The 121,762-nt window shown below is 43.1% G+C and overlaps 1 protein-coding gene across 4 annotated transcripts; it reads left to right on the forward strand.

Annotated features, from left to right (window-relative positions):
* Positions 1-26,957: 26,957 nt before the first annotated feature.
* mtss1.1 (metastasis suppressor 1, gene 1) lies at positions 26,958-121,424 on the forward strand. Of its 4 annotated transcripts, NM_001079332.1 has the most exon segments (15): positions 27,611-27,935; positions 42,091-42,152; positions 50,941-51,014; positions 106,691-106,775; positions 107,343-107,434; positions 107,831-107,905; positions 110,670-110,827; positions 111,013-111,120; positions 111,233-111,330; positions 113,499-113,709; positions 114,588-114,707; positions 115,289-115,477; positions 116,628-116,786; positions 117,255-117,420; positions 117,856-118,929. In NM_001079332.1, coding segments are annotated over 15 exon segments (2,355 nt in total). In that variant the 5' UTR covers positions 27,611-27,863; the 3' UTR covers positions 118,542-118,929.
* Positions 121,425-121,762: the final 338 nt, after the last annotated feature.

Below are 121,762 nucleotides of genomic sequence, written 5' to 3' on the forward strand. Positions count from 1 at the left end.
TTTTTTTTTTTTTTTAAATCCCATTTCCTCGCCAAGGGACCTACACATATCACATGTCAAGTTCAAGATGGACGCCGGGAGCTAATGAAACGCTGTGATTGAGCAGAACTGAATTTATCGACAACGTTTGATAAAGGAGATTCAGTTGAACGAGCGCCATTGAAGTCTACGTGGGGAATGATTAAAAGAGCATGGGAACGGGGCACACAAGGATATAACTTACCAACTTTAGCAGCTCTAAGCCCCCGAGTGATAGGATCTGTCATTTCTTTCAAGCGAGATTTAGGGCACCTCTGAAATCTCTTTTAATCCCAATTAGAAACATTTTTCTCTGCTGATGAGCGATCTCGGCACACACACAATCATTGTGCTGCAATAAGTTCCACTCCTTTCAGTTGTGTCTGTGTGTGTGATCCTTTTCTGGTATGTCGCTTTAGATCTGTATTTAAAAATACAGAATAAATATATGTGTGTGTTCTTTTACACCAAACCTACTCAGCTAGCCGCCCTTAACATATACCTTCTGTTTGATAAAGGTGTTTTTATCCATCTCACCATGGGGCATAAAGAGCAAGATATATTTACATGTTCATTCATTATTGTGCTTAGTACAGGGGAATCCCTATGTGCCATAGTTTTATGGTATCTCTCTGTACAGGCTATGAGCAAACTTAGGGGGCTGTTCCTGCTGAATTGTGCTTAGTACAGGGGAATTCCTATGTGCCATAGTTTTATGGTATCTCTCTGTACAGGCTATGAGCAAACTTAGGGGGCTGTTCCTGCTCAATTGTGCTTAGTACAGAGGAATCCCTATGCTGCCATAGTTTTATGGTATCTCTCTGTACAGGCTATGAGCAAACTTAGGGGGCTGTTCCTGCTCAATTGTGCTTAGTACAGGGGAATCCCTATGCTGCCATAGTTTTATGGTATCTCTCTGTACAGGCTATGAGCAAACTTAGGGGGCTGTTCCTGCTCAATTGTGCTTAGTACAGGGGAATCCCTATGCTGCCATAGTTTTATGGTATCTCTCTGTACAGGCAATGAGCAAACTTAGGGGGCTGTTCCTGCTGAATTGTGCTTGGTACAGGGGAATCCCTATGTGCCATAGTTTTATGGGATCTCTCTGTACAGGCAATGAGCAAACTTAGGGGGCTGTTCCTGCTGAATTGTGCTTAGTACAGGGGAATCCCTATGTGCCATAGTTTTATGGTATCTCTCTGTACAGGCAATGAGCAAACTTAGGGGGCTGTTCCTGCTGAATTGTGCTTAGTACAGGGGAATCCCTATGTGCCATAGTTTTATGGGATCTCTCTGTACAGGCTATGAGCAAACTTAGGGGGCTGTTCCTGCTGAATTGTGCTTAGTACAGGGGAATCCCTATGCTGCCATAGTTTTATGGTATCTCTCTGTACAGGCTATGAGCAAACTTAGGGGGCTGTTCCTGCTGAATTGTGCTTAGTACAGGGGAATCCCTATGCTGCCATAGTTTTATGGTATCTCTCTGTACAGGCTATGAGCAAACTTAGGGGGCTGTTCCCGCTGAATTTTGCTTAGTACAAGGGCATTTTTTTGACGCGGGCGACAATTTTTTGTCACAAGGTGAATATTTAAACAGTAATTTTTGTCGCCCCTTTTGCGAAATAATCTGCCAATGGTGAAATGTGGAAATTCGCCACAAATCCATGGCTGGTGAATTATTACCACCTCTCAGTGGAATTAAATAAAAAAAAACCAAATATATTTTTTTGCTCTTAATATTCCATTAAGCAAATACAGAATAAAAATAAAATGAAGATATAAAGGTTAATTTGCAAAAAGTGCAAAGAAACAGATGCAAACCGCCATGTTTCCTTCTCTGCCCCATACTTTGCACCCAAGGAAAAGGGTATATAAACAGACAAGGCTGTATTTGTCATTCAGACAGTGCCAGTGGGCCGGGGGAGAGCACTGACTTATCTTTATATTAAATACACAGCAATACTAGCGAATGTCATGGAAATGTTACTGAAGTGAAATCCAAGCCAAATAGCGTGACGGAATTAGGAGCGAGGAACGTCTGGGCAAGTCATTCAGAGATACTGTTACAGCCAGTGCATGTACTAACAGTGATATATAAATATAAATATCCGATATTCCTTTCTTCTGAGCTGTCTGGGGGGGGGGGGGCAAGCAGGAGTGACTGCTGGCACTTGTGGTGGGAAATTTGCACCCACTCCCTTAGCTCCACCAATACATCCAGTGACTAAATCTCTTGCCCACCAGTCATTGAAAATCATAACAATGTGCCATTAAACTTTGAAATCCTGATTTTAGAGGTTTTAAGTGATTCATAGTATTTCCCACCTCCAATACACTTATGGTGGAGACAGGGCTGCCATCAGAACTTTGGGGCCCCCCACAAGTTATTTATATGGGGTCCCCCATGAATACAAGTGCGTAGTACCAAAATTTTGGACACGCCCTTTGTATGTACAATATAAACAGCTGATGTCCCCTATAATAACCAGTTCATAGTGATAATTAAAGGTCAGTTTATTAACAGTCAGTGGAGTTTGCCCTAAATTGAATCTAGTTGTACAAGTTACGTAAATTGTGTAAGCGTAGGGGCCCAATGATGTTGCTGTAGGGCCCAATAACCAGCCATTCCCCTGCTGGAAACTTCATGTAGGAGACACTAATATAATTCAGTAAATAGCTCCCAATATAAACTGCTGATGTTTCACAATAATAATCAGTTCATATACAGGTAGTTAAAATGCATAATAAATGCGCTTATAAGTCAGTCAGTTCATTGGGGGAAAGTATCATTTACCGTAAGTTTAATTCTTTGGTGGTCAGTGGAGTTTGCCCCTGTCTGCCCCTTCTTTGTATTGCCCTTTGCTTGATATGTAAGTTTCCTGATGCAATAAACGTACTCACGCTCAGGGGAGGACTTCGGGTGGGGGACCCTGCAGGGGGGGGGTTAGGGGACCGGTGGGCCCTGCACCCCCCAGTCTGACCCTGACTTTCGGTGACGTGCTGGGTTCCAAAGCTGATTTTCACAGGGGGAGGGGAGGCAGTACAACAGTAGCCCCTCTCCCCCAATGATGGCGGCCCTGGGTGGAGAAATTTGAAATGAACCTCTGAAGGACCCTCATGTCATCCTTTCAAAACACAGAAACACAAACCTTTGCACCTTCTCTGAACCTGGATCCCCCTGCCCATGGGCGGAAAGACAAGAGCAGCAGATCTAGTAACTGATGGAGGCGTTTGGACAACTGGGCACTTATGTGCAGAACAGGCCGTCTTGCTTATGTTCGGTTTGCCATATAAACGTTGCCTGTGTGGCTCAGTAACTTTGAATCAAGCCGCACCATACAGAGAAGGTATTCACTTGCTCTCTGAATACACAAAGTGTGCCTAATGGAACAATATGCTTCCAATTTCACTTGATATTGGGTTATGAAAACAGTTTCTGCACTAATGAAGTTTACTGCATTCCCCGAAATTATTTCACAATCCATATAACCACAATCGGCGCATCCCAGTTATTGTTTATGTCTTCTATGGTAGAAACGGCCTTTGTGCGGAGTGTTTGCCACTAAGATGTTTGTTCCCCATGGGCACTCCCTTCGTAAACATTAACACCTAAGTTAATTGACTTGGGTTGCATAAAAGAGACCAACTAAATGTTACCTACACCGCTTTGATGGCTTTCAGCTTATGTATTTGCAATGCTGCTTTTGATTTTCTCTTTGAAGCATGGATATCCATAGGGATAATAGGGCCTTTGTCATAGCAGATGGAGGATCCAAGCAGCAAAAACATGAGCTGTTGGATGGTACGACCTTGCTTCCAACTTCTGTTCATAGACAATTTCTAACGTGATGCTAAATGGAAGTCTTAAAAAAAAGCCATAAAACAGAATATATTCATGCACTATCACCCATTGCTCTGTGCATAGACATACCCCCGGGACAAGCCCAAGATTTGCACAGGGGGAAATTCCACAAAACTCTTTTTTTGCAGTTTAAATTACAATAGGAATGATAAAGAAACATAAAAAAAGCAAAAGTCCCAGCATACATTACAGGTATAGCAGGCAACCATATCTACATAGCAGAGACCATAAGTACTTAGATTATTTGAGAAAAAATATTATTTGTAGAAAATTTGCGATTATGTCTTAGAAGGTCACATTATCATTATGAGAGTGGATGTCCAACCAGGGGGACCAGATCTTCACAAATTTAGCCGGCTAATGTGGCCATACACTATAAGATCCGCTCATTTGGTGAGGTCGCCAGATGAGCAGATCTTTCCACCTATACGCCCACCTAAGGCAATGTAGTTCCCATCCAAGTCACTACAACTAATTTCTTAGCAGGAGAGACCTAGCGAGAGACCTCATTTTATTCAGCAGAAATAAATCCTCTTCCAAACTTAATAAATACATTTCTAGAGCGCAGAGATTGGCCACCATAGTCTGTTAATGGCATATTAGGTCTGGACACAGATGAGCTACTGATTTATCTTCAATATTGAACAAACCTTCCCTAGAAAGGGCTACAAATGACCAAAAGAGACCCAACAGTATTTATGATCTGGAAGTGGAATTTCAGACACTTGTAATACGCGCCTGTGCTATAATGTGGACCCTTGTATATGGACATTGTGCATTTATTTGATTTAATTCTTGCAGATTTGGCCTTCAAAAAACATATACCAGTGTTTGCATTGGATGCTGGGATGCACCATGAAACCTGAAGCTTGAGACCCAAGTTCCTTCATATCATTTCTTCTATATTTCTCTTTTCTAGATTCTCCAATGGTAAATAAGAAGTCTAGGATGACCCCACATTTTAAGGAACGTTCATCACAGGTTGGCAACCAGTAGAACTTTCATGCTTATGTTATAGATACTTCTGGGATGAACAGAGCTATGGTGCATCCTTGAGTCAATGGTAACCAGTCATAGTAACAGTACCTGTATCTCTAGGGTTACATACAGGCCCAGACTGGCAAACTGTGGATTCAGGCAAATGCCAGAAGAGCTGCTGTCTCTGGGTACCTGAAATTCCTGGGCCCATTGTGAGTCCCAGTCTAGACCTGGTTACATTCATTCAATATGCTAGTGATTATTACATTATTCTGCTAATATGAAGGAGTTTTGGGTAAGTGAATGCTAGGGTGCCTTAGTTTTCATATATTTGTGTCATCTTTTAAAGCCTCGTCCCATCTCTTTAGGGCACAGCATACTTTTTGAAGGAAATACTTACAGTGATAGGTATATTAGGGGATTCTGTGTTGTATGGGACTCTTTAACAATTTTTTTAAAATATGCTTGTACCATTCACCCTTTTATGCAGAGCTACATTCACTACAAATGTCAATGGAACTGACCTTCAGTTGGGGACCTTGTACCTTGCAGAGTTACTGAACCCTCTGTTATTATTAAAAGAACCTGTTCCTTAAGCCCATGGTGCAATGGGGACATTCAATACAGAGGAATTTAATGCATCAATGAACCTTGATGCTACAGCCTAAACAAATGTATCTTGAAGTGTTTATGTTTGCCCAGCATTGCTATTGTTAGATACATTCCTTCCATTAACATAAAGGCAGGTTAACTGATGAGATAAGGGCCTAAGATCCTTCTGGACAGGGACTGATGTGAATGATGAAATCTAAAATGCTGTATATTATATCTATGTAACTGAGAAAAAATATTCAAGTGCACTAAAGCTGGGCATACACGCACCAATAGTATCGTAGGAAACCTTTTGACAAGACGACATTGCAAAGGTTGCAGTTGATGGTTGTCTCGTCAATGGGACGGGTTAAAAGGTTTTGATCGGGAGCCGTTGAAGCAAAATCTACGTTCAGGGCTGTATCAGCAGAAGGAGGTAGAATTCCTATTGTTTCGACCTCCATATCTGACGATTGAGCCCTGAACGTCAGTGGGGGAAACACACAATCTTGAAGACCATAGAAGACCATAATTGCTACGTTTATGGCCACCATTAGACTCCTACCCTTCAGGTATGAAACACAATGGACTCTGATTCACCAGGCAGGACAAAATACTCCTTGGTGTATATTGTCGTAGAATTTTGACCTACTTATGCACGGCCATAATCGATCATTCCAAGCCTGGCACATAACAAATGTGCTGGGTCAGTAGTTTGAGTAGGTAACAGATCAGATCACAAGGGCTCTTTGCAGCCATGGCGTGAAATGACCACATGAGCAACCCAATGGGGCCTTTGTCCCATTCAATTTTTCCATCCTTTTCAAATGATATCTGGCCAAGTTTCAATCAGACATTCATGACTAAAACAACTGTTTTGGCCACAAATACGAGCCTATAGATTGATGTTGGGCTATTAGGTAGCCAGTATTGACTCAGGTATAGTCCTCATTAAAGTCTTTATTCTGGTAACATTCATTCTGTAACCTGCAAAGGATTTGCTCTATATAGACCCTAAAGGTAGCTACATAAAAACAATACTTTACAATTACTAATCATAGGATTAAGATGACAGGAATTATCTATATATAAAATAGCATACAAATTAAGGTTTGTTGTGATATATTAGGCTGTGTGGAAAATAAGGAATGATGAAAGTAGCAGCTACAAAAGCAAATATAGTACAGGTATGGGACCCATTATCCAGAATGCTTGGGACCTGGGGTTTTCCATATAAGGGGTCTTTCCGTAATTTGGATCTCCATACCTAAAGTCTACCAATAACCCATTTGAACATTAAATAGGATAGTTTCGCTCCAATAAGGATTAATTATATCTTAGCTGAGATAAAGTACAAGGTACAATATTATTATAACAGAAAAAAAGGAAATCATTTTTAAAAATGTGAATTATTAGATTAAAATCAAAATACTTTAATATTTTTAAATATATACAGTATTTAAGCTCAGGGCCGCCATCAGGGGGGCACAGGGGGTACGATCGTATCATCAAGCCCGGGCCCTGTCTTTAGCTGTATCCTCCTCTATGTGCCGCGGCTCTCTGCCGCATCTCCGCTTTTATAAGGTTGCGCCCGTGCGTACTGACGTCACACGCACGGGCCGCAACCTTATAAAAGCACAGAAGTAGCAGTGAGCCGCGGCACATAGAGGAGGACATCACCGGAGGTGGGGGCCGGGAAGGAGGGAAATGGAAGGTGCTTGGGGGCCTTGGGAGGTGAGCTGGAGGATACTTGGGGCCCTGGGAGGTGAGCTGAAGGATACTTGGGGGCCCTGGGAGGTGAGCTGAAGGATACTTGGGGGCCCTGGGAGGTGAGCTGAAGGATACTTGGGGGCCCTGGGAGGTGAGCTGAAGGATACTTGGGGGCCCTGGGAGGTGAGCTGAAGGATACTTGGGGCCCTGGGGGGTGAGCTGAAGGATACTTGGGGGCCCTGGGGGTGAGCTGAAGGATACTTGGGGGCCCTGGGGGGTGAGCTGAAGGATACTTGGGGGCCCTGGGGGGTGAGCTGAAGGATACTTGGGGGCCCTGGGGGGTGAGCTGAAGGATACTTGGGGGCCCTGGGGGGTGAGCTGAAGGATACTTGGGGGCCCTGGGGGGTGAGCTGAAGGATACTTGGGGGCCCTGGGGGGTGAGCTGAAGGATACTTGGGGGCCCTGGGGGGTGAGCTGAAGGATACTTGGGGGCCCTGGGGGGTGAGCTGAAGGATACTTGGGGGCCCTGGGAGGTGAGCTGAAGGATACTTGGGGGCCCTGGGGGGTGAGCTGAAGGATACTTGGGGGCCCTGGGGGGTGAGCTGAAGGATACTTGGGGGCCCTGGGGGGTGAGCTGAAGGATACTTGGGGGCCCTGGGGGGTGAGCTGAAGGATACTTGGGGGCCCTGGGGGGTGAGCTGAAGGATACTTGGGGGCCCTGGGGGGTGAGCTGAAGGATACTTGGGGGCCCTGGGGGTGAGCTGAAGGATACTTGGGGGCCCTGGGGGGTGAGCTGAAGGATACTTGGGGGCCCTGGGAGGTGAGCTGAAGGATACTTGGGGGCCCTGGGGGGTGAGCTGAAGGATACTTGGGGGCCCTGGGGGGTGAGCTGAAGGATACTTGGGGGCCCTGGGGGGTGAGCTGAAGGATACTTGGGGGCCCTGGGAGGTGAGCTGAAGGATACTTGGGGGCCCTGGGAGGTGAGCTGAAGGATACTTGGGGGCCCTGGGGGGTGAGCTGAAGGATACTTGGGGGCCCTGGGGGGTGAGCTGAAGGATACTTGGGGGCCCTGGGGGGTGAGCTGAAGGATGCTGTGGGGGAGCTGGAGGATGCTTGGAGGGGCCTGGAGGGAAGCAGGAGGATGCTTGGGTGGCCTTGGAAGAAACAGGAGGACGCTGGGGGGGAGCCGAAGGATGCGGAAGGAAGCAGCGGAGAGCAGGCCATAGTATGAGTAATTTGGGGGAGGACCACCAATGTTTTAGGGGGCCCTGGCCCTGGCACAGCCCATAGTAATAGCCTAAAATGAACACCACCTTCAGGGTGGTGGTAGATGGGCATTACCCTGCATCAGTTGGTGCATTTGATGGGCACAAAAACACAGAAGTGCAAGAATCATATTTAGGCATAAATACCTTTAATAATTGGTGATTGTGCAACAAAAATGTCAATTTTTCTGCCTTTTTTTGCATTATATCGACCATAGAGCATATTAAAACCCTTTAAAGTATAACAAGAGCTCCATGAGAGTCCTCTGTTCTAGTCCAAGGCAATGCAAAGGAATTGAATGCCTGAAAGGTTGTCAGGGAATGCTGGGTACCACAAAAGCAATAGGAGCCCGGCCGCTTCTTGCCCCACCGTAGCCCTTGTGTGTTGCCCAGAGCCGCCTGTGCAAGTTCCTATACCCAGCACTGGCACGTGAAACAGGTCAGATAAGGGATACATTCATTATTCATGGCTGAACTGGCAAAACTCCTGCTCTGTAAAACTGCAGATTGTGCAAATTCAGCTTTTAGAAAATCTCCTGTCAATGCAGATTAACTCTTATACTGCCAGCATAAAAAAATGCAGAATGCAGTTACATATCAGGTTGGGTGGATAAAAGAATGAGGAAAAAGAGATCATTTAAAAAAATTGACTTAACCCTTTAAGTGCCAGCCGAATTCGTCATTTCGGTTCCCCCCAGTGCCAGACGTTTTTTAAGCATTTTGTACTCATTCGCTTTAACAATGTTTTTTGGTAGGAAAACCTCCATGAAACTAGGGAAATTATATATCGTTTTTTTCGTCACTAATTGGGCTTCGACATACATACCAAATTTTATAACTTTTCTGGAGATATGATGTGTATTTTGGGTGAATTATGTAAAAAAAAAATAAAATTATGAAAAATTTCTGTATATTTTGAGTTTTTTTTCCATAGAAAAGTTAATTTTACACACTTTTTTTTGTTGTTTGTAAAAGCCCTGATACTCCCAAGTCCAACGATACCAAATATGTGGTGGTACCCCACAGTTCCTGTCCAGAAGTAACCCCCAAACTAAAGCAATACTTAGTACAATATCACACCAGAACAAAGCGGAAAAGCGCTTGTAACAGTTGATGCAGCATAACTTATATGTAAATCTAAAATATCCCCTCATGTTTGGTATCTTTAGAAACTACAGACCTTCAGGTTTCTAGGTGCAATGTAGTTTTCACTCAAAAGCCAAATACCTTTTGTCAGTGCATTGTGAAATTTGGAAGTTTTTTTGACATTTTTTTTTTTTTCTAAAACGTAAACTTGGACGCATGATCAAATGTGGATTTGACAAAAAAAAAATCTCATAAAAATTTTCTAACAAAGGCAAATTTGAAAGACAAATTTCTACTGAATAAAATGATGCCCCATATGTATGGGTGCACATAAAGACATGGGCACCAAACACTCCAAAGCAGGGGCAATGCACAAGGGCAATTACAGCTAAAAATGTGGGTGCTGTGCTCTTTGTGCACTACCTGCAGTTTTTCAGTGTTAACCCCCCCTACTTGTGAAATAACCCCCACAAACTATATATTTCTGAAAAGTGCACACCTTCAGCTATTCAGAGACACCACTCTTCTCTTTCTACATAGAAAATTGTGGCCGCAGTCCCTTGCAGAAGTCAGCGCTTTGGTCAGAAATCGAGGAAAAAACTGATAAAAAACCTAGATTTCTCCCCAAAATCTCCATGGCAACTACCAAAAACTTACTAAACATCAATCTGCAAGTTCCCCTGAATAAAACAATACCCCATATGTATGGGTACACATAAAGACGTGGCCACCAAATGCCCCAAAACAGGGGCAATGCATAAGGGCAATTTCAGTTGAAATTTTGGGGGCTGCGCTCTATGTGCACTTCCTGCAGTTTTTCAGTGTTAACCCCCCCTACCTGTAAAATAACCCCCACAAACTATATATTTCTGAAAAGTGTACACCTTCAGCTATTCAGAGACACCACTCTCCTCTTTCTACATGGAAAATTGTGGCCGCAGTCCCTTGCAGAAGTCAGCGCATTGGTCAGAAATCAAGGAAAAACCAGATACAAACCTAGATTTCTCCCCAAAATCTCCATGGCAACTACCAAAAACTTACTAAACATCAATCTGCAAGTTCCCCTGAATAAAACGATACCCCATATGTATGGGTACACATAAAGAGGTGGCCACCAAATGCCCCAAAACAGGGGCAATGCATAAGGGCAATTTCAGTTGAAATTTTGGGGGCTGTGCTCTATGTGCACTTCCTGCAGTTTTTCAGTGTTAACCCCCCCTACCTGTAAAATAACCCCCACAAACTATATATTTCTGAAAAGTGCACACCTTCAGCTATTCAGAGACACCACTCTCCTCTTTCTACATGGAAAATTGTGGCCGCAGTCCCTTGCAGAAGTCAGCGCATTGGTCAGAAATCAAGGAAAAAACAGACACAAACCTAGATTTCTCCCCAAAATCTCCATGGCAACTACCAAAAACTTACTAAACATCAATCTGCAAGTTCCCCTGAATAAAACGATACCCCATATGTATGGGTACACATAAAGACGTGGCCACCAAATGCCCCAAAACAGGGGCAATGCATAAGGGCAATTTCAGTTGAAATTTTGGGGGCTGCGCTCTATGTGCACTTCCTGCAGTTTTTCAGTGTTAACCCCCCCTACCTGTAAAATAACCCCCACAAACTATATATTTCTGAAAAGTGCACACCTTCAGCTATTCAGAGACACCACTCTCCTCTTTCTACATGGAAAATTGTGGCCGCAGTCCCTTGCAGAAGTCAGCGCATTGGTCAGAAATCAAGGAAAAAACAGACACAAACCTAGATTTCTCCCCAAAATCTCCATGGCAACTACCAAAAACTTACTAAACATCAATCTGCAAGTTCCCCTGAATAAAACGATACCCCATATGTATGGGTACACATAAAGACGTGGCCACCAAATGCCCCAAAACAGGGGCAATGCATAAGGGCAATTTCAGTTGAAATTTTGGGGGCTGCGCTCTATGTGCACTTCCTGCAGTTTTTCAGTGTTAACCCCCCCTACCTGTAAAATAACTCCCGCAAACTATATATTTCCAAAAAGTGCACACCTTCAGCTATTCAGAGACACCACTCTCCTCTTTCTACATGGAAAATTGTGGCCGCAGTCCCTTGCAGAAGTAAGCGCATCGGTCAGAAATCAAGGAAAAACCAGATACAAACCTAGATTTCTCCCCAAAATCTCCATGGCAACTACCAAAAACTTACTAAACATCAATCTGCAAGTTCCCCTGAATAAAACGATACCCCATATTAGTGCTGGGCGGTATACCGGTAAAAACCGATCACCGGTGTTTTTTTTGAAACCGATATGCATTTTCTACATACCCCCATACCGGTGTGCTTGAATACTTCCGGGTGCGCACGTGACGTCAGCGCGCACGTGACGTCAGCGCGCACACTCTACAAAAGCGCCATCGCATTCAGAGTCGGATACCAATGTGAGCGGTCGGGGGTGGGGGTGCCTGGCAAGTAATTATATTTTATGTGAAGGGGATGGGGGGGTGTTATTTATGTGAAGGGGATGGGGGGGTTGTGATGGGGTGGGGGGTTATATTTATGTGAAGGGGATGGGGGGCTGTTTGGGGTGGGGTGGGGGGGGTGTGCGGATGGGGGGTGTTTGGGGGGGTGGGGGGGGGTGTTGGGTTGGGGGCGGATGGGGGGTGGGGTGTTTGGGGGGGTTGGGGGGGTTGGGGGGGAGTGTGCGGATGGGGGGGTGTTTGGGGTGGGGTTGGGGGGTGTGTGCGGATGGGGGGGTGTTTGGGGTGGGGTGGGGTGGGGGGGTGTGTGCGGATGGGGGGGTGTTTGGGGTGGGGGGGGTGCGTGCGGATGGGGGGTGTTTGGGGTGGGGTGGGGACGTGCGTGCGGATGGGGGGGTGGGGGGGCTGCGTGCGGATGGGGGGTTGTTTGGGGTGGTGGGGGGGTGTTTGGGGTGGTGGGGGGGGTGCGGGTGGCGGGTGTTTGGGGTGGTCACCTAATCATGCATGGGGAAAAAAAAATACCGTCAAATACCGTGATACCGATATAATTTTGAAAAATACCGTGATATAAATTTTTGGTCATACCGCCCGGCACTACCCCATATGTATGGGTACACATAAAGACGTGGCCACCAAATGCCCCAAAACAGGGGCAATGCATAATAATGGGGCTGCAATTTATGTGCACATCTCAAAGCTTTTCAGACAAATTTGCCCCTTACCTGTGAAAAAAACCATATAAACTGTATATTGATTAAAAAAAGACAACTTCAGCTATTCAGAGACACCACTCTTCTCTTTCTACATGGAAAATTGTGGCCGCAGTCCCTTGCAGAAGTCAGTGCTTTGGTCAGAAATTAAGGAAAAACCAGATACAAACCTAGATTTTGGTCAGAAATCAAGGAAAAACCAGATAAAAAACCTAGATTTCTCCCCAAAATCTCCATGGCAACTACCAAAAACTTACTAAACCTCAATTTGCAAGTTCCCCTGAATAAAACGATACCCCATATGTATGGGTGCACATAAAGACGTGTCCACCAAATGCCCCCAAACAGGGGCAATGCATAAGGGGGGGGCTGTGCTCTATGTGCTCTACCTGCAGTTATTTAGTCTAAACACCCCCATACCTGTGAAATAACCCCCACAAACTATATATTTCCAAAAAGTGCACACCTTCAGCTATTCAGAGACACCACTCTTCTCTTTCTACATGGAAAATTGTGGCCACAGTCCCTTGCAGAAGTCAGCGCTTTGGTCAGAAATCAAGGAAAAACCAGATACAAACCTAGATTTCTCCCCAAAATCTCCATGGCAACTACCAAAAACTTACTAACCATTAATCTGCAAGTTCCCCTGAATAAAACGATACCCCATATGTATGGGTGCACATAAAGACGTGGCCACCAAATGCCCCAAAACTGGGGCAATGCATAAGGGCAATTTCAGTTGAAATTTTGGGGGCTGCGCTCTATGTGCACTACCTGCAGTTTTTCAGTGTTAACCCCCCCTACCTGTGAAATAACCCCCACAATCTATATATTTACGAAAAGTGCACACCTTCAGCTATTCAGAGACACCACTCTTCTCTTTCTACATGGAAAATTGTGGCCGCAGTCCCTTGCAGAAGTCAGTGCTTTGGTCAGAAATCAAGGAAAAACCAGATACAAACCTAGATTTTGGTCAGAAATCAAGGAAAAACCAGATAAAAAACCTAGATTTCTCCCCAAAATCTCCATGGCAACTACCAAAAACTTACTAAACCTCAATTTGCAAGTTCCCCTGAATAAAACGATACCCCATATGTATGGGTGCACATAAAGACGTGGCCACCAAATGCCCCCTAACAGGGGCAATGCATAACGGGGGGCTTTGCTCTACCTGCAGTTATTTAGTCTAAACACCCCCATACCTGTGAAATAACCCCCGCAAACTATATATTTCCAAAAAGTGCACACCTTCAGCTATTCAGAGACACCACTCTTCTCTTTCTACATGGAAAATTGTGGCCGCAGTCCCTTGCAGAAGTCAGCGCATTGGTCAGAAATCAAGGAAAAACCAGATAAAAAACCTAGATTTCTCCCCAAAATCTCCATGGCAACTACCAAAAACTTACTAAACCTCAATTTGCAAGTTCCCCTGAATAAAACGATACCCCATATGTATGGGTGCACATAAAGACGTGGCCACCAAATGCCCCAAAACTGGGGCAATGCATAAGGGCAATTTCAGTTGAAATTTTGGGGGCTGCGCTCTATGTGCACTACCTGCAGTTTTTCAGTGTTAACCCCCCTACCTGTGAAATAACCCCCACAATCTATATATTTACGAAAAGTGCACACCTTCAGCTATTCAGAGACACCACTCTTCTCTTTCTACATGGAAAATTGTGGCCGCAGTCCCTTGCAGAAGTCAGCGCTTTGGTCAGAAATCAAGGAAAAACCAGATACAAACCTAGATTTTGGTCAGAAATCAAGGAAAAACCAGATACAAACCTAGATTTCTCCCCAAAATCTCCATGGCAACTACCAAAAACTTGCTAAACCTCAATTTGCAAGTTCCCCTGAATAAAACGATACCCCATATGTATGGGTGCACATAAAAACGTGGCCACCAAATGCCCCCAAACAGGGGCAATGCATAAGGGGGGTCTGTGCTCTATGTGCTCTACCTGCAGTTATTTAGTCTAAACACCCCCCTACCTGTGAAATAACCCCCACAAACTATATATTTATGAAAAGTGCACAGCTTCAGCTATTCAAAGACACCACTCTTCTCTTTCTACATGGAAAATTGTGGCCGCAGTCCCTTGCAGAAGTCACGCTTTGGTCAGAAATCAAGGAAAAACCAGATACAAACCTAGATTTCTCCCCAAAATCTCCATGGCAACTACCAAAAACTTACTAACCATAAATCTGCAAGTTCCCCTGAATAAAACGATACCCCATATGTATGGGTGCACATAAGTACATGGCCGCCAAACCTGAAAATGCATAATATTGGGGCTGCACTCTATGCACCCCTTTTTTTTTTGCCTGCACCCGAATGAATGGAATACGCTCGGGTGCAGGCACATGTAGCCGATATACGCATGAAAACGCGTGAGAATGCAAAGTTTTCATGCGTATATCGGCTACATGTGCCTGCACCCGAGCGTATTCCATTCATTCGGGTGCAGGCACAAGTAGCAGGCGTAGGGCTGAATTTTCGGCAAGCGTTTTTCCACTTGCTGAAAAAATCAGCCCTACGCCATGTGTGGCATCAGCCTAACCCTTGGCAATAGAAACTACCAGAACAATCTTAGCACCTCTGGACCTTTCTAGAACAACTGAAATCAAATGAAGTTAAAATGGAATAAAACCACTAAAAGCAATCAAAGAACAATAATTGCAATGAAATCGGTGGTCAGAGCCCTGGATCCACCAATGTCACTGCAAAAGCAACCTTTTTGGGGCACTAAATACACAATAAAGAACAATGCAAAGATAAAACACCATAAAATCAGTAAATTCAAATAAAAACCAACAGAAGAACAATTATTGCAATGAAATCGGTGGCCAGAGCCCTGGATCCACCAATGTCACTGCAAATTCAGCACCCAATAGCAATACAAAAGTTATAGTGCAATAGAATAATTCAAAAACAGAAATCAATTATAAAATGCAAAAAAAACACTAAAATGCAACCAAATAAATCAGATAATTATAGAGCAAGATCAGAAATAAAGTTTTAGTAAAAAAAAAAGACTGCCAGAGAAAGCAAAGAAAGAAAGAAAAGAAAAGAAAGAAAGAAAAAAAAAAAAAAAGTGTAAGTGTAAGTGTGTGTGTAAGTGTCTGTGTGTGCTTGGGAAAGTTGTAAATAAGTGTGTATGTGTGTAAAAGTGTAATAATGACAAAGATAGAAGAAGAAATGGAAAAAAAAAAAAAAAAATTTTAGACAGTTGAGATAGAAATAAGCAAAATAAACAGTGGTTAGAGAGTTGTAGTTCAGCTTACACAATGCAGGCAGGCGATCAGGGCGACCAATCTGGCAGGAAGGCAGCAGGAAGGCAGCAGGGGGGCTCCAGCAGTCTCACGTGGCAGCAGAGTGAAGAGGCGACGGCGGGGGCGGCGACAATTAAAGGGACAGCAGTGGACACGTCATCAATGCGTGTCCACTGCTGTCATTGGCTGAGGACCCGGATCGGCGGCGCTGGGGGACCCGGATCGGTGAGTATGTCCTCTCTTGCTCGTTGCCTAGGGGGTTGTGCAGGCTTTACAAGCGCTGCGCTGCTTTAAAAGCGAGCGCAGCGCTTGTAAACCCATTAGTGCTGTAGGACGTAGATTCTACGTTCTATGGCACTTTGGTCCCTTGGTACCTAGGACGTAGAATCTACGTCCTATGGCACTAAAAAGGTTAAAGAATTACGTTCATGTTACTTAGTGGAGGGCTGCTGCGCTGCTTCTCATGTACACCAGCCCTGTATCCCTCAGCCCTTACAGCAAACCGTAGCTTATATGTTCTACTGATCATTTCTAGAAGATTAAAATAACACCAAATACATGAATAGAATTTATATCATTTCCTTTTGAAGAATGTAATTTTTCTTAGTTTCCTTTTACTTTTCCTGCCTGCTAAAAGTGCAGTTTGTGTTATGAGTACACTTTATCTGGAACATAACAGGAAATAACTTTTTATGTATAAAACAATACAAAAATATCCCTTCCTACTTCTGTTTCCTTACTCTTAGGATTATTACATGTCGGGAACAATTTGTCACTCCCAGCAGGAAATATTTTATAACAGAGGCACAACAGGCAATACTGCCTGATTTTTAAGTTGTATTTACATTTATATGTTTTCATTATAAATCTAATCTGGCATAGATTATCTGGATATTTCTGTTAATTCATATGATTGAAAGATGTCATACTGTTATTCATTGGTAGAACTTCCATTAGGGAAGTAGTGGAGACGGCCATACTCACCAGATAGTAGTGAGAGTTGGTGCCTATAGTAGCAGTGGGATAATAGCCTCTGGGAAGGGACTGGGGCTGTGGGATAGCAGGTATAGTAGGGAGAGATGGTGCCTATAGTAGCAGTGGGATAATAGCCTCTGGGAAGGGACTGGGGCTGTGGGATAGCAGGTATAGTAGGGAGAGATGGTGCCTATAGTAGCAGTGGGATAATAGCCTCTGGGAAGGGACTGGGGCTGTGGGATAGCAGGTATAGTAGGGAGAGATGGTGCCTATAGTAGCAGTGGGGGGATAATAGCCTCTGGGAAGGGACTGGGGCTGTGGGATAGCAGGTATAGTAGGGAGAGATGGTGCCTATAGTAGCAGTGGGATAATAGCCTCTGGGAAGGGACTGGGGCTGTGGGATAGCAGGTATAGTAGGGAGAGATGGTGCCTATAGTAGCAGTGGGATAATAGCCTCTGGGAAGGGACTGGGGCTGTGGGATAGCAGGTATAGTAGGGAGAGATGGTGCCTATAGTAGCAGTGGGGGGATAATAGCCTCTGGGAAGGGACTGGGGCTGTGGGATAGCAGGTATAGTAGGGAGAGATGGTGCCTATAGTAGCAGTGGGGGGATAATAGCCTCTGGGAAGGGACTGGGGCTGTGGGATAGCAGGTATAGTAGGGAGAGATGGTGCCTATAGTAGCAGTGGGATAATAGCCTCTGGGAAGGGACTGGGGCTGTGGGATAGCAGGTATAGTAGGGAGAGATGGTGCCTATAGTAGCAGTGGGATAATAGCCTCTGGGAAGGGACTGGGGCTGTGGGATAGCAGGTATAGTAGGGAGAGATGGTGCCTATAGTAGCAGTGGGGGGATAATAGCCTCTGGGAAGGGACTGGGGCTGTGGGATAGCAGGTATAGTAGGGAGAGATGGTGCCTATAGTAGCAGTGGGGGGATTAATAGCCTCTGGGAAGGGACTGGGGCTGTGGGATAGCAGGTATAGTAGGGAGAGATGGTGCCTATAGTAGCAGTGGGGGTATAATAGCCTCTGGGAAGGGACTGTGGCTGTGGGATAGCAGGTATAGTAGGGAGAGATGGTGCCTATAGTAGCAGTGGGATAATAGCCTCTGGGAAGGGACTGGGGCTGTGGGATAGCAGGTATAGTAGGGAGAGATGGTGCCTATAGTAGCAGTGGGGGGATAATAGCCTCTGGGAAGGGACTGGGGCTGTGGGATAGCAGGTATAGTAGGGAGAGATAGTGCCTATAGTAGCAGTGGGGGATAATAGCCTCTGGGAAGGGACTGGGGCTGTGGGATAGCAGGTATAGTAGGGAGAGATGGTGCCTATAGTAGCAGTGGGGGGATAATAGCCTCTGGGAAGGGACTGGGGCTGTGGGATAGCAGGTATAGTAGGGAGAGATGGTGCCTATAGTAGCAGTGGGATAATAGCCTCTGGGAAGGGACTGGGGCTGTGGGATAGCAGGTATAGTAGGGAGAGATGGTGCCTATAGTAGCAGTGGGGGGATAATAGCCTCTGGGAAGGGACTGGGGCTGTGGGATAGCAGGTATAGTAGGGAGAGATGGTGCCTATAGTAGCAGTGGGATAATGAGGTTGCCAAATTAGATATATTAAGTATGGAGACTGTTCATGGTAAATAATATTCATATGAATTCCGCTTACTATATTTATACCCAGAGTATATACCATAAGCTAACACTGCATGACTTTTAAACACCTATAACAACAACCAGCTATTTCAGGCATCAGCAGTACAGACAAATCCTTGTTCGGTTTCTATAAAAAGCAGATCAGTTTGATACCATCACAATACTGACATAACATCCAAGTTATTCTGGTATTAAAATGAACACAGTTTATATAGTGAAAGAAAGATTTCCAAGAAATTGTTTAAAACAAATTGCCTGTTAAAGTTACAAGTTGGGTTGAAAAAAAGTCAATGAAGTTCAAACCCTCATATATAAACATATTTATACAGACCTTTGTATACACTCACATATATGAACTATATATACCAAGTAACTACTGTAACTCTAGATCTTAGGACAATGAAAGTCAAAAACCAATTCAGCTGAAAGAAAAGGCCCTTATGAAAGCAATAACATTAGCGTGTCTCTCAAGGAAGCTTCATTGCTGTATAATCCAGAATGTCAACGAAAAATATTTTTCTAGTACCAATCTTTTAGGCAAAATAGAAGAGCGCTGGGAACCCTGGTTTTGCCGACGCCCTTTTGGGGCCCCGTACTTTCTTTTGTGGGGATGACAGGGATTCTAAATACAGGTATGGGATCCCTTATCCGGAAGCCCATTATCCAGAAAGCTCTGAATTACGGAAAGCCTGTCTCCCATAGACTCCATTTTAATCAAATAATTCAGAATTTTAAAACTGATTTCCTTTTTCTCTGTAATAATACAACAGTACCTGTACTTGATCCCAACTAAGATATAATTGCCCCTTATTGGGGGCAGAACAGCCCTATTGGGTTTATTTAATGGTTAAATGATTCCCTTTTCTCTGTAATAATAAAACAGTACCTGTACTTGATCCCAACTAAGATATAATTACCCCTTATTGGGGGCAGAACAGCCCTATTGGGTTTATTTAATGGTTAAATGATTTACTTTTCTCTGTAATAATAAAACAGTACCTGTACTTGATCCCAACTAAGATATAATTACCCCTTATTGGGGCAAAACAGTCCTATTGGGTTTATTTCATGGTTAAATGATTCCCTTTTCTCTGTAATAATAAAACAGTACCTGTACTTGATCCCAACTAAGATATAATTACCCCTTATTGGGGGCAGAACAGCCCTATTGGGTTTATTTAATGGTTAAATGATTCCCTTTTCTCTGTAATAATAAAACAGTACCTGTACTTGATCCCAACTAAGATATAATTACCCCTTATTGGGGGCAGAACAATCCTATTGGGTTTAATTAATGGTTTATTGATTTTTTAGCAGACTTAAGGTATGGAGACCCAAATTACAGAAAGACCCCTTATCCGGAATACCTTTGGTCCCGAGCATTTCTGGATACCAGGTCCTATACCTGTACTGCCACGGTTGATATAAAAACACAGTACAAAAGAGATCAGGCAGAGGCAACTTCAGAGTCAGGCAATGGTCAATGGCAGAGGAGATTCAGCGTCAAAAACCAGGCAGAGAGTCTAAAACCAGTAGCGCAAACGAAAGCAAGACTTTAGCTATGACCTAGAAACTTAGAACCAGCCTGGGTAATGAAAATACACAAAGTAGAGCTTTTAACTTTGAATTTGGCGCCAAAGTGATGTCAGCATGTCTACTGATGTCACAACGTGGCTTAAAGCCCTACAGCTTAAACAGGGCCGCCATCAGAAATCACAGGGCCCCCCACAACAAAATTTTGTGGGCCCCCCCTCCTCCTACACCCTGCCCCCCAGTGACCCCTCCCATCAGTACAAAGGACACACAGACATTGGTAGCCAGCGACCCCCTAAAACATTGGTAGCCAGAGCCCCCCTAAAACATCGGTAGCCAGCCCAGGGCCCCCTAAAACATTTCTGGTTCTCCCCCAGTGTCCTCCTTGCTGCATCCTGCTCCCCCTACATCCTCCAGCTCCTCCCCCAGCGTCCTCCCCAGTATCCTCCAGCTCCCCCCCCCAGCATCCGCCTTCTTCCTGCACCTGCTGTGTCCCATGGCTCACTGCTGCATCCACTGTTTTATAAGGTTGCACCCCCTGCTTACTGACGTCACACATACACACGGGGCGCAACCAGTCACGGTCGGGCCCCCTTTAAAGCGAAGGATCGTCTGGGCCCCGGGACAACGGTAGCCCCTGTTCCCCTCATATGGGGTATGGGGTTCATATGGGGTTCTTCTGCACAGAAGAACTTCACTGTATCCACCATTCAGTCACAATTTAAAGGATAAATGGGCTTATTTATCACTTTTTCGAGTTTGAATCTGAGAGTTTTTTCTCATTTGAATAAAATCGTGTTTAAAACAAAAACCTCAAATGTTCACTTATTTATTAATATGGAAAACTTGTTCAAATACTCAAAAAACTCAAATACCTGAAATTTGTTAGTTTACAAACTCTATAACAAAACCTCAAAAATCTTGAATTGAAAAAATGCTTGATTTTGTTTTGGGCAACTCCCATTAACTTCTCCGTTAATTTGCGAGTTTTCAGGTGCCAAAGTTTTACATTCGGGGTTTTTTTTGCATATGATAAATATTGGACATTCAAGCTTTTGAACCATAATCTGAATACTTGGAAGTTTAGCCTGGAAATTTTTTTATTTGAATGTTGATAAATCACCCCCTGATGGGCTTATTTATGAATTTATCAAGTTTGTGAGTGTTAGAGTTTTTTCCTACTTTGAATACCCCACATTTTACAAAAAACTCAAATGTTTGCTTATTTATTAAAAAATCCAAATATGAATAACTCGGTTGAATATAAAAATTAAAAAACTCAAAAATCTCATATCAAAAATATGGCTTGATTTTGCCACAGGCAACTCCTATTGACTTCTAAATAGACCACAAGCTTTTGGATGCTGAAGTCTTGCATTTAAGTTTTTGAATTTTTTTGTACTTATAAATATCAAACATTTGAGTTTATAAACCATAAATCGAATATTGGGAGTTTTAGTGCAAAACAATCTGAATCATGGAAAAAATTCAAATTCGAACATTGATAAATCTCCCTCCAATTGTACATCCTAAAATTTCACTTTGACCTTCATGCTGGGAGTGTCTAGCAGAGCAGAAAAGCATTCAACTTAGCACCCACATCTCCCTCTAGATGTCTTTTAGGCCTGGTCCCCTTGCCTTGGCCTTCCATTTCCTGATTACATTCCTTACAGTTGAAACTGACAGTTTAAACCTCTGAGATAGCTTTTTGTAGCCTTCCCCTAGATTATGATACTGAACAATCTTTGTTTTCAGATCTTTTGAGAGTTGCTTTGAGGATCCCACGCTGTCACTCTTCAGAGGAAAGTCAAACAGAAGCACAACTTGCAATTGGCCACCTTAAATACCTTGTCTCATGATTGGACACTCCTGCCTATAAAGTTCAAGGCTTAATGAGCTAATCCAACCAATTTAGTGTTGCCAGTAATCAGTATTGAGCAGTTACATACATTCATATTAGCAAAATTACAAGAGTACCCACATTTTTGCACAGCCAGTTTTTCACATTTGATTTAATATCATACAATTAAATTCTGCTTCACTAAATATCTTTGTTCAGAAAACACCCCAGCACTCAGATGTTCCTGGGAAATGATATGAATGACACACCATCTTTTTTGTTGAAAGGGGAGTAAATTACTATGCAGGCTGAGAGGGGTTCCCATTGGGTATGCTGGGAATTGTAGTTCAACAAGCCCATCTCACACTTCCTCAGACCTTAGTTTGTTAAAATCAATGATTTCCTACCTGTAACCCTTTAGTTACCATTGTCCCCTGGCAGACTTCAAGAGAGCCATGACTTGGACATGTAATATCAAGCATTACGCCATGCAAATAATATCCAGAATGCTTGGACACAGGGTTTTACGGATAAAGGATCGTTCCATAATTTGGGTCCCTATACTTTAACTAATAAATCATTTACACATTAAATTGCTCTTCAATAAGGATTAATTTTAGCTTAGCTGGGATCAAGTACAAGGCAAATGTATTTTTTACTGAGCAAAAGGAAATCATTTTTTTAAAATTTAATTATTTGCTTTAAATGGAGCCTATGGGAGATGGCTGTCCCGTACTTTGGGGCTTTCTGGATAACGGATTGCATACCTGTATGTACACTTCTGCTTCTGGCCTTTTCTGGACATTGGGGCCCTTCCCAGGCTGGGAGCCCTGGACAAATGCCCCTTCTATTGACACTGGCAGACCCAGAGCAGTAGAACACAGTGCTGATTGCAACCAATCAAGTAACTTTATCCCAACACAACAACCAATCACAAATCATTCCTATCACTCCTTCGCTTCAAATCTGTATTATTTCCCACAAGCTTAATGGAGCCATTGTTTCCCTAATGAGGCTTCTAATAAGAAAGCCTACTGGCCCCGAGGATCCACTTTCTCAGCCAGGTTTTCATGTAAAGAGAGGTTCTTCAGCCAAAACGAAAGCAATAAAAGTTGTTTTTGGTACTGTGTTCTCAATATTCCGCAAGGGGCTTGAATTGGGCGCTCTATTCCGCTGGCAAAACAATATTCTATTCATTCAGTAAAATACTCCCATTTTTCAGCACTAATTGTTTTCCTGGGAAGGCTACGGATGTGCTCTCAGTAATTGCAATAGGTTGAAATTAAAAGTTGGGTAATGTGCTCTGAATTGCCAGTGCCCCCAGTCCCCTGACAATACCAGGGCTGTTACCTTCTGGCCTGCGTTACCAGAGCAGCTCAGGGAAAAGAAAAAAAACCTAATGCATTTAGAATTTAGCATTGTTCCTCACAGGGACCTCCTGGACCTAAAAATAAAAGGTTAAATGGTTATATAATCATAAAGACAAAATTAAAAAAATAAATGTGGAAGCTTCATCATGCTTTATGGCCAAGATTCTAGCTATCTTTATAAAACAGTATTCTGTCCTATCGGATCTCCCCCATTGTAAGCAGCAGTCCTGCCCTGCTTTATGGCTGAGATTCTAGCTATCTGTATAACAGAGCATTCTGTCACAGTGGCACAGATCCTATCTGATCCCCCCATTGTAAGCAGCAGTCCTGCCCTGCTTTATGGCTGAGATTCTAGCTATCTGTATAACAGAGCATTCTGTCACAGTGGCACAGATCCTATCTGATCCCCCCATTGTAAGCAGCAGTCCTGCCCTGCTTTATGGCTGAGATTCTAGCTATCTGTATAACAGAGCATTCTGTCACAGATCCTATCTGATCCCCCCCCCCCCCCCCATTGTAAGCAGCAGTCCTGTCCTGCTTTATGGCTGAGATTCTAGCTATCTGTATAACAGAGCATTCTGTCACAGATCCTATCTGATCCCCCCCCCCCCCATTGTAAGCAGCAGTCCTGTCCTGCTTTATGGCTGAAATTCTAGCTATCTGTATAACAGAGTATTCTATCACAGTGGCACAGATCCTATCTGATCCCCCCCATTGTAAGCAGCAGTCCTGCCCTGCTTTATGGCTGAGATTCTAGCTATCTGTATAACAGAGCATTCTGTCACAGTGGCACAGATCCTATCTGATCCCCCCCATTGTAAGCAGCAGTCCTGCCCTGCTTTATGGCTGAGATTCTAGCTATCTGTATAACAGAGCATTCTGTCACAGTGGCACAGATCCTATCTGATCCCCCCCATTGTAAGCAGCAGTCCTGCCCTGCTTTATGGCTGAGATTCTAGCTATCTGTATAACAGAGCATTCTGTCACAGTGGCACAGATCCTATCTGATCCCCCCCATTGTAAGCAGCAGTCCTACCTTGCTTTATGACTGAGATTCTAGCTATCTGTATAACAGAGCATTCTGTCACAGTGACACAGATCCTATCTGATCCCCCCATTGTAAGCAGCAGTCCTGTCCTGCTTTATGGCTGAGATTCTAGCTATCTGTATAACAGAGCATTCTGTCACAGTGGCACAGACCCTATCTGATCTCCCCCATTGTAAGCAGCAGTCCTGCCCTGCTTTATGGCTGAGATTCTAGCTATCTGTATAACAGAGCATTCTGTCACAGTGGCACAGATCCTATCTGATCCCCCCCATTGTAAGCAGCAGTCCTGCCCTGCTTTATGGCTGAGATTCTAGCTATCTGTATAACAGAGCATTCTGTCACAGTGGCACAGATCCTATCTGGACCCCCCCCCCCCCCCCCCATTGTAAGCAGCAGTCCTGCCCTGCTTTATGGCTGAGATTCTAGCTATCTGTATAACAGAGCATTCTGTCACAGTGGCACAGATCCTATCTGATCCCCCCCATTGTAAGCAGCAGTCCTGCCCTGCTTTATGGCTGAGATTCTAGCTATCTGTATAACAGAGCATTCTGTCACAGTGGCACAGATCCTATCTGATCCCCCCCATTGTAAGCAGCAGTCCTGCCCTGCTTTATGGCTGAGATTCTAGCTATCTGTATAACAGAGCATTCTGTCACAGTGGCACAGATCCTATCTGATCCCCCCATTGTAAGCAGCAGTCCTGCCCTGCTTTATGGCTGAGATTCTAGCTATCTGTATAACAGAGCATTCTGTCACAGTGGCACAGATCCTATCTGATCCCCCCATTGTAAGCAGCAGTCCTGCCCTGCTTTATGGCTGAGATTCTAGCTATCTGTATAACAGAGCATTCTGTCACAGTGGCACAGACCCTATCTGATCCCCCCATTGTAAGCAGCAGTCCTGCCCTGCTTTATGGCTGAGATTCTAGCTATCTGTATAACAGAGCATTCTGTCACAGTGGCACAGATCCTATCTTTGGATCCAACTATTACTTAGTCTGACAGCACCCACACAGGATCAGACTGTGCCAAGAGGCAAATATTTTGGTATTATTAGAAAACAATATTTTTATTTCTCTTCCAAATTCCTATGTTAAGAATATGCATTACTGGCTAAATCTAAAGGAGATACCAGGAGAAGCTTCCAGGAATAAAATAAATAATAAACCCACACAACAGTTGTCACGATGAAAATAACTGGCAAACAAGCAATGAGCTTAACAGACTAGTAATACAAGTATAAAACTGTGTGAGGAGCATTACTCAGCTTCCGGTATGACGGTAACCGAGAATTTAAGGGACTAAAATGGTTGTTTATGAACACAAACCATCATTATATTACCCACAATGCCTTTTTCCCCTGAATTTCAGCATGATTGCAGCAGTGCATCTGGCAGAATTGTACCTGGTTAGTAAAAATGACTGCAACTATGGTTGTGTGTCCTTGTATATTAGGGACAAGTTAAAACAGTGTGTAATTTCCAAGCGCTCCAGTGTTTCTCTGCGTCAGTTGTCGCCCTTGTGCCCAATTCATTAACGCACATTATAAAGTCACAATAGCACATTTACAAACACAGCTGCAAGTCTGATGGTGCTGTAATAGGCGCAAATGTTCCTTGTAGTAACGGGACATCACAAGCTGTGGTTTCACTTTTGTCCTGCAGCTGGCCAATTTAAAATGTACGGTTATCTGGTAACCAGGGCCCCACATACTCTAGCAACTAGGCAGCAGTTCTAAAGACAGCCTGGAATATGGGTTGTACATAAAACAGCACTAGGAGCGGTGGTGCTTTTCAGGGCCCCCTTTCTTCTACGCTCCCCATTTAAGGAGACATATCATATATAAATGTATGAGTGAATTATACTCCTCTAAATATAGAAGGATTGTGCTTAAAAAAGTTGTTTCAGAATGATTTATTGAGAAATTCCCCATTCCCCCAAACCCCACTAGTCCCGCCCACCTGTTCCACTTCCTGCTGGCTGAATTCTCTGGATGTGCAGGGGAGCTGGCAGCACTCAGCACACTGCACTGTAGGATAGGAACCAATCAGCAGCTAGGCTGACCTGATAGGGAACTGAAGCCTGTCTTTGCTTGTGTGAGTGCAGGGCTGTGATTGGCTCTCCCTCTCCTACTGTGCTCCTGGCAGGGACCATTAGGACACGCCCAACCCTCATTTCAAACATGGACAGAGAAGTGATAGGATCTATAGGGAGCTCCAATAAAAGGGCCATTTTTACAGATAGGATTATTTTTTACCATAAAGTCAAACCAGCACCGTATATTATTCATATTCATATCCTACAGTTCATATCAGTAAAACTACTGCATAAATAGCCAGCGAATACTCTGTTAACCCCAAACTTGACAGTAACATCTCTACATAGCCAAAGACCACTAGGCTCTGCCGACTTCCCTCCTGAGCCTACCTCTTTTATATGCTCGGCTGCACCTCCCCTTTGTGGCGTCACTAACGTGCGTCTGCGTATGTGACGCCTCACTGGCACGCAAAAAGGGGAGGTGCGGTTCAGGGAGGGAGGGAATGGAAAGGGGAGGAGCGATTCAGGGAGGGAGGGAAAAGGGGAGGTGCGGTTGAGGGAGAAGGGCAGGCGTAGGGTACGGTGTGACCGAGGGCCGGGTACCTAAACAAGGCGGTCCCTAGGCAAGTGCTTGGGGCGCCTAGTGGGTAATGCTGCTCTGCCCACCTATACGGTACAAGTAGACGCCTCATGTTACAATAAACCTAACCTAAACCGGCATTTTTTTTTCTTTTTGTGCTACAGAAATAAAAGATAATAATTTGCAATTAAAAAAAAACCTTTGGGTCTCGGAAATAGAAATGTTCCGTGTTGGCGGGGCCCAGTCTGTCTGAGCCGCCATAAAGCAAATACATGAAGTCTAGCGCTTCTGCCTGTGTTATTGTGAGCGCTGCGGCAGAGTCGGACCGAATAAAGACGCATTCACTAACGGCACAGGCGCGACGTGCTGCAGTTCCCTGAAGCTCCACTAGGGGTCGCGGTGTAGCTGCTGCTGCTGCTTTACACTGAGTGTTATGCTACGGAAAGGGGCAGAGCTAGGGGCTTTACACAGTGACAGAGCGCAGGATTGCGGTGCGGGCAGCAGCTCAGTTCGTTCTCTCCGGGATCTGACACATTGGGCACTCGGTTTTCTTCTACAGTCTCCGGATCCTGACAATGACCTTCTATGTGCAACCATGGATTTTCCTTCCTTGCGGGCGGAGGAGTGTGAGGGCCAATTAAAGCTGCGATCCTTTGCCTGAATCAGGTGATCGGCTGCCTGGCTGGGGGTCTCTGCCTCTGCACAAGCTTCTCCTTGGGGGTCTCTAGTCGCCTGTCGCTCCGCTGTTGCAGCTACACAGGGGGATCCCCTGGCAGCGACTTGTTATTAAAGGAGGGGGGGGGATTCTCCCATTCGGATCCCATAGGTGCTGCCTTGTTCTGGGTTTGTGTGCCTATTGATTCTGGATTGATCTGAAACATGGAGGCTGTTATAGAGAAGGAATGCAGCGCTCTGGGGGGGCTCTTCCAGAACATCATCAGCGACATGAAGGTAAGAGGGGGCCATTTCTGTTATAAAGAGACAGGTGTTCAGGGACATTTAAATTGCTTTTATTAAAGGACCCAGCAAAGCAGTGTAACCTTCACCCCCCCATTGGAAAAAAAAACTGATCAGATCTGGGCTTTGATCTCTTTATTATTATTATTTATAAAGCGCCAACATATCCCGCAGCGCTGTACAATAAGTGGGTTACATACATTGGACATACAGAGTAACATATAAAGCAATCAGTAACCGATTCAAGAGGGGAAGAGAGCCCTGCCCAAAAGAGCTTACAATCTCTTTAGCTATAATTTAAATGAATTGCAAAAGAAAGAACATGATTGTGTGTGGCTAAAGATGGATTATTCTCCCCCCGCCTCCCCATTACTGCCAAAAATAATTAGCAATGAGATCCAGTGCTATGGCTGCAGAGTGGGCAAATCCCTTTTATCCATGATGGGATGCTGCCATCGGAATAATAAACTCCCCAGGGTATGGCTATAGGAATGCCTGGGCTCTGCTGCTGCAGTATGGTAGCGCATATAGTGACACATAATAATAATAATAATAATAGTCTGTCTTATTCTATGTGATACCCCCAGTCTGATGCATTGTGTCTGCGCTGCATACTGTATACACGGCTGGTCAGGGTGGGCTTGGTGTGGGGGGACTGCAGGGGCAGCTTGGAAGGTGTCAGTACATGATGATTGGCTGTTTCTGTCTCTATATAAAACTATAGTGCTTATCATATAAGGGTATCTGTTGTTAAGCTTGTATAGGGTCCCCCTTATTTGGACTTCAGCAATAACTGATTTAAAGGGCAAGTATATATATATATATATATTTTACAATGAAGCACCCACAAATAAAATACTTCTTGCCAGCAAATATTCTATTGTATATAAAAAAGGCTGTCATTTCCTAGGTCTGTAGGGAGCCACGAATGGCATTTGGTCACTGTGCAAGGCTAATGGCACATGTGCTGGTAAAGTAAATGGAAATCCCTGGTCACCGCTGATGACAAGTGGTTTTTAGGCCAGCAGTGCACATATGAGCGTTTTCAGACTGAAATTGTAGGATAAAGCCCTAAAAATAACAAATGGGAGGATGTTCTGAACATGAAATAGTTGGCAGCACCAATCGTACCAAAGTGACTCTCATTGTAGGGCCCCCAAGGGTATTGTCAGATACACAATACTGCGCAGATTTTATCCTCAACTGACCAACATTTTCTAACCTGTCTGATTGACTAAATGACTGATCTCCATGGTACGAAAATTATTGGGATGAGTCCCCACACAGACCGAAAATCGTACAAAACTAGATTTACGTGTGTGAATTAAAACTATTGTTGTAACCACTGCTTCATTTGTTATCTTCTGTGCAATTGTAACCCTATAGCTCTATTTCAGTTTCATTTTTTGTTTGTCACATTCTTATAGCAGGATTTTATCCAGGTTGTACAAAAAGAAACTCCAGTAACACTAAGGGAGAAGACACACTGAGCTACTAGTAGCAGCTACTTGTCATGGCTATAAAACTCCAGACAATACCTTGCCATAGACAATACTGAGAATTGCCTCTGCTAAAACACATGTAGAGACTGTTATCAGTAAATAATCAGCATTGTCTATTTTAGTAGCCGTGACAAGTAGTTGCTACTAGTATCTCCATGTGTCTTCACCCTAAGGGCTCTGGCACACGGGGAGATTAGTCGCCCGCGGCAAAACTCCCTGTTCGCGGGCGACTAATCTCCCCGAGTTGCCTACCCCTGCCATCCCACCGGCGAACATGTAAGTCGCCGGTGGGATGGCACACGCGGCGGGGCGATTTCAGGAAATCGCTGAAAAAGACTCGCAAGTCTGCCATCCCGCCGGCGACTTACATGTTCGCCAGTGGGATGGCAGGGGTAGGCAACTCGGGGAGATTAGTCGCCCGCGAACAGGGAGTTTTGTTGCGGGCGACTAATCTCCCCGTGTGCCAGAGCCCTAACTCTTGGAGTGAACTCACCATAAACATAAGCAAAGGTGGCCATACCCGGCCTGATAATGAATTTTTGGCCCAGATTCTTTGTGTAGCTGTAACAACTTTAACCAGTAGATTGCGCCTAGATTTTCCATTGCCTACACTCAATAGGGCAGTTTTTGTGTTGGTTTGGTATTTACACATACAGAAAAGGCCAAATGTGCAGTCCTCCAGCTGTTGAACTAGAGTCTCCTTGAGAGGAATGCAGTATGAGAATGGATAGAGGAACATTGCCCACACAGTGTTTGTGCTCCATTTAAATGATGTGTAACACTCAATGTACTTGTAAAAAATCCTGTTTTGCCCCTATCTGTCCCTCTGTACTGAATGAATTAACCTGAGGGGTGATTGTGTGTAGGAAGCTTCACTCAGCCCAGGGCTGACAGTAGTCTCTAGGTGTCAATCAAACATTGTTTTTAGAGCCTGTACATAAGGACATGCAGTAGAAAAGCAGCCTGCCCTGTCCTGTCTGTAACTGGTTTGTCTGACATCCCCCCCAAATTCTATTATCTTCCTCCGAGTGCCTGGAGCAGTGGGTAAATAAACAGTGACACACACACACACTTGTTTTCTTTGTATGTTTCTTTTTTTTAAAAGGGGTGTTGATATTTGTCATAGTGCAGCACAAAATAGTAGGTGTAATGATCAAATAATACAGCAATTAATGGTGTGTATAGAAAGGCAAGCTGCTTTCAGTGAAACTGCAGCAGTGGGATGGTGTGTATAGTAATGCAAGATAATGTTAGGTAAAATAGTAGTAACTGTGAAATAGTGTCTAATAAGGCAAGATGGTGGCAGGGGCTGAAATTGTAGTATTTAAATATGAAAGCTGATGTTTGGAGTAAAGGCTTTAAGTGCACAAAAAGTGAGTTACATGTGGAAATTCAAATCAATGCAGACTGGCAGGTATTATGGAGAGGAGATTTCTCACAGGTGATAAAGTCTTGGATAGGGTGTATTAAAAACCTTGCCTATAGTAGCAGTGGGGGGATAATAGCCTCTGGGAAGGGACTGGGGCTGTGGGATAGCAGGTATAGTAGGGAGAGATGGTGCCTATAGTAGCAGTGGGGGGATAATAGCCTCTGGGAAGGGACTGGGGCTGTGGGATAGCAGGTATAGTAGGGAGAGATGGTGCCTATAGTAGCAGTGGGGGGGATAATAGCCTCTGGGAAGGGACTGGGGCTGTGGGATAGCAGGTATAGTAGGGAGAGATGGTGCCTATAGTAGCAGTGGGGGGATAATAGCCTCTGGGAAGGGACTGGGGCTGTGGGATAGCAGGTATAGTAGGGAGAAATGGTGCCTATAGTAGCAGTGGGGGGTTAATAGCCTCTGGGAAGGGACTGGGGCTGTGGGATAGCAGGTATAGTAGGGAGAGATGGTGCCTATAGTAGCAGTGGGGGGATAATAGCCTCTGGGAAGGGACTGGGGCTGTGGGATAGCAGGTATAGTAGGGAGAGATGGTGCCTATAGTAGCAGTGGGGGGTTAATAGCCTCTGGGAAGGGACTGGGGCTGTGGGATAGCAGGTATAGTAGGGAGGGATGGTGCCTATAGTAGCAGTGGGGGGATAATAGCCTCTGGGAAGGGACTGGGGCTGTGGGATAGCAGGTATAGTAGAGAGAGATGGTGCCTAAAGTAGCAGTGGGGGATAATAGCCTCTGGGAAGGGACTGGGGCTGTGGGATAGCAGGTATAGTAGGGAGAGATGGTGCCTATAGTAGCAGTGGGATAATAGCCTCTGGGAAGGGACTGGGGCTGTGGGATAGCAGGTATAGTAGGGAGATATGGTGCCTATAGTAGCAGTGGGGGGATAATAGCCTCTGGGAAGGGACTGGGGCTGTGGGATAGCAGGTATAGTAGGGAGAGATGGTGCCTATAGTAGCAGTGGGGGGATAATAGCCTCTGGGAAGGGACTGGGGCTGTGGGATAGCAGGTATAGTAGGGAGAGATGGTGCCTATAGTAGCAGTGGGGGGATAATAGCCTCTGGGGGTTCGAGATGCTAAACTGCCTTTGCACGTCTGGGTCACGCTCACTTATTAAACACAGGTAGTGGTTCCAGCCAAGTGATTTTTCGTTATGCTCTGGTGGTTCTGCTGCTTGTAGGGACATAGTGAGGGAATGGTATATACAGTGGATAGGTTTTAACTTGCAGCTTTCCCTGTGCCATGCTGTTTGGAGTGAATTTAGGGGTATATTTATCATGCTGTGTAAAAAGTGGAGTGAAATATTATTGCTCATAGAAGCCAATCAGATGCTTTGGTTTTCTAACTGTTGAAATCTAATTGCTAATTGGTTGCCCTGGGCAACATCACCGGTAATGTTTTACTCCTGTTTTTACACAGCATGATAAATATACCCCTTAGTATTTACCAAAGATGAGGCTTTCAGTGGTAATTTTACGACTTGGCAAATTAATATGTTTTAGAAATGTTATGTTACATCCACTGATTGATACAAATTAGTGTTCCGTTTTGGTAAATCACATACAATTGCGGCACTCATGTTTTCCCTCTCCATTCGCGTTCGAATGTCCACTTCAGAAATGTGTCCTCAATAACACTGTTAGCATCAGATTGGCTCAGCGCAATGGACCAAACCAGCTAAATGTGTTTTCTTCTACATTTACAGTTCAATCCGTTGCAGGTTGAAATCCTACTTTGTTCAGACAAGGGCCATATATCTGTTTGTGGAAGTAGGGAGAGCTCTGTTCTCTGGGTGGCACATTTATTGGCTTCAGGCCTGCACCGATCTCCCCAAGCTCCCATATACATAACATACGTGATGTTTGCACGCAATGCATTTTTATGACTTGACTGGCTGCTTGGAATGTGAATGGGCTTGTAACTTGGCCTCTCATCAGCCCCTTCCCCCCCTTCACCTCTTGGAATCATGTGGGTGATGCTGTAACCTGCACGTGTGTATCTGATTTATAGAAATATTGTTCGACTTAATTACTTCAGGGCACTAACGATATATTATCTCGGGTATCTATAAATGCCACCTTATAATTCTAGGGCACAGCGCCCTGCAAACATTAGTCATCAGTGTAACTTAATGTGACTGTGCCATGTCAGTACATAGCTGGAAAGCTGCTTTTGAGTTCCAGTTAGGGCTTATGGGAATTGTAGTGCATTGCTGCTAGAGAGTCGTGAGATTAATGCCTGCCGTACATATGGTTATATAGTCTAGGTGCAGGACTGCAAGTCTTTGTTTTACCCAGCCTATAAAGATGTCGGAATGGTCAGGTATAGTTTATCACTCAGACTGGAAAAACATACTGGTATTTCTCAGGGGCAAGCAGAGGGTTTTACAGGGGCGTTGTACAGGTATGAGATCCGTTATCCGGAAACCCAATATCCAGAAAGCTCCGAATTACGGAAAGCCTGTCTCCCATAGACTCCATTTTAATCAAATTATTCAGATTTTTAAATTATTTCCTTTTTCTCTGTAAAAATAAAACAGGGCTTTGTATTTAATCCCAACTAAAATATAAATAATCCTTACTGGATGCAAAATAATCCTATTGGGTTTAATTCATGTTTTATTGATTTTTTAGTAGATCCAAATTACGGAAAGACCCCTTATCCAGAATACCCTTGGTCCACATCATTCTGGATAACGGGTCCTATACCTGTAAAAGAGTTGTATGATATGCTGTATTTTTGGTTTGAAATGGGCCTTCTAGGCACCTGTAATCTCTGCTGCCTGAAACCTGTTCTGAGCAGCCATTTTAGCCTTCTGAGGTACAAATTCACACCTCAAATTTGATGATTGCCTTTATCAACACCAAGCCATTTTGCCGTTACGTGTTTGTACTATGTTTGTACTGTAATCCTCCATCCAATTACCATCCTTTCCAGAGCAAATCATTTGTGCAAATCATCCATTAGTTCCTACAGCAGGATACTGGCATGGCAGCATCGCCATGGAAACACATTAGGCCCCCCCCCCCTCCTCCTTGAGAGTAGATGTCAAATAAAACAAGGCATGTTCTCTTCCGTGTGTTTATTAATCAGGGTAGGGGGTCAGTCTGAGAATTCCAGCTTTTCTTTATATTTTTTTTGAAGTGATAGAAATCGTTATATGGAGGGATGTCTAGGTGCTCCTGACCTGTCATTTATTTTCTCAGTACTTGCTTTTGGGTTGGACATAGAGGCATGAAAAAAAAACAGTAATACCTAAAACAATACATTGCAAGTTTTAGGCGGACTGAGGTCCCTTCTTTGCTATATATTCCCCCTACATAATAATTCTATAATGTGTTTATAAACCAGAGAGGGTATACACAGACCTTTCCCACTGGCCTGCACAGCACGCTGTGCCAACACAAATCTTCATGGCTGATACAGGGAGCATTATCTGCGGGTCATGTCAGGCCTTTCAGTGCGGCTGCTGTGTTTTCTATCAGATTAATTATAGTCGCATTAATTACGGATCTACAAAAGGAAGGCGTAGGGCTGGTTAATCCATTTTTTTAAAAACATTCACGTCTGGCGGCATGGAAATCTACCCAGTTTGCCAGTGAATTTGATTGAAGCATCTTTTCCTATTTATTGAGATTGCAGCACTGCACAATATGTTGCCACTTTCTAAATATGTATGTATAACTTTATTTATAAAGCGCCACAAGGGTACGCAGTGCTGTATAATCTTACAAAATACAAAATTACACACAGGGAGGACAATAAATAAATACAATACAGTAAATATATATAAATGCACAGGGAATAAGTGCAGTATGAGGCACAGTAGGAAGGAGGTCCCTGCCTGTAGAGCTTACAATCTAAGCTCTGATGATAATAATAACAACATTTGTGGTTATGACTTACACCAGTAAGGAGTGTCACATCAGAGACTTGGCTAGCCCAGTTTGCTATTGACGCTTCAGGCAGGATAATTACGACTTACTACTTTTGAGATGTTTCTAAAGCTTGCCTGGCACTTTGCCATCCAGAGATGCGCAGTTTGAAATATTGACAATAGGTACTTAGACCCCTCAATACATATCCTGCATGTATCTCAACTGATGAGTTGTACACATGTGCAAGGTACTTGTGTCAAGTGAATAGAACTCTAAAGGAGTTATTGTTGGCATTCTGGAAGTGGCTCTATCAACACTGAAAAGAACTTGTACTGAAAAGAACTTGTACTTTGTCTCGGTATTGGCAAATTGTGTGGTTTGGCAAATTGTGTGGAAGTTGTGGTACACAATATTAATTAGGTGCCTTCATCAACACTAAGGGGCACATTTATCAATGTACGAATTAGTACGATTACAAAAAATTTGTATTTCTTTTTTAACTTTTAGTTCTGTGTGTATTTTCTACGATTTCCACGACTTTTTCAACAATTTGTGCTACAAAATCATATTTTTTGCAACGAGTACAAAAGTTTTGTTATTCTTTCAAGCTTCATTATCATGACTTTCATTGGGCTGGTTGGAGCTGCAGAGTGCCATTGAGCCCTATGGGAGGCTTTCCTTGGGCCGGGTTGGAGCTGCAGAGTGCCATTGAGCCCTATGGGAGGCTTTCCTTGGGCTGGGTCTGAGCTGCAGAGTGCCATTGAGCCCTATGGGAGGCTTTCCTTGGGCCGGGTCGGAGCTGCAGAGTGCCATTGAGCCCTATGGGAGACTTTCCTTGGGCCGGGTTGGAGCTGCAGAGTGCCATTGAGCCCTATGGGAGGCTTTCCTTGGGCCGGGTTGGAGCTGCAGAGTGCCATTGAGCCCTATGGGAGGCTTTCCTTGGGCCGGGTTGGAGCTGCAGAGTGCCATTGAGCCCTATGGGAGACTTTCCTTGGGCCGGGTTGGAGCTGCAGAGTGCCATTGAGCCCTATGGGAGGCTTTCCTTGGGCCGGGTTGGAGCTGCAGAGTGCCATTGAGCCCTAAGGGAGGCTTTCCTTGGGCCGGGTTGGAGCTGCAGAGTGCCATTGAGCCCTATGGGAGGCTTTCCTTGGGCCGGGTTGGAGCTGCAGAGTGCCATTGAGCCCTATGGGAGACTTTCCTTGGGCCGGGTTGGAGCTGCAGAGTGCCAATGAGCCCTATGGGAGGCTTTCCTTGGGCCGGGTTGGAGCTGCAGAGTGCCATTGAGCCCTATGGGAGGCTTTCCTTGGGCCGGGTTGGAGCTGCAGAGTGCCATTGAGCCCTATGGGAGGCTTTCCTTGGGCCGGGTTGGAGCTGCAGAGTGCCATTGAGCCCTATGGGAGGCTTTCCTTGGGCCGGGTTGGAGCTGCAGAGTGCCATTGAGCCCTATGGGAGACATTCCTTGGGCCGGGTTGGAGCTGCAGAGTGCCATTGAGCCCTATGGGAGACTTTCCTTGGGCCGGGTTGGAGCTGCAGAGTGCCATTGAGCCCTATGGGAGGCTTTCCTTGGGCCGGGTTGGAGCTGCAGAGTGCCATTGAGCCCTATGGGAGACTTTCCTTGGGCCGGGTTGGAGCTGCAGAGTGCCATTGAGCCCTATGGGAGGCTTTCCTTGGGCCGGGTTGGAGCTGCAGAGTGCCATTGAGCCCTATGGGAGGCTTTCCTTGGGCCGGGTTGGAGCTGCAGAGTGCCATTGAGCCCTATGGGAGGCTTTCCTTGGGCCGGGTTGGAGCTGCAGAGTGCCATTGAGCCCTATGGGAGACTTTCCTTGGGCCGGGTTGGAGCTGCAGAGTGCCAATGAGCCCTATGGGAGGCTTTCCTTGGGCCGGGTTGGAGCTGCAGAGTGCCATTGAGCCCTATGGGAGGCTTTCCTTGGGCCGGGTTGGAGCTGCAGAGTGCCATTGAGCCCTATGGGAGGCTTTCCTTGGGCCGGGTTGGAGCTGCAGAGTGCCATTGAGCCCTATGGGAGGCTTTCCTTGGGCCAGGTTGGAGCTGCAGAGTGCCATTGAGCCCTGTGGGAGACTTTCCTTGGGCCGGGTTGGAGCTGCAGAGTGCCATTGAGCCCTATGGGAGGCTTTCCTTGGGCCAGGTTGGATCTGCAGAGTGCCATTGAGCCCTGTGGGAGGCTTCCAAAAACATGGACTGAAGGATCAAAGTCAGAAAGGTTTACCCGCCATTTACGATCGTTCGGATACAAAAATTTCGGAACGTTCAAATTGTACCACAATATTTTCGTACTACCCCTTACAAATTTTTACGCAATTAGTGCACATAAGAAATTTTCATATTTCATTCAAATTTTTCCCAAACGTACTTGTAAAAGTCCAAAATTCCGACTTTGATTAATCAGCCCCTTAAAACTCTTTAAAAAAATAACACTTGTGATTTGCATCTGTTGTGACACTTTGCACATTGCGCTTAGTTTAGACTTTTATAGCAACTTGGAAGTGTAGCTGGGAAAGGTATGGGTGTTTATCCTCAAGTGGGTGCAGTGGGTGCATGTCTGCTGATATAAACTTATGAGCATGCTTTGGCTGTTATTGTGCAAGCTTTGTTTCCATGATGCTTTAATTCAGCCAGATATCAAATTCTTCACAAAAGAACTACCTGAATTCAAACCCAAATTTACTATTTATATTAAGTTAAATTCACACGGGTTAGGTGGTCAACTGGACCCTTCAGGTTTCACAGAATCCAAAATCTCAAAATATTGCTGAGAATCTGCAGTATCCTGAACCAAATTCTGAATTTGTTGCATCTGTAGTTTTTTCCTCCCAAACTGTCTCTGTTAAACATCACATATTGTTTTCAAACATGGGCTTTATTTTATAATATCCTTTTAAGTTAGTAACTAAATGCAGAGTGTTAGTTGTGCTCCAATAATCGTAAGGACTGGCTGTCAGTATGATTTGGCTTGCTGCTATAGCTAATTCACTGAATGTACAAGGAAAATGACAAATTCAGAAGCAAATTCCTGATCCCCCATAATCTGCAATTGTCCTAAATGTAGTAGGTATTTATTATAGAATTAAATATTGCAGTTGGTTGAATACATGTTGGTACTCATGTCTGAAGGATAAAAGTCATACATTTGTTTAACCTAAAATAGTTTCCTGGAGCAGTAGTCATAGATTTGGTTTGCCACCTGGACAGCCTGTTTTCAGAGGGGCTGTCAGGGTCAAAATTCCCTGCAGGCTTTCCAAATAAGTAAATATGGACAAGACTCACCTTTATTGACATGGTGATTGGCCAGTGGCTGATTGCGGCATCATTGCCTAACATTACAAGTCCTGCCCCTGATGTCACTGCGCCCAACCCCACCCAGATTACCCGTAAACTTAAGGCGACCGGCCTAGCATAGATTAGTGTATGCATTCTGTTAATAAGTTGGGTTTGGGGTATAGGATAGTGACTGAGCAACTCAATCATATAAATTAAACATAACCTTGTAGTTGTATCACTTGCCATATCTGAGGTACTGACAAAGATCAGCACAGAACGTTGTTTATACTATGTTGAGACCATTTTAAACCAGAGGTTTCTCAGTCTGTGGAGTGTCCTTCATAGAGGGCCCAAAACGGTTGAAGTTTGATGGACCAGCCTGAAGGCCTGTTGGAGTGACATTTGGGATGAAATGCATATGATGTTCCAAGCTCAGCCTACAAATAAACTGCCATGGACCCTAATGTCCCTATAGTTATAAGAACTCCCCTGCAATGATAGTCAATGTTTTCCATAGTGGATCTAGTTTAGTTACAGTGCTGAGCAATATTGAACTCCAGCACTTCATTGTCCCATGACGGCAGTGTTTGCAGAGCTACATGGCAGCAGAGAGATATGCAAAGGTACAAAGGCTAGATGCAAAGTGAGTAAATGTTTAGGGACTGCCGGTCAGCGTGATGGCACGCCAACTCAGCCTAGTGAACATTGCATATTTATGTATTTTATTGGAATCTTTAAAAGGCAACTAAACTTAATACTCCACTTGTTATTAAAACTGTTTTACAGGCAAGGCTGGCTTACTGGTGGTGGGGCACAAAGCAACACGTACTTTGCAGGGCTTGTCATACTGTTACCATCTTGCTTTTGATAGTCAGTGGGAGATATCAAATTCTATAGTAGCCATCTTGCTCTATTATACTTGCTATCCTCCTACACCTGATGCTGTGTGTGGCCCTTTAGGGTTAAGACACATGGAGCTGCTTAGTAACAGCTACTAGTCACGGCTACTAAACGCCAGAAAATCCCCTGCCATAAACAATACTGAGAATGGTCTCTGCTAAAACACAAGTAGAGACAGTTATCAGTAAATGATCAGCTTTGTCTGTTTTTGTAGCAGTGACAAGTAGCTGCTACTAGTAGCTCTGTGTGTCTTCACCCATAGTGTGTAGGGCCCTGTATAGCTGAACCCTCTAAAAACACCTATGTTCACAGCTGTTTTCAATATCCAAGGCTGGTTTTAGGCCAGGGAAGAAAGGGCTGTTATCTTGGGCTGCCAGCCTAAGAGTAGGGGCATTTTAGCCAGATAATATCCTCTGTAAAAACAGTATTGCAAACTATTAAGATTTTTTGAAGGGGGCATAAAATCTGTAGCCCTTTAGCTGTTAATAAATTGAGCTCCAAGCATCTACCCAGTAGCAAAGATGACTTGGATCTAACTAGTTTGGAATGATTATTTTAAAGCATTTTTATCCAATAATGTCCAAGATTGATTTATTGACCAGTGCTTTCTCTAAAACCTTAACCTATGCATTGCTTTGCCAAAACTCCACAAAATTTTTTTCAAAATGATTTAGAAAATATTATATAATGTATATTTCAGTTGTGTTGGTTATTAGTGCACTCGTGTACTGCATCCGTGTTATTCTGTGCTTACAATTATAGATTTTATGACATATCCTGCCAAACAGACCTTTTTTCCTCCTAATGTTTATATTAGTCAGGAAGGAGCCCATGTTAGCCTGCCGCACACAATGGGTTGCCCGACTCTTTATAATAAGGCCCGCGTCATCCAGTTCCCTTCAGCCTCTGGCAAGCCTGTCACGCATAAATCTTGGACCCAGTATATATATTTTTTACAGACATATAAAACCTAGCAGCACATGACCTGCATGGGAGATTTAGAACTGTAAAGTGCATGTACTAAAATATGACATTAAAGGCACACTTTTCTCTTTTTATATTTTTTTTTTTTTAGTGGAACTATAAGATGAAGAGAGGGCATTTTAACCATATTCATTTAAGACTACCTACTTTACAGTAATTAGCATGATTTGGCAGATATAAATATTATCGTGCATAGCCTATGCCAGTGATCCCCAACCAGTGGCTCGTGCGCAACATGTTGCTCCCCAGTCCTTGGATGTTGCTCCCAGTGGCCTTAAAGCAGGGGCTTATTTTTGAATTCCTGGCTTTTGGGCAAGTTTTGGTTTTATAAAAAACAGATGTACTGCTAAACAGAGCCTCATGTAGGCTGCCAATCCACAGGGGGGCTGCCTAATCACCAATCAGAGCCCCTATTTGTAACCCCAGGAACATTTTTCCAAGCTTGTGTTACTCTCCAAATCTTTTTACATTTGAATGTGGCTCTTGGGTAAAAAAGGTTGGGGATCCCTGGCCTATGCTATGACCACTTTTGAATGTCACACCCATTTCAGCACAGGCCACGCTCACTGTTGAATCTACTTATGACAAGATAAAATTTTTATACATAATATCTCCTTTCTGTAATTTAAATTTATACACCCCAGCATTAAAGTGTTTAGTGACTCCCATCTACTTCCAACACATGACAGCATTTCATGACGCAGCGGCCCCAGCATTTCATGACGCAGCAGCCCCAGCATTACTTTTCATACCAGATCTCCCGCTGCCTGTGCTATTCTGTGAATCCTTTCTGTTATTTGACAGATTAATAATATCACTTGCTGAGCCATTATTCCTTTTTTTAGTAAAGATGTCATTCTGATAAACAAAGCTTTAGACACGGGAATAACAGCTACTCTGCTATAGTTCTCAGAATGATATCCAAAAGTAAAAATTAGAATTCATCCCCATATCACTCACCCAAATTGTTCACTGAGAATCTCTCCTACCCATTATTTTGGGCTCACCTATGGGTGGGAGGGAGCCCCATTTTATTTTTTAATCTGTCTGCAGTTTAATTGGCTCACTGTGACTGCTATGATAGCAGTCAGTCACTATGAACCTATTCAAGACATCAGCATCTACCTGAGTACAGACAGGGACTGAATGCTCTGTGTTCCTGGCTCCCCACAGTAATTTAATTTTAAGTATTGGTTTAATTATAAATAGTATGTATGTCCATCAAGTTCATCTTTTTTGTGTAAATAAAACCTGCCTAACTTATAGTTGACCAGACAGTGGCGTAACTACCAGGGGAACAGTAGGTGGGACCCCCATAGGGCCTGGGATCCAGTAGTTAAGCCACTGTGACCAGAGGAAGGTAAAACAAAACATCTGTAGCCTCTCCTATGTGCCCCAGAAGAGGAATAAAATTCCTTCCTGAAGAGTCAATGGATCATCTTTGTACTTAAGCTGGCCATACACACACTGGCATAATTGTACAAAATGTAGTTTTGATTTTTGGACCTTGTGTAGGTTTAGAATTATCGTCTCAATAATTTTTGTACCATGGTGAACGGTCGTTTAATTGATCGGACAGGTTGGAACATTTTGGTCGGATCCAGATAAAATCTGTGCATGTATTGTGTATCTGACGATATCCTTGCGGGACCTACAATGGGAGTCACTTTCGTACAGTTGGTGTGTGCCAAATATTTCATGTTCAGAACATCCTCCGATTTGTTATTTTTAGTGCTTAATCCTACACTTTCAGTCTAAATGGTAGTTTTAGATTCTTACATTTAAACATACGATCAAAATCCGAAGAAGACTAAAATCTGAACGTGTACGGCCACCTTCATTTTGGTAACTTTGTATTTTCTTGCTTTCTAAAAAGGCATCTAATATAAAACCTTTCTAATATATCTGGCAAAACAACCATTTTCTCTATGAAAGTGTACCCCTTTTTTTGCTGGCCCTTTTCACTGCAGACCCCCATTGCTTGCTATAGCTAAGTTTATTATGCACAAGTACCCCCAGGACCTTCTCTGTCAAGGATTTGCCTAATTTAGTAACTTGGTTAAACTACATTCATATGGTATATTAACCACCAGTACTAAAAAATGTTATTATCACATGTACTGTCCAGTATATGTATATGTGTGTGTGTACCTCAATTTTTTTTATTCCTTTATTACAGGGAAGTTATCCAGTCTGGGAAGACTTTATAAACAAAGCAGGAAAGCTTCAGTCTCAGCTCCGGTGAGTATTTGCTGTTAACATACATTCTTACCTTTGTATACAGCATCTGTCTGTCCCAGACAAGCTTCTTTCAACTGAAATGCTTGAACAAACAGGTTTCACTGTGTCTTAAGGAGCAAAAAGTACATGAATGACAGGTATTATGTATAGATCGCTCCATGGTAAATAAGGGAAATAAATTGCCAGCAGCAAGAATTCCAATTACATGTTGTTTGTGTTTTGCCCACACATCTCTGACTAAAGCCCAAGTGATCTATTAGTAGCAGGCAAAACCAATGTCATCTCCTCTGTGGGGCCTGTTGGCTGGGCTCAACTCACTTTTTAATAACTATCCTTTTTGTACAGTTACATTATTTTTTATTATTTAGTATTCTCTTTAAAAGTTCACGAGTTCCTTTTATCTTTATTCAAAAATGTCTCTAATGGTTTTGGTAAAAAGAACTGGACTCTTTTATGTTAAAAAATAAAACCAACAAGGCTTCTATTTAATGTTAAACTAGTTATGTCAGGTTGGCCTTTGTTTGACAGAAGGGAAATACAAGCACTTTCATTGTGTGGCTGTGCTTCCTAATGCAGCTAACAAGCACATTATCAAAGGACTGGAATGTTTCCAAACTGTAAACACAGTAGCATAAAGGGTGATCAGTAATATACCGGTATGTACAGTATATATAGTGTGAATAAACTGCAAGTTACAATGATTCTGTCTGTAGGATGCAGGCTACTATTGTACTGGGTTTTAACTTTATAACATATTAAATATGCTTTGTTAACTGGTCGTCTCACTGATAGAGAAGTACTTGTAAATAGGTATGAATTACTCTTTGAAGATAAAATAATTTCTTTGCTATCCAGCAATAAAACTCAGATTTGCATGTATATGTGTTTCCCCTAATGTGTTGACCAGAAAATAACATTTGGTTCATCTTAAAGAAGAAGTAAACTCTAAAATACTGTATATTTATGTGTTTGATTAAACATATTCTGTATAAAGGGATGCTATCATCCAAAAATGAAAAAAAAAAAGAAAATGACCCATGAACAGCAGTCCCTATCAGAACCACTAATTAATGCTTTACGATTCTGCAACCTAGGCGAGGGGAAAGCGATAGCTTTATATTATCTTTTACTAAATTCCTCTTAATATTAAATGCCCAAACAGTTATGTATTGATTTCAGTTAGCAGCGTTAGTTGCCTCTTAAGGTGGCAATCGGTGCATGTATAGTGGGAGATGAGACAGCCGATATCGGTAAAAGCCTTGGATATCGGTCGCCTTGTAGATCGGCAGGAATGAACATTTTTATCAGTCTCCTTTGACAATTCAGCTCTTAAAGAGATACTGACACCAAAAATATATAAATATACATATAATTATATAGCTTATTTACATGAGCTTTATAATTTTTCCTTAAATGTATTTACCCAATTTTTTTACATTACCTATCTGATCACCCAAGCTCCTATATGAGGGGGCTGCCATATTTGCACAGCAATAGTCCGTTAGCATTAGAAGCTATAACTGACAGGCTGAGAAGGGACAGTCAGGTTGTCAGAACAGTCAGGTTTAGGAACTTTATGTAAAAATTACTTACAAAAGTAAACTCGTCGGTGAAAAATGATCAACACAACCTATAGGTAACTTTTTATGTACATTAATATTTTGGAAAGTATTTTTTTCATGTTGCATTGCTGGTGGGAAAGCATTTTGGGGAGATTTGTCACCAGCAGTAGATGAGATTTAACCGCGGGCAACAAATCTCCCCTCGGCGATTTGGCGCAAATCGCCGAAAAAGACTCGCGAGTCTTTTTCGGCAATTTTACTGAAATCGCCCCGCCGCATCTGCCATCCCGCCGGCGACTTACATGTTCGCCGGTGGGATGGCAGGGGTAGGCAACTCGGGGAGATTAGTCGCCCGCGAACAGGGAGTTTTGCCGCGGGCGACTAATCTCCCCGTGTGCCAGAGCCCTTAGTCTGCAATTTGATTGGCTCGTTGTGACAGCAGTCAATCACTATGACAGCATCTTCTGTATCTCCTAATTACTGTGCCAGAGACTGAATGCAGTTATACTCCCTATCCACCCCAATATAATAAATAATACTGCTGCTTGAGTGGGGGTTTGCTCCGTCCTGGAATTGCATGGAAACTTTAATGCTGCAAAACAGCTGCTCTTTTGTTTTTTGCCATCACTTGTGTGGAAGGTTACTTTTTCACAAAGCACAAGTGCGGTTAATCAGTAACCATATTATTTGAACTGATCGACTCTCAGCCCCGAGCTGAATTGTGCTTAGGAGCTTGGCGTGTGTACACTGGCGACTGGCGAGCAGTGCCCGAGAGTCTCTTCTCTCTAATGGGCTGCTATTGTTGGCTACTTGCTTATCTGGGAATGCCATTTATTCTGAGAGCACCTGTGTCTGCATGATACCATGGATTTTAAGGGGGTAGTGCACTAAAACAAGCTGTTTTGTTTGAATCAGTCATAAGTGTTTTATTATGTGCCTGTTTGACTTGCTAGTAGTCTGGTACGGAGGAGCAAAACCATTAATTACTGAGAATTAAAAGGAAGAAAATATTAGAGTGGGGGTAGAAAAGACAGACATAAATGGGGAGAAGGTAAAGGGGTAATAATAAAACAGTACCTGTACTTGATCCCAACTAAGATATAATTGCCCCTTATTGGGGCAGAACAGTCCTATTGGGTTTATTTAATGGTTAAATGATTCCCTTTTCTCTGTAATAATAAAACAGTACCTGTACTTGATCCCAACTAAGATATAATTACCCCTTATTGGGGGCAGAACAGCCCTATTGGGTTTATTTCATGGTTAAATGATTCCCTTTTCTCTGTAATAATAAAACAGTACCTGTACTTGATCCCAACTAAGATATAATTACCCCTTATTGGGGCAGAACAGCCCTATTGGGTTTATTTCATGGTTAAATGATTCCCTTTTCTCTGTAATAATAAAATAGTACCTTGTTTTTGATCCCAACTAAGATATAATTACCCCTTATTGGGGGCAGAACAGCCCTATTGGGTTTATTTAATGGTTAAATGATTCCCTTTTCTCTGTAATAATAAAACAGTACCTGTACTTGATCCCAACTAAGATATAATTACCCCTTATTGGGGGCAAAACAGTCCTATTGGGTTTATTTAATGGTTAAATGATTCCCTTTTCTCTGTAATAATAAAACAGTACCTGTACTTGATCCCAACTAAGATATAATTACCCCTTATTGGGGGCAAAACAGTCCTATTGGGTTTATTTAATGGTTAAATGATTCCCTTTTCTCTGTAATAATAAAACAGTACCTGTACTTGATCCCAACTAAGATATAATTACCCCTTATTGGGGGCAGAACAGCCCTATTGGGTTTATTTAATGGTTAAATGATTCCCTTTTCTCTGTAATAATAAAACAGTACCTGTACTTGATCCCAACTAAGATATAATTACCCCTTATTGGAGGCAAAACAATCCTATTGGGTTTAATTAATGTTTTATTGATTTTTTAGTAGACTTAAGGTATGGAGATTATGGAAATACCCCTTATCCGAATACCCTCGGTCCCGAGCATTCTGGATAATGGGTCCTATACCTATACAAGGTTTTATTATAACAGAGAATCTAGGTTGCCAAGCAATACTGGGGGGTTTTGCATGTGCATTGGGCATTGGCTCGAATTTACCCTGCTCCCTTGCCTAAAGGTGGGCAGAGTGTTTGTTTTATGTTCAGCAGTGACTGCATATATATAATTAATGGGGGTCCCACCTTTGTGTACATTAGTATGGCTATGGAGTCATTACCCTGCATACAAAACTATAAAATAAGGGGTACCTGCAATGGCTACCCTAATCCCACTGCAAGGTGGGACACCAACTTGTGATCCCCACAGAACAAAGAAGAACCTGGAAACCTGTAGGTTTAAACTTATTTCCTTATAAACTAGTGGAGTGCTGGTGTGCCTACCTATATTTATGTAGGTCTAGAGTAAATATGGAGGATCCTTGCTTAAAAATATTGACCACCTTCTCTAAAAAGGGGGGCAGCATTGCCTTAGATAAATGCATAAAGTTAAGCAAATTTAGCAATGGTCTTAGAATACTTTTGTTTACTCCCTACAAAAAGTAAAGCAAGGTTAACTTCCCCTTTACCTTACCTTTTATTAAAGGGGAACAAACATTATTTTGTTGTTTATTTTTTTTAGCCTGTCTTTCTTTGTTCAAAATGATTGACTCAAACAATGTCCTTTGAGTATATACCGTAAGCGAAATGTGACCTGTTGGCACTGTCCTTGCTGTTGAGCTTCACAAAGCCCCGGCCTTTGGCAACCTTCTCAGCGTGCCGCCGAAAGTGTTAAAAATATATTGCTTCTTCCCGAATCTGGGACACGGAGGGGGTAGAGCAGAGATGGAGGACTGACGTCTGTGATGCGCAGCCCTCTCTGCACGGCAATTCGTCGGCCCCTCGTTCTACAGCGAAGGAGAGCTCTTCTACAAAAGAGAGGCAAATCTGTTGCCATGGGAACATAAGTGCTGGGTTGCACAAGCCCATTTGGGTTAAGGAAGAGAGCAGATAAAAAAAAAAATTGGCTTAGACATTAACTAGAAATTCCCTCTGCTGCTGAATGCACAATATACTTAAATATCAGGGCAGATATAATAACCAAGCTTTAAACCTGTGCGATTTTTATCAATGAAATCTCAGTGGCTGTGTATTCCATTGAAAACAGTAGAGGGGTTGCTGGGATTTGTAGCCGGACAATTTAGAGAGCTGCATACAAGCCAAGCCTGATCTAGAAGGTCTTGGGAAGCTCTGGAACATTTCATTGATAAATCTGTTAATGCTGTGGGCTCTTGGGAAAAATAATATCCGATACCTCATTTTAGGGTGAAGACACACAGAGCTACTAGTAGCAGCTACTTGTCATGGCTACTAAGGGCTCTGGCACACGGGGAGATTAGTCGCCCGCGAAAAATCTCCTTTGTCACGGGCGACTAATCTCCCCGAACTACCATCCCACCGGCGAAAATGTAAGTCACCGGTGGGATGGCACGTGCTGCGTAGGCGATTTTGGCAAATCGCCGAAGTTGCCTCGTGAGGCATTTTTGCCGAAATCGCCTGCGCAGCATGTGCCATCCCACTGGCGATTTACATTTTCGCCGGTGGGATGGCAATCCGGGGAGATTAGTCGCCCGTGAACAGGGAGATTTGTTGCGGGCGATTAATCTCCCCGTGTGCCAGAGCCATAAAAAATACAATGCTGATTATTTACTGATAATTGTCTCTATGTGTGTTTTAGCAGAGGCTTTTCTCAGTATTGTCTATGGCAGGGGATTTTCTGGAGTTTAGTAGCCTTGAAAAAGTAGCAGCTACTAGTAGCTACGTGTTTTTTCACCCTTAGAAGGCAGTGGGTATAGGGTAGATTATAATGCTCTTGCAATTACATCAGGGGCAATATTACATGAGCCCTCTGATCTTTCATGTAGCCACAATGTTTTTGGACTGTATTTGCCATTTCAATAAACACGTATATGAGAGAGACCCCTTGGAAAACATAAGATGAGACCCCTAGGCTGGGATTCTGCATCGATGTAAAATCAGGAATGATCAAAATGCAACCCTTTAGCTTCAGTTGTTTAACTGCAACACAGATTGAGGATATTTTTTTCCCCTAATCCTGTTGTTGAGACCCTCTGCCATTCATCGGTCGGCCAATCATACCACTGCATGGTTGCTAAGGTAAAGCTAGCAACCATCCATTTGCCATTGCACACCATTTTATATTTAATGCAAATGTTTATTTAAAGGCAAACTGTCCTTTTAAGGGGAAGTCTCCATATAAATTGTGCTCCTAGGGCAAATAGTGCGGTTCCAGACAGTTTGCTTTAATAGCCCATGGATGGGAGACTAATTGCCCGGAAACACTCCCCTGTTGATTTCACTGTCAGTTGTTTGATCCATGGGCGCACTTGCTGGCCAGGCGCACACAAACCCGGACTGTTTTGTTTGCAAGTACAGTTACTGGGACCAGACCCACGGGAATAGGTTGACTCTCTATCTGGCATCTCCCCAGGATTAAAGATGATTGTATGTCCAGTGCTTAAAGTGATACTAAACATAAAAAAAAATGTGAAAATATTAATGTACATTAAACGTTTCCTATGGTCATGTTGAATTTTTTTCTCTAATAGGGCTCCTTTTGTAAGTAATAGTTACTTGGAGTTCTTAAATCTGACTGTTTTGCCAACCTGACTGTCTCTTTTCACCATGTCAGTTATAGGTTTTAATGCTAACGACTACTACTGGGTAAATATGGCTGGCCCCCTCATCAGATAGGAATCAGATCGATAATATTAAAGAATCAGGATTATAAAGATCATTCAAGACCATGTTATGATTTATTTTAAAGACAGTTTTATTTCAGTTGTCAGTATCTCTTTAAGGTAGCTGGTCCCCAGGAAAGTCCAGGGTATGGGTGTATGGGCATTTAGCAGTGCAAATATGATTTCTTTTCACGTAATGATGTTCTGATTGTTTGAGCAGTTAGCCCAAATGTACAGAACTATACAAAGGTGGCCATACATATGACATGTCTTGATCAGTTGGAGTATAATATGGGTTTGAAGCTTGAAAAAAGGCCAGGTCAGGCCTGAAATGTCGCTATATCCAAAACCCATGTGTATCTAATAAACGTTTTTTTTTTAATGGAGATATTAAGGTGCTGTATGCTGTTTCTTCATACTATAATATGGGTTTGTACATATATGGCCACCTTAGGAGTAAACATGTTTTTCCTTCAGGATTTCCTCAAAGACTAAAGGTGCCCATACACCTTCAGATGCGCTCGCTTGGCAATGTCAACAAGCGAGCGGACCTATGGGTGGGCGATATCGGGAGAATCCAGGCTAATTCGATTGTTTGGCCCTGGGTATAGGGAATAGGCAAAGTCCGTCCAGGGACTGCATCTACGAGCCAATGTGGTCCCCGATCCGACTAGATTTCTTAACCTGCCCGATAGATATCTGGCCGATTTCAGGCCAGATATCGGCCGGGCAGGCCTGTCGGTAGTGCCCATACACGGGCCGAGTAGCTGACGAATCGGTCTAATGGGCCGATATCGGCAGCTAGAATCGGCACGTGTATGGGGACCTTAAGGCACTGGCATTGCTTGTGAGTAATATAGATCTGAGTGTTTTGTTAAACTGCTTTTTTGTTATAATAAAGAACTTATGGCCCTTGTACTCTAAAAGTGAAGTGAAGTATAACATAGTCTATTATACTATACTTCAGTGGAGCCTGACATGTTCTGCTCCTAGGCAGTCACTGGAGAAATCACAAGCCCCGTTAGCAATAGCGTGATGTTCTTTTACAAGAGACGACCTGTGCTTTTTTTTCATTGGCACAATCAATTTCCATTAGATGCTATTTGAGTTCAGGCTTAGCAAAGTAAGGCAGCTGGGCTTTGGGCAGGCTTGTCCCTTTTTTATATAACTGCTTAAGATGCAGTGTCAGGCCTCATTTTGCTATTGCACCTTGCACCCACCTTAATGGATTGGAGCTGATTCCTGTCCCGTCTATTAGAGGTAGTTCGGATGTGCAGCTCCAACACTGAATTGCTTGGTTATTTGGCTAACTGGCTCATAGAAATGATACTTCTGACGTTAGTTATGATTCACCTTACCTGCGCTAACACCATCTCTGCTGAACTACTTGTGCACCGAGCTGTAATATTAATAATTGCTTGCTGCTGGGGAAACCAATAATATAACAGGAGAACTGGGCTTTTGGCTTTGCGCTATAATATGCTGCATCAAAGTTCTGTATCTAGGACATACAGCATGGGAATTGTCTATTTAGGATGTGATGCATTTTAGTTCTGCTGCATTTAGTTTCTCGCTAGGTTATCGCTATACAAACGGAGTTCTGGGTATTATAATTGATTTCTTGGGATATGCCCAATTACCTTTTAGAAGCAGGATGCAGATGATTCAGATTTCTAAAGACACAGTGAGCTTTTTTGAGATACTTGTTGCAAAAGGGTTCAACATTTTTTAAGACATTTAATGAAACTGAATAATTTCTCCTTAGGAAATGGAGCTTTCTGGGATATGCCGAGAAATCATTTGGGATAGCCAGCACTCCTTCTGTAGGATTTAATATTTATACCTATACAGGTATGGGATCCCTTATCCGGAAACCCGTTATCCAGAAAGCTCCGAATTACGGAATGCCTGTCTCCCATAGACTCCATTTTAATCAAATAATTTAGAATTTTAAAACTGATTTCCTTTTTATCTGTAGTAGTAAGTAAAACAGTACCTTGTAATTGATCCCAACTAAGATATAAATAGTCCTTATTGAATAAAAAACAATCCTATTGGGTTTAATTAATGTTTTATTGATTTTTTAGTAGACTTAAGGTATGGAGATCCAAATTACGGAAAGACCTCTTATCCGGAATACCTTTGGTCTTGAGCATTCTGGATAACGTGTCCTGTACCTGTATTGTGGTGCATCTTGGTTCTCTGTCTAGTTAACATTCTACTGTATGTTCCTTGCAGAGAATGTGTTGCAACAAGCTGGAATCTAAGTTGCATCTTGGTTCAGAATATGTTATTTATCTTGAATCTGCTGCACCTAGGATGATGATGATGATGATGATGATGAATGTTACTTTAGATTACACATATAGGCCCTGTGTTAAGGATGTGCTGCTACAAGGTTCTCCATCTTAAAACTCTAGGATAAGGGGGATCTAACATATTTGCTGTTCTCTTACAGGACCACAGTGGTTGCGGCTGCAGCATTTTTGGATGCATTTCAGAAGGTAGCCGACATGGCCACCAACACTCGTGGTAAGCCAATGAAGCCTTTTTGCAGTCTTAATTTACAGTATGTCCTCTGATGATTTCATGCATTCTGTTAGAAGTGACGAGCTACATAGATGCTATTTATTGATCTCCATGTATCCAAGTAATGTTTAATAAATGCCTATTTTATGGGGATAAATTGTTTATAGCTCATCCTGAGATTTTTAATTTGTGACTCTTCAGCTCTTGCTGGGCAACTATCTGTTGTGATTGAGGGAATTTTAGTTTAGCAGCAGTTGAGGGAACCACAAGTCATAGTGTGTACCTTTTTGCATCCATTTCTGTAGGCTAGTCTGAAAGCAGCCGTACATAGACAGACATTGGTCGCAGATTCTTCTGCTAGTCAGAATGTGGGCAGTATGTTGCCCTAGGCATGGCCAAAAATGAATTGGAAAGCCAGTACCTACGTATGGCTCCAAAGCAATTGCCTCCCCTGCTGAGTTCATTCAGATATTGAGTGGATCAACCGAAAAATCTCTTGAAAACTCTCCAGCCAATATACTCTTTCTATTTATTAATTGATTAATGCTTTCTAATACAGTTTTACTAACTGTGGCTGAGAGAATATAATAGAGCAGGAGGATAGCAATAGCAAATGAGAGAGAGAGATTTGATGAAATATGACCAAGGTTTAAGTAAAACAAATTATATTCCCTTTATTCATTGAATGTGCAATAAAACAATCAGATTGGGGTCAGCCAGGCTTGTAGAGTAAGAAAAGCCCTCTGTGGCCTTTCTATTAATTTACATTTATACATCACTGTATATTACCACTTTCTAGAGTGCTATAAATTAATGAATGTTCTGTGCTCTGTAATTATATTTAAATGAAAATATACATTTAGACTGAATATGACAAAAGGCTGGCAGAAATATGCCTGAACACCCCCCCCCCCCACCCTCTGCCAACTCCCATAGACTATATTGAAACCTCAGTGTAGGCACAGGTCATTTTTTGACCTTAAATGCTTTCTTGGGTTGAAATCAACCATCACCAGCAGTCCAATAGTACCTCACAGGGTGATTCACAGTTATAGCAAAATTGTATAATCTTACTCTTGGTAAAAGGGGGTCCAGGTGCTCATGCCTCAGACCTTCCGCTTAGGGAGCCACACATGGAAAGAAAAAACGGTTGGCACTCTGGTGATCCACAAAAAGTCAAAAAGCAGCTTGTAGTAGGTAAAAAGCTTTAGAGTTTATTTAACCTATACATAAAACAAAAAAGCCTTACATGTTTCGTACCTTAGGGGTACTTAATCATAGGCCTATGATTAAGTAGCCCTAAGGTACGAAACCCCTAAGGTACAAAACTATGACTTGTATAACTATAAAGCTTTTTACCTACTACGTGTGTCCTCCATCACCAGCAGTGATAAGTCTTTTGAAAGTTGCATGGGCAGCTTCAGGCATTTCTTCTCCAGTGAAGCCTGGTGTGACATTGACCTTATGCCCAAGGAAGGTTATTATAGAAGGTTGTTCAATTATAACAAGTATTTAAGAGTAAGCCACCTGATGCACATGTGAAAACTGCCCTAGAGCCCAAATAAACAATATGATAGGCGTGCATAAAACAATCATCAAAAATAAACCATATAAACCAATAAACCAAAAGGACAGAGGTACATCAATACTCCATGGTTGCTTAGCTTCTCCCTCCATGAAGGTACCTGTGTCTTTTTGGTATGGTTGGGTTTTTTTGTATAAATCTGTGATTGTTTTGTGCACCAAAAAAACATTTCATGTGGGATAGTGCTTACAATTTGTATTATTATGTGCAAGATTGTTACCTACTGCTCTTGTACATGAATAGGGCCCTTTCCCTTGTAATAAGAAAAATACCTGTAATAACTAAATGAGCTGATTGCAGGGAATGGAAAGTTGCAGTAAAGGGCATCAGGTTGAAATAACACAGTCTGTGTCTGTTTCAGGATGGTAAACTATTTACAAGACAGATTAGATTGTTACATAATGTAACCCTTTCAGTGGCTGTGGTTAACAACCTAAGGTTCTCCAAATGTGGTTTTACTGAAGCTCCCAGCAAGCCCTGATGGAAGCTACTTTAAAGTGTGGACAGCTGAGATCTTGGTTTTTCTTCTCCTCCTTTATGTGTGCAATACATTGGCAGCTCCAGTGTCCATCCTCTGTTGCAGTGCCATCTCTCGTTAGGTTGTTTAATCCTTCTTGTCTTATCCGTTCGTCATCTCCTCTCTCCATGGCCTAATTTAACATGAAGCTACTAAGCAAAGTCTGACCAAGGCATTGCTCTTTGTGCTTTATATTTCCTGGCTCAATGAATGAGTAAATGCTGTAGACTTTCATAATACTTACCGAACAATTTGACACAGTTGCTGCTGCACTTTTAATGCAGAGTACCCTAGGAGAAGAAGAAGAGGAGGTTGGTTATATCAGTGGAACCCAAAATTAAGTGTCAAGGCACAAGGGGTTTTCAAATTTTAATTCTAGGGTTTCTGTGACTCCCCATAGCATGTAGATGCAGGCCTTGGGTCTAGTTGTTTGCTGAATTACATTAAACACAAAGTAAAATTCCCCCATGGTTGTGCAATTCAACTGGATCAGGTTTCCATGTTGCATAGTCGTTGCTGTAGGTGCATTTTAGTGGTATCCTTCACCAGTTCCATTTGCCGCCTCCTGTAACGTTATACTGTAAGGGAAGCGAAACCATGCTAGGTTTTCATTCCAGCCATGCCTTCCAACATGCACATCCAGGAAACCAATATTTTCCTTACACAGGAATAGCAAGTCTTCTAAGATTAATAGCAGGGTGTGCCACATCGTGCTGGGCTTCAGCAGTTACCCAGAGGCAGCCGGCTGTTTTCAGGGCCTACAATCTGGTTACTTTAGAGATGGAATGGAGAATATGCTTAAGCCAACAAAGCAAGTAGGGCATCCCAAACAGGCCCGGACTGGCAATCTGTGGATTCTGGCAAATGCCAGAGGGGCTGCTGTAAGATGCCATAGACACTTACTATTTATTGGGCTGGTGGGGGCCCATTTGGACCCCTGTGTACTTGAAATGCCAGAGCCTATTTTTATTACCAACCCAGGCCTAATCCAGTGGTAATGATTCAGTATGGGCACATTTCTGCTCTTACATATACATCAAGGGCAGAGATCCCCATACCTGTGAGCCACATTAAAATGGAAAAAGTGTTGGGGAGCAACACAAGCATGGAAAAAGTTCCTGGGGTGCAAATAAGAGCTATAATTGGCAGCCAATTTGTGGACTGGTAGCCTATAGAAGGCTCTGCTTGGCTTTACACTGGCTTTTTATGCAATCAAAACTTGCCTGCAAGCCAGAAATTCAAAAATGAGCACCTATTTTGGGTCACTGGGAGCAACATCCAAAGGGTTGGTGAGCAACATGATCAACCCATGATCACTGATCTAGGGTAATCTTGGGCTTACAGTGAGATTGTACTCTGTGTTTAAATCCAATGCTTGTAATAGACACCATATGTATCACGGTCCCCACCCCAGGCGTCATTATTCATACATTTTATTGTCTCCACCTATATGTACGTTTCAGTCTGTCTCACTGTTCCCACCTTCGATTGTGATTCTCTCCCAGTGTATCAAGGTCTCACGTTATCTGTAATGCCTTTGTTGACCCTAGACTGGTTGAATGGAAAGGGTAAACTGTTCCACGTTATTTAACAACCAGAACAAGACAGAAAAGATAGATATCTGTTCACAATCATAAATCAATCTAACATGACATTAAAACACTTTCTGTTTGCAAGGGTCAATGTCCCTCACAGCCAGATAGAGGTATAAATGGTCTGCCAGAGGTGCATATAGAAAGGTAAATAATGAAAACACACAAAAGAATATAAGGGCGGCTATTTAGATTGCTGCTTTCTTTAACATTCTGGCCCTTATTTACCACATTGGTCAAGACTCAAAGTTCAAAAAGCAGGTGTGAAACACCATAATGTTTTGCACCTTGCCCCATTTGATGTGAGCTAACGTGCAACTCTTTGCACTAGTGGAATGAAGCACAAATACTAGCAGTGTTAGACATGGGCATCCCTTAGCTTGTCCCCCATTCAGAATATAATTCAGGACTTGGGTGCCCTGTACTTACTGCATGTACATGGCATGCTTGAAATACAGGGTCCCTTTGCTCTGTATCGTTAATTTGAAGACGTGTGGATATCTAGGATTATCTGAATTCTAAAATGTTTAACATATCAAACTACAGTTTCAGACCTCGTTGGCAATTAGGCAGGCTTATTCCGCAAGCGAGGGAGTAGTGGGCTGTTGTTACTGATTGAATTCCTTGTGTATATGAACTTAGTGTAATTTAGGGAATAATGAGTGGGATGGACAGCTGGAATTCCTTCAGTGTGTGTGTAAGAATGCAGTGCCAAATGGCGAGCAGTGGGCAAGTGAAGGCTTTAGAATTCTTGAGGTCTGTATATACTTACTGCAGTTTAGGGGCTGATGGGCAGCTGGGAACCCTTGATAGCCGAGAACATAGTGCAGTTAAGTGATAATGCAGTTAAGGGACTGACGGACAGCTCGAATGTGTTGTAGCTAAGGGACCGATGACTGATATAAACCAAAAACTATTTTTATGTGAGCTTACAAATGTATTATTATTGTTACTTTTTATTACTTATCTGCCGAACAAAGAGCTAACGTTGCAGCAGGGGCAGCCCCTGTGGGCCCTTTACACCCCAGTCCGACCCTGATTACTGCCCAAAGCACACTTAGCATGTGCAGAGCCATTGACCCTCAAAAATGGTTTAACAAAGTCCAAGATGGGATGCTTCTGTGCAAACCTTTGAAAGCCTGGATCAATGCTGTTATAAAGATACTGAGCCTCTAGACTGGTGGCTTCTCTCAGCATCAGACTGGGGTGTCATGGCCCCCTTTCCAAAGTCCAACTAAAACCCCCCGCTGTTCCCCGCCGAGGTTGCATTTCATACCTCCTTCCTCTACTTTTGGCTGTGGTCGGACGAGAGGGGGTTGTGGGACAGTGTCTGCAGTGTCATAAGGGGGGAGCCTGTGTTAGTGGGGCTCTATAAGCCCACCATTTTTTTCCCTGTGTCCCGCTGGCCCAGTCTGACCCTGGTTTGCCTTAAATATCACCAAAAAATATACATGTCGTATATATGTCCGATACATAGCACCAAGTTGTTGCTGGTAAGAGTTCTTTTCTCTTCAGGTTCATGATTGTACCTGTGCTACAGTAATTAACACTGCCATTTAGGAACTTTTTCTAAGGTTTGTTCTGCCCTTGTTAATGACTCTAATTGGCTTGTTCTATTTTCAGCTGCTCATTTGACGCCACGGACATTTAAATTAAAAGCCATTAGATGTGCTTCAGGAGTGTATGCACGCCCTGCATTTCCTGCATTCTGAAGGTCATTTTGGAGTTGGTGTCAAACCTAAATTAGTGCCGCTTTGTTGCAACTCGCCAGGGGTAGTTTTCCAGTGAGCAGGATAAAGTAATTACTATGGCAACCCCCAAAAAAGGTTGCAATCCATAGAAATGGCTGCAAGGCAATAGCATGCGAGGGAGCCAGCTCCGGCTTCCCCATGATGGTAAGGTTTTATGACAGGCCTGACGTTTAGTTGTACGGAGCCATCGGTGGGATTAGTAAAGCAAAAGGGAGCACAGTTGCGTGTGTATCTAGGGAGGGAATATAGGTCAGCGTGACTGTGACCTGAAATTGCTGAGTGCAAGTCCAGCCGGCGGGCAGTTAAACAGATTAGGTTGCATTCAGGTCCACAAAGCAATGGCGAGCTAATTCATTATTAGGATCATTATTATGATCCCTGATGCACTGATAAACCCTGTTTTCTGTCATCCTGGGAACCTGTTTTCATGTCAAAGTACCCCTTGTGCTTTGCACGTTGTGTTCCAGTTGGTCTCTAACAAATGTGGGTAATGTAATAAAAGGTGCAACCTTTGTCTTGGAACCTATAGCAACCAATCAGATAATTACTTTCAAACAGGTGACCATTAAATTATTCTGTTGCTATAGTTGACTTGACCATAGGAATGGTTGCCACCTGGCTGCTTTTTCACTGGCCTAGATAATAAAAAAAACTCATCAAACAGCCCTCCCTGCCCACAGCATTAGCGTGCTACTATTTCTCTACCTGCTGTCTCTAATGTATATACAGAAGGGCCGGTGGGGCACAAGTATTAAAGTAATTAAGGCGCATCAGTAGAGGGTTGGATATATACATTATAATCTTTCTAGTGTCTGCAGTCAGATGCCAGAAAATTCCACGTGGCAGGATGCTCAGTCAAGTAAATTGCATAGAAAATGTATTTTCAGACCGGCACACCCTAATTAAAATTACAGTGTCTTTATTGTGAGCACATTGCACAAAAATCTGACGTTTCGGTCCTCATTAGGACCTTTCTCAAGGATATATATATATATATATATATATATATATATATAGGGGTCAGGCTTTGCTATCAGTAGGACATGGAGCAAAACAGACCGTTTGGGTTGACATTATTTATATAAAGTTAGAGACATTAATTTATAAACACTGGGCATATTTGCACCTGGGCAGAAACCAATGGCAGCCAATGAAATGTTTGCTTCCATTGTTTCACCTGCAGCTGACTGAAAAAATCTGATCACTGATTGGCTGCTCTGGGTTATGGGCCAGGTGCAGATTTGCCCACTGTATAGAAATGAGCCCCACTCTCTCTTCTGATCCTTCAGCTACTGATCTTTTGGCTGCAGGATCGGACTGGGGTATGTGAGGCCCATCAGGGCTGCTACCCCAAGGGCCTCCACACCCCCTCAGGGGCCCCCAACCACCCGATCTCCTTTAGCTTCTGCTCTTTGGCGCCATTGGTCACCTTTATTTAGGTTTCTTAAAAACAAATCCACAGGCCCTGTTATTACCCTAGTTCCTGCTGTTTACCTATACCATACGTAGTCCTTGAAAGAGAACCGTGAAAGTTGTGTGAAGTCTGCAGTGGTTTTGGGTCTGCTTTGCAAATGTATTTATGAAACGGGGGGGAAACAGCATATCTTTTCACTGAATACCCTCTGCAAAGCTGTATGATGGATGCCGCTCTGATAAGCTCATCAGGCACTTTCACTGATGGAGAGGCCACAGCTGTCGCATTGTACTGGGAGATAACTTGTCTCTATGCTAAATGGGTTGGAGTTGACTTCGCTGAAAGCTTCAATCAAATGTGTCCACTTCAGCAGTCTGCAATCTTATTGTTGCGCTGTATGACAATAGGTGCCATACCGGCCCCTGAGGAGTCATCTGTTTTTCCGCATCCTCCATGCAGTCCCTCAAAATATTAGCAACACCCTGTCATCCTAAATCTCTTTACCAGACTGGCGTATGAGTCTGTGGTGCTGTACTGATCCAGGGATGTCAAATTCATATACCACAGCTGCTGGAGGGCTTATACCCCTAACTTGTAGCTCTTTTTTTTATAACAACATTGTATTATTTAGTACATTCAATGGGCAAGTCAAGCTGCAGGTGAATTCTGAAGCTCCAGGCCTAGGGTTCACACGTTAGCGTAATATGGGAAACCTAGTCTGCAAACACAGCTGCATCGATCCCTTTCTACCCCCCGTCAGATGTTTGGGTTATCCACAAGGCTGTGCTAATTGCTTGTCCTGCCTTTACAAACATACCTGCTTTTTTTGGCTATATAGATATATATTATAAAGCCACAGTAGTAATAATGTTAAGGTTACCACATTTTACACCACATTTTACTCCATAATTTGTTCCATTTACTTTAGTGGGTCCCTTTAGGGCTAGAATGGTGCAAAATAAAGACAAATGTTTTGGCATTAGTTTGGTACAGAAAATAATTACTATTTTTAGAATTTCTAAATAAGGCAGTTAGCAGTTCATAAACAACTATTGCCATAGATTATATCACAGGTAAAGGACAACAAATAAACACACCATTTATCATAGCTGTTATTTTTTGGGTATTAAATATATTAAAAAAAAACCCTAAATATAAGTGTTTGGTAGTGGTGATCAGAATATTGTGGGCACACAGGCCCCTTCCAATTGACAGGTTGCCCTGAATTCCTGTTTTGGGGGTAATAATCATGAGATGGGTGTCCCCCCCCCACTGTCAGCAGAAGCAACTCACCGACATTTGATCAGGACTGCAAGCTGAGACAGTCGCAATAGCCCAAATTGTGTATAGACTTTACTCAAATGATCTAAGAGAGATCTAAGTGAGCCCCTTAATGCCCCAAAACATTTAAGATACAAAGAGCTGGAGTTGCACTTGTAAGGCTGTTCCCGGAAGATTATACCTTCCTTTCAAAGGTCTCAGCGTCCTGTCTCCAAAGTGCTGCTCTTTGTTGTTGCCTTTCCCATGACCATCAGCGTAAACATGAAACATTAATACAGAGGTTTTAGGTTGCAGGAAAATGAAACCCGGATGGGTCAGGTCAGCTTACCTGTGATTCACAGACATAAAAGGTGGGTTGTAAGATTGGGAGTAGGTGATAGGGGATAGAGTCTGCTCTGCAGCTGTCCTGCTGATTTGTTTCATCCATTTGTCCATTCTGGCCATAATATTTCTGGTTACGAACTCGTAATTAGCACTGGCCAGTTGCTCATATAATAATATAACAAAATGACTGCTTCTCAAAAAGCCCATATTATTCATTACATATTATTTTGCAATGTTTTTTGCAGTGATGTAAATAGTAGACCACTGTGGTCAGAATATTTTGTTATAAAGGTAGCAGGAATTTCAGCCATAAAGCACAACTGAACTGCTGCTTTATAAGAGAAAGGTAGGAGGCCACTTAATGCCATTTCTAGAAAAAGGGTCCATATAGGATCTCATCCATCAAGAGGCTTTCCTTGAACAATAGTATAAGTCATTTTATTAACTTCAGCTTAAACATTCATTATCATGAAATTCAAGCTTGCTGATGGAAGGGACCAGTACTTCCTTGGGGACCACTGTCAGTTTGGCTATCGATCCTCTTATCTCTGACATAAAGAAGTACTAAAGGGTAGTGAGATTGCAGGGGTGTCCGTCTGTGCTTCCTTAGACAAAAGATAGGGAACAGGTCAGGAGAACCTATAGATTCCTCCATCAATCACCCCTCCTTTATCACCACCTAATGTTGGGTGGCTAGTCATGGTGGCCACCAGCCCACTGTGCAATTTTGCATTTTTAAGATCAGTATGATAGAGTGGGTCCAGTCTTATTGGTTTCTTTGTTACAGTTGGGGAAAGGGGTCAGTATAGGGGACTCCTGTATACGTTTTGCATTTGGTTTCCCTTTAGTGACCATTGATTAACATTTGGGGCCATTACATTATAGTGTGATTGAAACAGATGTCTTGATGACAAACATATGAAATAACGACTAGAAAGTTATTCTTACAAGTCCATCAGAATCCTTTTTTTTTTTTTTTGTAACCAGGCCAACAGAAATCCTTATTCAAGGCTAATTTAAGCCGTCACCCCCTTTGCAAGAACAGTGCAGATGTTGAGAACTGTACACACATTTTGTTCCCAAGGAAAATGTCTGAGTTGTTAGCTCATTGCATTCCCAGAGATCCAACAAAGTGACCAAGTAGCACAATAACCCCACTTCTCTGAAAGGGAGGCCCACGGTCTCAATGGGGAAATTCAATGGCTTCCGCCGCAAGTTTGCATTTCATTGACATCGGTAAACTTTGGCTGACTGAAGAATGGGTCAGTTGGTCTGTTGCGCCAGAGGATGTTGGTTTTGCTGGATGGATTGCTCTGAAGTGACGCTATTCTCTGCTGTGCTTTCTTTAGACATACATTACATTTTTTTTGCACCCTCCGAGTTGTAATGTTTAAATAAGTATATTTAAACATTACAACTCGGAGGGTGCAAAAAAGGGGAACTTCACCCATGATATGTGCTTTGCATAAAAAGGAAATTGGAATTCTAAGCCAATTTTATTTGTAAACAGAATTGTTACTGAAAGCTGGATGTTTATACTCATCACTTCTAGCTGTGACTCCTGAAACAATGTGGCAGAAGCCGCCTGATAACAGACCTGGAAGAGAACCGAGTGTTGTCATACTGTATTTACTCTGCCAGAACACAATTCTTATAGTTAGCAACAGTGCCACCAATTTTACGCCCAGAGGGTCGGCCCAATTTTACACCCAGAGGGTCGGCCCAATTTTACGCCCAGAGGGTCGCCCAATTTTACGCCTAGAGGGTCGGCCCAATTTTACGCCCAGAGGGTCGGCCCAATTTTACGCCCAGAGGGTCGGCCCAATTTTACGCCCAGAGGGTCGCCCAATTTTACGCCCAGAGGGTCGCCCAATTTTACACCCAGAGGGTCGGCCCAATTTTACGCCCAGAGGGTCGCCCAATTTTACACCCAGAGGGTCGGCCCAATTTTACGCCCAGAGGGTCAGCCCAATTTTACACCCAGAGGGTCGGCCCAATTTTACGCCCAGAGGGTCAGCCCAATTTTACACCCAGAGGGTCGGCCCAATTTTACGCCCAGAGGGTCGACTCGGTTTTAGGTTGGGAGGGCCTGGATACCATTTCATTAGTTTTATGGGGCCCAAGATTTCTGATGGGGAGTCTAGGGAACAATATAGGGCAGTTTTGGGTATTTTGATGGCACAGATTGTGGGACAAGTAAGATTTTTTGTTTTGTTGTTCATCCATAGGGCTCTGGCATGTAGGGTGTTTGTCAGCAGCGAAAAACACACTCGTCTGCCTGTCATTGCTCCTGATAGTTATGAATGAGAAACATCATACTTAACACAGCCGGAGAGGTGACAGACTTGGTACAAGGTCCGTCTGCTCCATGTGAGTTGCTCCATGTGCATTTAATACGGCTCCTGCGTACCATTAGCCATATAGAAAATCCCACCTTCTCCGCTCCCTTGTTGTGGATTCCTGTCTGTGGATGACTAACTGTGTGTAAGATGATTGTGTCTATTAAAGGCAAATGATACCCAATGCCAGTCTAATAGATTCTGAGTCACTGGAGCAGCAGCCCCCCGCTTTTGTGGTTTGTCTGACAGGAGAAGAACAGATTGCACAGGAATTCATATGCAGCTGCCACATAGACTAGACTGGCACTCGCTTCTCTCTCTCCCCCTTCCATACTGATACCCACTGCTCCTGTTGCTATGGCAACAGCTTGGGGGCAGCCGTGCTCTCATTTGCACATGTGCGGCGGAGCTGATAGCGCTGGCGGGGTTCCATCTGGGGAAAAGGAAGGTGATTCCTGTCTAACTGATTTAATCACATAAAATCTTTCATTTACTGCTATCGTAGTACATTCATACTGTTCCTGCAGAAAAGGAAGCTGCTACTCTACTGTCTCTTGCATTGCAGGATGTGATCAGATATAATGAGCTTTAATTAGCAAAATAAAAATTATACTACATTCATAGTATGGTTTTAGTTTCATTTACTGTTTTTTGGGTGTTTTTTTCTTTTTTTAATTTACTAATTTTGGTGTAGGCTAGGAATTGTAACTTCTATCGGGTTGCTAGGGCTTGATTACCATAGCATAATTTGTAGAGTGCTTGGCAACAATAACATTAAAGCACTGCAGTCTGGTTTTTGGTTGCTGGGGTCAGTGACCCTGACAGCAAATAGCAGCATTTTTAGTTGCATGTATGGGGTAAAATGGGAATACAGGTATGGGATCCTTTATCCAGAAAGCTCCGAAGTACGGAAAGGCCATTTCCCATAGACTCCATCATAAGCAAATAATTCTAATTTTTAAAAATGATTTCCCTTTTCTTTGTAATAATAAAACAGTACCTGTACTTGATCCCACCTAAGATATAATTACCCCTTATTGGGGCAGAACAGCCCTATTGGGTTTATTTAATGGTTAAATGATTCCCTTTTCTCTGTAATAATAAAACAGTACCTGTACTTGATCCCACCTAAGATATAATTACCCCTTATTGGGGGCAGAACAGCCCTATTGGGTTTATTTAATGGTTAAATTATTCCCTTTTCTCTGTAATAATAAAACAGTACCTGTACTTGATCCCAACTAAGATATAATTACCCCTTATTGGGGGCAGAACAGTCCTATTGGGTTTATTTAATGGTTAAATGATTCCCTTTTCTCTGTAATAATAAAACAGTACCTGTACTTGATCCCACCTAAGATATAATTACCCCTTATTGGGGGCAGAACAGCCTTATTGGGTTTATTTAATGGTTAAATGATTCCCTTTTCTCTGTAATAATAAAACAGTACCTGTACTTGATCCCACCTAAGATATAATTACCCCTTATTGGGTTTATTTAATGGTTAAATGATTCCCTTTTCTCTGTAATAATAAAACAGTACCTGTACTTGATCCCAACTAAGATATAATTACCCCTTATTGGGGGCAGAACAGCCCTATTGGGTTTATTTAATGGTTAAATGATTCCCTTTTCTCTGTAATAATAAAACAGTACCTGTACTTGATCCCAACTAAGATATAATTACCCCTTATTGGGGCAGAACAGCCTTATTGGGTTTATTTAATGGTTAAATGATTCCCTTTTCTCTGTAATAATAAAACAGTACCTGTACTTGATCCCAACTAAGATATAATTACCCCTTATTGGGGCAGAACAATCCTATTGGGTTTATTCAATATTTAAATGATTTTTAGCAGACTTAAGTTACGGAGATCTAAATTACGGAAAGAGCCGTTATCCAGAAATCCCCAGGTCCCGAGCATTCTGGATAACAGGTCCCATACCTGTACTAACAATTGAATAACCATATGAAAATGAGAAGCATATGTAATATAGTAAACACTTATTTAAAAGTGAATGTTCTCTTTAAGTGGCACACTCTCAAAAATTAATTAAAAAAAGATTAGTTTTTAAAATGGATCCATTACATTTTTTGGGAGGATTTTCTGCATCATTAATTGTGCCAGAAGGGTGTGTATTGCCTTGTGGGGCAATATTATGTGTCTGAGACCCACCACAAGCCTGGCAGTATTGGTTCAGCTGCCTCCCATAAAACACCCTGCCTTTCAGTGCACTTATCAGCAGCTTGGGCTTTTTCCAGTGCAAATATTTCTGGTGCTTTAAGAGTTTTTGCAAGGCATTCAGTATAAAGGTGAGCAGGGCAGCGTCTACTCTCTCCTGTGCACGTTTGTTTATCCCAGCTCTGTTTAATATGTTCCTCTGCTCATAAAATAGGCTCTTTGTGGCCACGTGGCTTTTAAGGGCTCCACAGGCATAGCAGAGGTTTAATGGAAAATCCATTGAGGGATTTGTAACGTATGAACAGGATTCACGGTCTGTTTGTGTGATTCCAGAATGAACTGCTGATCTCTGCAAAATGTTACAGGGGCTCCGAGAACTGGGGGCTCTTGGCAATGTGAGAATTAAAACCTTGCAGGAGGAAAGGCTTATCAAAATCCTTTTGGCCCTATATTTGGCAAAGGTTGATCATTTAACCAGGGGATAATAAGTTCATTGCAGTACAGGTATGGGATCCGTTTTCCGGAAACCCGTTTCCAAATTACGGAATGGCCGTCTCCCATAGACTCCCATAGACATTATAAGCAATTAATTCTAATTTTTGAAAGTGATCTGCTTTTTTCCGTAAAAGCAGATCACTTTCAAAAATTAGAATTAATTACCTGTACTTGATCCCAGCTAAGATATAATTACCCCTTATTGGGGCAGAACAGCCTTATTGGGTTTATTTAATGGTTAAATGATTCCCTTTTCTCTGTAATAATAAAACAGTACCTGTACTTGATCCCAACTAAGATATAATTACCCCTTATTGGGGCAGAACAGCCCTATTGGGTTTATTTAATGGTTAAATGATTCCCTTTTCTCTGTAATAATAAAACAGTACCGGCACTTGATCCCAACTAAGATATAATTACCCCTTATTGGGGGCAGAACAGCCCTATTGGGTTTATTTAATGGTTAAATGATTCCCTTTTCTCTGTAATAATAAAACAGTACCTGTACTTGATCCCAACTAAGATATAATTAATCCTTATTGGAGGCAAAACAATCCTATTGGTTTATTCATTGATTTAGATTTTTTAGCAGACTTAAGGTATAGAGATCCAAATTACGGACAGATCCCTTAGCTGGAAAACCCCAGGTCTCGAGCATTCCGGATAATAGGTCCCATACCTGTATCTACATTCACATGTATGTACTAAATATATGGACAGCCCAGAAGTGAGCAAACTGATCTGCTGAACCAGTAGCCATAAAGAGTAGGCTTTATTTTATCAAATTAGCAAATTCCCTGCACATCATTAGCATTCACATAAACATGATTATTAAACTGTAGCGACTGATTAATTGGAGTTAATTGGAAGATAAATAGTGAGGGTTTATCTGTGGGGTGAATGATCCCTCTTACCCTGCCTTCCCTAGTGCCATATACATATACAGCGTATAGTCTACTTCTGCTCAAGGAAAGCAATTCATTCCAGTCTGACAGCTGAACACATTAGAAGGTGCAGATATTTTGGTACATGCAGAGCCCGACTGTCTCTCGCCGTCTGGAACAGGCATTGTGTCTGCTTCTGTCCATAAATCAAAGTTATTTTATTTTTGCATTAATTCAAGGTTTGTCATGGTCAGAGATGAGCACAGCACCCAGCAGAAGATCATGGGGTCCTAAGCCCCTTTGATAGTTCCAGGGAACTTGTGTAGGGATCATTTTCCTTGTCGAATGACAGTTGTTTACACCAGAGCCGAACGCAGAACCCTATAAGGATGGTCAGGCACTTTCCTCTGTGCATACATTGGGCGATGTGTTTATGTTGCGTTGGCAGGTAGATTCCTTGTGATGCCCAGAAAAGGGAAATGTGTATAGAGAGTTAATTGTGCTGTTTATACTGGGCACCTCCACGGGCAGAATACACAATGTGAGGTTTAACGTATAGTGTGCTGCTAACGTAAACACGTGAGATCTTTACTCATCTTAGTCTGTAAATGGGACATTTACATCAGCATATGGGGAAATTACAGGTGGAAAAATGTGTATAAACCAGTATATGGAAAATGGGCAGGCACGAGTGAAACTCACACCAGGCCAGTCAAAGATAAATAATGTAAGAAGCTTTACGCGTTTCATGCTAAAGGGATGGGTTTAGAAACTGATGAATGGACCGTACTCAGTGTTACATGCAGAAGGCATCTCTATAAATCTAATTTGGCATCTGCTCAGCCTGTTGGTGCCAGTGTGTTTCCCTCACATTGCTTTTGCTCCTAGGTGGCACGTACATGATACTATTCTTCAGCTAACTGATAAATACCAGCTGCATAGGCAGTGATTATAATGGAGGAGCCTTGTTGGCCATCTGGAAAGGACACAGGACTTTAGTGGGGAGGAAGGATAATTTAATGCATTTAAACCCAGGCACCTATATAGATATTTGTATGTTCTCCCTGTGCTTGCGTGGGATTCTCTCCATTACGCCAGTTTCCTCCCTCACTCCAGCAACTGACAGGCAGGTTAATTGGCTCATGATAAAACTGACCATGGTGTGTGTGGGTGAATGCGATAAAGACTTTAGATTGTAAGCTCCACTGGAGCAAGGACTGTTGTGTGAATGAAGTATAATATCTGTAAAGTGCTGCTGAATATGTTGATATAACTATTAATCCTATCCTGTGCGGCTGCTACGCAGTTTTATTTAACACATTCCGCAGACTGCAGTGAATTATGTGAGGCTATGCAGGATAAATCTAAATTAGCTGCTAATTTGGCATTTAGCCTGTAGCTTTAATATGAGCCTAGGTTTAAATATGTTATCTAACTGAGAGCCAGAAAAGTTACAAATGCTTGAAGGCAGGGATGGCTGAACCTGAGGCCCTCCAGATGTTGTTAAATTAATGGCTGTAGTTCAATAGCCTCTGTTGCAATTTCTCTTGGACAGAAAGGGCAAGCGACTCCCACTTTAGATGCAGCCCATCTGAGAATAAACAAGAAGTGTATGGGGTCTCATATAGTAGCACAGGGAGATAAGGCTTTCTTTTCAAATCTTATACAGGTATGGGATCTGTTATGCAGAATGCTTAGGACCTGGGGTCTTCCAGATAAGGGATCTTTCCGTAGTTTGGATCTTCACGCTTTAAGTTTACGAAAAAATCATTTAAACATGAAATAGTTACATAGTTACATAGTTACATAGTTACATAGTTACATAGTTACATAGGGTTGAAAAAAGACCAGTGTCCATCAAGTTCAACCCATCCAAGTAAACCCAGCACACCTAACCCACACCTACCAATCTATACACTCACATACATAAACTATAAATACAACCACTAGTACTAACTGTAGATATTAGTATCACAATAGCCTTGGATATTCTGATTGATCAAGAATCCAGGCCCCTCTTAAAGGCATTAACAGAATCTGCCATTACCCCATCACTAGGAAGGGCATTCCCCAACCTCACTGCCCTCACCGTGAGGAACCCCCTACGCTGCTTCAAATGGAAGCTCCGTTCCTCTAATCTAAAGGGGTGACCTCTGGTGCGCTGATTGTTTTTATGGGAAAAAAGAACATCCCCCAACTGCCTATAATCCCCTCTAATGTACTTGTACAGAGTAATCATGTCCCCTCGCAAGCGCCTCTTTTCCAGAGAAAACAACCTCAACCTCGACAGCCTCACCTCATAGTTTAACCCTTCCATCCCCTTAACCAGTTTAGTTGCAGTCTCTGCACTCTCTCCAGCTCATTAATATCCTTCTTAAGGACTGGAGCCCAAAACTGCCCCCCATACTCACGGTGAGGCCTTACCAGGGACCTATAAAGGGGCAAAATTATGTTCTCATCCCTTGAGTCAATGCCCTTTTTTATACAAGACAGCACTTTATTTGCTTTAGTAGCCACAGAATGACACTGCCTGGAATTGGACAACTTGTGATCTACAAAAACCCCTAGATCCTTCTCCATTAAGGATACCCCCAACACACTACCATTCAGTAGATAGTTTGCGTTTATATTATTTCTACCAAAGTGCATAACTTTGCACTTAATAAACCGAATAGGATTGTTTTCCATCCAATAAGGTTTGATTATATCTTAGTTAGGATCAAATAGAAGGTACCGTTTTAATACTACAGAGAAAAAGGAAATCATTTCTAACAATCTCAATTATTTCTTTAAAATGGGAGATGGCCTTTCTGTAATTCGGAACTTTCTGGATAACGGGTTTCCGGATAAGGGATCCTATACCTCTAGTATAATCTCTTCATGACAACGGCAGAAGACAAACTAACGTAAATGTTTCGGATATCCCATCATATCATGCTGCATATTTCTCTTTTTATCTCCTGTGCAGCAGCCTTTCAGCCAATTCCCTGTTAATGTGGAGTTTAATTACTGTTGCCCACAATAGAGTAAATAATGTCACAATCTGAGCGATGTCACAGTTATATGTAAATGTAATGGCATTATCTGTGTCTTTCTATTCTCTTCTCTGCTGGTTCTGACTGTGGAAACAATTTAGCAGAAACCAGCTGATTAACAGACCTGTGAAAATCATGCAAGGCATGGTGGGAGTCTTGGCTAAGGCAGAGCTGAGGGAGCAAAGCTATTGCTACACACCCTGGATTTTCAGTTATTTCATGTGATGCAAAACACCTGTTCCTTAGAATCCACCCCACCCCTACAGGAAATATCTTCCATATTGGATCCAGACTCAGCATCTTGAATCATACAGATTCTTTTACTTTCTGCAGCAAACCTGTGAGATGATTGGTTGGTTCCTCGGGTGGGAAATACGGGATTATGCTCACTTTGAAGACATCTGTTTTGTTGATGAGTGAACTGGATACAATTATTTTATTGCAATAATAATAGAATATTTCCAAGGTTTTACTATCGGCAGATGTGAAGGGATCCCGCAAATAAACAGGGTGATTTGACAAAAGTCCTATTCCAGAAGTAAAAGATGTGTAGGGTGTATCTACAGTATATTAAGCCATTTATGAATGGTTAATGGGCAATTTGGATTTTTTAGCGCAAAGTGGCAGAAAAGAAGTCACAAATTTTTCGTTATTTACTGTGCAACAAAGCAGCTAAAAATCCAACAATTCGAGTAGCAGATGTCCCTTTCCTTCCCTGGAGGATCCTTCTTTGCTTCAAAACTTTAGATTTTTTTGGATTTTTGATGCTGTTTCTTATGAGACAGTTCGAAAAAGTAGAGATTTTGATGCGACAATTCGAAAAAGTTGCAGTTCCCAATTTTCCTGCAACTTTTTCCCACACTTACTTTTCCAATTCAGACTTTTTGAGTAAATGTCAGAGATTTGTGCAAATGAGTTTATTCGAATTTTTAAAAAGAAAAAAATTAGAAATGTTGGAGTTGTAGTAAAGCTTCCCCTAAGTGTTCAGTAGGGGAGTAAGGTGTGAGTAGGGGTAGATTTGGCAGGAACTACGCAGTTGTCAATCTTTGCTTCAGATGAATTTTGATATTGGTTCATGTTCCATATGAGAATTGGGCTATAATGGTGCTTAATATGCCATGCCAGCCATATATGACTAATTGTATTAGTTATTATGACATTACATTTGGGTTTTAATGTTCTCTTTCCAATATCTGTAGGTTGCAGACAATGACAACTGATTCTGTGCAGTTGGTCATTAAATCAAATGTCTCCCCCTATTTTGATAGTAACCATAGCTATGTATTATTCTGCTTTGCCAGCACCGGGGAGGAAGGACATGTCTAAAAGTGTGAGTGCCATCCTAACTGAATGACACTAGGCAGATCTCTATTAGATTGCTGAAGCTGAGTGTCCTTCAAACTGATATGAGCGTCTCTCAGATGTGCCCTTGTTATGGCAGTACTATTCCCATTATTGAACTGAGGCTGTTTAACTGAGAGTTAGCAGGTTTGCGGTTATGGTTTGGCTTAAGCAGGCATGGTCTAATTATCCCTAAAGAGACCCTAGCCTTATTAAAATAAAGCTGAAGTTTAGAGGTACATAAGAGTCACTGTGCTATAGTGTTATAAAAATATAAAATAAAAGCTAATTTACCCCCATTGTTACCTGGATAACCCGCTCACAGTGTACACCACCAGTTGGGTCCATAAAGGCTGTAGACAACACACATGCCTATGTGTCAAGAATAGATGGGTTCAGGTACTTTCTGAGATAAAAAGCCAAAGAGCCCCCCTGTTATGTGAGAGATTATTATACTTTTTGGATTAAAGCCTCCTCTGTGGTCCAGTAAAACTACAATACTATGCTATTATTGGCTGTGTAAGTACCCAAGCCCAGCATTAAAGCTGGTCTCTGTGCTGTACAATAACAGCAAATCTGTGGATGAAATCACCACTCAGTGGGCTTTGGGCATTTGAATGCAGGTGCCCAGCTCTGCTAGCCACCCACCATATAATTTTTGTGCATACGCAGCTATTCAAAATGAAGGCAGAACACTGAAATTTAAATGAGAATCATTGATTCATGCAGGACGTTGGCTTCACTCTTTTCCAGCTGTGCACAGAATGATTCTTTTGTAAGCACAGAATGAAATAAAGAAAGAAATCAGCTCCACTTGAAAATTGTTCTAAGCGGAGCAGGAAACTTCCTGCTGAATCGTTGTGCCGTACCCTTATTGTGTCTGCTAGCACTGGGCCAACAGAATAAAAACAGACTGACAAGTGGATTGTTTCGGGAGCGGACAAAAGCGGGCATCAATAGCAAGGCCAGCAGGAATGCTCACTTGTATGCCAGGCTGGGCATTGTGTAGGATAACTGTGCCACTGCACACCTACAGCTGTAGATTAGCCCCTCAATATATACTTCATATATAACAGCGAATCGTGAAAGTTCCTATGGTACAGGTATGGGATCCCTTATCCAGAAACCCATTATCCAGAAATTTCTAAATTACAGAAAGGCCATTTCCCATAGACTCCATTATAAGGAAATGATATTCATTTTTAAAGATGATTTCCCTTTTCTCTCTAATAATAAAACAGTACCTGTACTTGATCCCAACTAAGATATAATTACCCCTTATTGGGGGCAGAACAGCCCTATTGGGTTTATTTCATGGTTAAATGATTCCCTTTTCTCTGTAATAAAACAGTACCTGTACTTGATCCCAACTAAGATATAATTACCCCTTATTGGGGGCAGAACAGCCCTATTGGGTTTATTTCATGGTTAAATGATTCCCTTTTCTCTGTAATAAAACAGTACCTGTACTTGATCCCAACTAAGATATAATTACCCCTTATTGGGGGCAGAACAGCCCTATTGGGTTTATTTCATGGTTAAATGATTCCCTTTTCTCTGTAATAAAACAGTACCTGTACTTGATCCCAACTAAGATATAATTACCCCTTATTGGGGGCAGAACAGCCCTATTGGGTTTTTTTAATGGTTAAATGATTCCCTTTTCTCTGTAATAATAAAACAGTACCTGTACTTGATCCCAACTAAGATATAATTACCCCTTATTGGGGCAGAACAGCCCTATTGGGTTTATTTAATGGTTAAATGATTCCCTTTTCTCTGTAATAATAAAACAGTACCTGTACTTGATCCCAACTAAGATATAATTACCCCTTATTGGGGCAGAACAGCCCTATTGGGTTTATTTAATGGTTAAATGATTCCCTTTTCTCTGTAATAATAAAACAGTACCTGTACTTGATCCCAACTAAGATATAATTAACCCTTATTGGGGGCAGAACAATCCTATTGGGTTTATTTAATGGTTAAATGATTCCCTTTTCTCTGTAATAATAAAACAGTACCTGTACGTGATCCCAACTAAGATATAATTACCCCTTATTGGGGCAGAACAATCCTATTGGGTTTATTCAATATTTAAATGATTTTTAGTAGACTTAAGTTGTGGAGATCCAAATTACGGAAAGATCCCTTATCCGGAAAACCCTGGGTCCCGAGCATTCTGGATAACAGGTCACATACCTGTACTGTAAATCATTTCAGTGCAAAATATTGATCCCTGTTACAATATGGCTAGATGGCTACCAATGTTGGACTGGGATTCCTAGGGCCTACTGGAAAAGGCAGAGAATGTCCAGTCCAGGGGTATTATATAAGTTTAAGGTGGAAACAAGAATGGACTAATAGGAGGGGGGGTTGTCCAAGGCTGTGGCCTACCAGGGCATTAACCCAACAAGGGATTCTGTGGTACTCAGCCATGCCAGTCTAGCCCTATCCGCACTAATGGCAATGTACATTTAAATCTCATTATCCACTGAGAAATCTAGTTCTGTATCTAAATATATTCTGTACCTTCATAGCTCATCATCAGCATGCTGGGAAAAACATGGCGGCACAGCTTCCCTACCTAGCGTTAGCATTACTTAAAGCTCTGCCTTAGTACATAAACCCCATGTGGGCAGCCCGATTGTTCTTATAGCCCATTCTTTCCCAGCGATATTTAATAACACGCAGAATGAGAAACGGAATATGAATGATTATTTTCTGCCGCTTAATGGCATTGCCGTTGTTTGTTCAGCAATAATGAAATTGTTGAAGCTTTAATCTAATACGCAGATGTGCTGGGCTTTCATGGCGGTAAATGAGTTTTAATTGAATGTAACGTATCATAGATTCGTAGGAGACCATTAAGCTAAGTTTCTTCCCATCGCCACTTCTCTCCGTAGCATCACTGTCTGTCCCCTTGAGATAAAAGTGGTCAAATGGGGCCTTAATTAAGTACAAGCTCAATATGCAGGGAGGACATTCATCGTCTGCCTGTGACAGCTGGTCATTTTGTCGTGGGGCACAGTGTTAGCGCTCCGGCTTTGTGTTCTATTCATTAGGGACTGTTTATTTTACTTTCGAAAATGCTTGTACTTTCCTTTTTTTTTTTTCTTTTTGCCAAATAGCTAATTCAGCCGCTCACAATACCAGTTGCTTGTGTAAAACTTCACGGAATGCTGCCACAGCGATTGCCAGGTTTCATTTGAGTAGCCTGCGGGCTAATTTTAGAAAGAGTGAAATCTGGTAGCCATAAATCACCGTGGCACGAGTCTGTGGAGTGGATGGGGACGGCTCACTTGCAGGGTACCCATATACATGTCAGCACAATGTATTAGTATGTACCACGTTTGCTCTAGTTCAGGAGTCGTTGCTTACTATTGGTTTGGTGGCCATTTGTTATTAGTCCTGGGGCCCACACATAAAAAGCTGTATAATAAAAGTCATTTAAAAACTAAACATGAAAACTAAATTATTTTTTTAATTAAATCATCCATACCTGTTATAAATGTATTTAAAAATCTGAACTGTCAATTATATATTGCCTGCCCCGCCTCTATGCCGCAGGCATAGAGGCGGGGCAGGCAATATATGATTGACAGCTCAGATTTTTAATTACAATTTCCATTCAGAACTTCCTATATATCACCCATATGGCTAATGCATAAGATTTCGGGGTGATACAAAGCTTGCCTTAATACCAGTGTACTCAAAATGGTGCCGGCCTGCTTTATAAATTAATGTTAATAATAATAATAATAACTATAGGAGGCATAGAGGTGGGGCAGGCAATATATGATTGACAGCTCAGATTTTTAATTACAATTTCCATTCAGAACTTCCTATATATCACCCATATGGCTAATGCATAAGATTTCGGGGTGGTACAAAGCTTGCCTTAATACCAGTGTACTCAAAATGGTTGCCGGCCTGCTTTATAAATAAATGTTAATAATAATAATAATAACTATAGGAGGCATAGAGGCAGGGCAGGCTATATATGATTGACAGCTCAGATTTTTAATTACAATTTCCATTCAGAACTTCCTATATATCACCCATATGGCAAATGCATAAGATTTTGGGGTGATATAAAAGCTTGCCTTAATAACAGTGTATTCAAAATGGTACCGGCCTGCTTGGATTAACTGTAAATTTCAGGACTGAATGGGAAACAAACTAAATAGATGATATAGTGTAAGTAAAGTTTATTTTGCTCCACTAACATTATAGAAAAGGATTTGGAAATAATTTTTAGGGTGACAGGTCCCCTTTAATATAGAGACCTATTTAAATGGTACTATACCTTTTAGAACGGCAGTCTGTAGTGAGTTCTAGGTATGGTTAGAATTGATGATCGTCTATATGCCCAACTAAGGTGGGCGATATTGGGCTAATTGGATCATTTGGCCCTAGACCCAAACAATCGAATTACAACAACAGGAATAGTATAAAGGACCACATTAGTGATCCAATGCAGTACTCGGTCAGCCAGGAAAAGCAAGCCAGTCCAATCGATATCTGCTGATTTTCGGGCACATATTGGTCAGAGAAGCCCATCTGTGGGCCCCATACATGGGCAGATAAACTGCAAAATCGCTCTAAGGGACCCACATCAGCAGCATAAATCTGCCCGTGTATGGCCACGTTTACAGTATTGGGGGCCTTGGGTCAATGCTAAGCAGGAGAGTGGCGGTTGCATGTTCTCTTTCAGTTGGTGTGAGATTCCTTGCAATACCCCCTTGTTTCTACAATCCATGCAAGGAATTAGATTACTAGCTCCACTGCTTGGGATTAATGAAATTATAATAATTATATATTATGTAATGAAATATAATTGTATTGTTCAGAATTCAGGATAGGGGCGTAGGCCTCCAACCTCTCTATATCACATGACAGTTGCGGTATCCTTTCTGGCTTAGGCCTTTTTCCTATTATGTATGTTTGTTTCTTATACTTGGATTATCTCTGAGCACGTCCTAAGCTAATAGATATTTCCAGCGGTTCTTTCTCCCCATATACGGTCTATAAAGAAGTGTTGTTCTGGCCATTGGAAGCCCGACATTTTGATTTGCATGTTGTATTCTCGGCCGGGCAGTGACTGTCAGCATAAACTGGTTGCTGTGACAACCTCTTTATCAGAATGGGAATATAACAATAAAACGGGAGGGGAGGTGGGAAGTGCAGAACAAGGTTATTTGCCTCCATCAGTTTGATTTATGGTTCAATTAGTCTCAGCGTCCAATACAGACCCAGCCATTCCTGCAGAGTATCGCTCCAAATAGGATCAACTCAAACCCCATAGGAAAGGATTAGGCCGGTGATAAGGCAAGTTGCACTGTACTTGCTCCTTTTTACGCCTCATAAACAACAAATCTAAGGCGCCAAAGAAAACTATAGGCTGGAGGGTGAATAGGTGGGGCTTCTTTAGGCAAGAACTTTGCCTTTAAGGGCATATAATCTTTCTGAATTGTGCTTAGGACAAGGGAATGGCTCCCTGCTACAAACAGATGGCTACGTAACACAAAAGGAGGGCTATGAGAGGTGATGAGGAAGGTCTTGGTCTGCCAGCCTGAGGCAGGGGCTTCTTAGAAAATATAGAAACCTTAATAGAAGCTACAGACAATACAGCAAGTAGAAAATGAGAATGCTGTTCATTTTTTGAAATTCACCTACGTAATAAAATTGCAGTATCCCTAGGTTATTAAGAAGTCACAGCAAAGTTATTGTATGTTTCCAGTTTTACATTTTCTTTCATTACAGAGAAAGGATTTTTGGTACATGTTGCTAGTTTGATAAAGAAAGGGGGAGTTTTCCCCAGACAAGGGAGTATTTGAGCGGCCCAACGGACACTGTGGCCTTGTGAATGGTCCCCTTTGTATTCCGGCCTGGAGAAAGAGGGCGTTCATGAGGATGGCTTTCTAACTGACACATCACCTCTCAGTAAAGTAATCCATTCACTGGGCAGGAAAGTGGCATATTGTAGTGTGCAGCTCGGCAGCATGACCACGGGCTGGCCGGGGCCACAAAAGGCTTCCTATTAAGCACTGCGCATCATGGTGGAAATAGCTGCAGAATGTATAATCAGCCCCGACTTTGGCTGTTGTGGGGCACTGGGGTAAACCGACTCTTTGGGGGCCCCTTAAAGGGGACCTGTCACCCTAAGAAATAATTCCAAATCCTTTTCTATCATGTTAGTTGAATAAAATTAACTTTATTTACACTATATACATTATTTAATTTGTTTCCCCTTCAGTCCTGGAATTTACAATCACAGCCAGCAGGCCGGCGCCATTTTGTGTACACTGTTATTAAGGCAAAGCTTTGTATCCCCCCAAAATCTTATACATTTGCCATCTAGGTGATATCTAGGAAGAGCTGAATGGAAAGTAAAAGTAATAGTAATTAAAAATCTGAGCTGTGAATCATATATTGCCTGCCCCGCCTCTATGCGGCATAGAGGCAGGGCAGGCAATATATGATTGACAGCTCAGATTTTTAAATACATTTATAACAGGTTTATCTAATTAAAAAAAGAACTTTGGTTGCATGTTTAATTTTTAAAGGACTTTTATTATACAGTTTTTTATGTGTGGGTGACAGGTCCCCTTTATGAAAGAACTGTTAAAATATTGACCCTTAATAGTTGTATAGTTGCTACCCCCCTTACGAATTATTAAACTTTGTTGTGCTACACCATTCCCCCCCCCCCCCCCAAGACAGGGATGGATCTTATTTACACAAAAAATGCAAAAACAAAACAATTTTTTTGCCGCAACGTTAGACATTTTTTGCTAAGTAATTCCAGGCCCCGGCTCCAGCCTTGGATTGCGGCCATGTTTACTGCCGTACAGTAGCGTTTCTGAGAAAGACAAAGTGGGACTGGGTTCTATATTTAGCAGCTCGAATGCCTTCATCTGATAGAGACAGACAACTGTTGCGTGGTTACATAAAATATCTGCTGTCGGTTTGCGGCGGGGCAGCTGCCGTGCATGGGAGGATGGATCGCTGCTCTGCTTGCACTTGGCAGGACGCACCTGTTTGTCTTAGGGATCAGTCAGCTGCCCCCGTCGCATTAGCTCTTGCCCTCGCCTGCGCTTGACTGACCGCTCTGTAGGACACATATAGATAAGGGGGCTTCACTTATCAGTCTTTTGTCAAGATATTACTTGCTGTTAATATAGGGAATAATTTACCCCCTACTGTAAATGATAAGGATTTTAGCAGTCACTGAGGGGTTCTGTGCCCATATAAAGGCACAAGGCTGCAGGCTGAGTTATACAGGGAACTCTGAGTATCACTCATGTATTATAAGGGATAATGTACCCCCTACTGTAAATGATAAGGATATTAGCAGTCACTGAGGGGTTCTGTGCCCATATAAAGGCACAAGGCTGCAGGCTGAGTTATACAGGGAACTCTGAGTATCACTCATGTATTATAAGGGATAATGTACCCCCTACTGTAAATGATAAGGATATTAGCAGTCACTGAGGGATTCTGTGCCCATATAAAGGCACAAGGCTGCAGGCTGAGTTATACAGGGAACTCTGAGTATCACTCATGTATTATAAGGGATAATGTACCCCCAACTGTAAACGATAAGGATATTAGAAGTCACTGAGGGGTTTTGTGCCCATATAAAGGCACAAGGCTGCAGGCTTGTTATACAGGTGGCTCGGTATCGCTCATGTATTATAAGGGGTATTATAAGTAAATGCCACAAGCATTTTGGAGTCAAAAATAAAAGCTGGAGGGTTGGCCATCCCTGGTGTATACACTGTATATATCTTTTTTTTACATAATAGCTTCCTTATACGTTTATATGTTCCTGGCTAGGGGCCTCTGTTATGCTGGGAGCCCAGGCCATGTGTCCCTCCTGCCCCACCCTAATACAAGTAGTATATGCAAGTAGTACAGTATATGCAAGTATATACGCATGGTGTGCATATTAGGGGCCGTGATTACACCCAGGGTAAAGTCAACAGCAGAGTAGTTGTCAGGATGATGAGAAGTGATTCTGGGATATGAGGAAGCACAAGTGCTGTTTGCAGTACAAATAATCACCGTTGAGTATACTTATCAGTGTGCACAGAGGCACAGCTAGGGGCACATACAGTCTGTATGTACAGGGCACCATAGGCACAGCTAGGGGCACATACAGTCTGTATGTACAGGGCACCATATGTACAGCTAGGGGCACATACAGTCTGTATGTACAGGGCACCATATGTACAGCTAGGGGCACATACAGTCTGTACGTACAGGGCACCATATGTACAGCTAGGGGCACATACAGTCTGTACGTACAGGGCACCATAGGCACAGCTAGGGGCACATACAGTCTGTACCTACAGGGCACCATATGTACAGCTAGGGGCACATACAGTCTGTACGTACAGGGCACCATATGTACAGCTAGGGGCACATACAGTCTGTATGTACAGGGCACCATATGTACAGCTAGGGGCACATACAGTCTGTACCTACAGGGCACCATAGGCACAGCTAGGGGCACATACAGTCTGTACCTACAGGGCACCATAGGTACAGCTAGGGGCACATACAGTCTGTACCTACAGGGCACCATATGTACAGCTAGGGGCACATACAGTCTGTACGTACAGGGCACCATATGTACAGCTAGGGGCACATACAGTCTGTACGTACAGGGCACCATATGTACAGCTAGGGGCACATACAGTCTGTACGTACAGGGCACCATGGGCACAGCTAGGGGCACATACAGTCTGTACGTACAGGGCACCATATACACAGCTAGGGGCACATACAGTCTGTACGTACAGGGCACCATAGGCACAGCTAGGGGCACATACGGTCTGTACGTACAGGGCACCATATGTACAGCTAGGGGCACATACAGTCTGTATGTACAGGGCACCATAGGCACAGCTAGGGGCACATACGGTCTGTACGTACAGGGCACCATATGTACAGCTAGGGGCACATACAGTCTGTACGTACAGGGCACCATATGTACAGCTAGGGGCACATACAGTCTGTACGTACAGGCCACCATATGTACAGCTAGGGGCACATACAGTCTGTACCTACAGGGCACCATATGTACAGCTAGGGGCACATACAGTCTGTATGTACAGGGCACCATAGGCACAGCTAGGGGCACATACAGTCTGTACCTACAGGGCACCATATACACAGCTAGGGGCACATACAGTCTGTACATACAGGGCACCATAGGCACAGCTAGGGGCACATACAGTCTGTACCTACAGGGCACCATATGTACAGCTAGGGGCACATACAGTCTGTATGTACAGGGCACCATAGGCACAGCTAGGGGCACATACAGTCTGTACCTACAGGGCACCATATACACAGCTAGGGGCACATACAGTCTGTACATACAGGGCACCATAGGCACAGCTAGGGGCACATACGGTCTGTACATACAGGGCACCATAGGCACAGCTAGGGGCACATACAGTCTGTACGTACAGGGCACCATATACACAGCTAGGGGCACATACGGTCTGTACGTACAGGGCACCATATACACAGCTAGGGGCACATACAGTCTGTATGTACAGGGCACCATATACACAGCTAGGAGCACATACGGTCTGTACGTACAGGGCACCATATACACAGCTAGGGGCACATACATTCTGTACATACAGGGCACCATATGCACAAAAGCTCACAAGTCCAGCTATCAGCGCTCCACCCAAAGGTGCAATGGGCTAAACACCAAGGGAGCCATCAGCCTTAGAGGCAATATGATCCGCTTATAAGATACAGTTCTGTTATTAGGGGCAACTGCCCTGTCCCCTGCCCCAGCTACCCTGCCCCAGCTACCCTGCAGTCCCCAGTAATTTGCAGCTATGATTCAGAAGATCTTAGACGCCTCCGTGTGTTTAGGGTTATATATCTTCTTTCCATTGGGACCCCATTATAAATATGCCAGAGCTTAATTTACATTTTCAATTAATCTGAGCCTAATCTTAATGAACAATGATGAGCTTTGCCTTTCAGCGCCAGCTGTGTGGCCCCGAGTAACTCATCCCAGCCCTAGAGGAAATGAAACAGAACCTTCTGCCAAGGAACACAGGGCTGTCATACAAAAGCATATCATTTTAAAGGGGCAGTTAATCTTAGTCTGCAGCATAGTAGATGTTTATTTGAAGCAGGAGCCACATTCAAATGTAGAAAGAGCTGGGAAGCAACACAAGCATGAACAATTTACCTGGGGGTAACAAATAAGGGCTGTGATTGGTTATTTTGTAGCCTCTATGTGGACTGGCAGCCTACAGGAGGTGCTGTTTGGCAGTACATATGGTTTTTATGCAACCAAAACTTGCCCTCATGTCAGGAATTCAAAAAAGCCCCTGCTTTGAGGCCATTGGGAGCAACATCCAAGGGGTTGGGGAGCAACATGATGCTACTGAGCCACTGATTGGGGATCACTGGTTTAAAGTGAGACCTCTGCCTTAAGCAAGTGACTGATTAAGGGTGATGGGAATTGAAGGTGTAAGAGTTGTAAACTGCAGTAACATCCACTCTGTATGGCAGAATGGTGACAGGAGGGCTGAGAGTAGCACTTTATGCATGGCTCAACATGTGGCCCTTTATATCAGCATGGCTCAACCTGTGGCCCTTTATATCAGCATTGCCCAACCTGTGGCCCTTTATATCAGCATTGCCCAACCTGTGGCCCTTTATATCAGCATGGCTCAACCTGTGGCCCTTTATATCAGCATTGCCCAACCTGTGGCCTTTTATATCAGCATGGCTCAACCTGTGGCCCTTTATATCAGCATGGCTCAACCTGTGGCCCTTTATATCCGCATTGCTCAACCTGTGGCCCTTTATATCAGTATGGCTCAACATGTGGCCCTTTATATCAGCATGGCTCAACCTGTGGCCCTGTATATCCGCATTGCTCAACCTGTGGCCCTGTATATCCGCATTGCTCAACCTGTGGCCCTTTATATCCGCATTGCTCAACCTGTGGCCCTTTATATCCGCATTGCTCAACCTGTGGCCCTTTTTATCAGTATGGCTCAACATGTGGCCCTTTATATCAGCATGGCTCAACCTGTGGCCCTGTATATCAGCATGGCTCAACCTGTGGCCCTTTATATCAGCATGGCTCAACCTGTGGCCCTTTATATCCGCATTGCTCAACATGTGGCCCTTTATATCAGCATGGCTCAACCTGTGGCCCTTTATGTCAGCATGGCTCAACCTGTGGCCCTTTATATCAGCATTGCCCAACATGTGGCCCTTTATATCAGGATAGCTCAACCTGTGGCCCTTTATATCAGCATGGCTCAACCTGTGGCCCTTTATATCAGCATTGCCCAACATGTGGCCCTTTATATCAGGATGGCTCAACCTGTGGCCCTTTATATCAGCATGGCTCAACCTCTGGCCTTTACATCAGCATGGCTCAACCTGTGGCCCTTTATATCAGCATGGCTCAACCTGTGGCCCTTTATATCAGCATGGCTCAACCTGTGGCCCTTTATGTCAGCATGGCTCAACCTGTGGCCCTTTATATCAGCATTGCCCAACATGTGGCCCTTTATATCAGGATGGCTCAACCTGTGGCCCTTTATATCAGCATGGCTCAACCTGTGGCCCTTTATATCAGCATGGCTCAACCTGTGGCCCTTTATATCAGCATGGCTCAACCTGTGGCCCTTCATATCAGCATGGCTCAACCTGTGGCCCTTAATATCAGCATGGCTCAACCTGTGGCCCTTTATATCAGCATGGCTCAACCTGTGGTCGTTCAGCTGTTATTAAAGTACAACTTTCAACTGATAGTTATAGTACAGCAACAGCTGAAGGGCCATTGTGTGGTCAAGCTTTCTCTATATAAATAATGATGCCCTGCAAAATCGTCTCTCAGTACCAGATTAATTCTGATTTATGAGCGTTCAGGCTGTCACATATCCTCATTTATAGATGATGTCCCTCTGTGGCGCACGGTTACGGCTAACAGCGGCTCTGCCACAATAGAATTCATTATCTGAGGAGAATGGACTTCAGGAAGATGGATAATATGGCAGGCAGCTCCTATTATGTAACCACGTTTCCCCTTAGGAATATGAAGTTACCCTTGATTTGTTCAGGGAGAGTCCAAGCGCAGCTCCTTACATGTGAGCACTTAATGAGAGAAATGAAATTAAAGGCACCCAGCTTAAGCTAAATTCAATTCTGGCCCAAAAAGAACAGATGCACCGATTATCTGCAGCCGGGGCTACTTATGGGGTGGCAGCTTGCTCCATGCCAGCTGGTGGCGGTGTAGGAAGGAAACCTAACAAAGCCAGGAACAACTGCCTCCGGCTTTATGCATTGGACTGGACAACTGTTGGAGTTGCTACACTTAATAGGCCATTTCTTTGTAAACACATTCATTTGCTCAGTCATACACCCCTATGTACGGCACATATATTGTTCTGTATGGCAGGATGAGTGATGGCGCGGCCTTGTCAGCAGGCAAAATAATCCCAAGACAGTTATTTCAGTCATTTCCTTACACCTCGCTCCTAAGGGGACACATTCAAGGCAGAAGCATTTGCCTGGGGGCTGGGACAGGCCTGACACAATATTGACACAAATTGCAGCTTGCAGCATACAGGGATGTCACAAGCACTGGGGCCAAGCCCTTATTTCTCTGTCTGTGTCCTTGCCCTATACCCCAGAATTCCAGAATTACTGGGGCCACTTCTTGGGAGGGAGGATATATTGTGTTACAACTGATAGAGAATATATATATATACACACACACAGGGACTGGTCCGATTGCCATCTTGGAGTCAGGAAGGAATTTTTTCCCCTCTGCGGCAAATTAGAGAGGCTTCAGATGGGGTTTTTTGCCTTCCTCTGGATCAACTGGCAGTTAGGCAGGTTATATATAGGCATTATGGTTGAACGTGATGGACGTACGTCTTTTTTCAACCTAACTTACTATGTTACTATGTTATACACACACAGCGTGACTGGGAAATGAAAGAAAGCTATTTCCTCTAATTATCATGCACTGTATGCGTATTTAGCTACAGCGTCCATATGTCTGGGCTCTTTTCTGCTGAATCCATTGGAAAACCTCCTGTTTCCTTATATCTGTATCAGCTAACTTGGAAAAGACTCTGCATTGTGTCCATTTATGTATTTATATATGGGCTATTTTATCTCATGCTAAGTAAGGGAAAACTAAACCCTCACAATAAATGAATGTAAAATTGCTCTTCTGAGAACTACTAATCTAGTTTACATGTATGTTTTTCTTTTCTAGTTTTTAAAATATTAGCAGTTTTTGCACTGTTTGTATAAGGAATTTGAATCAACAGCGCCATCTGGTGTTCATTTTGGCTGGCTGGACACAGCCGACAGCAGATTAAAGGGGTGGTTCACCTTTATGTCAGTATGTAATAAAATGCCCAATTCTTAGCAACTTTTCAGTTGCTCTTCATTATTTATTTAGTATAGTTATTAGTTTTGTTATTAAGGCAAGCTTTGTATCACCCCAAAATCTTGTGTATGTGCCAGAATGGGGGACCAGATGCCCAGGCCCATGCACTGGCTACACAATTAGATGGTTAGGAGGGAGGGGGAAAGTGAAAGCTGAGTTGAAAGTTAAAGTACTTGTCTGCCCCGCCTCTATGCCTAAGGCATAGAGGCGGGGCAGGAAATATATGATTGACAGTTGGGATTTTAAAATGCCTTTATAATGGGTTTGGATGTGTTAATATAGAAATGAAATTGGGTTTCTTTTTAATTTGAAAATGACTTTTATTATACAGCTTTTTATGTCTGGGTGACAGGTCCACTTTATGTTTCTGAGAAAAGGAAAGTCTGGCCATGTTGCAGTTCTCAGAAAGGTTAGTGAGTTTTTCACTGGTCAGTTCTAAGCAGAGCAACATCTCAAGTTTGGTTGGTTAATCATGTGTGGCCAAAATTGTGGCATATTTTTCCTTTAATCTATGTTCATGGAGGTTTCAGCTTGGGGTAAGTGATGTAACAATGGGGACATAATGATCTTGATGGCAGTGATGTCACAATTTTATGATTGGAGCAGCAATATCATCATTTTGTGCTTGCTAAGGTGAGGGAGAGAAGAAGGCTGCCATCATTTTTAAGAAAAGAAATACAATTTCAGGCGTAGATTCGCTTAATGAATGGTGCGTGTTCCTATATTCCAGTTCATGATACAATGAAGCCAATGAAGAGTTTGTATCCTGTAGTACAACGTCCATTCCAGATAACTGGGTTCTAGGGTTATTGGCACTATCACGGGCCATTTAGTGGGGCAGAACAACACAAACAATAAGTGGTAGGCAGATAGGAAACATGATCTGCTGTAAATTGCCATTCTCCTCGCTGAATGTCTAATTCCCCAGGAGGGTTCAGACCAATTGGAATTTTGCATATATTACCTCTCACATTGCTGCTCTGCCGTTTGTGTGTGTGTGGGTGGCCCTTCCTTTGTTTCATCCTATGCAAGAGACCCAGGGTTCTTTAATATGGTAGCGCTACAGAATAATACACAGGGGACGCTCTGAGCCTGATGTTTTTTTTTACAATACTGTCCCTTTAAAAATGAATAGTACAATAAATTTGCACTCTTGGAATAGAACAGCTTGGGGCAAAGTGTTTATCCATGGTTATGCATTCACTGTCTGTGATATCACAGGTATCAAGGCATTTAAGGAGTAACAGGGTTATTATGGTCCTTAAGGATGTGTTGCCATGGTTACAAAGGGGCCTGAGGTTACTAAGTAGCACGCTGTGCAGAGCATAACCTAAAAATGGCTCCTTCTCCTAATCCAGCCATTAGTTTTGCTGAGGGTGTTTACATGTGGGTCATTACACTGCAGCTGATGTGAATATAGAAAGCAATGTATGTGGCTTTTCCTGCTAAGTGAAACAATTCTATTCCCTTTGCTGAGAGGTTCTGTTCAATAATGCTAAGGCCAAGTAAACCTTCTGCCTCTCTCGTGGCTGCTTAGCAACCAGGGGTCACTGTTTCCTGTAATAGCCAATGGAACAGGATGTAACTCGCCGGCTGTTTGTCTGTATGGTCGCCTCTACCTAAATCAATCCACATACATTTGCTGTCATAGGTGCTTGTGTTCTTCCTGATACAGTATGGCGTGATATGGGGGTCATTTATCAACACTGGGCTAATTTGCCCATGGGCAGTAACCCATGGCAACCAATAGAATTGTTGCATTCATTGTTCTACCTGCAGCTGGCTAAAGAATGCCAAAAACTGATTGGTTGCTATGGGTTACTGCCCACAGTATGTAGGGATACAGTATGTATGGATACAGTATATGACTATAGGTTCTACACAACCAAACAGAATCTTAAACTTGGAAGACTCCCTGCCGTTCCTCACTGACTCAAGGATTTCCATTTAATATTCCTGCATGATGCAGCCAGCTCTGCCAGGCGCTCCTGAATGGTAACTACTTGCTTTTCCTCTTTTGATCCGATCGTCGGATTAGTAGAATCCCTACCAGCTGTGATTATCTGTCGCCTAAAATGGATTTTGAACTCTGTTTAGTTTAATGTTAAATCATCCGCGACTTCTGAGCTATTAAAGGGCCAGTCACTGGAAAAAAAGAAATATATAGGGCTGATGGCTATCCTATCAACTGAGCTGAGCAGCAGGCAAGCGGAAATAAACGTATTTGAGATATTATATATATATATATATATATATATATATATATTCATACTTTAAAAAAAAAAAAAAAAAAAAAACATTAAAAATATATAATTTAATTCTCGCCTTTTTTCGGTTCTATCTAGAAATTAGGCAATTTGTGCCTTATAAACACATACCTGATTCCTGGAGCTGCCGGGAAAGGACCGGCTGAACTAGTAACCCTAATGTACACTGCCATCTGCTGCTAGAAAGTGGTGTTGCAGTTGATGTGTTTATTCTCTTTCTCTGTAATCCCAAATTCATTAGTTAGGGCACTGGAGCTTCTCCCCATCACACTTACAGATGCAAGATCAAGTACTAATTGCCGAAATAGGAGCAAAATGAATCCCATATTACACTGTTAGATGGTATTTGGTGCATGCTCCTTTGCGGCCTTCTCTAATGAATTATGCACAACTGCGCAAGGGAACCGTGGATCCACCACCTGGACCTGGTGTTAATTCAAAGGATCCCTTAGCAGTTTGCATCAGTAGCCTCTGGCTAAGTGAATAATAGGCAAGAAAGGATGCTAATTTGCGTCCATATGGGTGAGTCACATGCAATTTGCAGTGGACACAGTGTAGCACGCACATACAAATATGAGGGAATTCAAGAAAAAAATAGTGCATTGTGGGTAAGAAACATCAGTGTGAATCCAAATTTTGCATGTTGTTAATGAGCCCTTAAGGGCGCCTGTGGGTAATGGGCTGTTGGGTTGTGGGTACAGGGCGCTTGGAGCCATCATGCTACACCAAGCCTGGGAAATGCTGTGTTTGTAGGGAAAATGTTATTTTGTGTAATCCCGCCAGAAGCCACTCAGCGATCTGTCACACACTTCTGCAGTTTGGTCTCTTTGTAAATCCTTATCCCCTGTAATGCCTGACAAGCCGCAGTGCTGCAATCATGACTAACTGCAGGAGAATCTCCAGAGCCGGAGCCACGTCCATCAAATGCCACCCAGTATCATTGTTTTCATCTGCGTTCCGCTGCCGCTAGTGAAAGAGCATTAATCCAGCCAATTATGGCTTTAGCAAACAATATGCGCTTAGTGTGGCTTTTACCCTGAATAAAACAATTCTACTCCAGCGGCTGGAGTGTTCTATGGCTTCCCCCAAATCTCACTCCAGTTCCCTTGACTCATTGCTTTGGACCCCCAGTTTGGCCAACTCTATATGGATACTGCTAACTGTTTGCTCTGATTCCTTATACAGCAGGGCCAGTAATGAATATGGGGCTGCATTACTTCCCTGTATTGAGCAATCTCCCTCCACAGCGACGAGTGGATTTCTTTGCGGAACCACATATTTATCTTTCAGTGTTTAATAGGAATCAATATATCCTTAAGATGGACCTGTCACCAAGACATAAAAAGCTATCTAATAAAAGTCCTATTCAAATTAAACAGGAAACCCAAATTTATTTTTCTATTAACACATCCATACCCATTATACAGGCATTTAAAAGTCCCAGCTGTCAGTATGTCATATATTGCCTGCCCCACCTACATGCTCTAGGCATTGAAGTGTGACAGACAACTTTCACTTTACATTCAGCACTTCCTAGATGTCAGTGTGCTCCTCGTATCCCCCTTCCCTTCTATCCATCTAATTGTATGGCATGTGCATCAGGTGCCCCATTCTGGCATGATACATAGCTTGCCTTGATATCAGTGTCCACAAAATGGCGTCTGCCTGCTTCCTTTTCAAGACTGAAGGACACAAATTTTCAATAATAATAATAATAAGGGGGCAGGTCCCCTTTAAGGACAGCCCAGTGAATAGTACATTTAACTACCTTCATACAGTGGCAGAATAATAGGCCCATTATGCTACCTTAGGCTAATGTCACATTGAGCAGATCCTCTGGTGGCATTTTTTTCACAGGAGGAACTCTGTGACTGCCCAATACTGTCTTGTCTTGCCACTTGTCTTTTATAATAATGGTTGCCTAGCCCACACAGGGCAAATTTCAGCTAGAAAATTCACACGTGAGCACTTAAGCGTAATGACAAGGACAGAATGAGACCGTTCTGGGCCGTTGGAACATCCAGACAGTATGACATTAGCCTTACAGTGTGTACGTAGCCATAGGGATAAAGGATCTGGGAATCAAGCTTAGAAACCACATCAGGGCAAAGCCTGAGTAGCCTGCTTTAATAGCAAGTCATACCCTGCAGTGGTTTTAAAAGAAGCCCCCACTATCTGTGCATCTCTCTCTCCACGACTCTGTCAATGCTCCATTAATAATATGGTATTTGTACCTCTGAGCATTAGTAAGGCTTCAACTCCCGGCAGGTATTCCTCACCGGCACGCACCGTCTGCCATCATAGGCTCATCCGGCTGTGTTAGAACGTGTCACCTTCATGCAGATCTGAGCTTGCCCCCCTCCAAGCACTTGGAACCAGCCTGAGATTGGGGACTTAGGGACTCAGCGTGGGTGAATCAGGGTGAATGTCATTTCTGAGTTGCTCCGTCTCGTATTATAATCAGCGTTCCTAGGAGTTTCTATTCCCTGATGGCCTTGTGGGCTGGATCTAAGCTAAGGACAAACGAATACAGTGATATATGTCTATAATAACGTTGTTGGTCTAGGGAAACACAGACAGTAATGTGACAGGGCCCAGTGTGCACACACTCATTTGTACCAAGGACATCAACAACTGGTTTCAAGGTAAAACAGGCTCTTTCCCTGGGCCCCAGGTATTTCATTGGTGGAAAAAATATATTAATGTTAGTTGCTGGATATTTAACCCTATAGATCAGAGATATTCACCCTTGCTCTGTGGGGCCCGCTGAGCACCCTATCTATCGTTGCCACTTCTACTTAGTTACAGTTTTTGCAATTTGGGTACATAATACTGGTTAGTGCTTTGTAGGATGCCCATCACGGATCAGTTGTAGTGGCAAGCTAACCTCTCTGGCAGTGAATGAGTTAATCGGCTGCCCCCTAAGTTTGTGTGTAGGCTAGCACTCTCCTTAGACACGTGCCGCATTCATAACACAAGCATGTGGGATACATTCCAACTCAAGCTGGAAGACAGCTGGCTCTGTGTTTGGCATTTGAGGCTCTTGATGTTATTGAACTACAATTCCCAGAATGCCACTGTGGGTTGGAGCTTACTAGCATCAGAAATGAAGTTTATCAGAACAGAAGCCCTTATCATCCATATACTCGCATCTCCTTCCAGAGATAATGTGACATTACTACCCCTCTTATAATGCCCTGCAGTCCTGTTCTCCTCTGGGTGTGCGCACAGGGGGGATCCATAAAGGCCCCATTGTACTAATCATCAGAGACTCACATTGCTGCCACTTTCCCTTAGTTGGCAGCTGCCCATGAGATGGGCCGATAAAAATGCTCACATTCTCCATGCAGAAATTCCAGGGTCGGCAGGGGTCTCAGTACAGTGCCGGACAGTTGGGGCGGCTATTGACTTTGTTCCCCAACACATGCTCCTACAAGGGGTAATAGGATACATGTTACCCCATAACAGGCATAAACCTCATACCTCATGTGGCATAAACACTCTTTCCTGGGTCCCCCTGCAAAAAAAATGTCGGAGCTCCCCCCCGTGTCATGTTACCGTGCCCCCTCTCTCCCCTGTGCCCACATGGTTGCAGGCAGGAGGGAAGGTGCTGGTGGGATACGGGATCCCTTCTAAACCCCCCCTGTCCCCCCAGATTTCCCTGCAGTCACAGGGTCTCCTGATATATACTTACACCATTGGGTCTCACTAGAAATAGAGCCCCATCCTCTGCCTGTATCGGGGGAAGGCACATTCACACTGCATCTGGCGCAGTTTTCGTGGGTATTGTAGCTAGGTGTATATATATATATATATATATATACATGTACAGAGTGTCGGCACTCACAGGATTCTCACGATAGTACTCATGGAAGAAGATTCATAGTTAGATGCAATAAAGTGAGGTTTTATTCGTCCAACGTTTCGGTTCCTTACTAGAACCTGACGAAGGTTCTAGTAAGGAACCGAAACGTTGGACGAATAAAACCTCACTTTATTGCATCTAACTATGAATCTTCTTCCATGAGTACTATCGTGAGAATCCTGTGAGTGCCGACACTCTGTACATGTATTTCAACTTTGCCTGCTCGGGCACCCAGGTATCGCTATTGAATTTTGGTGTGCTCTTCACTCTGTATTTTGTATATATATATATATATATATATATTGGGGATAGTAAATCGTGGGAGAGACTAGAATGGGAAACCTGGTACAGGTATGAGATACGATATCCGGAAACCTGTTATGCGGAAAGCTTAATTAATGTTTTATTGTTTTTTAGTAGACTTAAGGTATGGAGATCCAAATTACGGAAAGACCCCTTATCCGGAATACCCTTGGTTCCGAGCATTCTGGATAATGGGTCCTATACCTGTACGACTGTATATAAATGCACAGCCACTCCTCTTAATGGGGTCCAAGGGAAAGGGGTACATATAATAGGGACACGCTGGGCCTATCAGACTTAAAGTGATAGTGCAAGCAACCTGACTGACACTATTTGTTTAAAGTAACAGTCCCCAGTAGGTGAATTTAAAGGAAAACTATACCCCCAGAATAAATACATAACCAGCAGACAGGTTATATCTTATTAAGTGACCTATTAGAGAATTTTACCAAACTGGAATATAAATATATCAGTAAACATTGCCCTGATCTTTTTTCTTGGCAACCATTTAGTGATGGGCTATGTGCTCCCTCAGAGATCAGCTGACAGGAAATAATGCAGCCCATTCATTGGCTGATGGGGCCTAGCATGTATGTGTGCCTTGGCTTGTTTGTGTGCACTGTGAATCCTATGAACCCAGGGGGCGGCCCTTAGTACTTAAAATGGCAGTTTTCTATTTAGGATTACCCAATGGCACATACTACTAAAAGGTATATTTTCATGAAAATTGTTAATATGTATAAAGCAGAGTTTCACATATAAGCTGGGGGTATAGTTTCCCTTTAAAGGCAGTAGTTGGTCTATTAACAAAAAATGGTTATATCTTATAATTTCATCAAGATCAGCAAACAACAAGGGAGTCCAACAGAGCGTAGCAGTCACAGCAAGATGCAGCTTGCAGCCTGTCAGGTATAGTGATATAATGGTACCACCCCAGTACAGGGATCTGCTACCAGTGATTGCCCAGCTCTTGCTGAACTTCAACACCCCACATGCCCTGAGAGCCCAAGACTGTTGGTGTTGCGCTGGAAATTGTAGCTTAGCATCAGCCCCCCAGCCACAGGCGCACGTTTACTGTAGCTTTTAGCTGCACATCTAGGAAATCTAAGCTACTGACTTGCCAGAGAATGTTTCAGATTTAGTCACTTCCCCTTTAAAAGCACAAATATGAAAAAGCCTGTTGTTCTTGCAATTGGCCCAAGGGCTGCAAATAATGTATCAAACTCCTCTTCTTTACCCTGTACTGTATGACATTGATATCTCTGGGAATTAAAGCTTATCTGCATTTTCCCTGCACACACAATGGGCACATTGTCAATCCAAAGAGACTACAGTCCTGGTTATTCCTTTGTGCATTTGTCTTACTCTGTTTTGTGTCATTGAAAGGTACAGTCCAGTTATGTTGCTTTCAGCTGAGGGTTTGTACCTGATGGAACTGTGTCTTCTTTCAACTGCAGCTACTGTGTAATGTTACCATATTAGTGTTACCCCCCATGCTAAGGAAAGCCAAGTATCTGTTAAAGAAAATGACTTATTGAAAATATGAAAAAGTCATATTTGTGAGGTCACCAGCTTCTCTTCTCCCATAATGCCTACTCTGAGCTGGGTGATCACCTCAATGGCAATCACACCAAGAATTTTTGGCCAGATATCAGTCAGCTTGTGTATGGCCACCTTAACTGACAACGAGAACATACAACTGACAGCGAGAACATACAACTGACAGCGAGAACACGCAAGTGAGAACTCAAAATACGGTCTTTGACACTTTGGGGCATAATTATTATAGTGTGTAAGCCAACATCATTGGTGATACTGCCCATAGCAACCAATCAGCACATAGATTTAAACAGTCACCTACAAGTTAGGAAACAAAAGCAAAGATCTGATTGGTTGCTATAGGCAACATCATCGTTGATGTTGGCTTACACACTTTAATAAATATGCCCCTTAGTATCAGTTTCACAACAGTTGATTCTAATTCCCTTCCAGGAAGAATTCCTTTGATGTTCTGATCAGGGATAGAAGGAGGGAGAAGGAGCCTCAGGTTTCTCAGAACACATCCCAGGGCTGGATCGTGCTGATAGAGCAGCTGTCAGTATTGGGGGCCCTAATGAGGGGCAGATCTGGGGGCACTAGCAGGGAGCATTTTCCCCTGTTTACTTTATTTCTGCCTGAACAGAAGTGCATGACCCCCAGAACCACAGAAAATCTTTATTATTCCTTCTACCATTTGGCAGCTAAAAGGGGCTTGCGTGCACATTTGCTTCAAGCGGGGGGGGGGGGGGGGGGGGGGCATGAATTTGGCATCTCTGGCCTCAGCACTGCAAGGCAGACAGTATAAACCATAGCCACCCTGCTGTACATGGTCATGTATATGGAGCATAGATCCCTGATAAGTTACATAGATTAGAAATCCTACCCTCGCAAAACCCAGTCCATTGTGCAACGGAAGCATCAAGCGGGACTTTTCTAGTGCTGGATTTTGGAGGGAATGAACAAAGAGCACTTGCCCGGGTAGCAACAGCATTAAAGGGCAGCTGGTTAGGAAGCTGAGCCCTTATTTTCTGCAGTACATTTATATATATATATATTTTAATGTCAGCAAAGCCCCTAAAGGACAAGCTGCGGCCAAGTACGTCATTATATGGGTCAGCAGTACCCAGCTTCTTTAGGGATATGTAGTGCTGTAGTACATTCAACCAACACGATAGCATCAGTCATTTATAATACAAAGCCATTCCTGATTAAAGGGGGAAGGCAACTGTATTAACCTGCATAACAAGATGCTATGGTGAAGATGGAAGTAATCTAAACAATATAATCCTCCTTCCATTCATCTTTCTGTTTTTTTCAAACCACTGCCAGGTTGCTCAGATTACTTGCCCTTTAATCAGGATGGAAGCAGCTTATGAAGTAGAATAGATTAAATGAGAAAAACAAAAAATATATATATATATATATTTGTTTAGATTTTTCCATATATATGTAGTGAATAATATACCCCCCTGTTGTAAAGTATAAGGATATTATAAGTCACTAAGGAGTTCCATGACCGTATAAAAGCACAAGGACAAAGGCTGCATGGTTTTATACAGGTCATAGAACTCTGAGATGACTTCTAATATCCTCATATTTTACCATGTATATATTTTTTTATATTTTAACATGGGTACTTTATTTATTACTAATATACAAGTTCCAATGGGTCATGTGAATCACTAAGGACTGTTTATAAGGATATAATGTACAGGATATTTATGACTCTTGTGTATTATATATATATATCTGTTGCGATTACTAAGAGAGCAGTATACTGCAGCGGCTGACTGGTGACAATGAAAGGACATTATAGCTCAGTGGAGACTGAAGGTGGGACATTGGACCTTTGATTCTGAAAGCCTTGGTTATATTGGGATGCTGAATAATAGTGACAGGCTGGATCACAAGCTGGATCTAAGGATGAGTGAATGAGCCCCCCCCCCAAGGTACTTGCTCCCCTGTGTGAGAGTAATTGTTATTGAGTGCTTTGAGGCAAGTGAAAAGTATTTTGGACCAGATGTCATAATGGTCCTGTTGTGTGTTGCCCTGTGGGGTAGTCACAGCTCTGACGCTGGCAGTTTGCCTTTCCCAGTATGGAACATTGACATAAATGAGGGAGTGACGTCTCTGGCTTATTGAAAGCCTCACAGGCCAAGCACAGAGAATAGCAGCGAGACCGGCGTGTGCATAGAATAGAATGGCAATGGGAAGTTCTATTATCTGTGTGTATTGGCTAGTCTATCCTGCAACTCTCTCTGTACATCATGTTCTAGCTTACAGCCTAACTGGGCCACCTAGGAACACCCATAAACGGAACACCTGGGTCCACTTACGGCAATTAAATGTAGATAGTGATAAATGCAATAGGTGTCACATAGACCTATAGAAATTGTCCTTGGCTGGGGCCCACCAGTAGCAGGGGCAAACTAGTCTGACCCTGGTTCCACTCACCCCTCTCTTGAAAGGGGTAATTCACCTAAAAATTAACTTTTAGTATGATGTAGACATTGATATTCTGGTCTTCATTTTATATTTTTTGTAGTTTTTCAGTTATTTAGCTTTTTGTTCACCAGTTTGGAATTTCAGCAGCTATCTGGTTACTAAGGTCTAATTTAACTTAGCAGTGTTAATGGGAGATTATATTATGAATAGAAGAGGGACTAAATAGAGAGATAAGGAATAAAAAGTAACAATAAAAATGAAATTGTAGCCCTGACTAGCAGGGTCAGTGACCCCCATGTGAAAGCTCTTCCTTTAGCCATGGTCACCATATTACTAGTCATCTGAGCATGACCATAAGCTCTGTAGATAGTTTGTAGTAAGAGTTTGGGGGAGAGTGATAGGTAATGAGATGTAAGTGCTGTTTGGGTACATGTATGACTACATGGGCAGTATTTAGGTGTTACACCCTGCTGTCGTACCTACACCAAACTTCTTTTTGCACCCTAAAAACAACAATGAAATCTAATTGTCACACACAATGATTCTCTGATGAAGAACTTATTTATTTTACATGGTGAACAGCATCAATTGCGACGTTTTAGTGACATCTGGGGACCTTTATCGATATATATATATATATATATATATATATATATACACACATACATGCCCAAGCCTGCAGAAGAGGCTTCTGGGAATCCTTATTACAAATGAACTTGCCCTGCATGAGGAGTGTCACTTTTGTCTTCACTTCTTTACAAGGGAATTTGCCAAGACTTCTGTGTCTGACCTCCATGAAACCCCTCTTTCATCTCCACTTCTGCCCCTGCCTGCCAGTAAGTGTTTATACAGAGATTAATCTGAAATATTAGGCAGCCCGTGGAATTCTTTTCTCTCTCTTGACCTGTTTATTCAAAGACACAAGCTAAACAGATGGGGGGTCACAGGAGTGTTAGTGCTGTGGACATAGCACAGCGCAGGGAGTCAGACACATGTCAAACAGTCCATGAATCTAATCCAACTCTGCCCATTAGAACTCTCACTTTTATTGGTATGAAATATTGCCTTTCTCTAGTCCCCTACTCCAGCTCCTTGTGTAATGTGCAGCTTAGGAACCTTTGTGTTTGTAAGTGTCTTCGGTAAAGTTTTAATTGTGATATACGAGATAATGTACCCCCTACTGTAAATGATAAGGATATTAGCAGTCACTGAGGGGTTCTGTGCCCATATAAAGGCACAAGGCTGCAGGCTGAGTTATACAGGGAACTCTGAGTATCACTCATGTATTATAAGGGATAATGTACCCCCTACTGTAAATGATAAGGATATTAGCAGTCACTGAGGGGTTCTGTGCCCATATAAAGGCACAAGGCTGCAGGCTGAGTTATACAGGGAACTCTGAATATCACTCATGTATTATAAGGGATAATGTACCCCCTACTGTAAATGATAAGGATATTAGCAGTCACTGAGGGGTTCTGTGGCCATATAAAGGCACAAGGCTGCAGGCTGAGTTATACAGGGAACTCTGAGTATCACTCATGTATTATAAGGGATAATGTACCCCCTACTGTAAATGATAAGGATATTAGCAGTCACTGAGGGGTTCTGTGCCCCTATAAAGGCACAAGGCTGCAGGCTGAGTTATACAGGGAACTCTGAGTATCACTCATGTATTATAAGGGATAATGTACCCCCTACTGTAAATGATAAGGATATTAGCAGTCACTGAGGGGTTCTGTGCCCATATAAAGGCACAAGGCTGCAGGCTGAGTTATACAGGGAACTCTGAGTATCACTCATGTATTATAAGGGATAATGTACCCCCTATGGTAAATTATAAGGATGTTAGAAGTCACTGAGGAGTTTTGTGACCATATAAAAATACAAGTTTGTGTTTCATTAATACGCACAGACAAGTGAGTGCCAAGGGCCACAAGTTTCCGGGCGCCTAACAGTGCCCTAGATATAAGTGCTCCCTGCATGGGCAGTAAGAGCAGTTTTGCAGCCCGTAGTGCACTTACGTCTAGGGCATTAGTAATCCTTTACTATTGCCCTGGACTTGAGTTCTTGGATGTTTCACATAGCAGACTAATATACACTAATTCTTGGTTGGATGTTAGTTGTACTAGCGCAATGTAGCACTTGTATTAATAAATCAGCTCCCGGATATCCAAACCCACTGCCCAAGTACCAAGCATCAGCCGTTTAAATTCAACTCTGAGTTAGTGGCTTTATAGCCCATTTGGCAGATTGCAATGGAGAGTGATAATGGCTTCAATTGGAGGAGGAAATGGAGGGGGGGCAAATCTTTATCCCTGTGTTCATTTCTCGAGATAGAAGGTTCTGCTGTTTTATCTGTACCAGAAGCAGCTGCTAATAAGGGAATGAGCATTAATAAGCCGGGGGACTAATGCTTTGATATATTTTTTTTTATGAACCCCTAATGCTGCTCTATACGTCACATCCTAATTACGTTGCACAGCAGCACCGTCTGTCTGATTAACTGAGTTACTTGTTTCTAATCCCCCCCAGTTCTGCTTCAAGGGAAAGGCCGATAGCGGCAGTACAGGGAAGGTATCAGAACCCCTGGAATATGGTGGGGTGTCCCAATAGCATTGAGAACTATACATTGACCTTTCTGTTTGTGCGTACTACAGATCCCATCATCCCACACTAGACACGGGTATATATCAATATAATATGATAATAGTGATGTGTTAAGTCCAGAATATTATATAATATTATATAATTATTATAATGCTTGGAGTTTGCAGCACTAAATTATCCATTTGCTTCTGGTGTCTATGAAGTCTCGGTCACGGCAAGCAATATGGCAGTTCCCTCTCTTTATATAAATACAGATTATTCAGAGATGGAATGTTCTGTGCATACAGGATGCAGTTCTTTCATGCTTAACTGTCTATATAAGAAAGCATGTGTAGAAAAGAGACAGGCAAAGTCCTGTTGGACATCTCACCGTGACCCAACTGTCTGCGCCTTTTAGCTCCTGTGTGTACACAGCTGGGGTTTGCTTATTATTAGAGTCTTACTGTGGAAAAACAATGGGGAGTGTGGGACAGAGGCGCATATGTGCACACATCTGGAGAGGTGCCAGGGGCACCCAGTTGCAGTGGTCAGAATGTAGGGAGTCACATGGGTCCCTGATCAGTAAGTGCATGGTTTGTGTCGCTTCTCATTCCAGAGAGCAGAGACCCACTGGGAAGTACAGAACATACAGTTACAATAGTAAATGGATTTCTCTTACGCCCATTATCAGGGCCTTGTTGGCTGGATGGTGGTCTTGCATCACTTGCTAGGGCTGGCAGCTTTCTATTGGCAGTAGAAGACTAACTGACAGTTTTAGACTAAAGGTGGCACTGAACTCTTGACATGAACTGACCTCTCAGTGGTGCAATTAACTTCAAAGGAAAAAAAGTGCTAGGGGGCAGGCATTATCTGTTGTACCTCCTGTGGGGGGGTACTAAGGTCTCAAAGACAGGAAATATTCCTATATCCAGATTGCAGTACTTCCTTACAGTCTATGCTGGGACACAAGAATTCCTCATCCCCCTGGAACGCTGAAGAACAGAGATACATAGTAGCCTTGGGTTCATTTTATATTAGTAATCAGTGATAATCTAGAACTGTCAGTATGACTGTAAAGACTCAATTACCATGGGATCCATTATCTGGAAACCTGTTATCCAGAAAGTTCAGAATTACAGAAAGGCCGTAGACTCCATTTTAATCAAATAATTCAAATTTTTAAAAAATGATTTTTATGTAATAATAAAACAGTACCTTGTATATTATCCCAGCTAGGATATAAAGAATTCTTATTGGAGGCAAAACAATCCTATTGAGTTTGACTAATGTTTACATGGTATTTTAGTAGACATAAGGTATGGAGATCCAAATTATCCTGGGTCCCAAGCATTCTGAATAACAGGTCCCATACCTGTACTAGGGAAAGGCAGCCTACTCCAGTTATTGCTGAGCTAAAGCCCCCAGAATCCTCAGAGGAGCACAACTAATGCAGGAAACTGTGTAGTTCTGCAGCACCCCTGCCTCTCTACATATCCTACTTAAACACCAGCACACAGTGATAATCTCCTCACATAATCTGACACCTGCTGCTGACAGCACCGGCAAACATAATCCGAGAGCTGGAAAAACCTTCGGCTTGCTTTGTGATCCCGTCATTCTCTCCCTGTCACGCCTGGCATACACAAATAGGAAGCGCTTTGTGCCTCTGCATACCCAATGAAGCCATATTTCTCTGCTAATGAAAAGAGAAAGCATTGGCATCTCGGAGCCTGCTAAAGTATTCATGAATATGCCTTTTAATAATGAGCCGATTAATGGCAAACTGTGTCAGTGGCATAAAGGGTAAGTGCCTGCCCCTGCACCCACACATGCACACTTGCTTAAGCCTCCAATTAGCTACATTCCCTCATTCTCAGGTTTCCTTACTGTCGGCCAAATGCCATGACTAACTCATTTCTGTAATTCTGTAATACGTTCCGCTCCCATCATCCCCTGACAGCCATAATGTCATTGTTGTACATAGTGCTCTCTAGCATTCAGTACATGTAATGTAAATACTCTACTTACTGTGCCAAAATATTGGTATATATCATCTGCTGGGAACCATAATGCCTTTACTATACTTACTGTACATTCTCACTGTATCATACACTATATACAATATAAATACCATATGTACTGTATCATACATTATATACTATATTAATACTGTACTTACTGTATCATACACTATATACTATATTAATACTGTACTTACTGTATCATACACTATATATTATATAAATACTGTGCTTACTGTATCATACACTATATACTATATAAATACTGTGCTTACTGTATCATACACTATATACTATATTAATACTGTACTTACTGTATCATACACTATATACTATATTAATACTGTATGTACTGTATCATACACTATATACTATATAAATACTATACTAACTGTATCATACACTATATACTATATTAATACTGTACTTACTGTATCATACACTATATACTATATTAATACTGTACTTACTGTATCATACACTATATACTATATAAATACTATCCTAACTCTATCATACACTATATACTATATAAATACTATACTAACTGTATCATACACTATATACTATATTAATACTGTACTTACTGTATCATACACTATATACTATATAAATACTATCCTAACTGTATCATACACTATATACTATATAAATACTGTACATACTGTATCATACACTATATACTATATAAATACTATACTAACTGCATCATACACTATATAGTATATAAATACTGTACTTACTGTATCATACACTGTATACTATATAAATACTATACTAACTGTATCATACACTCACTATATATTATAAATACTGTACTTACTGTATCATACACTATATATTATATAAATACTGTACTTACTGTATCATACACTATATACTATATAAATACTGTACTTACTCTATCATACACTATATACTATATAAATACTGTGCTTACTGTATCATACACTATATACTATATAAATACTGTGCTTACTGTATCATACACTATATACTATATAAATACTGTACGTACTGTATCATACACTATATACTATATAAATACTGTATGTACTGTATCATACACTACACTATATAAATACCGTACGTACTCTATCATACACTATATACTATATAAATACCGTACGTACTCTATCATACACATCATACACTATATACAAAATAAATACTCTGCTTACTGTATCATACACTATATAAATACTGTTCGTACTGTATCATACACTATATACTATATAAATACTGTACGTACTGTATCATACACTATATACTATATAAATACTGTACGTACTGTATCATACACTATATACTATATAAATACTGTACTTACTGTATCATACACTATATACTATATAAATACCGTACTTACTGTATCATACACTATATACTATATAAATACCGTACTTACTGTATCATACACTATATACTATATACATACTGTACTTACTGTATCATACACTATATACTATATACATACTGTAGATATTGTATCATTTATTACTGTACTTACTGTATCATGCCATAATTACTGTGCCATACTGTACTTAAAGGGGTTGATCACCTTTGAGTTAACTGTTAGTATGCTGTAGAGGGTGCTATTCTGAGACAATTTGCAATTGGTCTTCATTTTTTTATTAATTGTAGTTTTTTAGCTATTTAATTTTCAGTTCAGCAGCTATTTGGGGTTTCAGCAGCTATTTGGTTTCTAGGGTCCAAGTTAACTTAGCAACCAGGGAGTGGTTTCGATGAGAGACTGGTATATGAATAGGAGAGGGACTGAATAGTAAAAGTTACAAAAAGTAACAATAACAATAAAACTGTAGCCTCACAGAGCAATAGGCTATTTGGCTGCTGGGGTCAGTGACCCCCGTTTAAAAACTGCAAAGAGTTGCAAGAAGAAGGCAAATAATTCAATAATTACAACAAATAAATAACGGAGACCAACTGAAAAGTTGCATAGAATAGCCATTCTGTAACATAGTGAAGGTTAACTTAAAAGTGAACCACCCCTTTAACTGCAGATTCTCATCCCTCCCTGATGTGATCATTGGAACCAATAGAACAACTGTGTCATTCCTTTGGCGGATCAGCACAGAAGAGGTTACGTCTGCCTCTGGATATACATTAGAAAGGCTGGGTGTGCAGTGCGGCTAATCCTTTTATTATCAAACATGCTGCACGGTTCATTGAGTTTACCAAAGCTGTTTATTGGAGATGCATTAACATTCATTTCTCTGGCTCGCAGGCCTTCAAAAGGGGTTAAAAGAAAAACTGAAGGGCCCTTGTATACACTTGATTTTGCATGGATCGGATTCGGAGCACATAGGAGAGGGTACATAAGAGGCTCATTGTAACTAGGGCCATAGCGATGTATGAAAGCAGATCTGTACTTAAATGTACTGATGGGTTAGCAAATTAATTCTTGATCCTTGCTTCTCTATTATTTATCCTTCTTTGGTGAGGTACAGTGAGAGCTCCTAGTAGTCCCCTTCAGCACCAGAGAGAGATGGTACCTATAGTAGCAGTGGGGGGATAATAGCCTCTGGGAAGGGACTGGGGCTGTGGGATAGCAGGTATAGTAGGGAGAGATGGTGCCTATAGTAGCAGTGGGGGGATAATAGCCTCTGGGAAGGGACTGGGGCTGTGGGATAGCAGGTATAGTAGGGAGAGATGGTGCCTATAGTAGCAGTGGGGGGATAATAGCCTCTGGGAAGGAACTGGGGCTGTGGGATATCAGGTATAGTAGGGGGAGATGGTGCCTATAGTAGCAGTGGGGGGATAATAGCCTCTGGGAAGGGACTGGGGCTGTGGGATAGAAGGTATAGTAGGGAGAGATGGTGCCTATAGTAGCAGTGGGATAATAGCCTCTGGGAAGGGACTGGGGCTGTGGGATAGCAGGTATAGTAGGGAGAGATGGTGCCTATAGTAGCAGTGGGGGGATAATAGCCTCTGGGAAGGGACTGTGGCTGTGGGATAGCAGGTATAGTAGGGAGAGATGGTGCCTATAGTAGCAGTGGGGGGATAATAGCCTCTGGGAAGGGACTGGGGCTGTGGGATAGCAGGTATAGTAGGGAGAGATGGTGCCTATAGTAGCAGTGGGGGGATAATAGCCTCTGGGAAGGGACTGGGGCTGTGGGATAGCAGGTATAGTAGGGGGAGATGGTGCCTATAGTAGCAGTGGGGGGATAATAGCCTCTGGGAAGGGACTGGGGCTGTGGGATAGAAGGTATAGTAGGGAGAGATGGTGCCTATAGTAGCAGTGGGATAATAGCCTCTGGGAAGGGACTGGGGCTGTGGGATAGCAGGTATAGTAGGGAGAGATGGTGCCTATAGTAGCAGTGGGGGATAATAGCCTCTGGGAAGGGACTGGGGCTGTGGGATAGCAGGTATAGTAGGGAGAGATGTGCCTATAGTAGCAGTGGGGGGATAATAGCCTCTGGGAAGGGACTGTGGCTGTGGGATAGCAGGTATAGTAGGGAGAGATGTGCCTATAGTAGCAGTGGGGGGATAATAGCCTCTGGGAAGGGACTGGGGCTGTGGGATAGCAGGTATAGTAGGGAGAGATGTGCCTATAGTAGCAGTGGGGGGATAATAGCCTCTGGGAAGGGACTGTGGCTGTGGGATAGCAGGTATAGTAGGGAGAGATGGTGCCTATAGTAGCAGTGGGGGGATAATAGCCTCTGGGAAGGGACTGGGGCTGTGGGATAGCGGGTATAGTAGTGAGAGATGGTGCCTATAGTAGCAGTGGGGGGATAATAGCCTCTGGGAAGGGACTGTGGCTGTGGGATAGCAGGTATAGTAGGGAGAGATGGTGCCTATAGTAGCAGTGGGGGGATAATAGCCTCTGGGAAGGGACTGGGGCTGTGGGATAGCAGGTATAGTAGGGAGAGATGGTGCCTATAGTAGCAGTGGGGGGATAATAGCCTCTGGGAAGGGACTGGGGCTGTGGGATAGCAGGTATAGTAGGGGGAGATGGTGCCTATAGTAGCAGTGGGGGGATAATAGCCTCTGGGAAGGGACTGGGGCTGTGGGATAGAAGGTATAGTAGGGAGAGATGGTGCCTATAGTAGCAGTGGGGGGATAATAGCCTCTGGGAAGGGACTGGGGCTGTGGGATAGCAGGTATAGTAGGGAGAGATGGTGCCTATAGTAGCAGTGGGGGGATAATAGCCTCTGGGAAGCGACTGGGGCTGTGGGATAGCAGGTATAGTAGGGAGAGATGGTGCCTATAGTAGCAGTGGGGGGATAATAGCCTCTGGGAAGGGACTGGGGATGTGGGATAGCAGGTATAGTAGGGAGAGATGGTGCCTATAGTAGCAGTGGGGGATAATAGCCTCTGGGAAGGGACTGGGGCTGTGTGATAGCAGGTATAGTAGGGAGAGATGGTGCCTATAGTAGCAGTGGGGGGATAATAGCCTCTGGGAAGGGACTGGGGCTGTGGGATAGCAGGTATAGTAGGGAGAGATGGTGCCTATAGTAGCAGTGGGGGGATAATAGCCTCTGGGAAGGGACTGGGGCTGTGGGATAGCAGGTATAGTAGGGAGAGATGGTGCCTATAGTAGCAGTGGGGGGATAATAGCCTCTGGGAAGGGACTGGGGCTGTGGGATAACAGGTATAGTAGGGAGAGATGGTGCCTATAGTAGCAGTGGGATAATAGCAGCAGGAGCAGCAGTGAATGGGCCCCTCTCTATATTCAGGACGGCAGTGAATGAGGCACAATCAGGAGCCATTCTATTCCTGCTGAATGCCCGCTTGGCACAGACTGCATTCAGTTTCTCTGCCTCTGAATCATTATAAGGATGAAAGGGAACAGAACCTCACAGCTTAATGGGAAAATCTCTATGTAAAGTCGTTCTGCTAAATGCGAGGCACAAATTGTTTCGCTGCAGCTGCGAGTTCTGGTTCCACTAATCGGGCCGTTCATGTGTTATTTACAAAAAGGAAAACTATGTTCCCTTTAATCTCGTACGGAAAGAAAATGTGCAGATCTTTGTGCTGCCAGTTGTGTTTCCATAATTAATAGCTCTTCTATAAAATGAGTGTAAGCCCCCTGGGCCGCCCCTGTGGGTTCAGCGCCCATGCTAAGGGTAGTCCCGGTACCCACAGTGCCCTTGCTGTAGGACAGAGTATAGTGTGACAGTTAATTTAATGTTATCACTAGGCAGAACCACTGCGTAGCCTAAATGTGACCCTATGGGGGTTTGGCTGCTCCCGGAGCGTTCCTCTGGCTGGGTCGCATTGGCCTGTAATTATATTGGGCTCACCATTTCCTGGGCATTTATAGAAAGATTCTCTCTACCTGTCAATTATGGAAACCAAAGGAATTTCCGAGTTTGTGGCCCATGTGAACAGAGCAGAAAATTACTTTTTTCTTTTTAGGCCATTGCTCTTTATCATCTTTTGCTGTTTTCTGTAGAAAAGCATCAGACATGTTCTGCCTGCCTGTCCCCCCAGTAAAAAACAAAATATCCCTGAATTATGCTTAGTACAGGGGAATCCCTATGCTGCCATAGTTTTTTGGTATCTCTCTGTACAGGCTATGGGCAAACTTAGGGGGCTGTTCCTGCTGAATTGTGCTTAGTACAGGGGAATCCCTATGCTGCCATTGTTTTATGGTATCTCTCTGTACAGGCTATGAGCAAACTTAGTGATTGCCAGAGCACAGGCGGCGCTGTGTTTCTCTAATAATGGACAGACGTGACAGCATTTTTATATAGAGCCGACATTCCTTTGTCCTGCTTGGGCCGGCACAGCCTTTCTCTGTATGTTTACTATGTGCCGTACCCTTGGCTTATGCTCTCCCGTCCGTACCCTTGGCCTAATGCTCTCCCGGCCGTACCCTTGGCCTAATGCTCTCCCAGCCGTACCCTTGGCCTAATGCTCTCCCGGCCGTACCCTTGGCCTAATGCTCTCCCGGCCGTACCCTTGGCCTAATGCTCTCCCGGCCTTACCCTTGGCCTAATGCTCTCCCAGCCGTATCCTTGGCCTAATGCTCTCCCAGCCGTATCCTTGGCCTAATGCTCTCCCGGCCGTATCCTTGGCCTGATGCTCTCCCAGCCGTATCCTTGGCCTAATGCTCTCCCAGCCGTATCCTTGGCCTAATGCTCTCCCAGCCGTATCCTTGGCCTAATGCTCTCCCGGCCGTATCCTTGGCCTGATGCTCTCCCAGCCGTATCCTTGGCCTAATGCTCTCCCAGCCGTACCCTTGGCCTAATGCTCTCCCGGCCGTACCCTTGGCCTAATGCTCTCCCAGCCGTACCCTTGGCCTAATGCTCTCCCGGCCTTACCCTTAGCCTAATGCTCTCCCAGCCGTACCCTTGGCCTAATGCTCTCCCAGCCGTACCCTTGGCCTAATGTTCTCCCGGCCTTACCCTTGGCCTAATGCTCTACCGGCCTTACCCTTGGCCTAATGCTCTCCCAGCCGTACCCTTGGCCTAATGCTCTCCCGGCCTTACCCTTAGCCTAATGCTCTCCCGGCCGTACCCTTGGCCTAATGCTCTCCCGGCCGTACCCTTGGCCTAATGCTCTCCCGGCCGTACCCTTGGCCTAATGCTCTCCCGGCCGTACCCTTGGCCTAATGCTCTCCCGGCCGTACCCTTGGCCTAATGCTCTCCCGGCCGTACCCTTGGCCTAATGCTCTCCCGGCCTTACCCTTGGCCTAATGCTCTCCCAGCCGTACCCTTGGCCTAATGCTCTCCCGGCCGTACCCTTGGCCTAATGCTCTCCCGGCCGTACCCTTGGCCTAATGCTCTCCCGGCCGTACCCTTGGCCTAATGCTCTCCCGGCCGTACCCTTGGCCTAATGTTCTCCCGGCCTTACCCTTGGCCTAATGCTCTACCGGCCTTACCCTTGGCCTAATGCTCTCCCGGCCGTACCCTTGGCCTAATGCTCTCCCGGCCGTACCCTTGGCCCAGGCATCAGCTGACACAGTAACAATGTCCTTGTGACTCGCCAGGCACCAGCCGTTCTGACTAATAGCATCATATAAATTCTTATACAAAATTAATATATTGGCTTATGCAAGAGCCTGACTGGGAATGCTGGGAAACGTAAAGGGACCTATGTATCCATGCTCTTCAGTCTGCGGCTGAACTACAACTCCCAGTGTCCCAGATGGAAACACATTTACAATCATTGATACTGGAATTGAGTTCCCAGTGCTGCTGGCTAGGGAAAAGCTCAGTACAGATCTCCTCTGTAGAACATTCTGGAAGGCCTAAGTGGGTCGGGTGAGACCAACAGGTTCCAAGCTGCAGGGGGGAGAGAAAATGGAGGGGCTATATTGGCCCCCAATATGTAGGGTGTCTGTGACAGTGATGGTTCATTTTGCATTAGGGGTGCATGTGTAAGTGTGTATATATTGCTAGTGCCTGTGACCCAGTATATAAATGCACATTCATTTTGCTTCCAGATTGTAGGGGCCGAATCCTAATCATTTGTGTGACCTATAAAGAGTAAATCTGTGCATGAGTCGCAATTACCTTGGGCACAGAGGCTGCTGCAGGTGACTCCATAGCAGTGAGTGACCGACATGCGCCGGCAGTTTGTTGCCCTACAGACAGGATGTTTCTACTACAAATATCACACGGGAATTTAACCCAAAAATGTCAGGCTTACAGTGCCAGGAACATGATAAAAGGGCAAGTTGTGTCATTAAAGATAGACATGGATACATACGGCTTGAAGCTGCTATATTGCTTGCTAGGGGTCTGTAGTGGCAGAAAATAAGTGCTATTGCTGTTGAAACAGTATGGCAGCTCCCATTCGTAGTGAAGGCATGACTACAGGGAGGAGTTTCACGCTAAAGCCTCTGTGATTGGCCAGGTATAGTAAGGACAAGGGAATTGAACTTTTTGTTAGTTGCTACGTGTTACTCTTGGGGCATTAATAACCTGAATTAGGTTCTCCTTTAATCCTGGAACCTTGGAAATAACATAAGACTGCTTGTGGCTAAAGTTTGCCAGCTGTGCAACACTGCCCCCGTGTGTCTGTACATGAAATTGCAATAAGGGAGTTACCCAGTGGGAATTGGATGCTCAGTACATTAGTAGCTGTATAAATGCATTGTAGGATGTTGTTTCCATTACTAATTGCCTATAAAGCTATGGATTGGATACTCCCGCCTCAGTAACATTGTAGCCGTGTATTAAAACTACGAATGCTGAATCCAGTATTTTAGGATTTCACTGGTTACCTGTCAGTGCAAATGTAATTAGCCCCCAGTGTTTATAAAGATGGGGTTGCTGTAGCTTATTGTGCAGTATAACTGTGCCCAGGCAAGCAGTATGGTCACTCCTGCAGAGCTGTATCTTGCATTAATGCCTATATAATGAAAGATGTACCCAGTATGAATATAAAAATAAAGCATATTTGTGTTCAATGTTGTGTAGTTTGATGGTGCAGCAGCCTCATTAACCCGATTGTGCTCATTGTGTTACAGGTGCCACCAGGGAAGTGGGTTCTGCCCTCACCAGGATGTGTATGAGGCACCGCAGCATCGAGTCCAAGCTCAGGCAGTTCTCCAGGTACTTTTATTTGCAAGAACGTGTGTCCCTAAGGGCCCAAATAAATCTGTATTCAAAGAATCTGTTTGTATCATGCTAAAAGTTTGTTATAAGCGAACTGCCCCTTTAAAGGAAATGTAAGCCTTATATTGTTTTTCATTTTCAAGATGTTAGCAGTTTTTTTAAACTAATAAAATGGAAACAACATTTGACAGTAATTTAACGTTTAATATAATTTAATATTATTAAAAAATAAATAATGAATGAATGTAAATTTCAAGAATAGCACTCATTGATTTTACATTTACTTATTTTAGAGGTTGACTTATCCTTTATGAAAACACCCTACTGCCCCCCTGTCAGCGCACAGTTAAGAAGAGATGTATTCTCTCTGGCCCCCATTAACAAGGCTGTCAGGGAGGTGAAGTTTAAAAGCTGGAGGGTCTCTTCTTTGAAGGCATAGGCTGAAGGGTCTCGCTTACAGTAAAGTGGGTAGGGCAGTAAGTGCCCCCAGCATTGCAGCTGCAAAACTGTCAGTTCCCAGATTGTGCCCTTTATCTATTTGGTTGTCTCCCCTCTGTACATCAGTGCTCTGATTGACTGCCTGATCAACCCACTGCAAGAGCAGATGGAGGAGTGGAAGAAGGTCGCTAACCAGCTGGATAAGGACCATGCAAAGGGTAAGTTAACCTATACAGGACTCCTGCTGCTCAGCTCCCCATCACCAGTGGAGAGTTCAGGGTTTTCCTGAGAAGAATGAAAATCTTAATATATCATTATAACTCATGTTTATAAGATGCCAGCTTATTCTGCTGTATAGAGTGTAGGCAAGACTGACCAAAGCTTTGTGGATTGGGCCAAATACAAATCCTTCACACAAATGTGCATTGAACAGTTGAGCGAGGCTTTATAGTCACATGACTTGGGGCTAGGCACAATAGCTTCTGCCAAATGACAACTCCGAACTGCACCCTGGGTTCCATTGCACCCCTATAAACACCGCCAGTGCTGATCTCCCAATTCTAAGCAAATAATGCCCCTTTCCCTCCTTCTCACTCTTCTTCCTCTTGTTCCAGAATACAAAAAGGCACGGCAGGAAATCAAAAAGAAGTCGTCGGACACACTGAAACTGCAGAAGAAAGCCAAGAAAGGTAAAGGTTCAAGTGCAAGCACCCTTTCATGGGAGATGAGAAAAACCTGTGTTTGCTCCTATCAACTTCCTCTCTCTCACAACTCAGCAGGCCTGTGTTGCTTTATGGCTGCCATTCTAATGTCCAGTGTGCCAATGTGCCATTGTGCCATTGTATGCCATTGTGCCATTGCTCAGCAGGGCAAAGGAAACTACTCCATGGCACTTGGATGTATTTAGCAAGAGCAAAGAGGCCAGAATGGGCTGCAGAATATATTTGTATATACACCATTTATATATACCCCCCGGAAGCTGCCAGGTGATAATATTAATTCGGCTACAGAACAATAAGATGCATGAAAGGCTTGTTCTCTGCCCCAGCCTATAATCTGCACTTCCTTCCCACAGCCGGGCCAGTGCGGCAGCGTCGGTGGGAAGCACTTTGTGGCAGGATAACAAACTGTAACGTGTATTTTTGTCTTCTCCCTCTCAACATTGGCTCCAGTCTGTGGGGAGGGTGAAGATTAAACACAGAGCTGCTGGGTGTCTATATTAAGGGAACGAAAGGTTCTAATTGGGGTTTGGACTCATAAGAAAGCCCAGTGTGGTTTGGTCCTGTGCCAGGGACATCTGTATAATTCACAGGGTACTTGAGACCTTGTGACTCTCTGTTCCTTCTCTTCTGCATAGCAACAGCTGTTAGGAGATGGTGGGAGCTGCAGTTTAGCCAAAGCTAGAGAGTGGGACTTATAGAACTCCAATCTCAGCATAGCTTTGCCTTTGTATATCATTATTTCAGTCTGAGGCACTGTAAGGGATGCCCAACCGCCAGGCACTCAAGCTGTTGTTACACTACAACTCCCAGCATCCTGTTCTGACAGTTGCAGTTCAGGCATTCCCTTATGTAATATTTTATCTACTACCCAGTGAGCCTTTCTCAAATGGCCTACCCTAAATCCAACAGATAATGCTACAGGCGGTGATGTCCCCCTGGGTGACACATTCCCCAGCCCAATATTCCTGGGGCAGATAGCAGTGTATAGGCAAATGTGGAGCACACTGACAGTGATAGGGTTAAACTGCCGCGTTCCTACGTCACCCACTCAGTGGAAGGCTGGTGACGCTCCATGAAAGCCAATTAGACTCGTTATTTTTTCTGGCGGCTTTTTAAGGATTCTTAGTGTTGCCATAACAACCCATTTGTACAGCTCGGCCCCTGCAATACCAATGTCCCTTGGCACAGCGGGAGTGGGCTGCTTCATGGAGCTCACATCTGGAAAGCGAAATGAGCCCCTTGCCAGAATTACCCCCTGAACCTGCCAGGCCAGCCAGAGGGCATGCTGGGAGCTCCACATGGGTTAACCATTTAGCTTGTGTTTGAGACCAACACCCGATGAGCTGGTGTAAAATATAGTGTTTACTGCACCCCCATATTGCTAATTGTTAGGATATTAGAAGCCATTAGTGGGATCCATAGTCACATAAGGCTCTGGGCACTATATAGGTCACTCCTGATATTCATCATGTAGTACAGGTATGGGATCCGTTATCCAGAAACCCATTATCCAGAAAGTTCTGAATTACAGAAAGGCTGTCTCCCATAGACTCCATTATAAACAAATAATTCTAATTTTTAAAAATGATTTCCTTTTTCTCTGTAATAATAAAACAGTACCTGTACTTGATCCCAACTAAGATTTAATTACCCCTTATTGGGGGCAGAACAGCCCTATTGGGTTTATTTCATGGTTAAATGATTCCCTTTTCTCTGTAATAATAAAACAGTACCTGTACTTGATCCCAACTAAGATATAATTACCCCTTATTGGGGGCAGAACAGCCCTATTGGGTTTATTTAATGATTAAATGATTCCCTTTTCTCTGTAATAATAAAACAGTACCTGTACTTGATCCCAACTAAGATTTAATTACCCCTTATTGGGGGCAGAACAGCCCTATTGGGTTTATTTCATGGTTAAATGATTCCCTTTTCTCTGTAATAATAAAACAGTACCTGTACTTGATCCCAACCAAGATATAATGACCCCTTATTGGGGGCAGAACAGCCCTATTGGGTTTATTTCATGGTTAAATGATTCCCTTTTCTCTGTAATAATAAAACAGTACCTGTACTTGATCCCAACCAAGATATAATTACCCCTTATTGGGGGCAGAAAAATCCTATTCGGTTTATTTCATGGTTAAATGATTCCCTTTTCTCTGTAATAATAAAACAGTACCTGTACTTGATCCCAACTAAGATATAATTACCCCTTATTGGGGCAGAGCAGCCCTATTGGGTTTATTTAATGGTTAAATGATTCCCTTTTCTCTGTAATAATAAAACAGTACCTGTACTTGATCCCAACTAAGATATAATTACCCCTTATTGGGGGCAGAACAGCCCTATTGGGGTTATTTAATGGTTAAATGATTCCCTTTTCGCTGTAATAATAAAACAGTACCTGTACTTGATCCCAACTAAGATATAATTACCCCTTATTGGGGCAGAACAGCCCTATTGGGTTTATTTAATGTTTAAATGTTTTTTAGCTGACTTGGTATGAAATTACAGAAAGATTCAGAAAACCCCAGGTCCCGAGCATTCTGGATAACAGGTCCCATACCTGTACAACAAGAGATACATCATTGTTTCTAATAAAACATACAGTGCTGTGACACAAATGATGTCACTATAATATAACCAATGATGTCACTCTGCACTCTTTATAAAGATATAGATTACAGATAACCCGTGTTCTAATTGGTTGTTGCTTGGTATGTAGGGAGGGGAGACATACAGCCCCAGCTGGACAGTGCCATGCAAGATGTCAATGATAAATACCTGCTCCTGGAAGAGACCGAGAAACAGGCAGTGAGGAAGGCGCTGATCGAGGAGCGCAGCCGGTTCTGCTCCTTTATATCCATGCTGAGGCCTGTCATTGTAAGTTCTGGGCACTGGGTTCCCTTTTGCTCTCATAGGTTGGTATTGCCTTAATGCATGTCTGAAACAAAGCTATAACACTGCTCACCCAATCAGTGCTGACTGTTCATCTGACCTTAGTTACTGCAACGTTGTGTGTAATATATATATATATATATAATAATACTGTGCCTGGTTACTCACAGGAGGAGGAAATCTCCATGCTGGGGGAGATAACCCATCTACAGACCATATCAGAAGACCTGAAAATGCTCACCATGGATCCTCACAAACTGCCTTCTGCTAGTGAACAGGTGGGTACCTGAGGGTATTATTACCAAGCAGCCTTACTGGGGTCCCAGTGGCTTTATACACAGCAACATATGAATTCCATTGATTAATGTTTAATATTTTTATGGTTGATAGGTGATCCATGATTTGAAAGGCTCCGACTACAATTGGTCTTACCAGACTCCACCATCTTCTCCAAGTACGACCATGTCTCGGAAATCCAGTGTCTGCAGGTAGGTGGCACATATGAGCTTTCACAAAGGCCGTAGAGCCGGATCTGTAGCCTTTGAGTTAACCATATTCCTTAGCTCTCTAGCTGTTAGTACACTACAAGCTTGCCCTAGTTTTGTTTTAGGCCACCAATGAATACATGGATTCTGATCAGCGCAGTTTTACTCTACTGACCTTTTACTATATCTGTGGCAATATAACTGTGAGCAGGGCTACTGAAATAGCTGTGGCTTCACCTATTCAGATGGCCATGCATGCAAGCTACTGGTTGGGGTGATGTATTGATAGGCATAGGTGGAGTTATTGATAGGCAGAGGTGGGGCTAATGATAGTCGTAGGTGAGGCTGTTGATAGGCATAGGGGGAGTTATTGATAGGCAGAGGTGGGGCTAATGATAGTAGTAGGTGGGGCTGTTGATAGGCATAGGTGGAGTTATTTATAGGCACAGTGGGGCTAATGATAGTCTTAGGTGGTTCTGTTGATAGGCATAGGTGGGACTATTGATAGCCGTTGGGGCGGACTAAAGAATTAACACAATGTACATGGGATTCACATGATAGATGTAGAGGAGTAGACAGGCCTATGGTGGTGGCCTACAGCTAGCAATGAGTGGGACTGTTGAGTTGGCTGTGGGGGGCGCTATAGAGCTAGCTAAGATGAGGATTATTAAACGAGATGTGAATAGGACAAATAAGGTTTAAACTGAGTATCATTCAAAGCATTAGCTTCCTGCTTATTCTGATACATTCCCCAATATTCAGTGCAAAATTCAGCATTAATCTGATGTTACACAGCTTCAGTCACACTGCAGACTTAGCGTAGTGTACACAAGCCTGTAGGGCTGCCCTCTGTTCATCCAATGCTGCTAGAAGATATCATCTTTAGGGATTTGTCTCCCATTCAATGTCCTATAAATACAGTATGAGGGGCTAGCCTATGGTTTGCTCAGTCAATTTAACCCTGTTGTTCCTGGAGAAACCAGCATTTTTTTTGCTGTTTGCTCCTCCCACAGTTGAAAAGTGTGAGCAAAGGATTAACCATATTCCATTCTTGTCCGTCTGAAACAGGCTGTTTGTTTCCAATAACTCCCATTTGTTCGGGAGCGCCTTGCATATATTAGGCCCCGCCTCCACCTCAAACTGTTTTGCTGAATAAAACAGTTTATTTTGCATGCTGTCTTTGGCCTGAATTTTGAATGATTTTGACTTGCCCCCGGTAGGTATTTACCCTCCCCTCACGTTTTGTGACATGTACCTCCCCTTGTGTGCTGGTCCATCCAGCTTATTCTTATTGGGAATGATAACAAAAACTGTTCTGCGTTCCCATGGAAACCACAAAAGCATGTCAAATCCAGCAACGTTTGTGTTTGTCTTCTACATAAATGTCTGCTTGTATATACAGTGCCACGCTAAAGTATTCACCCCCATTACCGATTCTCTACTCTTAACTAAAGGGGATCACCAGCTCAAAGATGTTTTTTACATAATGAAAGATGATGTTATATAAAGTTATATGTAAAGGTAATTGCTATTGAAGGAATTGTATGAATGAATTTGAAACAACAGCGCCCTCTGCTGATCATTTGGACTGAGTGGCTGCTGTTGTTCTGCATAGAACTGACCAGAGACACATCAGACTCTTCCCTGTTCACTAACTTCATTTTCTAAGCTGTTACAAATTCATTATATTAGCTGTGTAAAAACTGCTAATATCTTGAAAACTAGAAATAGAATACCATACGGCCAAACGTGATAGCACGACTATTGTTACAACCACTAGACTCAGGCCAAATCTGCCACCTCCTGCCCACCTTGGGAAAATCTCATATAAGTAACTGACATTTGCTTCCTAAAGAAGCCGGTGTATTGCAGTATAATAGGTCCATGATTAGCCTGTAATATGTTACACTCCTGAACCCAAGAGCGCCCCCAGATCAGCCTGGTAGAAGTGGGTACTGCGACCTTCGTACGTCTACTGTATGTTACTGTACGTCTTTCTTTGGACCTGTGCCTGATGTTGCCTGTTTGCTGGACATTTGTGGAGTTTTAATTTGGTGCTTGCTTTTCCTTCCCCTTTCTCCCCACTTTTTTTTTAATCCCTCACTCCTCCCCGACTTGTGTTACCCCCCCCATTCGTCTTCTCCTTGCCCCCCTTCCTTTGTCTCACACAGCAGTCTGAACAGCGTTAACAGTAGTGACTCCCGATCAAGTGGTTCTCATTCCCACTCACCCACCTCACACTATCGCTATCGCAGCTCCAATCTGCCCCAGCAGGCCCCGATGCGCCTCTCCAGCGTCTCCTCCCATGACTCCGGCTTCATCTCACAGGATGCCTTTCAGTCAAAGTCTCCATCCCCCATGCCTCCTGAAGCTGTCAATCAGGTAAGGGACTGTGCCATTGGGCAGAAGTGCCTTTGAGTTTGTGGAATAAGGTCTACAGTAAGGGATCTTTGGCTATGGGATAGGCTAAAGTGAAGCATCTGGCACAGAGGCTGTGGTTCTAGAGTTCTTACTGTCTCTCTGGAAAAAAATAAAGCACAAATGTAAATAACAAGTAAATCAGTTCATACACAGAAGGAATTGTGCCTTTGGTGAGGGAGTCAAAAGAGAGGATCTTTGCCACTCGCCCAGCATGCCAAATCCTACAAATCCATTTTGTGCCTTGGGGAAGAGCCGACTGGACTGGCAATCAGCCGTTCATACTGGCCTTGTTTGGCCACCTTAAGGAAAAAGCTTAGGGGGTAAATGTTACCATGGCTCATTTACTGATCCCAGGGGTGCAAAATTGTGCCCCTCTTGACCCATACACACAGTGCTGGCCCCACAAGGTGCTCTATACTAACTCCTGCCCTAGGCACACAGTAAGGATAAGGCTCCCTAGCACTTTGTGCCCATCATTGCTCCCCAGATTGTGCTTCTAAATGGCACAAAAACTAAAGGAAGCCCAAGGAGATGCCCACATGCTGCCCCCAGCAGGCTGAGTCTCCATTCTGGAGTGCAAAGGCCTGTGCCTGTAGGCTCCTGTTTTAGCACTTGGCACCCTGTCCCGCTGATTTTAATTGCAGGAATAAGGGGAAAGGGCTTATGGCTAAGGGTAATGTGTGCAGGGCGGCGGCATCACTAAAAAGGCCAAAGAAAAAATGCAAAAAGTTCAGTTATAGGATTATCTGTTATTGGGGCTCCATTTGTGGGCTGCCACTTAATGAATATATGTGCCCCTTCATGCCATCTCCCTCTTCTCACTTTTTCCCATGGTGCAGAACTCGTCCAGCTCCGCTTCCTCAGAAGCCTCCGAAACCTGCCAGTCCGTGAGCGAGTGCAGCTCCCCCACTTCTGTGAGTTCCGGTTCTACCATGGGAGCGTGGGCTTCTACTGACAAGGTGAGCCGTGGGCACTGGCAGCCAAGGCCCATACCAGTATAAACGCTGCCCTGCTGAGAAGGATTTACCCCTCATTTATCCTCCCGTTATTTGTCCATACATAGTTACTGCCATTTGTAAAAATGGGAACCACTATATTTTATATCCTCTGTCAAAGTAATGCAACAGCGCCTCTAGTGTTCATACATAGATAATACTTTTGTTAATCCTGATGGCACTGCCACAGTACTGGTGCTGTCTGGAATTTCTTGCTAAGTAAATGGGAAGGGATGCTTTTGGACCCTTCTTTATTGGTGCAGAAGGTGCCCCATGGTATGTGGGTATTATAAGTGTAAGACTCCATATGTATGGAGGGAAACCACAGCCCTAGCAGCCTCCCACAGCTGGCGGAACTGCAGCCATCTTGTGCAATTGTTCCCCTCACTGCCACATTACATACTCCTTGTATTTCTTCCATTGACATTCCCTGTTTTTGCCCAGTTTTCCCATTTTTTCTCACAATGTATTTTCCTTTGCATTTTGCCATAATATTTATTTGGTTTTCTCCCTGTTTCTGTTTCCTTTATGTTGTTTGTCTCCAGTTATCTAATGGGTATTGCCACTATAGTCTGCCCAGTGATATGGCGCCTGTCAGTGCAGGTCCTTACTCTCATTTCCCGCTTCCCGCCTCCCGCCCCTGGACCCGCTCTAGTTCTGCCCTCCCAGAATGCCATCACTATTACACCATTGGGCCAGGCATGTTACCTTCATCTAAGGTCCCCAGCTGGAAGGTTTGTGTTTATTGTGTATAAAGTTCTGCTCTGTCTTCCAACATCTCCTTCTGCCTTCTGCTTAACACTAACTGTGGGTGTAGGCGGCCGGAATACAGTCGCCATCTAACAGCCTGGAATTGGTTGCCCTCTTACTGACACATATTAACATCTTTCACTACCTTTTGAATTAGAACCTTCATTTTTTTTTTAATTGTCTACTTTTGTACCTTGAATCCTCTACTGATGTTACACCAGTCATTTTATTTCCAGATTATAATGATCTCTTTACCAAACAAACACATAAATAAATCCAGCTGCATTTACCAGAGGGTGTTTTATAAGCAAAGAGAATAGAAAATGGAATAAGAGCTTAGTAAGTGATGCAATCAAACTAGTGGAACATTGAACTCTATTCCCTTACTGTATGGGTTCCAGAGAGAAGCCATATCATTCAGGAACCCCACAGAAAGTTCTATTTCCCTTCAATCCACATGCAGATGTGATTCTCCAATCAGAATCCTGAATGCTCTGTGTACTATCTATCTCTGCCTGACACCTTGTAAATTTTAAGATGTCATGCTATTTGCAGTTTAATATTGGTCTGTCCATCTCTTATTGACTAGGGCCACATTAGGTTCTGAGAAGAAAGCTAAAGGGCAACAATGACTTCAAGTTTTGTTTCCTCCCCTTTTAGTCTGCCCAATCTCCAGAGCTGGCCTGTGTCTACTGATATTCTCCATTTTTGCCGTAAGCCACTTCCCATTGAGAACAACTGTATCTGATCAGCTGCAGTTATGGGTGTCTTGGGCCTCAAGAAAAGTGTGGGGCAAATTGCCCCTATGTTTTTATTGGGGACGTAAATTCATTGGTCATGATCTTCATGAGTGGGACCTACCATGTAACAAATTTAGGTAGCAGCATATTTCCCATTGAAATGCATCCCCCGAACTGTTCGTGCCTTGGGATTACAGTTGACCTATAGCAAAGTGTTTGTTTGGTAAATGACATCTACGTTGCCCAGTTGGGTTCTGGGAAACATTGCTTGTAGTTGGTGTTAATGAAGGAGTCTAATCCTAGTTATACACAGCTACAAACTCTAAACTGGTGAGGCAGCAGAGAAGACTTCACACTTTCTTGGCAAGAATACAATATATAACCTTTTGTTCAGGACTGGGCTAAACCAGGTCCATATGACCAGCCAATGGTGAACACCCTTCAGCGACGCAAACGTGAGGCTGACCCATCACGAGGAGCCTTAATTACTACTCCAGGACACATCGATGAGCCTCCAGTTCCCAGGAACACCCCAGTACCTGCAGCACTCAGGGTAAAGAGCACCTCCATGGATATGCTCTCCTCTAATCTCTGCCACCACCTAGGGAGGTTTAACCCCCACTTGTAGGATAGCACCCATGATTAACCACACATTCTATATACCTGAAGCTCTTTGTGGTATTGTTAGACGATGGGTTAACTTTATTAACTTGATTCTTTTTATGCAATGGGTCCTTCTTAGCAGAGGAACAAGGCTCGAGAGAATGGCGGCTGCTGTAGATCCAAGTTCTACACCAGTCTGAAAACGTGGTGGGAATGTTATAACAGGTTCAAGGTCTGATCCAGGTCTACTAACCAATAGCAGTCAACCAGATAAGACTAGAACAGTGAAAGGTTCCTGCTTATTGGCTGCTATGGGTGACTAGACCTAAATCCGTCCCTGCACCATTTATTATGTTCCCCCATATCATGTTTTTACAAGATATGTTTAACATTATATTTTTTTGTTTGATTCTCACAGCAGGGAGAAGAAGCAGAGGCGACTAATGAAGAGCTAGCCCTTGCGCTGAGCAGAGGTTTGCAACTGGACACACAGAGGAGTAGCAGGGACTCCCTGCAGTGTTCTAGTGGCTACAGCACTCAGACTACTACCCCCTGCTGCTCGGAGGACACAATCCCCTCCCAAGGTATGCCAGTGCCTGATTCCTTATTGGTACTGATTAGAACTACTGGAGTACACTGGGGGCTATGGGGAACAAGCCAAACTAATTAAAGTTAATTTAATTAAGTGTTCTGTCCAGATTTGCTAGAAATGCACAGAAAGGGGATCTATGCTGTATCTTATATAGGATCTTATATCAGTGCAAGCATTGAACAAAAAAAATGTACAGCAGATAGGTTCTCTCTTAGCTCTTATGGTCCAGTTTTAGATGTTTAAACCACACCCACTGAACTGCTAGGCCACACCCTTTCTTACTCTGAACTTTACATATAAACATGGTATCATTTCTTTCTATACTGCTTCTTCCCTTAGCTGTAGCAGAATTTGGGCAACGGACTTGCTGATTGTGGTGAAGGTGCCATCAGTCCATTATTTTCATTCTCTTTATTTCTTTCCACAGTTTCAGATTACGATTACTTTTCCGTGAGTGGCGACCAAGAGGGGGAGCAGCAAGATTTCGACAAGTCGTCCACCATCCCAAGAAACAGTGACATCAGCCAATCCTACAGGAGGATGTTCCAAGCCAAGAGGCCAGCCTCAACAGCAGGTCTGCCTGCCGCCTTCGGCCCGGTTATTGTAACTCCTGGTGTGGCTACCATCAGAAGGACCCCATCCACAAAACCATCTGTCAGGCGTGGAACCATAGGAGGGGGTCCTATTCCGATAAAGACACCAGTTATTCCCGTTAAAACACCTACCGTGCCCGATCTCCCGGGTGGGCTGCCTAGCGGCTTGAGTGAAGATTACGGAGAGCAAAGTCCTGATTCCCCTTGTGCTACAGAAAGTCCGACGCTGATCAGCGACATGCCTTCTTCTCTGTGGAGTGGCCAAGCCTCAGTCAACCCTCCTGTTCCAGGAACGCAAGGCTTTGTCCTGGAAGATCAAAGGCAAACAAGGGCAGAAAATGATGAGGAGGAAGGTGAGCAGGTCTACTCACCTACATTTGATCCTATGGTCCAAACAGACCCAGCGGTGGCAGAGCCTGGGGAGGCAGTTCAAGGAGAGAATATGCTGTATGCCATTCGCCGTGGAGTCAAACTGAAGAAAACCACCACGAATGATCGCTCAGCTCCGCGGTTCTCCTAGATACGGGATAACACAGAGGAAGGGAGCATTGGCCAAGAAATAACTTCACCCTGACACTTATTTGTCTTTAATCCATTCCAGTTTGTGATTGAATTACTGTGGCTGAGCGAATCCCCAGGGGAGGGCCCCTGGGGGCAATAGAAAACTGTAGCATTACCAGAAAGGGGACTGCGTAGAGAAGCAGCGTTAATATATGTCCTTGTATCCGTTCTGTAAATAGTGATCTTATTTCTGCACATTCTTAATCCCTCCCGGCTAATTTCCTCCTTACAGAATTTTTTTAAATGTTTCCATAAGGTGCCAAATTCGCATTTGAATTTTATATATAAGTCTTTGTAAATTTGAAATGCTTCAGATGGAAAAAGCGAAGTTCCTTCAGTGAGAAAAAGGACTGGTATGTTATTGGCATTTATTTGCACGCTTGTGAAGAGCACATTCGTTATCACAGGACAGTGACATGTGAAACTGTGTTATTTCTCTTATTCTGTAATTACATTAAGCAGGAATAAGCCACCTTTGTCGCTCCGGCCATTGCCCAATATCCCTGCCTGCACCATTCTGCAGAGAAACACTCCATGGAACATATTTTTGCCACTTACCCTATAGACACAATAAAAACCAATAGGGATTCCCCAAGTAGAGTTCTCCTGCAGCTCTTAGTGGGATGGGCTAGACAAGCTGTCTTTTTTCCTGCAGTTTTACATGGTATGATCCAGGAAAGTACCCTGTTCTCCTACAGTTTCAAATGGTATGATCCAGACAAGCAGCCTGTTCTCTCTTACAGCTTCACATGGTATGATCCAGACATATAGCATCATTTCCTGCATTTATATGGTATGATCCAGACAAGCAGCCTGTTCTCTCTTACAGCTTCACATGGTATGATCCAGACATATAGCCTAATTTCCTGCAGTTACATGGTATGATCCAGACAAGCAGCCAGTTCTCTTACAGATTCACATGGTATGATCCAGACATATAGCCTAATTTCCTGCAGTTACATGGTATGATCCAGACAAGCAGCCTGTTCTCTTACAGATTCACATGGTATGATCCAAACATATAGCCCAATTTTCTGCAGTTACATGGTATGATCCAGACAAGCAGCCTGTTCTCTTACAGATTCACATGGTATGATCCAGACATATAGCCCAATTTCCTGCAGTTACATGGTATGATCCAGACAAGCAGCCTGTTCTTTTACAGATTCACATGGTATGATCCAGACATATAGCCCAATTTTCTGCAGTTACATGGTATGATCCAGACAAGCAGCCTGTTCTCTTACAGATTCACATGGTATGATCCAGACATATAGCCTAATTTCCTGCAGTTACATGGTATGATCCAGACAAGCAGCCTGTTCTCTTACAGATTCACATGGTATGATCCAGACATATAGCTTAATTTCCTGCAGTTACATGGGATGATCCAGAAAAGTAGCCTGTTATACCACATTTTTACATGGTATGATCCAGGCAAGCAGCCTGTTCTCCCACAGTTTTACATGGTATGATCCACACAAGTAGCCTGTTTTCCCACAGTTTTACATGGTATGATCCAGACAAGTAGCCTGTTATACCACATTTTTACATGGTATGATCCAGGCAAGCAGCCTGTTCTCCCACAGTTTTACATGGTATGATCCACACAAGCAGCCTGTTTTCCCACAGTTTTACATGGTTTGATCCACACAAGTATCCTATTCTCCCACAGTTTTACATGGTATGATCCACACAAGTATCCTATTCTCCCACAGTTTTACATGGTATGATCCAGACAAGCAGCCGGTTTTCCTGCAGCTTTAAATAGTATGGTCCAGACAAGCAACCTAAACATAACTTTATGTCTGGATCATACCAAAACATGCTGCTCTGCTGGGGGAGGTTGATTGAAGCTGTAACCCAGCAATGGCTGTGAGCAACCTTGGTGGCCTAACCTGTCCATCTATAAGTCAGTTTTATTTTTTTCCCTTCAGCAGTCGTTTAAATGATTCATGATTACAAGCAATATAATCGTTTGACTCTATAGAGCATGTAACAGGGGTTTTTGGGGGTCAAGAATGCCATCGTGACACATGCTGTTAACTGTACATGACCTAGATATCGTTGATAGTCAGCCATCGTTACTGGTACACGCATCAGAATAAGCCATAGTGGGTTGCAGTGTTTCCGTTTTAGATTGTTCCGAAGATACTTTCTCCCCCTATAAATTTAAAGTCGGTCACCCCTGTTTTTAAAGTGTTTTCCCATTCGTTTTAGGCATGAGATTTGTATTATTTGGTTTTGTACATCGGAGCGAGGAGCCGAGGAACATTGCAGAGCAACTTCCACTCGACTCTTTCCCTGCGCTGACCTGAATTCCTTTATTGGTTCCACCCACTCACCCCTTTATTTGTACTCACATGGTCTCACCCAGCACTCACACCATGAAGAGATCGTTCTGTCTGTGGTAATTAGAATCCTAGCGAAATAGGCAAAATACGGCAATGATACGGCCAATGAAACAGTAGCAGGGAGTCGGCGGCAGAAATGCGGATTCCCCCACAGATACGCCCAGCTGGCTGGGTGGCTTTACTTCCTATTCAACAAAAGTCATGTTAATAAAGAGTTAAAAAAAAAAAAGGGGGGGGGGGGATATTTTTGAGCCCAATTTGGCCCAAGAGGAAAGATAGAAGAAAGGGACAGAGAAACAAAAGGCTGTTTAGTGTTAATCTATGTGACTTCCCCCCTATCCTGTATTCATTGTCATGTATTATTGGAATGTTTATTTGATGGAGATAGTATTATAGACATTTGTTTCCTTGGGAAGAAAAATATAAATATAAACATATACTGTTGTACCAATAAAGGTCATTCTTTTTGTTCCACTTCCACGTCAGCAGAAACATTCAGAACTGAATTGTGTTTTTTATATGGGCAAAGAGTGAGTGATTGGGATCAACGTACTTAGGGGCTGTCTCTTTTGTGTGGCACTCGCACAACTCCAGCTGGTTGTAAGTGAATGATCCCTTCCCAGAGGCTATTATCCCCCCACTGCTACTATAGGCACCATCTCTCCCTACTATACCTGCTATCCCACAGCCCCAGTCCCTTCCCAGAGGCTATTATCCCCCCACTGCTACTATAGGCACCATCTCTCCCTACTATACCTGCTATCCCACAGCCCCAGTCCCTTCCCAGAGGCTATTATCCCCCACTGCTACTATAGGCACCATCTCT

Source organism: Xenopus tropicalis, chromosome 6 (assembly GCF_000004195.4).
Source record: "Xenopus tropicalis strain Nigerian chromosome 6, UCB_Xtro_10.0, whole genome shotgun sequence".
In the NCBI taxonomy this organism is placed as follows: domain Eukaryota; kingdom Metazoa; phylum Chordata; class Amphibia; order Anura; family Pipidae; genus Xenopus; species Xenopus tropicalis.

Bases quoted from the DNA above. Each gene is read 5' to 3' on its own strand.
- mtss1.1 (XM_031903470.1), top strand. From the start codon at position 27,864: ATGGAGGCTGTTATAGAGAAGGAATGCAGCGCTCTGGGGGGGCTCTTC. The intron at 106,776-107,342 runs GTACTTTTATTT...TCTGTACATCAG, and splicing joins AAGCTCAGGCAGTTCTCCAG to TGCTCTGATTGACTGCCTGA. The intron at 117,421-117,855 runs GTATGCCAGTGC...TTCTTTCCACAG, and splicing joins GGACACAATCCCCTCCCAAG to TTTCAGATTACGATTACTTT.